This window comes from Sparus aurata, chromosome 16 (genome assembly GCF_900880675.1).
Source record: "Sparus aurata chromosome 16, fSpaAur1.1, whole genome shotgun sequence".
Taxonomy (NCBI): domain Eukaryota; kingdom Metazoa; phylum Chordata; class Actinopteri; order Spariformes; family Sparidae; genus Sparus; species Sparus aurata.
In genome coordinates this window covers 16,971,240-17,093,135 of record NC_044202.1, presented here as the reverse complement: position 1 = coordinate 17,093,135, position 121,896 = coordinate 16,971,240, and the positions used below count along the sequence as shown (strand labels likewise).

At 44.1% G+C, this 121,896-nt stretch overlaps 3 protein-coding genes and 1 pseudogene across 5 annotated transcripts; 1 reads left to right on the top strand and 3 right to left on the bottom strand.

The window, feature by feature from the left end:
- Window positions 1–7,967: 7,967 nt before the first annotated feature.
- On the bottom strand, window positions 7,968–10,540 carry LOC115566443 (cytochrome P450 1B1 pseudogene; annotated as a pseudogene). Its single transcript, XR_003980984.1, has one exon. The product of XR_003980984.1 is annotated as a cytochrome P450 1B1 pseudogene (transcript).
- A 1,066-nt stretch (window positions 10,541–11,606) lies between these two features.
- Window positions 11,607–14,640, bottom strand: LOC115566452 (cytochrome P450 1B1). The gene has a single exon (XM_075488150.1). The coding sequence runs from the start codon at window positions 14,384–14,386 to the stop codon at window positions 12,809–12,811; it is 1,578 nt and encodes a 525-aa protein (XP_075344265.1). The 5' UTR covers window positions 14,387–14,640; the 3' UTR covers window positions 11,607–12,808.
- Window positions 14,641–18,184: 3,544 nt separating this feature from the next.
- bmf1 (BCL2 modifying factor 1) lies at window positions 18,185–77,098 on the top strand. 2 transcript variants are annotated; one of them, XM_030392295.1, is made up of 4 exons: window positions 18,185–18,250; window positions 65,834–66,030; window positions 66,714–66,916; window positions 72,610–77,098. In XM_030392295.1, the coding sequence occupies exons 2-4, from the start codon at window positions 65,859–65,861 to the stop codon at window positions 72,724–72,726; spliced, it is 492 nt and encodes a 163-aa protein (XP_030248155.1). In that variant the 5' UTR covers window positions 18,185–18,250; window positions 65,834–65,858; the 3' UTR covers window positions 72,727–77,098. The 2 variants fall into 2 exon arrangements, with proteins under 2 accessions (XP_030248155.1, XP_030248154.1); XM_030392294.1 differs by lacking the exon at window positions 18,185–18,250 and adding an exon at window positions 63,774–63,979.
- On the bottom strand, window positions 36,583–41,255 carry LOC115566425 (adhesion G-protein coupled receptor G2-like). The gene is made up of 11 exons (XM_030392293.1): window positions 41,199–41,255; window positions 40,924–41,080; window positions 40,681–40,809; window positions 40,170–40,280; window positions 40,038–40,077; window positions 38,947–39,047; window positions 38,749–38,870; window positions 38,241–38,506; window positions 38,068–38,158; window positions 37,692–37,975; window positions 36,583–37,610 (listed from the first exon to the last, which is right to left on the bottom strand). Exons 2-11 carry the CDS (start codon window positions 41,071–41,073, stop codon window positions 37,489–37,491), a joined length of 1,416 nt encoding a protein of 471 aa, XP_030248153.1. The 5' UTR covers window positions 41,074–41,080; window positions 41,199–41,255; the 3' UTR covers window positions 36,583–37,488.
- Window positions 77,099–121,896: the final 44,798 nt, after the last annotated feature.

The window sequence follows — 121,896 nt, the reverse complement described above, 5'->3', positions numbered from 1 at the left end:
CCTGCACTCTGTCTCAGGCTCTGGCATGGGCACTGCCGTCTTGCGTAATCCCATGAGATCATCCCGCAAGGATTTAATGCTGTAATACATATTTGTTGTCATCATCACCTGCGTTGCTTCACACTCCAGTAAACTTAACAGCTTTCTTGTTCAAGTGTGAGCTGGAGGCGATGCAGAAAAGAGTGCCACACATGACTTTGACACTTCAGATTAATTTCTTGGTGCTAAATGAATACGATGCCACCGCATTCAGAACACAGTCAGAACACGATCGGCTTCTGTGTCCTCTTAGTTTTTTCCCTCCGTGGGATCGAGAGGAGGAGAGGAACCGCCGGCCAAGTCCTCTAATGCTGGCAGGCTGAGTAAACGGTGTCTCCGGAACCTTGTGTTAGCCCCAGCATTTCCATAAGCACCCTTCATCCCCGCTCTGTTATTCTTTATGATCCGCACCTCCGCTCCAGCTCAAGCAGTCCTCCAGGACCTCTCTTGTTCTGTCCAGAGTGGCCCCCCCTGCACCCACGCAGATGCATGTTTACGGCACCGAGTCCCTCACGAGGGTCCGCCGGATGTGTTGTCCTGCAAAGACCAGCTGATAGCGAGTTGCGATTAAACTCGCACTAGTCGAGTCATCCTGTGGACATCTGTTTTCTAGGAACTGCTGGATGCTCCTCTAATTGAATATTAGCGGCGTCTGCATGTTATACCCTAACAAACGGGCTGTCCACCCCTGATGAAAGTGTTAAGCTTAATTTCGAGTTTGAGCTATGTGTTGCAGTAACAAGTGTTTATGTAATATTTGGCTCGTCGACACTCACATACCCACACGATCAACGGATTCACGGAGGGAGAACAGCTAAAACACACAGATAGGCAGAAAACCGTCAGAGGGGTGTTGACCTCTCCTGGTGCATGTGAACTGCTTATGCACTGCTGGTACCCTGTGTGCTGTCACGAAGCTAATGAGTGCTGAATAAAGCATAGGGTACACAGTGTCTTACCATGTGTCTTCGTACGTGTGTGTCCACAGGAACTCCTACGGATCTTTCAGCTGCATCATTAAACTGTAGTTGCTGAATGTCTTTTTTTTTCATTTATCAGAGCTTTAAGAGGAAACCCAAACTAAAAATATAATTCCTAAAAATATTGTGTTGAAAAAACCCTTTCCATTGTTTGCGCAATCCACATTTTTGCCTATAGGCACAACCGAAGACCATGTGAAGCTGTCGTTTAGGATAACAGGAACTGAAATATAACATCTCACACTGTCAACAAGCGGACACGTTCCAAGCGCGGACAACTCCAAGGTATTTTCAGTCGAGTGGTGTGCTCCAGCAAACCGTTATTCTCTCAGTGAGTGGGGAAATTCTGACAGGCAATCAGAGCCCACTACAAAAGGAAAATGTAAAAACAACTGAAAATGAATCCCTACGAAACGCAAATAGCTTGTTGCTAAATTGTTTTGGTCTGGCGTAAAGCGTTGCCAAGAAGAGGGCTTGAAGTGGGATGGCGTGAAAGCGAGTGAGGGGAAGGGAAGGAGAGCGGTTCTGCTGCAGCGGAGAGCTGAATTATGGGTAGCTTGTTTGACATGGGAGCATGTCACTTTTTTTGTCAGGGAGACGGTTACAAGATATTTCATACTTGAGCTGTAATTTCGTGTACAGACACTTAAAAACCGAGGCAGATTATTACAGATGGAGGGTCATTAGTCTTTCTTCACTCACCATTGTTCCTCATGAATAATGGTGATTACACAGAGACAGATCTACTTGATTCGGTTATTTCTGTCAAATAGAGTCCCGATTGGTCAACGATGGTAATATGTTTTGCTTGCTCATTCTTACCAATGATTATAAAATATTGCATATTCATTGCGGATTCAGATGATTACCCGAGCTGCACCGTGCCAAGGCCACTGTTACAGACCACAGACTGGCATCCACTCAGGGTGCTCAGGCCAAGGTTAACCATTTAAAGTCTGTGATGGACAAAAGTATACTGACACCTTTCCTTTTTGGGCTGTTCATCGTGGCTCTGGCTAAGCTGTTAAGCTCAAATTCATCTAAATCGTAATAATAGAGCAAATATTTTTTTTTAATCGTGACTTATAACTCTGTGGGAACTGTTTGGTGCAGGTCACTCCCTATTCAACATGACAGTACAAAACAAAGTAAGCGTCTGGGCTGCTTTGAAATTTTTATTTAACTGAATTTGAGAGGACGAGTTAAGATAATTTTGAAATTATTTAAACAATTAAACTTTTCTCGTTGTATTAACTTGATAGAAATGTGTCTTTCCTTAAATTCATTAATTCATGTTACCTCAACACAATCTTTCTACACAATGTGTTAAAAGTGTGAGGGGATACAGACTGAATTTAAGACTAAACTTCATCATGGTTTGCAATGTTTTTATCATTGTGAGAACAAGCATCCAGCTTAAAACATAATCAGACACACAGTTTCCATCATAGACGTTTCCATCTCATATGTTTTCTTCAAACTTTCAAACAACGCATGCTCGGTATTCTGCTAATATGCTGATTGCGTCAATGAGTTGATTGAATTGTAGATTCATACATCTCATCATTAAAAGTCAAAAGACAAGAAGGAGAAGAAGAAGTTAGAAGAACTTGTGTGCATAAATTCTGAATTTGTCTGAAAAGTTGAATAAACTAAAACTTCAGCATATGATGAGAAAATATGTTGTTTTTCACTGAATACCTGTATTTATAACTGTATAATAACTGTTTTTTTTTTTTTACTTTTGGCCACATATACATGGTTTTCCAAAAATAAAACATATAAGATTTGTCAAAATTTTGCTTTTCAATCTGGAAAAGCAAAATTCAAGAAGAAAAAAAAAAGGGATTCATTTTGACATTAATTGATTCAGTTTCAGCAGAAGTTTGACAATTATGTGAAATACGCTTATGCACCTCCTGGAAGAGTGTCAGATGAAAAGATGAATACCGGTCATTAGATATGAAGTTCCAGTCTGCAGCCTGTTAATTTATCTTAGCACTAAGGTTGGAAACTGGGGAAAAACAGACTGACTGTGTCCATAGGCAACAAAATCTGCCTTCCAAACATGGAATATTTGATGAATTATTAACATGTCAGATCTCATTTGTTTTAATCTGTAAAATTCTAATAAAAGTGTGAATCAAGTGTGATCATAATGTACTGTTTAACGGGGGTCATGTGCTGGTCTATTTCCTGGTTGCGAGCTGCTGCCAGGCAACCAGCGGAGACTTGGGTATTTTCCATCCACAAAATGATCCAGCGAGCAGTAGATGTCCATTATCCTGACACAGCCTGACAGTCTTTTAGAAAAGTGCACACACTGTAACTTTAAGAGCCTGATGGCTTTGTCCCTCAGCTGAAACTTGAACCCCGACTGTTTATTTTGTTGTTATGTTTTGGCAGTCTGGTAATATGCCAGTTCGTCTGCTTGATCTAATTTGATGATGAGCTGCGATGCATGTTGAGCAGGGTTCGACTCTGTCTGACATGTACCATTCCTTTTTTTTTTTTGCTTTCCGTCCACAGAGCGCAGTACACAAAGTATATCCACATTTTAGCAAAGGAAAAAAAGGGCCATTATCAAAGGTCAGGGATAACTTTTAACTTTCAAACCAAATCTGTGAATGTTTCATGCCCTTTTTTTATGCTTGTGTGTGAGTTCCTTTTCCCAACGTCATTCTCATTCATATCTCGTTCTTAACCTGTGCTTATTTAAAATAGTTAAAAGCAGCACGCTTCAAGTCTCTCTCCCACTCACGCTTGGGATATCACTCTGCGAAGCGTTTCCAACGTTCTCGTGTTACTTGAACAAATACACAGAGCAATAATCTGATTTATTTCCTCCCTTTTCAAAACAGATCAGATATGTCTGCTTCTCAGAGACACTTGTATGTGCCTCTGAGGTCCCAGCCTGGGTTACACAACAGTGGTGCCAGTGGTTCGTTATCGTCTGAGCCGACGCGGCTATCTCTGACGCTGCACAAGATTGATGGCTTCTTGAAGGTGCTGGACCTATAGGGAGGTACCCGATTCTCCCCCCTGAAGGTTCACCAGAAATCAGATAAATGAGATCACAGGCTATTTGTAGAAGACATACTATAGTAATCTAATTTGCTTTCTAGGTTTGGCAAATGAAGATGGAGTTTTTTTTTGTGTTTGCTTGGGTTGAACCTTGCCAAGTCTTGTTGTCCATAATAAAAAGTAAGGCAATACAGCTGTTTAGAAACTGAAGAATGCGAATGGTGCAAACGCGGTCAGTCAGCCGCCTTAACCACATCACCTCTCTGCATTGCACGCAGGAAAAATTGGAAATCCTGACACGACCTCAGCCTCCACATCAGCATGTTTCAGCGATGGAGGAAGGCAGACTGGAGGGAAAGAGGTGCGACATCACCCTACAGCGCTTCAAAAGTAAAAAACCTTAATAGCAGGAGACAGGATCGCTCAGTTTCCATATCAAACACGCTTGAAGACGGTTAACACGAGTGACTGTTTCAGACCGCGCTGTGAACTCGCGTCCGTGAACGAAAAACACATGCTAGCCATGTTCTCATACTTACCAACATGGATCACTTCATGCTGCACTTCCTGAAAATAATTGTTTGTTATATGGAAAGAAATGTGGCAAATGGTTACTGCACATGCTATTTTATATCAAAGGTCCTCTCCTTGCCACTGCTCCAAAACACAAGCCCAGCGTGGACCAAACAACGAGCGCTAACCGCCCCGCCCTATAATAATGAGTTGGGTCATTGTTTATTGACAGGGGTCACTTCACATATCTTTATGATGGTTGCATGTGGTTGTACTCCAACATATGAAGCGAAGGGGTCACTAATTTTTGGACTGTGTGACAGTAATTTGTTAAAAGGCAGAGCCTATAGCGGGTCACAGAACTTAAAGGTGGCACGACTTGATTATAATGTCAACTGGAACATTATTACGAGTCCTGCTCAATGTTTATGTCCATGACATAATTCCACAGGGGGCTTCAGAAGAGGGGAAACATTTCCCGTGCTAACAAATGGAACATCACAGGAGAAAACTCTGGAATATATTACGCTGAAGCCGAGAGCAAATCACGACCAAGGGAAGTTATTTGCGCTTTGCAACAGCGGCGATGACAGAATGACAGTGCTTCAAAGCATGGAGCATCACTCAAGGGAGGTATTGGGATTATTTAAGTGTCAGTCAATTCCCCTTTTGAGTTTCTATTAAATGGGGAAAACTTTGTTATGAAAATCTTGTGGTATGAATATGCTACTGTAAAAAGAGAGACTGAGTATTTGTTGACCTCTGGGTAACGAAATGTCACATAGTTTCTGACTTGTTGGAAACGTCACCTTCCGTCCGTACAATGTGTTCTTTGGGCAAGAGTTGATTCATAGTTAGGTTGAATGAGCTTCTTATTTCCCCCTTGGGCTATTTGTTCTTGTTATTCAAATAAAAATGTTTACTGGGATGCCTTCCTCCATTTTTTTTGGCAGCGGAATGATTAACGGTCTGCTTTGGTGCTTGACGCGTTAGGCCGGATTGAAGCGCACGCAAAGATCACAGACGTATTATTTGTCCGCAACATTTTGGATTCGGAGTGGAGCTGTGGTCGGTGTGGTGGTGTTGAGGGAAGGCGTTATAGGAAAGACTGGCTGGACGAGGACACGAGGCCATTTCCAGTTAGTGCTCAGACACAATGTTCTCGCTGTGTTTCGGCACATGACGGCGGCAGCGGACAGGGGGAGTGATTTTTCTGGAGAGCTGCGCTTGTCTGCCTCCAAGTAATTCTACCTCGCTGTGTGTCAACTAGCAAACACTGGCTGCAGTTCGCATGTCTAACCTCCAACAGAGGAGAAGGGGGTTTTGGATGGTGGTGGTGGAGGAGAGAGAGCCGTGTGGGAGGTCACTCTGCGGCTCTGCGTACGTGCAGAATGTGAGCTGAGCAACTGTCCGCCTGTACACTTTTCCTGTTTTCCTTTAAGGAGTGAAACCCGGCAGGTCGAGGTGCCGTGGGGTATGCAGAGTGGGTGACTCAGGGTGAAAGGGAGTCTTTCAGCTGGACGCAATTCATGGATGTTTTGGGAAGCGCCGATGGAAACGGGGGGAGGTTAGGCGGCCCACTCCTCCCCCTAGGGTCCTGGCGGTGTCAGAGCAAAGAAAAGGGAGAGAGGGAGAGCGAGCACAGAATGTGTTGGGCCTGCCCCGTATTAATCTCAGTGAAAAACAGGCCTCCCTCACAGCCTAGCCACAGCGCTGCCCCTGCATGTACGCAGGTAGACTCGGCAGGACTTTGAGGAACGCTCCCATCTGGCAAGGAAGAGGAGATAAAAGCAAGAGGGGGGTGAATATGATAAGCTGCCAAGCCACACTTAAACTAATATTTATGTACTAGATGTACAGCAAGGATAAATGTTGCACTGGGTGGTTTTGGATTTTTTTTCTCAAAATGGGGAAATCAGTCAGGAGGAAGAATTCTAGGAATAGATGGTTCTCATATGCTTGTTATTGTAAATCCTACGATACTGAAAGTGATACACAGGTGCTGGGAAATAATGGACGGCTAAATCATCAGGGCAGACAGTAAAACACGGCTGACTCATGTCAGGTTAAATGCCAGTAAGCAGCATTTGACGGCTATAAAAAAGTCGTCTGGTCATCATCGCTTTGGTATGCAAGTTTTCAAAGCTGTGACAGCGCACGTCTGTGGAAGAAGCTGTTACTGAAGTAAAATGATCAACGCGACGATGTCCAAACTCCCCAATGCAAGTAAAAGTACACCATTCATTCTCCATATATGACATTATTAGATTATTAGTCACAGTTTAGCAAGGCGTGACAAGTTTTGACAACTTATGAAAAGTGTGACGGATAACGAGGTGTTTAATTGGGTAGAATCAAAGTTCTGTCCAACATTTTCACCCTTCACTGCTATTGTTTTTGGAGGGAATGAAATGTTGGATAACTTCTCCTCTAAAGTGCTGCTTTTTCAATGTTTTCAACTCACTGACATTTGGAACATGAGAAGGATCCTCAGCAGCACATGAACCAAAAAGACTGAGAGCCTCTTGTTTAATCTTTAGCAACACATTTAGCAAGTTGTCACTGTTAAAAGGGGCTCTATGTAACAATGTAAATCACTACGGCACCTTTTATTGACCATATGTGAGTAGATTGTAACTTGTGGGGAAAAATAGGGACCTTCCTCGTCTCTCTCGGATGCTTTTCGAGCCTGTTAACGATTTGTTTAGGTTGTTTTAATGCTGCTGGACTGCTGAGTTCTTCTGTGAAAGGCTTCGGGTCTGGTTTTTACGCGACAATCCAAAGGATGTGACTCCGTACACGTTCTCGTTCTGCCTCTTCCCGCTCTGCTTGCAGAGAGCAACGGTAGCTAAGGTTAGTTTAGAAACTGAGTCTGCTAACGTAAACAAGCAAACCAGCTTCCAGCACAGCACAGTAGTTCCACAGAGTCCCTTCAAAGTTTTTCCTCCCGCATATGAAATCTGAATCTGATGAGCACAGCAACAGCACAGTACCTACAGCTGTCAGATAAATGTATGAAAGTATAAGGTGCATTTAATTCCAATTATAGATATTTAAAGAAGCAGAAAATCAAAGTTTTTGAAGGGATGAAAAAGTTCTCAGTGTATTGTATATCGACTTGGCTGAAACTCTATGCGTTCCTCCAGAAACAAATGACACAGCAGTCACAAGTACAGCGCGCTCCATGTTAAATATTGACGAGTGAAGCTCGCGGCTGCTTACTGTTGCCTGAACTGATGTCCTGAGTCACTGCCTGCTTGTAGGGGGGGACATGCAGGGGGCTGTAACCCGTATGAATCTTTCACAACAACACTGAGGCCAGACATCAGCATCTATTATTATCTGTTTGACCTCTCTGGCCTCTGACATCCTCAACACTTTGGGCTGCTCCGACTGATACACAGATTCAGATGGCGATTAATGTATTATGTTTATTATGAGTCCAAAGCTGTACAGTACAGGCTGTATCACACTGGGTAACGTACATAATGAAATCATCATTCAGACAGTGCCTAAGAAATCATGTTGCACAGTTATGTATTATGTGATTTAAAGGAATAAGACAGTATAACCATAGATATGAAGCTTTGTTACACATGACAGGAGTCACTATCAGAGCAGTATTTTGTATGATTTAAGAGTACATGTAGATGAATTATACACTGCATTCATATTCAGCTTAAACATGAAGAAGTTTATTACACAGAGAGATAAATGAGTGTCTAAGTGAATAATTGTACAGAGGACTCAGCTGAGACCACACAGCTGGCACACGATTTCTCCCCATCAGCGAACAAAAGAAAAAGGTTGAAGTCATCGCCGCCGGTTTATATTGCAATTTAGGGTGACTCTGCTAAATACCCTCATATAAATAACAATACATACTTAAAGTCTATTATGAATTGTGGTTTTGGGGAAACACATGAAAGCCTTCTCTCCTCTCCCCTCTCTCTTTTTTTCTGTTTCTTGCATGATGTGGTAGAGCCAGTACGGATATATTTAGGCTTTCTCAGTTTTTTAGGAGTTTAGGAGTAAAATATATAACTCACACGAGTGAAATAGTTGTACTATCAGTAGAAGTGAGAGAGCTTGTCATTTACATTTTTGGGGTTATTTAAAGGTAATACATACATACAGTTTTTTTTCTCATTCTCAGAGCTTTTTTTTTTCTTAACTAGCCTGTAAGTAACTCTCCCCTGAGTTTGGCCGTGATCTTGTAATCTAAAGGCTTCAGTGTTAGACCATAGGTGCAGTTTAAAGACAGGTCCTCATTGGCACATTTCTCAAAGCTGCACTGGTGGAGCAGAATTGCAAAGAACAAAAACACCTCCACCTTGGCAATCTGGTCGCCGATGCAGCGTCTCTTCCCTGATGAGAAGATCATCACGTTGTTGGTCATGTCCTTATCGAGGTCCCCGTTTTCATCCAGAAAGCGTGAGGGGTCGAAGATGTGCGGATCCTTCCACTTCAGAGGGTCGTGGTTGACGGACCACTGGTTGATGAAGACCACGGTGTCTTTGGGGATGTGGAGACCTTCGATGGTGACGTCTGAGGTTGTGGAGTGTGGGATGGTGACGGGGACGAAGCTGGTGAAGCGCATGGTCTCGTAGATGAAAGCGTCCAGGTACGCCAGGCTGCTTCTGTCCTCGATAGATGGCAGCCTTTGTCGCCCCACCACCTTGTCAATGAGCTCATGGAGTTTGGTCTGTATCTCGGGGTGTTTAGCCAGCAGAAGAAGAATCCAGTGGAGAGCAGTGGAGACGGTGTCGAGACCTGCACCAATCAGATCTGACACTGTGCTCTCGACGTGGCTTTTGGTCAGTCCGTTGTCACTGGAAGCCTTCTCAATAACGCCGATAATGGCATCGCTCATATCCCTTGTTACTTCTGGATCAAATGTCTCTCGGTGCTCCTCCACCTTGTGCTTGACAAACCCAAAAAACTCTTGGTTAAGGACTTTGAAGCTCTTGAACATGCTGCGGACCGGATTAGGAAAAGACTGCAGCCATGGCATCACATCTACCAAGCTGCCAGCCCCGACTGTCTGTCCAAACATGTCTACCCTCTGCAGCAAAGTTCTGAACTCAACCTCGTCATGTCCGTAACGCTTTCCAAAGCACAGGGCACAAATCACATTGGCTGCAGCTACTGTCAGCTCATGAGCGGGGTTGAAGTGCTGGCCCTGAGCACTGAGTCTAAGGAAAATCTCAACTAGCTCTGTGGCTTCAGCCACAATCTGCTGCTCAAAGGCTTTTTTGGTCTGGCTGTTGGCAGATGAGAATGCTCTGATCGTTGATTGAGCAATTTTCCTGTGCATCTTCCACTGTTTGCTGTAATTGGTGAAAGTCATACTCCTGCCTCCAGAGACCATCTGAAAAGAGATAAAGTCTGGTCTGCCTGCAAACTCTGTGCTGTGCTGTATCAGAGCCTCACGTATCACCCTGTCTCCATTCAGAACCACAATATCGCTGCAGCCCAGTCGTATCTGATACACGTTGCCATACTTTTTTGCCAGCCTGGCAAAGGTGATGTGAGGCATCTGGCCCAGCTGCATGGCGTTGCCCACCACAGGCCAGGCGAAGGGTCCCGGCAGTCTTCTCTTCAGTCGGAGGTTCCTGACCCACAGACAGGCTTCAAGGCAGAAGAGGAAAACAAACGAGGCAACCAGAGCAGGCTGGACCTGTCCGCTCCACTCCCTGATGATGCTGCTGCCCTTCACAGCAAACTCTCCGTCTATTTGAGCCATTGTGTTATCCTGTAGTTTGTCTATCATCCACTACGTCCAATAAAAATGTAGATTTTCATTACAAATGGTAAACCATTTCAAGCGATCCCTATTTCCACAGCCTTACGTACATTAAAACACAACTTCTTTGCTTCCTCATCCTATACTATAATAAGATTGACAAAATAGCCCAAAAATAGTCCAAGCAGCACTCACATGCTGTCTCACCCCTCCTCTACAGGAGCTAGTGTGGACGTCTCGATCAGGTTCAAGCCTTAACACTTCGCTTATATGTATCTCTTTTGTGGGAGGGGTCAGCCACTCAGGTTTTTTATTATCTCTCCCCTCCCATTTTGACCACAGCCTGCAGACCTCAGTCCTAGTCCCACTCAGGCCTCCAGCCAGCAGCGTCCCTGGTAGGATGACGGAGACGGAGAGCAGCTACTTAATGGTCCCTGTTGCCAAAGACTACAGATTTACAGTTTTTATAGCCAAATAATATAACAAATTACCGTGAAACCTTTAAAAGATAAGCGTCTTTACATACTATATGTGTCCTGAAAGGTATATATAACATAAATGTGATGGAAAATGATGCTCTTTGCCGTCGTGATGTGATGGATGGCAGGGAGTGATAGGAGTCGGGCTGTTTGGGAGCGTATAGTGTAAATTATGGACAGCAAGCTGGAGAGAAGTGTTTTTTCCGCCACGGTTAGGTGACTTTGCTGTTTCCTATGGACTTTCCATGGCCATTTTAAACATGACTTGCTTTCTGTTATTTACAGCCAGGCTGTTAATTATAACCATACAGGGGGGAAAAAGGCTCTGGGATATCAGCATGAAAGCTGCGGGTTTCACATCCAAACACTGAACAGCTACAAACAGCACAATTTATTATGCTCTATAAAATATATATACAATGTTATTGTTGGCATAATAGCCCTTTAAACAAAGGTCACAGAGATAATGTAACTGTTTGGGTTGCGGCTGCATCAAAATAGTTTTTAATGCGTTCAGATGAGAGGAGTTCAGCTGCAAATGTGCTTATGTGGGTGCTTGTGCAACAAAAGGAAGAAGTTATAAGAACATCAGCTTAAGTGATATTCAGCCGCAAACTAAGTATTCCAGAGGCTTCTATTTCTGTAATAATGAGATATCTAAATAATGTTGGTGCCTTATGTCACATTTTTGGCAGCGCCAACATTAAAACTGACACTTTAGGGCTGAGAAAGTAGTTCATCGACAAAGATTGTCAGGTTTAAAGGAGCATTGTGATGTTTTAAAAACTCCAAATGCGAAAACGACAAACAAACTGGACACACAGACCACTGACAATTCACTTTATTCATTTCAGATATAGCTTATTTTTCCATCATGTAAAGCCAACACATCGATAACAAAACATCTTCCATGATGAATGCTCAAACATTTGAGACGGACTCCGTTTTTTTTTTCGTTCTTTTTTTTAAATGTTGTACTTGTTGCTGTTACACAGACGGAGCAGAGTGACACGTCCGTTGGGTGCTGTAACATTAATTCCTGAATGCAGAGGCTTAAAGAGAGTGCAGTGACATACACGTAACTTTGAAGAGGTTGCTTTGTAAACATGTTTGTGACGATAATTCAGTGAGTGACAGAAATCTGCTGCACACGTGTCTTTACTTATATTTTTCATATTGTTGTTGTTGTTGTTGTTGTTGTTGAACTGGTGTGACATGTGTGTTTGGCAGTGGCCGTACAGTAAAACCTGGACGTGTAAAAGTTTGTGAAGTCTTCATGGTTCGTGGCAAAGTCTCTTCTTCATCCTCCAGCATTAAGATGCGCGTTCCTTGATGAAAGAGTTCCTACTTCACAAACATACCAGCCTTTCTTTCTTTTTCTTTTTTAAAACACTTTGATCAGCTGTCTTTGTTTAATGTGTTCATACGCTTTGAGTACAGTAGATAGTGAAATACATTAAATTTCATTACGCTTATTGTCATACCTGAAATACGAAAGTATAAAAAAATATTTTGTAACTGCTTTTATGTGGCAAAGGTTAAATAAATTCTTACATATTACAGTCGACAACAATAAGTCATCACGTGACTTTTTTTTTATAACATTCACAAGCACTTCTTCTACAGTTATATTAGTTTAAATTGACATTTAAAGAAAAGGAGCTAACTCCTGCACGCACAACATAGGAGTACATGCTCAATAGTGGATGTGAAACATGCACACAGCTCAGAATCATGCACAAAATCTGATCAAGTATAGAGTATCTTTTGAAGCAGAAATCTAATACATTTTGATCTGATCCCAACAACCTTGAGTTCAACCTGTAGCTAATGTAAAACATATTCTCAGCCCTGCACCAACAATACTTAATATTCAGTCTGTGTTAAGATAACCATTAAATATCATTATTAAATATGACAAACAACCGTAGAATTTAGTGCAGGTGCTGTACGTTGATACTCACTGTTACACGTCATTGGTGGAAAAGTGTTTGCTGGCCTTGAGTCACAGTAATGGGACATGCTGTTCATGCTGGGGACACTAAGCCAAGCAGCTTCCCCCTGAGCCGGGCGCTGACACAGTATCGGAGGGGCTTCAGCGTGAGCCCGTAGGAGCAGTCCAGAGTGAGGGGCTCGGAGGGGTCGCTCTCAAAGCTGCACTGGTGCAGCAAGATGGCTGTGAATAAAAACACCTCCACCTTGGCGATCTGGTCACCGATGCAGCGTCTCTTCCCTGATGAGAAGATCATCACGTTGTTGGTCATGTCCTTATTGAGGGCCCCGTTTTCATCCAGGAAGCGTGAGGGGTCGAAGATGTGCGGATCCTTCCACTTCAGAGGGTCGTGGTTGACGGACCACTGGTTGATGAAGACCACGGTGTCTTTGGGGATGTGGAGACCTTCGATGGTGACGTCTGAGGTTGTGGAGTGTGGGATGGTGACGGGGACGAAGCTGGTGAAGCGCATGGTCTCGTAGATGAAAGCGTCCAGGTACGCCAGGCTGCTTCTGTCCTCAATGGATGGGAGTCTGTCTTGGCCCACTACTTTGTCGATGAGCTCTTGCAGTTTGGCTTGCATCTCTGGGTGTTTAGCCAGCAGCAGCATGATCCACTGCATGACGGTTGATATTGTGTCTTGACCTGCCCCGATTAGATCTGTGACTGTCGCTTCGACAAACTCTTTGCTCAGCCTGCTGTCCTTCCCATGCTCAATGACATTGATGATGGCGTCGCTCATGTCCCGGGTCACCTCTGGGTTGAAGGACTCCCTGTGCTGCACCACTTTATCTTTCACGAAGGCAAAGAACTCCTCGTTGAGGTTTTTGAAGTTTTCATAGACACTGCGGACCGGGTTTGGGAAGGACTGAAGCCAGGGCATGACATCGACCAAGCTACCTGCCCCCACTGTCTCTCCGAACTTTTCCACCTTTTTGAGCAGGGTCCTGAACTCCAGGTCGTCATGTCCGTATCGCCTCCCAAAGCACAGAGCGCACATGATGTTAGCAGCGGCTACTGTAAATTCGTGAGCAGGGTCAAAATACCGTCCATCAGCGCTCTGGCGCAAAAATGACTGCACCAGGTCCATGGCCTCGGCTGTAATGTGTTGCTCAAAGGCTTTTTTGGTCTCACTGTTAGCAGAGGAAAAGGCTCTGAGGCTGGATTGGGCTATTTTCCTATGCGCTTTCCACTGTTTGCCATAATTAGTAAATGTCATACTCCTGCCTCCAGAGACCATCTGGAAAGAGACAAAGTTTGGTCTGCCTGCAAACTCTGTGCTGTGCTGTATCAGAGCCTCACGTATTGCCCGGTCTCCATTCAGAACCACAATATCACTGCAGCCCAGTCGTATCTGATACACGTTGCCGTATTTTTTGGCCAGCCTGGCGAAGGTGATGTGAGGCATCTGGCCCAGCTGCATGGCGTTGCCCACCACAGGCCAGGCGAAGGGTCCCGGCAGTCTTCTCTTCAGTCGGAGGTTCCTGACCCACAGACAGGCTTCCAGGCAGAAGAGGAAAACGAAGGAGGCAACCAGAGCAGGCTGGACCTGTCCGCTCCACTCCCTGATGATGCTGCTGCCCTTCACACCAAAATCAGTGTCCAGTGCCATTGTGACAAATTCTCTGCTCACTTGTTCTTTAAAAAAAAAAAAAAGAAGAGAAAAGAAAAATAAATCTTTGCTTTTTTTGTTTAGTTGCTGTGTTTTGGGGAGGAAAAAAACTCAATAAATCTCTTGTGGATCCATATCACATGCAACAAAATGTTAAAAATCTGTCAATGAAATGCCAGTGTGGTCATAATGATGAAAAGTAAAGTACGTGATACAAGAAGTGAGTTGGGGTGAAGTCTTTTCATCAAGTCTTTAGTGCCTGCCTTTTGCGTACATTTCAGCTTCTTATATGTTTTGCAGTTGGTGGGCAGGGCTCAGGGTAACTTTCATACTCCTCCCATTGTGGTAGCCCTGCAGACCCCACTATATTATCTATCTCCCTGTTGTCGGTCGCTGTCGGAGGCGCGCACTTGTGAGCGTCGAGGGGACACCGTGAGCGTGCAGCGCGGACCGAGCGTCCGCTGCACAGAGAGAGGGAGAGAAAAAAAGAAACTGAGCAGCAACTGGTGACCGATTCAGAGGGGAAACGTGTCGAGCCAATTTGTTTTACTAATTGGAGGACTGGCAGAGTTCGCACATTTCCAAAGTGTATCTCTCTGACATGATTTATTTTCTGGCCGCAGAGGACTCAGCGGGCGCACTTTGGCTAGACAAAGTGCGTGCGTTACGGTTTGTCCAACTTTAGACTGACGTCGCGCTTGAGTTACATTTGCGCAACATTTATTTTAGCGTAATTTTATTTTTTTCAGCCGCGCGAATGTGAAACTTATTTATCTTTTCAGTTAATGATCCTGTGTGTCGATTTGCCGAAAAGTTAGTTTGCATGCTTGGTTTAAAGGCATCATCTGTGCGGAACCTTGGGACTCGGTGAATTTAAAACTGATGAGACGTGTTTTTTTGTTTTTTTTCCCCATCGTTATTTTATTGTGTTTCACCTCGATTTGTAGTCTAGAAGTCGTGCAGATTGAGAGTGGAAAATTATCATTTTGTTAGTTTGTCATAAAATGTAATCAGCGCCAAATGTAAAGTTGAGAGAAAGTTGCGCATCACAAAGCTCGTCTCCAAAAAAAGTCCCAGCCGACCGTCGTTTATACCAGGCTTATTGAAATACTGGACTTTAAAAGATTGACTCACAAAGAAAAATCAGCAGACATAATATCAGAGTAAAACATGTCACATGTCAAACACTGAGATCATAATCAGGTCAATAGTCCTTTCTTTCTTGTTTTCTTTCTTTCTTTCTTTCTTTCTTTCTTTCTTTCTTTCTTTCTCTCTCTCTCTCTCTCTCTCTCATCTCAGCATCCGTGACCGTCTGAAATCTCACCCAGCAAGCGGCACAGTAACTCAGATATTGTGCCGCCATGAAATATTGATTTCCCTGAACACTGGTGCTGAACACATAAACTGCAGTTTTGCATGACAACCCTAACCCTGATTACATCATACCGCAACAAGGTCAGGTACTCCCCCGCTCCATGACAGTGGTTCTCCTTTCAAGTCAAAGCAATCACAGAAATGGGGGAAATTCAGGGAGGAAAGAAAAGAAAAGAGGAGAAAAGGCACACACAAACAAAGCAAAACCTGTGGCTGCATTGAACTTTTTTATTTGCTTTAGATAATAAAACACAAGCTCTGTTTTTTGTGTCATGAGTCAAAGATAGATAGATAGATAGATAGATAGATAGATGTGGCATTCATCTTAAGTAGAGCTCAGTTCAAAGTGGTGTGATCTCCCCAGGCCAAACATTCCCCTTTCCCTGTGCGAAAGACAAAATTTGTTTCTTGTTTTCCCGCCAGCTGTGAAGTTTATTTTTGCAGGGAAGTAATGACCCTAATTGAAGGCACTAAAACATTTCCGAGGTCCAAGTCAGGGGGACAGAAACAGAAACGCTGCCACACAGGCACAGTCAGTCATTATCAGCAGGAAAGGAGGAGGAGGAGGAGGAGGAAGAGGAGGAGGGGTGAGGAATAGGGGAGGACGATGGCAAATGTGGCACATGATATCTAGTTTGCTTTTTTAAAAACATGTTTTATTAGACGTGCACATCATTTTCCATGACATGACTCTATTATGAACCCATTTATAGAAAAAAAATCTGCAATCGTCATTTACAGATTTATTTCATTTTGTTTATGCCGAAACACACTAAGTAAACAAACCTGTCATTTTTCATGACTGGATAAACCTAATAAACAAAACTGAAAACACAATTTCATACTGTTTAACTTTGTTTATATTTGGCGGACCCTGCCACCTTTGTAGTTTGAAACATTTTTCTGGGGAACTTATTGTCCTCTGAGAACAGCTTGTTTATTCAGTTATGGAAAACTCAATATTACCCAGTTTGTTTTATAACCTCATCAGTATTATAAATATTAAAATTCTGACTTTGAAATTTTTCTGCAAAACGACATAGTGTCCCTTCAGCCATCAACTCTCCTTATTCCACCATAAAGTCGATGCTGCTGATGTGACGGTGGATGTTTCGTAACCGTTACTGTACTATTACTGAATGCCCAAAGCAAATATTTTGAAAAGATATAACCTGAAGCTTTTTTTTTTGTGGGGTTACATAATGCAACCATGCACTGAACTGTAATGTATAATAAGGTCTGATTGAATAAACCGTTAAATAGCAGGTCTTACGGGTACCGCAGGCTTAAACTGGGAAAGCAAACGGAAAGGCAACAATAAAAGTAACCTAAGTGTAACTACATTGTGTGTTATGTATCATTCTTTCACAATAATGGTACTTAAGGAGTCTGCTACAGATGTCGAGAGTTTTTCCTGGTTCAGAGCGCTGCCTGAGAGCTGTTTGTCTTGAGAAATGCGGTGTGGCTGAGCACCAAAGCCTCCAGAATGATTCCTCGGTTAACCAGAGACATAGCAATGTCTTCGAATACACTGCCTGCACTGGGGATGACTGTTTCTTCTCTCCTCTATTCCTATAGGGGGAATCCCCCCCCTCCACCTCCACCTCCACCTCCACCAACACCGCCACTACCTCCTCCTCCTCCTCCTCCCTCTCCTCCTCGCCTGAGCCTGCTCCTCGTACACATGTGGCCACTTGCATCCCCATCACGCTAATCAGAGCCAGGTTTGTGGCTGAGGAAGGGGGTGGATGGGTGGCGGGAGGTAAGGGGGTTGGGGGGTTAGTTTGTGTGTATGTGTGTGGGAGAGGGTGGAGGCCCTTGTTGGGGAGGGGGGGTGTCGTGTGTGCGTTTTGCGTGTGGCTGCTGTGTTTGCCTGTGATTACCCCTTGTAACCTGGCTGTGAAAGGTTGGCCCTGACCCTGCGTTGACTCTGGCTGCGGGGGGAGTAGTCAGAGGGGGTTTTGGGGTGGAGGAAGGGATGGGGTCTACACGCCGCTGCATGTCATGTGCAGGCGGGTGGGCGCTCGCTGTGTGGAGACGGGGCCAATGGTAGACCAGGCTGCCCCGGCTCTGGAGCTAATCATTGTTTACTAGTCTCATTTCCACTTCTCAGTGAGCTACTGTCACGCACAGCACCAACAGGGAGGAAGGAAGAGGGAAGGGGGGTAGGTAGGTGTGTGTGTGTGTGTGTGTGTGTGTGTGTGTGTGTGTGTGTGTGTGTGTGTGTGTGTGGTGTATTGGGGGGTCGGTTGCAGCAGAGAGAGGAAAGCCAGGGGTCCAACAGGCAGTTGGGGATCTGGTGGGACTTGGGAAAGGGAAGAGCAGAGAGAATGCAGGAATTTATGTGAAGTGTATTTTTTTTCTCTCTCTCTTAAGAGAACAAAGGTGAGCCAAGACTGAATAAGCTGTGACCAAAAACAACCCAGACAAACCAGTAAACAGACCACCAAAAACATCCTCTGGACCAGCGCCATCTCAGCCAGCCAGGAGGTAACCACCGGACATTGCTAGTTAGAGTTGGTTAAAATGAGAGCGTTGTCGCCTGCCAGACCACAGTACGAGGCAAAAGAGATACTTGGAGTGGGTGTCACGTTCCCAAGTGATTGGTGTTTGAGAGTGGAAAGCCTGAGAAAAGGACAAGGCACATTTCACTTTGGCTGTGAGATACCAAATGGACATGTGGCTAATTTGGTATGGAGTAAGCACTATTTTCAAATATGCACCCCAACACTGCAATTAAGCCTTAGAAATGCTCCTTTCACATGCTGTTCATTGTGTTTGAAAGGGAAAAAGAAACTATATATATAAATATATAACAACAAAATGATATAACTTAAAGCTACACAAATCAACTCTTTGTTTCATCATTGGATGGAATTTCATCAGTGGAATTTGAAAGGTATTGGTTGTGTAGTCAAACCCACCGAGAATTATCACCTGACTCCTACCCTCAGTTCTACAGAGTCTTTCAGCTCATTTCTTTTTGGTTCTCCAGCCCCCAAATTTGCTATTTATTCACTTGTGTCAGCACTGTTTTCAGCTACGGCAGTAGGCTCTCTGATAAAACCACTGAATGCTGTCTAGGTAGCTCAAACCTAAGACAAAGTTAGCAACTAGCTGGTGTAATAGAGAGAGATTCCTGTTAAGAGTTGGCACAGACCAGAAGTTGAGTCAGTATTGGAGTTGCATTTATCAGGTGGCCTCAAATGACTCCAAACAAAAGCTAATGTTGTTCATTATCTTGTGGATGTGTATAAAGGCAATTGTTTGCTAATACATTGTCCGTAGCCGCGATTTAATGTTATAATACGTCAGTGTCGTCTTCACAAACTGTTGCGATGATCCCAAGTGATCACAAACATCAATTATTGCAGGTTTACCCCAGTTTATTTATTAAGAGCACAAACACATGTTTTAATGTGACGGTGATCCCAAAGAGCACTGATAATTTTATCCAGCATGAAAATGGTTAAAAATGAAAATGTTATGCTTAGTCATAAAGTCATACTTTTGGTAAACATATCAATGCTGAGACCGTATTGTGGTGGTCAAAGTCCTTTTTTGATACTGTAAGACAAGGAGGCTAAGGGTAAAAAAAAAAAAATCACAAAGCATTTTTAGACTATGACCACTCTGCATGTATTGTTTTACATATATTGTATATCACCACATACAGCGCAGTGAACCCCAGGCAAACAAACAAGAATGAATAATGAGAATTCTATTCCTTGTTTGTGTACTTGTCAAAACCTCCATGGTTTCACAATGAAAAGAGGCCCTAGCGAGGCCCAGACAACCTGAGGTAAGATGGGCTGAATTACCTTGTCACAGCAGGTCCAGTGTTCTGTTTTGATTTAAATCTGGGGTGAAAAAGAGAAAATACCATACCAAGGAATCTGGTTATCGGTGATATCTCCGTTGTGTTATACCTGCTGTGCCCAAAGATGTGTCGCCGCAGGCAATATCAAGCAGCCCACATAAAAGAGGGGAGCACTACTTTTAGAGAATGCTTTCCTGGAATGATTTAATGTTCTTGGTTAAACTGTGAGAACATGGATTCAGACCTTCTCCAAAAGTATGATTTTTAACCTTAGAAAAATATTTTCTCACACATGCTGCACTTTCATGTGGTCCTGTAGTTGAATATAGAAGGAAAATGGTCAAGGTCAATGTTGTTTGACTCAATCCGCTGACCACCCACATTGCAACATTTTTCACAAACCCATCAAAGAGATAATGTAAAACCATTCTGCAGGATTCAGGACATTTAGAATTGTTAGCATGAAATGTTCTTTCAAGGTGGCACATGGTCATTTCTGATCCTGAGGAATTAGAGTTGTCCTTGCATGCACCTGGACGACAGCCAATGTTTTGGCCCTTCAAGTGTAGCCAGCGGATATCCAGCAACAGATGTCAAGGCGTCCTCTTCTTAGCATCCGCCATTGTTTTCAAATCTCTATTAACAGAATGATCCATTTTTAAAAAGCAGACTATAGATGACGGGATCAGAGACTGAATATCAGCCAATGCATTCAGGCTCTTTTTCTCTCCACACACACGGTTTACCTAAATGCAGCCAAAGCGTGCTCAAACTAGGTTGGTCAAAACTACTCGCTGACAAATTGACAATTTTTTCCAGAAGGTTTCCGTTTGTAGCTGTTCATATAGGTCATTAAAAGAATAAAACAGGAAGTGTTTGGTCTTTGCATCCAGGACCAAAGAAACAACTTTATTATTCAACATATAAGATGTTGAATGATGATGAAGAATGATGAAATCCCATGATAAGGTTGTGTCATAGACTAGACTAGACTATGTACTTTACGGTAAATAAACATCTGGACATACCCCCCTGTAAGATACTGCCCTTATTTAAAACCACGAATACTAATTGTCTAGGACAAATAACAACAGTGCCCTCTTGTGGCCTAGGAGTTAATGCTTATCTTCATGCACGTATCAATCAAATTTTAGTGCCTTAGTTTTTGCAAAACAATCTATGTTTTCCTCAAACTTTCCCTTTTTTCACCTCTTTCTTTCTTAAAGTCTCTGAACAGTTTTAGCAAACCTCCCAGACCTGATTCAGAGCCACCGTTAAGTGTTCACCCTTTGGCTAGGTGAGCTATGTTTTGGGCTCGCGTAATTGTCTGGTCAGTCATTTCTAGGGTTTTCTTGTCAGACATTGGGAACTCTGCAACAGGCGCTGCTTGGAGGTTGGAACAGTTCCATGTCAATGAAATAAGACTCGTGCTCTCACCTATCACTGCTGTGGGTGGGTGTTCCATGTCTTTAGCCCTCAAGTGCTGCCTGCTCGCCCACTTTGATTGCAGGTCCCTTGCAAGGGTGGGAAGAGTCGACCTGATGTTACTGCCCATTAGGAGTTCATGCAACTGTCTTGGCTGTGGTCAGTATCTCTATGCAGGCCAGTCTGCCATGATCAGGGTCTTTACTGGCGCATTCCCTGCTTCCTGTTTGAACTTCAGTATCAACCATATGAGTAGGCTCTGGCAGAGGATAGGCACATCATGAGATTGAGAGCTTAACTTCTCAAACCTTGAGCACTCCCACGCACTCCTTTTCTATCTCAGTGTACCTAATTTCAGCTTCTGGTCTACGGTCCTCACTGTGGAGCTGCAACAGGATGACACATATCCAATAGCTAGAGACAACCGTTGTCCTGTGCACATGCAAGTACACCAAGGTTAGGTGATATTTACTCAGGTAATTTAATATGCTGAGTGCTCCCTTTAACTCTACGTGGTCTCTGGTGGGGTGAGCTCGCCAGTGTCTCAACATTTCTTTGAAGGATTTTAGGTGCACTGGTAATCCCCAAAGGAAGACATTTAAAGAAGCACCATCCAAACAGTGTGATGGAGGCTCTTTGTGTAGTGGTATCTACCAGAGCCCTGAGGCTGCTTCTAGTCATGAAAGGATTGTGGAACCACTCCACTGATGTCTGTAGGATGAACCTCTCTTTCTTGACAGTTTTGTTCATCAGCAGTAAGTAGATACACACCTTTCTAGAGTGGAAGGAAATTGGGGCTCACCACTCTGCTGGTTCTAACATCGTCTTGACGATGTAGGTTTCCACCTGGACCAAGTCCTCGTTCGCTGCACTCAAGAGGAGTATTGGGACTCCTGGGCTGGGTAGTTTCCTGTATTACAATTTTGATCTGCGTAAGTCCTTCTTAGGCTTGAGTTTCTAGAGCAATAGTTTGCTCATGACACATCACTCAGCCCCATGACAATTTCAAAGTTAACATGACCTCCACACCACCTGTACCATCATCTCCAGAGTGGGGTTAAGGATTAGCTGTAGCCTCTATGACAGGTCCTTGTCCAGCATCCCCACCACAGTTCAGTCCGTGGCGTCTTCCTCTTGTTTTGTTTCGGCATTTAAAAGCCCCAACAGCTCCACAATACGCAAATGTCTCTATGTGTGCTGTCCTTGCTGCTTGAAGCGTGCACATACATGAATAAAGCGGTGCACTGGAATGAAGTATACATCGAATTTTGGTAGAATAACATCATATCATCTGTCTTCCCCTTGTCCATAGGTGGAAGAGCTAAGAATGTTCTATGCTTCTTTTCCGAGTGCAGCATCAACATGCTTATGTAAAACAGCGCCGTCCTCTTTGTAAAGTTCGGTAGCCGTCCTGTAGCGTGTTAAAACTTTTTTTCCCTCAGTCAGGCCGCTCCACAGGTTTCGCGCGGCCAAAACTCTCTCAGATGATTAAAACTTTACCATCCCAGTTGAAACTTTTCTTCACCTTGTAATAAACTTTAGTAAGTAAAATTGCTAACTTTTTCGTGTAACTCCAGACATGGGTTCATACAGGGTGGAACTTGAAACAACTTATTTAACGATACCTGCAAACTTTAGACAAGTGACTGGAGTAAATAAACATCCTTGACAAACATAAGCCCTTCTATTATTAATGTAGTAACACATTAGGATAATAGCCTACTTTTCCCAAACTTTTCTCTCTTCACTTTGTGCAGGCTGCGTGATAGATCTTCACTTAATGTGGCACCCAGGACAGGAGCCATGTATTATGTACACTATAGGGATATTTGTTTCTAATCCCGTAGAGTTTTTGCGTGCTAGGGGAGCAGAGCGGGGATGAGCTTGCGTGCCATGCCGCCCTGGCGTGCGCGGAGCTCGGTCACTGAACTCCGGCTTCCCTAGGGAGCTGGGGCGGTGGGGGGGGGGAGGAGGAGGAGGAGGAGGTGTGGGGCTGCGCTGAGAGATTAAAATGAGACGAGGGAGAAAGCACAAGTAGAAATGGCTTCCAGATGACCCCGACTCCGTGAGCTCATCTCAGACAGGCTGAGAAATTGGTAGGACACATTTCCCACCTCCAGCCCCGTGAAAAAAAACTACATAACCTTATTTGTTCAGTACTTTTGAGAACACTGCAACCGTGGCAACATTATAAATTGTGAGGCTGGCCTACATATAAATTTGAAGGAGCAGGAAACGTGAGTGAAGCTAAATCTGGATATTATTCTGAAATGTTCTTCTGACATGCTACTCACATTCTTACTTGGAACTTTCTCCCATCTGTGTTTTTCAACTCAGTCATCCATGCAGTTTTGGAAAATGATGCAGGCTGTTTATCATGACACTCTGTGTTTTTATGTTGTTTTTGTCCGTATTTCTTTATATTCTGGTTTTGGAAAAATCATTTTGTTCGGTGCAAGAGAACTCTGGTGTTTCACCATGAAACCAGGAGACTATTACAGCATCTCCACATGCGTTAAGCGTGAATAAAGAGCTCTTCTATTTTGCATGTTATAAAACTATTATCATTCATGTATTCATGGGACTCAAATTTCGGATTTTAACCTTTTGTGAAATTGATAATAGGATTCAGTGAATGTGGCTCGTTTTTGTCTGTCAACCATAAATCACAACTGTTAAAATGCTCCTGTTATGCCTCATAATCTTTGCAGCGGGGAGAGATGGGGAAAATGGACAGCCCGCCATTATCAGTTTGACACATACTTTGCATTCTGAGTCACCAGAATCCACCTTTTATTAACACGCTCCATAATGCATAGGGTTATGCAAGAAAGACTCACAGTAGAAGTCATTACTCTCTTAGTGACTCATCATCCCATATTTATCACATCTAAAATGCTGACATAAAGCCTCAGTTTTAGTCTGAGACAGGACAGAACTGCGTTTCAGGGAACTTGCATTTTTGCAATTAATCTTTCAAAGAAGTTTGACAGAAAGACCCGCTTGGATTAAATAATGCTATCATAAATAAACACACTCGTTCTGTGAATCATTAACTGTCGGAGTGATACTTACTGGCTGTGCAACACTTGGACGATGATTTTATGAAGAAAGTGTCTTCTGGGTCACTGAAAACAAAATTAAAGTGGAAATCCACCTTGAAAGAGAAATCACTTGCACATGGGACACATTTCTTACACAGCTGGAAACTAGACAGACGCCACTTGTGGAATATCTTTTCTGAAAGTCTTCCAGTGATTGTGACTCGAGTGACACTTGAATTTTATTTCACAAGTTAATTTGACTAACCATGAATTATGTCAATGTACCACAATGGCGTGTGTTTTTTAATTTGTAGACCAAAATGAAACAAAACAAACGGGGCATAAACGTTAACAGTAAAGCACAGCACATAGGAATAAAAGCAGTATGTGTACAGTACTTTATGTGATCAGGAGTTTCCTGACCACGACCTACATATTCAAAAGCTACTTGGTTGATTGTTCCAGATTTTTGAAAGTCTGGGATTACATGGCACTCCAAGTGATTTAGCAGAGACACCTGTCTGTCTTGCTCAGCAGTCTTTCTCAATTCTCTCTGACCGTCATCATTCATCGTCCACTTTTATTTCAGCTCCACAATCTTGTAGCCCGTCTGCACGGACTGCTGTGTCTCAAAACATTGTGTATTGTGCGCCGGTATGTGAACCATTAAAACAAATACCAAATCAGTGAGTCACCTGAGAGTATGGGAGTGATGGCAGGAGAGAAGGGGGAAAGGGAATAAATCTTACATATTGTTTGTCGATTTAGAATAAGGTAATGTATGCTAGAATACTGCTTTGGTTTTATGATAAAGGGTTTATTTAAAGATATAATATGTAACAATATTTTAGTAATTTTTACTTATTTGTCAAGTTGGGAAGTCATTCTTCCGACTGTTCGTGTGTTTCATGTCAGGATGTGGGAGCAAAATGGACGCCATAAAGAAGATGATTTGCGCTTTATCGCTGAGAGCTCAAACTATGCTGTGATTATTGTAAGTCATTTTTATTTAAGTACTATTTGCACACAGGCATGCAAATCTTTTTCTCAGCATACTCATACTTATTGACTTGTTCGTCATAGTTTGTAAATCATTGCACTCCTGGGCCTTGTTGAGCTAGAATGAGTGTTGTCATACAAGATGTTGCCGTGTTTACTTTCAATGCAATACTTGGTATAACTCTGAATATGTTTTTTTTTCTGAGAAATGGTTAACCATGACAACATTTCGTCTCTTGATACCCAAGAAATCACATCATCTGCAGAGCATCTGCTCAGTCTGCTGCGATACAGGATGTTTCTGTTTCTTCTCTGTACTTTTTACCAACTCACACATTTATGAGCTGTTTTGTCTCCGTCTCTCTTTGTGACAGACTGTCCCAGACTGGGATCCCTGCATGCAGGGAGGCTGAGCTGGGCTGATCGGAGCTGAGGGGGCCAGCGGCTCAGCCACAGGCACACTGAACATTACGTGCCGTATAGATACTACCAGCGGGTTGCTCTTCTCATTGTGTAATTGGGCGGATAATGTTCCGTGATTCCCTCTCTTTTGCACCTCCGTATGTTCCGCTTGAGCAGCTCGGCGCATTTTAGTATCCTGAAAACGAAGCGGGGTCAGCAAGCGGTCGGGTTACCCCCCTCCACTGCTCCAATTCTGCAGATGAGCTGATGGTATCGCCACAGCAGCGGGACGGAGACATCAGAGGGCAGAGTTCATCCACTGTCCTGGGCCGTGAGGAGCCCTGCTGAAGGCTCACTGGTGCAATAAAATTAGCTTTCTTTGTGATTTAAATCATCAATATAAAATTATAAGCATATGGGAAAGAAAGGAGAGTGATCTTTGCATTAAAAACAAGAAATTCATACGAACAGAAACACTTTAAATCTACAAAAAGCTATTATTCTATGAGCGAGGAACAAGCAGAATTGAGTGTGTGGCAGTATATTGGGCCTGGGTGCCCAATTTGCTCACGACAGCCCAGCGTATCTGGGTTTGCAAATCATGGAGCAAGACCAGGGAATTAACATAAATTACTTCAAATCATGGCAGTTGTCATTTTTTTTTTTTTGCATTCTGACAGTATAGTTTCAATGTAGTTAGGGCCCTCCTCTTGATGTTGCTCCACCTCCTTTTCCTTGATTGACATTCCAGTTGTCTCAAGCTTAAAACATTTTCTGTATCCAGCCTGCTTCTGCTTATTCACGCTCCCTCATCCGTGATTTGTATAAATTCAGCGAGGGTAACTGTTTTGTCTTTTTTGTAAAACTTTCAATGGTTGTCAACCCATTTATCAGCTATATTAGTTCAGCTTCGGTTCTCAATTACTGACCGAAATCTCTCGCAAGATCTGCGGTCATTCAATACTCTCCTCGCCGCCTCTTGAGGAGCAGAGATTTCTCCGACTAGCTGCCGCAGTGTTTATACTTCTACAGAAAGAGCGATTACAGCTGACGTAAAATAACCGCGTGACCCTTGGGGATGACACAACTCCGGCAGACTCTTGCCCTCCGGGGCTCTTCAGAAGTAAGAGTTGTCATATTTGACTTTAGGTGAGAGATGATAGCTGCTTTCTCTGCGTCAGAGAGCATTTTTGTGCTGCAGAAAAGCCAGAGAGCAGTTCTAAAAATGATTTATCTGATGAGTTGATTTGCCCTGCGGATACTTTGTTCTCCCCATGTTTTGCCTGGATGATGATCTGAAATACAAATGACTATCGTCTGATTTACAAGTTACAAATGAACCCCAGATATTTCTAATTTACTGTCGCCTTTTTGTGGTGGTGATGCATTTTATTAGTGTGCTTGCTTGAGCAATACAGCTCAGAAAAATGATCAAGATGTTATTTTTTGGCCCGTGTTTGTTGGTTGGTTTGTCAACAGGATTACATAAAAACCACAGAAGGGACTTCAATGAAACTTGGATGGAGGATGGGTCTGGGGCCAGAATAGACCCAAATAACTTTTGGTAAGGATCTGGATAAAGAGATCGATCCAGATTTTTTTTTTTTTACTTTCTTTATCATTGTCAATGACCATTTTTTTGTTAATTTCTCAAGGAACAATGTATGGGTCTTGGCTTCAAACAGCATTCTGGGGACCTTATTTTCCTTTTTCAGTTATGGAAAAAGTGTATATTGCATTTTATTTATATTCTATTATTACCTCATTGATATTGTAAATATTACAATTCTGAGAACTACACAGTGCCCCTTTAAGTGAAATGAGGACTGACGTCTGACAAAATAAAGTGGCAAAAATGCAGTTTCTTTTACACATGCCGTATCATTTAATAAAAACCACCACTTTCCAGGCTTTCGTTTTACTCTGGCATGTTCGTGGGTCCCACTTCTACTGGAGTCCATCTCCTCCTCTCATCCTGTCGGACTGCAGCGCACCCTGTGGCCCGGCCCATGTGGAAGCAACCTGGAGCTGCTGACCTGTTCAGCTGTTGGGCTGAAATAGTCATACTGCATGCTAATGCCTTTGCAATTATGCAACACGGGCAGACATGACGACCATTTCACATCGATACATGCTGTTTTTGTGACAAGGTCTGGTAGCATGACTGAAGCGCTTATATCACTGCCACTTCTCTTTCGTGTGTAGTTAGAGAGTCAGAGGCTCTTGGAGTGAAAGAGAAATGCATTTACAGGGATTGTATCTCGGCCATCTCCTCTGTTTAGGTGTGGGAGAGGTTCAAATGCTACACTCAGTGGATTTTGTCTATATAAGGCGTGTTCTTTTCAGTGGTACACTCATTTATGGGGGAATGTAAACACATGGCTGTCGGCGGACTAATAGCCATTAGCAGTCCTATTGTTCAAGGAGAGAATGTCTAAGCTGACAGCCTTGATTGTACACCTTTATTGGTAGGTTCCATGTGGATATTCTCCTATATTTTACTTCTATTCTCTCTTGAGTGTAGTGGAAGCTGGTGGTAGTAAATTATCAGGAGGTAACGTGAAAGGTCCTAACTCTCCGAAGAGTTTGTGTGACGTGTGCTAATTCGCAGAACAGCCCCCGAAAAAGTTCAATCAGCGGGGAACAGTGTTTTTTTTTGTTTTTTTGTTTTTTTAATGGTGTTTTGAACCAGCCCTGCAGGCATAAATGGAGCGAGTGGTGCTCTGTCATTGTTGGGAACAATTCGACAGGCAAGTGCAATGAAGACGGATGTTGGTCCCCGTATTTCACATAGGATGATACGCATTTTCTTCCCCATTTGATATGCTTTGGCAACCTCTTGACATTAAAGGGACCTCAGGGAGGAGCTGCATTCGAGGCAGATGTGAAGGCCGAAGCCCGCAATTTGAGACGGACAAATCAAGAGGTCATTCTCCTGTTTTAAACCTCTTTTAATGCTAAACAACATACATTTTGTTAAGTGTGTAGGCCCACAGATAACTTTATGAATGGTGTAACCTGAGGCGGCCCATCCAAAGGCTTCCCTTGGAGGCAGACCCAGACACAAACAACCTTATAGTTTGACCTCCTTACCCTGTCCCCCTGCATCCTCTGCTGCCCCCTTTTCCTCTGTTGCACCCTCTGCCGAAGGTGATACATCTCCAAACCCCACAGTCTCTGTTGGCAAAAGAGAGGGCTGCCTCTCAACCCAAATAGCTTAAGAGAGAGCAGTCTCCGAGGAGTCCCCCCACCCCCCATGCTCAATGTATTCCATATGCTCACTCAGAGGCCGAGAGGCACCCTATACCTCACATCTGGCACAGACCACCTATGCTAGCTGACATATCCCTCCTCAGACGATCAGACCGGCTGCCTCTCAGTGGAGGGAAGCTGGCCTCGTCAATGATCTCCTCCTCTGATCTTTGTATTTGTTTCCAAACTAAAGACATCCAGGGGTAGTGGGTTTATCTGGCTGTGATCTGAGGAAACAGATTACTTCTTACTAATATTATCTCTTGTGAATGGCATTGTGACTATTATTTATAAAATACACAAAAGTAAGTAGGTATGTTCCTATTAAGTTCTGTGGCAAACAGCTGCATCCAAATTCTTAAGACTATTTAAGGTCCTTTTTTAACGTATTATTTGAACCTTTTCATGATCTGTGACCAAGTTGAAGTTGTTTTTATTTGTGCACAGACCATCTTGATAAATCAAACCTCCAACTTAACAATCTACAGCTGAACTTGCATCATAAATCTAGCTTGTACGGTAATTGGATGTAAAGGCAGAGGCCCTAACATACGGATCGGAGTATATTTTCCATAGTTTGCCATTGTGTTTTCCTATCCCTAAGTTTGCTTTTCTTCAAAGGTTAACTGAGGACATGGTGTGTGTAAGTAAGACAGATCTGATTGCTGAGGCTTTACCATGCAGGCAGCCCGCCACGCCGAGGTGCACTGAGGTCACCAGAGTGGTTTAGTAAGACTCCTCTAAAAGGTGAACAATATATCCTCCCTCTCACTTTTACACTCTCTGAGGAGAGGGAGGGGATTGCTCTTCTCCCCTCTTTCTCCTCCTTTGCTCCCTCGCTTTATTACCTCCGTCAGCCCTAATTTGGGTTGATGGGGTGGCTGTTGCATGACAAGACACATGTCTGGGCCCCTGCGTGAGAAGCCTGGCTCACTCTTGCTGGGCTTGTTTTCTTTGCGTGACCATGTCCCTCCCTCTGTCACTCCTGGCACCTCCCGGCGAGCTCCCCCTCTGACCCTGTTCATGCCCTCGTTAGCTGGCATGTGGCTGGTTTATTTGCTTTGGCCAGCCGCCCGTGTGAAAGGCACATTTTGACCACGCTCGGGGAGGGGTCATCTCGGAGGGGGAGCGATGGCAGAGGTGTTGGTGGAGGTGGTGGTGTGTGCGTGGAGGTGGAGACAATGAGTGGGGGGGGGTGGCACGATGAGCAGCTGAAAGAGCTCTGTGCTTTGCATGTTCATGATAATGTGCAGCTGGTATATCTGAAAGTGTGACATCGCTGCCTGGTCAAAGGGAAATATGCCCCACTGTAACTGCTTTTGAGGAATGGCATGCACAGGCAGGTCACTCAGAGTTTAGCGTCCATTGAGAGTTCCAGAAGAAAAGGGAGCTGGCGTATCGTGGCAGTGTGCGGAGATTTCTGTTGTTCCCGCTGATGTAATCCAACAAATGCTCACGCAAACATTCATGTCCATGCACACTCGCTCTCCTGCCAAAGTTCATCCATTGTATACTGAGTGAGTATACAAATATAGATTGGAGCAACGGGACAGGACTGACACGAATCTGCCAAACGGGGTTCATGCCAGGTTTAAAGGCTTCTCCCACACTCAGCGCTGAGCCTGGGCAGATTCTGCTCACACGCCAATGATACGAGAGGGAGTAAAACTGATCGAAAACCATTTAATTACATTACAAAATCAAAAATTACAGACACTGAAAGTCAAAAGTTACATTAAAAAAACAGCCATTCAGCAACAGGCCATAGGACACTCCACCGAACAAGGACTTCTTAACTGTAAGATTATTTTTAACAAGTGCAAATTTGCAATAGCTGCAACTAGGTTTGCACGGGTATCCACACATTTATGCATTCAGATTGACACAGCCTCACCAATGTGGCAAAGTGTTGCCACACTTGCACACCTGCACGCATGCAATCAAACCGACCGCCATACACGAACATCATAGTTCAATCTTTGCACTGGCTTCTTGTGTGTCAAAGGATTCATTTTGAAGTCTTGTTACTTGTCTATAAGCACTATATGGTCTCAGGCTTAAATACAGCTCTCATTATTCTTTACGAAGAATCCAGACCCGGCAGGAACAGCAAAAAACACGAAAAGAAAGGCAAAGCCACTCGAACCTGTCGCTGTAGTGTCCATGGTTTCACACATCTAGTTCGGTTGTGCCTCATTTTTCTCCTCTGCCTGTTCACCAGTGCCATTAACTTTTATTTAACCAGTCATACCCTTGATTAGAAGCAGCCATATTAGAGAGACTGGTGTCAGAAAATGCGTCTCCTTTCACGCAGGCGCGGAGAGAACAAGTGTGGCCGTCGCAGCGGTGTCTTCAAGTGCAGCTTTGTTGGCCGAAACTCAGGAGATGCGAGGCGCCGCAAAAGCCCGGCCTTCGTTGAAGTTAAGGAAAGGTCATGGTTACAATTATTATTAGAGCAAACATGCAGGCCTTTGATCAGATATAAACTCTTCACATCCATCCCTCCAACCTCTGCGTGGACCATCATTAACTCAACACAGCGGCCTAACACGAGACTGTAAAAGGCGATCGTTGTATCGTTATACCACTTGGTACAAAAGCACACGCACCTTGACGCACAGACCGTCATGAAAAATATGAGCCGTGACAGAGAAGTATAGGGAACTTTCAGCTGATGTCACTTCCCGCTAATCCTTTAAGTCGGAGAAGAGACATAGCGAACAGCAGCAAGACGAGGCCCATAAATCAAGCAGGATGTCGAGACAGCAGGATAACACAGCCCGACATGGTCACAAGTATGTTCCAGATTAACCTCTGCCACCGCTTCAGTCAGTACTTCTGCTGGGATGGAATCACTTGGAGCTGTCTGGCTCTGGAAGCTGGAAGTCATGCTTTGGCTGTAAACACAGACAATGGTCTCTAACGAGGATCTGAGGAGCAGAGTCACACCGCTCTTTGGTCTCTTGAGTCCGTAGATCTTATATTCCCGGCACAGCGTTGTGACATTTTTTCGCATGATGACTTTTAAACATGTTATTACAGAGCGATGAGTGCGTCACAAGGGTAGGACTCATCTTTCAAGCACTTTTAACGGACACGTTCGAGGAAGCATGTGAAGAAGATTTATTTTTTTCCAAATGAACACTCATCAAACCTAAATTGTGCGGTCTGACAGTACCATTTTGTGAAAGAGCTGGACCGCATATCGGGACAACGCACGAATAACTTAGCAGAGCCACATCCTTATGTTCCAAAGCTGCCATAAATGACAAACGAGACATTAAAAATGAGCCACGGAGACAATGAAAAAACAACCTTCCCCCTGCTGCTCCAGGAAACAAACTCTTCTGGTGGTCCCTGACATTAAACTGCCACTTACCCCAGTGCTAACACACGGATACAAACAAGATTTGATTAGGATTGGCACAGGACTGGATGCTTTTTCCGTATTTGTCTCCCCATGTGATCTCCGGGCTGTTTATTTACACAGTGGAATATATTCTCACACTTGGATGTGTAGAGGGAAGCACTATGGAGTGATTAAGTGCTCCCTACAGAGTGAGACGGAGGAAACAGACAGAGTTTATCACGCTTGGGCAAGTAACTTAGCTGAAATCAGATCCCTGTGGGCACACACACTCGAGACACAATGCACATTTGAACCTCTGTGATACAAAAACACACTCATACACACCCTCTTTCTTGGGAATCGACAAAAGAAAGAAAAACGCTTGATATTTGGACCCTTGGGGGCACTAGAAACAAGCTTCACACCTAACATTGACACATTTTCACATTATAAGGGCACGCTCACAAAATCAACAGTGGCAAATGTTCACCTGCCGTTCACTACAACTCCATATGAGCGAAGGGAAAAATGAAAGGAGTCATAATTCTGCACCCGTTATAAATGTAAGTCAAACATTTACTTCTTTTTAGCTCTGTTTTGGTTTCTACGTGCGTCGGAGAGAGATAACTATGATTCTAAATGTTTTGCTGCGTTCATCTGCTAGTCTTTTTTGCTGAAAACATCTTCTCGCTGCTGCTGCTGGGGGAAACTGTTTTGTTGAGAGTGGTGAGTGAACCGAAACAGCAAAGTTGCGAGCCATTGAAATTAAAACAGTGAGATGAGAGATGCTAAACCATGGAGTGAGGGAGCCATTTTTCCCTATCGTTAAACTTGCAATCTGCAACTTTCTTTCCCTTAACTCAACATCCCGATGTAAATACTGATTCAACAGAGCAATGGCTGGAGAGAAGTCAGACCATTCGTGCATACATTGATTCCTTATAAGTCGTCCGGTTAATATGCTATTTGGTCTGCTTTCTCCTGGAAAAATGTTGGTTAAAAAAAAAAAAAAGTCAAAGGAAGGATGTCTGCCATTGCGCAACCAAAACAAGATGAGGTGCCTCTATCCCCAGGTAACAGTGGAATAACTGGAAATACACTGCAAATATAAAGAAGAGGCAAATCAGGCACTGAGGGAGAGTGATAGAAACTGAGGTAAAACAACAGTGAATGCACGGCCATTTAATAAATGTAGAGGGCCGGTGTTGTGTCAGAGTCTGGTGCCCATGTTGGTGCGTTACCCCTCATCACTGGAACTCCAAAACATTCAAAACTGGCATTCTTTCTGCTGGATCAGTCCGTAACAAAACCTGCCTTGTTATTAGCGCAACAGGTTGTTTTACTCTGGCTTTAAGGAGCGATGAGATCAGGGTTTCTAGGTCAAATCGGGGTTGTTTTTGTTCACGTAACTTGTTAAATGGGAATAAAATCGACACAATTTGGTTTATTTCAGTTTCCATGCTTTGGCACCACATCAGGTCGAAGATACGTTACCAGCTTTAACCACGGCCACTGTAGAATACTGTAGATGCCTTTTTTAGAGCCGGACCCGGGCGCTCGTTTCCTACCTGTGAAGCTTTTGTTATTCTGCAGCATTAAACCAGCGGGTGAATCAGTCCCTGTGGTGAACTCTCTTAGCACTGTGGGAAAGCCTGCACCATTTGTGTGAGGCGAATACCACAACTTCACCAAGTGTGAATTTTAAAGGCCGAACGACAGCCAAGTTAATAGCGAGCAAACTAGGGCGCAGAATGAGTGAATCCAGACGACTTAAGCCTCTTAACCGACAGCTTTCAAGCCTCTAAAGTGCGGGACCGAGCTAGTAGTTATGATGTCTGTTTGAATCCTGGTTGAATGAGGGAAATGCGTCAGAGTGAAATGCTGGCAGCAGCGTATTAAAAAGAATGAAGGATGATATCATGACATGTTTACCACATTTCTGTGGAAATGTTCGAGATTAATCACATGTGTTATCAATACGTTTTTTTTATTTTTTTTTATTGATTTATTTATTCAGCCTGCTCTTAAAGCTCTCAGCATCTGTGAAATACAACTTTTCTTACTGCCACTGAAGGTCGCTTTGTTGGCGGTTTGTAAAGTAACAAACATCATAAATTCTCATCTTGTTTCTATTTGTCCGTTCTGACAGTTCAACTAAAATCTACCACAAAGTTCCTGACGCTGTCGCATGCAAGACTGTGCAACACAAACCTCATAGTCGTCAGTGTCGGACGCACGATAGAGTGATTTTGATGAACCTGCTGACATATGACGGACAGATCCGAATGTGTGAGAGTTGTTTCACGTTCCCACTCTTGAGTGAGCGATGAGGAGCCGCTGAGGTAGCGGGGGGACAGAGAGAACCCCCCCCCCGTTACGTGACACGAAGGCCGAACGATCCTTCCTGCTGTTGCACATGACGTGAGAAGGGGAGACAAGCAACTGTAGGGAGGAGAAGCTTGAAATCCAGAGGTCACGCTTTCTATCCCAATGTTTCAGCAGGTCGCGCCCTCTGTCACCTCCCCCTCCTCCTTCCCAGTCTCCCGTTTCGTGACCCCTGCCTTCTCACCGCATCGTCTTCCTACCTGATGAAAGATGTCGAGGACAGAGCTGGAGCCGACTTCCAGGACTGTGTGCGTGCATCTGGAACCATCTGGCCACCCCTCCCGAAAACACAAGGCGGGGTGTTGTTTCGAGACTTTTTCCCCGAGTCAGGGCCAGTAACCTGAAAGCACCTTGGATGTCCCCCCCCCCTTTCTCTCCCTGCTTTCCTGTACGAAGCGGCCTCATTTCGTGCTCCCTGCAAAAGTAACACAGTTCCTCTGACGCACCCGTCATAAATCTACACACTTAACTGCGGGCCCTCAAATCTATCAGCCTGAGTGCTTTGAGTCTGGGGGCCACATCATGACACGCAAGGAGGCGGGGGCACTCAGTCACGCAAGCGCTGCCCCACGCTTGGACCTCAGCCTGATTTTACTGCAGCCAGCAGGGAAACCAGACGCTACAAAGGCCTCGGGTCCACATCAATTTTCACGAGGAAAGTTACTAGGAAATAAATCATTTTGGGGATTTATGAAAAACGAGACGGGGGGTGGGGGGACGGGGGGTTGCGAGGAAGCGTGCTGCCTTGACCCAAAGAAAACGGCGAAACAGGGCTGCGTAAAAGTTAGCAAACCTTGAGATTGCAAGAAGGGTCAAATTTATGGGAACAAGAAAGAAAGAGAAGCTGTTTTTTACATAGTTGCATATCATTAAGTTAAAATGAAAGATACACCTAGCTGCATATTATGTTATGACTAGTCATAATTCCTCCAGACACGCAGGGTTCCAGGAACAAGACCTCGGGCTTTATAGGTCATTTGAGATCAGCAATTTGGCTTTTACAAGGCAGGATTCAGTCCAGACTCCATTTAATAAAACACACGCAAGGCCGATGTTGCCTTTCCTGCACCTGAAATACGCCAATCATAAAAACCAAACCTATTCACACTTCAGGAACAGTGTTATTATTATTTTTCCTGTTCTGCTAAAGCCTAACGATCTCCAATGAAAAGGAGGTTAGAAAAGGCTGCATGGTGTAAATGTTCCACTTTTCCGGGAATTAGTCCCCTTCCTTACTCACTTTATCTTTCATAGGAGCCTGCAGCAGCGAAATCCACTCACTTATTCCTTCACCTTTATCTCAGTATCACAGGGACAGTGTTTTGTGTCATCAGTCGCACAAAATGTGAAGACGCGTGCCAATGTGTTGGTGCGTCTCCAAGCCACCACGCTCCATGTGGTTAAAGACCGAGCGCAATTAAGCTGTTTCTGGGTTCCCCTCCACCAAAAGAAACACATCCAGACATGTTAAATTCTTACCCCGGTGTCCACATTTGCACTCCGCTTAACAGTCAGTTTTATGGGACGACAGGAGAAGTGAACACTCCTCACACGCCAGCATCGCGAAGTCTTCTTCTTTTTTTATTTTCGTGCATTTCATACTGGTCTATCTATTTTCCCTCTTTCCAGAAAGCAGCGAAACCACACTCACCACAGATCATAATCTCCGTGTGGGAAAACGTTTCCTGACTTTTGATTTTGCACATGAATGAATGAAAAGCAGCGTTGTTGATCTTTGGCTCAAATAAGTCCACATGCTTGGCTGTGAAACCCCTAGTTCAAATTGACTTTTTCTTCTCTTTTCTTTTTTCTACAGCGTGTTTCACCATCATTTACCACAGCGCCGTGATTTGCAATCGCAGCCTGCATGCTAATGTCAGTGCTCAGACGAGGCCTTTGCTGCGGATTCCTGTCGTACGGACACACACAGGTACATCACAGAAGCGCGCTGTGCTCCGCATGAAAGGCCGTTTTTTTGTCGGGGCAACACAAATCAGATGTGTATGGCTGTAATTACCCTAGTTTTCAGTTGGCACGCTGCGGTCATTTAGAAGATTAATCAGTCATAGATAAATAAACAGGCTTCGCTCTCTGAATGTCACTCCCTGGCTCTACACACAGAGTGCAGCATAAGTAAAGACTGAGGTAGACAGAGATCCCATAAACTTTATTACACCAAAAAGTAAAAGGATACATTTTTAGCCTTAAATCTCCAGAAATGTATGTTCATCAAGTGTACATAACGATTGAATTTTCATTTTTGGCGAACTCCTTTAACAAACCACTGTGATTACAAATGATTTCATAAAACAGCAGCAGAGTATACACACGGAATCATACATGGTCTAACATGGTTAAAGATTGAAACTGTTGTGAACTCTTGAATGTTGAGTACATTAGATGGGAATCATCACGTACAGAGAAAAAACATATATACAAAATGAATAGGTAGCAACAACAAAGATCAGAAAATCCCCAATGCAGTTTGCCAAGACTTACTAAACTCATTAAATGATATAAATGCTACTTAAACACAATCGCATTTCAGAGAACAGTTGCGACATCATGCCGTGCCCTCGGGCCTCCCATCACTAGGTAGCCATGAGCTCATTTTTTCTTGTTAGCCAGTTTAGGCTCCCCGCACAGTGGATACTGCTCTCTGTAGGCACAAACTAATTATCTGCAGGCACGCAAAGCGCTAGCTGGCTAGCTCGGCCCCCCGACACCGTTAAGCCTATGAGGGACAAGACGTCCCTTCAGCTTTAGAGGATTTTCTTCTTTTTCCCATCTTCAGTCCACGTGACAAACACATCCGTCACAAAAGGGGGTAATATTTTCCTCTTAAACATTTGCATTCCTGTGTATGACTAAAGCTTTAATTCAGGCACTCTGTTGTGATATACTCTGAGTGAATCACAACCCTTGCTGCAAAGTTTTCTCAGCAAGTCAGACGGGGCTTGTGCCTGACCAGACGAAATGAAATGCTGCCCTCTTGTGTCAACATAATCTCACATCACTTTTTTGGAAGAATTGCCAGTACTGTACGGACACTTCATTGATACGGGGATGTCATCACTGTGTTTGACGTAGCCGTGCTGCTGCTGCTGGCCGCGGTGTTTCTGTCCCCTGTGGCCGTCTTGCTGGAATTGTAATAGTAGATGAAGAGGAAGAAACCTGCAAACAACAGGGGAGGTGGGTTACAAACTTTGCGTTACTCTGAGGCAGTGTGAGCGTGGTTCAAACTTTGGAGGGTACCTTGAAAGGAGTTGAGGATGGTGAAGATGTAGTAGGAGGGTATGAGCAGAGGTCCATGGCTGAAGAAGGCAAAAGCCCAGGTGAGGCCGAGCAGGAGGACCAGACCTATGATGGAGAAAGAGTTTTTCTTGATGGAGCTGACGTTCTGGGCCTTCTCTTCCTTGGGTTTTAGGATAACAATCTGACGCATGGTTGTGATGAAAACTATAAAGGTGAAGAGGAACACGATGGCATAATAACCAATGTTCACCCCCTGGTGGACAGCAGCATCAGGGATCCAGCACCTGAGAATCATGTAGAAAAATTATGATCCTCTTCGAAAGTTGAATCTCTTTTCTGTTAATAATGAAATAAAATCAGAGAAAGAGTTGCTCACATTTTGGATGAACTCCCATTATCAGTATGAATGACCACGTAGTCATAGTTTCGAGAGGCGAGGAGACCAATCACCACCACAGCTGGTGTGCCTGAAGAGGACGACATTTACATGTTTTGGTTTTTTTCCTGCTTTGAATTAAAGCATGTCTCGCTTAGTTTCAGTTTTCTTACCCCATCCTGCGACGTAAATCTTGGTCAGGTAGTGTTTGATCTCTGTAGGGAGCTTCCATAGGTTAAAGTACAAGTGTATGGCCTCCATGAAAAACCAGGTGAAAGTGGCCAACATGGTGTAGTGCATAGTCGCTGCCATCGCCACGCATGCGCCAAAGTTCCCCAGGTTGGCAATGCTCTCGTTGGTCAGGAAGGACAAGTTCAGGGTGAACATGGCGACGAAGAGGTTGATCAGGATCTTTGTTGCATCGCTTGCTTTGCCTTTTCTGTGGAGTGAGTTTTGGGGTCAACCAAGGCTTTTACAGGGACAGTTCACCCCAAAATCTAAAATATATATTTTTCCTCTTAACAAAGGCAGTCATCTATGGCTGATATCTGCCAAACTCAGCAACTCACACCAAAAGAGATGGATCAATAGCAAGACAGGTAAAGGGAAAAATATGCATTTTTGATTTTTGGCTGAAAGTATAGTCAGTTAGAATTAAAAATCTTCCCTGTTATTCCTTACCTGATAAGACAATGCATGAAGAGAGCCACTGCCAAGAAAACCATTGACATGCCGCAGCCAATTGACGTGATGTAGGTCAGAGCTTTGAAATCTGAAGAGCTTATGTTCTGAGGCACAGGTGACTGGTTGTGAAAAGAGACGTGTTAGGTTATGTGTGAAACGATCAAACTGAAATGACTTGTAAGGCCATTGTCTCACCATCAGTATTGCAAAAAATGTCAGATGAGAGCACTGGCATGTGATGCTGCCATTTTTATCATTTGTCTCACAGCCATCCGTGGTCCAGTTTGCTTGTTTTCCTACAACGACAGAAGACTTTACTGTACTTCCTTTTTTTCTTTTTTGTTCTTTCTCTTTTTCACATTAATAGCTGAGGGAGGCGTGACAGCGGCTGAGTCACTGGAGTAAAGCGTTTGCATCCGACAAATTGAGTCATATGACATTCAAATTACGTCCTTAAGTGCTGACTGTCATGGCAGGATGTCGAGAGGATGGTGTCAGTCTTACTAGGTGGAGGGCTGCCAAGCCAGGGACCACTGTTCAAGACTGTGTTCCAGTAATTGTAAGCATGAAACCATTGAATGTTTTTAAAGCAACATTATGCAGAAATCCGTTTTTTGTGCGACCACTGCTGAAACAAAACAAATCCCAGGTTTCTGTCACAATATTATCAGATGTAATGTCAGGTGAGCTAACTAGCTAACCACAGCTACAGTTAGCAGCAGTTAGTGGTTATTTTAGCACCACTGTAAATATTGAAAGTTGGCATCACTTTAAAAGAATGACAAAGTGAAGTAGACTAATCATTTTCCAGTTGTTTAAACTGCTTGTACAACTTAAATTCAGTAGTCAACTTTACTTGGTAATTCTAAGGTAATAGATACAAGCAAATGGGCAGATACACCATTCACCTCAATAAAAGTCGGTGTTTGATCACAATTGTTTTGAAGCTGTTATTATGAGGTAAAATAGCTACATAATGTTGCTTTAATGAGACTGTAGGACATTTTCCATGCTTATGGCAACAAAACCGGATATTTGTCTTGGCGCCTTGGTTCTGTCGCCTATACAGGTTTTTTCCCAACTCTAAGCAATTGGTTTTTGTGCCTAAACATAAACAGATCATAAGCAAAGCATTTTCATGAGAAAGAAGGTTCAACATGCAGACATTTAAAGTTTCAACATGTGTGACAGAAACATAGGTTGCCATCATTTATTCTGACGAATGGGCTGCATGTGACAAAACAAGTACTGATATCGCACATCGGAAAGTTTTACTCTTACAGTACCTTTGCCATCCCACGACATACAAGAGGCGATTGATCCATTCTGTATTAGAATAAGAAAAGGAAAAATCAGTATACTCATTCTTTCCTTGACCGATTCATATTCATATATCTTCCAGATTTCTTTTATTTCACCTTGTCCATGACATTGTATTGAATGTCTATGGTTTTTGAGAGATTGGATATGGCTGCCCCCATTTCAATCCCAATCATCTCATTGTTGAGAAAAGTGCCGCTGGAGTCCTCCTGTTGAGAGGGGAGCACCGTTTATAGTTAATGACAGGAAACTGATGTTAAGGATGTAACTATATATTAATTATAATTATATTAAAGGTGCAGTGTGTAAGACTTTTTAGTTTTAAACTTTAAGAACTGAACAAAATGTGAAGAGATAACTGTTGTGCTGTCATGTCAAAGATGCGTATGTGTTGTGTTGCGGAGATTTCTACTGAAGTTAGCACGCTAACCAGCTAGCAGTATAAACACCCACAATTTTACCAATAAGCCTGCTGCTAACCAGGCAAACTGCAGCTACTTAGCAGTTACCACTAAGTATGAGTATGAATTTGACAGGGGCCAGCTCTTCCATATTGCACCTTTAGTTGTCAAAATGACATAATGTCAGGTGCACTTTACTTGACTTTACCCGACGCACTCCTGGAAAAACTACGACCGCAGCAAATGAGCCATTCCTCTTTACTGCCATTCCGCTGGCCTCTTTGGGGATGTGCACCAGCCTAGAGTAGTCTGTCTCCGAATATTTTTTCTCAAGAATCTACAAAAAACCCACCAAAGGATAAAGATTCAGAAGATTTTCAGACAACTCAGATGAATTCACCTTTCTCTCTTGTTATTGTGTTTTACTTTTGCGTTGCTGCACAATGCATACCTTGACATCGTCTCTTGTTGTAACACCGACGCTGATGCTGCTTTGTTCTTTCGTGGCGAGTTTAGTAATGACTCCTTTAATATCTCCACTAGAAATGCCGGCTGAGGTGGAATCACCCAACTTTTCCACCAGGGCAGAGATAATATTCATGATATTTCTGTCATGGAAACAAATCATTTATATTTTTTATAGCAAGCTAAGGTCACAATGCCACACCAAAATGACGCAGCCGAGTCCAACAGTGTGTGTGTGCGCTGTGTAAGTTGGACACTTACGCTGCATATTCGAGGCTGCCATTTTTGTCAGGGGGGGGGATATTAAAAGAAACAGGAGAAGAGGAAGAAGAAGGAGTAGAAGAAGTAGGAGGAGGAGAAGAAGAAGAAGAAGAAGAAGAAGAAGATGAAGTAGGAGAAGAAGAAGTAGGAGGAGGAGGAGAAGAAGAAGAAGAAGAAGAAGAAGAGGAGGAAGTAGGAGAAGAAGTAGGAGGAGGAGGAGAAGAAGAAGAAGAAGTAGGAGGAGGAGAAGAAGAAGAAGAAGAAGAAGAAGAAGAAGAAGAAGAAGAAGAGGAGGAAGTAGGAGAAGAAGTAGGAGGAGGAGAAGAAGAAGAAGAAGAAGTAGGAGGAGAAGAAGAAGTGGTTCCTGTTGGATTGCATATCCACCCGCAGTGTCTGTCTTTCGTCGGGCAAATGGTGAGGTTGACATTTTTTTCTGCAGAACAAAACACAAACACACAAACTCAAGAGAAACAATTGCCTTTTACAGAATGACTACTGAGGTGTGTTTAACATACTACAGTGTAATAACCAAAATGACAATACCTTTGCAAACAGCTCCTGAACAGGTTCCACAGAAGTTGTCTTGGCTCAATCTAATATTCTTAACACCTTTAACACATTGAAACACAATATTAGGTGTTGTATGTGTGGTAATGTGTAGAGTAGCAAGAGCTGTGGTAAATGTGTGATTTTACCCATGTCCAAGCACTGGTGAAGGTTCAAAAGGAAACCTGCAACAGAATAAATGGTGTATGAGATGACTGGATAAAAGAGGATGAATTAATGAATATTTTATTTTCGTCTCTGGACATTTTTCTCGACCCGTCCCTCATTGAATTATTCACACATATTAACTAACACCAAAAATAATAATCTAGTAGCACGGTAGATCAGCATCTGAACAGAAACACCATCCAACTGTAAAGACCTCCCCCAAATGAGAACGTTCAAGGAGATAAAAAAAAAAGAACAGAAACAAAAAAAAAAAGCAAAAACTCACAGCCCAGTTCCCAGGGTGTAATGTTAGCGGTCAACTTTCTGCCAACCACAGATATGTGGCATTGAACCAGAGGCAGAGGAACCAGACTGACATTTGTACGAAACGTGTTGTATTACATTCACAGTTATAACATGACTTTGTCATTAGGAGGGGGAGGGCACCCCTGGATATTTTCAGGAGACCCTCGGGACATCTCAACAAATATCAACCTGTATTGTGGAGACCAAAACCGAATATACTTCATTGATGGTTGGGCCGTCTCCAGCAGATATGATATCAACCATGATATTTCTCCTAACCCTAGACAAGCGGTTTTTGTGCAGAAACCTAACCAGGGCATAAGCAAATCATTTGGACCAAAGAAAAGTAGAGGAAAAATGTAACCTAAACAAATGTAAAGTTTCCAAATAAAGACATGTAAAGCTTGGTCTTAACTGTGATTTAACAAATGTACTTTGCTAACCTTTATCTGAGCAATCAGATAGAGAGATCAGATAAGCACAAGACACATTCCACAAATGCAAACAAAACAGAGCGTTTCTGCATCAGTATCCATTAGTGCCAAACACTGTCCATTTGTTCCAGTTAAAAGCATGATCGTGTTACCTTTCTCCTCCCATCCCATGCTTCAGAGAGATATTAAAAAAAATGCAAATACATTATCAAAGTGGTATTCAGTTAAAGCTCCTCAATACCTGTCAAATCTAAATCAGGAAATAATTTCTCTTATATCATGATATAAAGGACTGTATGAAATTAAATAATTTTCATTCTCCACCCGATTTAACTCACAATACACACAGATTCTGTCGCCTTCAGTCACACCTCTTTTTTAAATCATTCCTAACATATTTTTCTCATTTATTATCTTACTTAAATAAAAGATAACTTCAGATTGGGCTTTTTTCTTTTCTTTTTACAGATTGTGAGCATTTAGCCAGGACTGAGCTCCTCCACCTCCACATTTGCTATTTGGAGGTACTGTTATTGTCCTGTCCACCGTTTTCTAATAAAAATTTTGACCAACAGGGGGCAATCTCACTGCACTGGTGTCCAGCAGCCTGTCTGTTGACAGCATGCAATGACATGTTTTGTTGGATTTTTTGGTGCGTGAGTATCTCTCAAATAAATAAGACTTAAAGAAATATTCCTGACTATATCTAAACTATATGATTCATTTATCAGCATTACCTGAAGTTTTGTTGTAGAACTTTGAAGGCATACACTTGTTATAGTTTTGTTCCGGTTCTGTCATCACAACAATATCTTGCTTTGATAGAGTCTCGTTATCCAGAGTCAGGCTGTACTTCTTGTTAAGAAGATCCCCTACTTGGAAGCCGCAGTTGAAATCGCTTCTGTGACAACAGCCTTAAAAACACAAACCACAATACATTTAGATTCATCAAAGGACCAAGACAACAAATTAAATTGTATTTTATTTTTTTTTTCTATCAATCAGGTAATTCTACCTGCTTGTTCATTGGTCCTGTTGACATCGAAACAGAGTTTGAGTCCACCTGTGCTGCGATTGCGATAGACAACCTCTGAAATATGATGCAAAACCACAGTTCAATCTGGATTTTTCTTTTTAATTTCAGTCACAGATAACTATCCCTGGACAGTGTAGTCAAGCTTACCTGATGGAAATTTAAATTGAGCCTCTACATCCTTGGCACTGACAAGCAGTACATTTTTTTGGCTGCAGATCTCTAAAATGACAAAAATATAATATAAATGTGAATCTATAGACCAGGCAATAATGGTTTTAGGTTAGTTCCTGCTAAACCTACTCACCTGAGCTCTCAGATATGCTGGGTTTGAGGAGTATTCCAAAGAACAGGATTAATGCAGTCATCCAGCGACTCATTCCATTTAGTGGTAACATCATCCTAAGAGTGAGGACAACATGTAACCATTATAGAAATACTTGATCTGACTATTACCTCTTTAGGTTATGATCAGATCAATGATGTATCATTAAGCTAACTATACGCCTTCTTTTAAGGGCAGCAGTTTCCTTTACCTGAGTGAGATGACATTCAGCGATGTGTTTTCAGTGGCTCACCTCAACCTGACAGGCAAAACATGTTACGGATAAGAATTCCACTGAAGTCCAATGACCCCTCCTGTCTGATTTACCTTGCAAATCACTTCTCATGTTTGCATTCTCAGCATGGAGCTGGCGAACTGTCGCGCTCCTTTAGGAAGAGGAGTAAAGCTCACCCGTGCTTCAACTCTGTTAGATGTTTTACATTTAAGACAAATCTTGAGATGGGCTTACGATTTTAAGAAAAAGCTCCGGAATTCCCAAATTTTCCAGTTAGTGGGGCTGGGAATGATGCCACATTTTACAGTAAAAGAAAATCTTTTTATAAGCATTTGTACATTGGTTCACTGGCTCACCTCAAGCCATGCTGGTGGTGTGGCTCTATATCCAGAGTGAATGATCTCAACAACTATTAGCACAAAGGTTAATAGTCGCCAAAGCATGAGTTCTACTTGCTTTGGTGTTCCCTACACTTTCCTCTTGTGCCACCACAATTCACGTTTATGGTTTGGAGTGAAATGTCTGAAATTTGCTTCACACAGTCAAGCACCCCTCAGGTGAAATTCAAAAAAACTTTCAGCATTTTCAATTTGTTTTTCAACTCAGTTTTATGACAAAACACCAGCAAAACTAGGTTGTCAGACGTCTCGGGTGTGCTAGAAAAGTTTTGTTTATGCTAATTAGCAAATGTTAGTACGCTAACATGCTAGACCAGTGGCTCCCAGAGTGGCAGGGCGAGGTGAGGCCAGGAGTTATAACTGGTGGGAGCTGCGGGAAGGCGAAATAAATTAGCAAAGCACGGAGAGGTTTTTTGGAAGGACTCCCAGGTAAACTTAAGCAGACAAACACACTAAACATGACAACAACCAAAACGAAGACAAGACCCACCAGTACGATGGTGGGTAATGAAGAGAGTCCACAGTGTGTGGGGTGTCTGAAATTATTAGTTTTGACAGAATGATGCTAAACAAGTTCAGATTCTGTTCTAAGGTATTAATTATTAAAAAGAATAAAACATTTCAAAATACACACGTGTGTGTGCAGGTGTGGGGGCTTGAAAATCCATTATCCACCAAAGATGGGGCCCTGCAGACGTTTGGGAACTAACGCACACAACGAGTGAAACAACCACCCCGGCTCTGCCCTTAAGGAATAAAATCTATACCACCAAAGTGGCAAATCAAGTTTCCAGAGCCACCCAGTATGCCCGCTGACTTACTTGTGAAGTTTATTTTAAAAAAATAAATAAAAAAAACACCTAGACCAACCAGTAAAACAATGATGATGGCTTGGGTCTGAGTTTTTGTGAATCAACATACTGTATATTAAGTCTGACCTGGTGTCAGTGAAGTGCTGGAAGAATCAAATAGAATTATATGAATGAGGCCAGCATAAGGTGTGAAAAAAGGTTTTACAGATACACTGTCAATGTGTGCTGTGTTGTGCAGTCTGAATGAGATTCAAGCCTTTGATCTCCATTCCTGTTTTTGAACGCTACATTACAGCCAACATAATGGTGCAATAGGAAATAATGCAAAACCCACCTATCATTCACACAGGTTCACACAGTTTCGGCATGTTAGATGCAAATAGAATAAACAAATTACTTTCAACCCTGCCATGCAAAGAGAGTGTGGACAGTATGCTTGTACACTTTTTTGCATTTTGTGCGGAAATGAATTCATAGAAACTGTTTCCCGTTTGTGTTCTGAAGTAAGGAGGCAGGCTCAGAGGACTGACGGAGGGGAGGGTGCACTCGAGATGAATTCGATGTTTGAAAATGTGTTGATGCTGCCCCCTGGTGAAAAGAAGAAAGTTATCACTCCTGTGTCTCAGCATCATTCAACACAACTTTAAAAGGGGCACTATGTAGTTATAGAGTTGACACTATTGATAAGGTAATGATTCAAACTCTTATCAGTAACTGTACGAACAAACGGTTCTCAGAGGAAAATAAGGTCCCCAGAACACTGTTTGAAGCGACAAAGGTGGCAGGGTCCGCCACATATAAACAGTAAAACGGTATGAATTTCTGTTGTCCCTTTGTGGTCAGATTGCTTCTTCAGAGAAAGATCTGCCTCCTCTGATAAAAAAAAGTCGTCCCCGCCCCCCAAACTACATCGTGCAGATTTAAATATAACAAGCCTTTTATTGATCACCTCTTTCTGAAAACATTTTGGCCTTAACACCTTTTTTATATCGTCTGGAATGTTGCCAACGGGCTAATGCAACCCTGAAAACATGAGAGGCCCGAACAGACAGCGCTGCAGATAAACAACGCTGCGGCGGACTGCAAATTGACGGATGGCAGAGCCTTTAGAGGAAAAACTCGAGCTCCTCTGTGGTTGTTAACAGGTTGAAAATGTCATTATAGCCAGCCTGCTGGCCTGCTAAGGCAATTACCGCCCCCACCAGCAGCACTAAACACATTTAAGACCTGATCGCAGTCTGGATAGGCCTGGTCGGATTCATTGATGGAGTTTTTATTGACAGCTTGGAGTTAACTCAGCGTATTGAACCGTGCGGTCGGTCTGGTGATGTCATTGTTATCCTCATTAATGCCTGTGTGGCCATTAGCTTATTGTTAGCGCTACATAATGCCGCCAGGTGAGCAGGCAAACTTCTCCCTCCATTAAACTGTCACTTGCTTCATTTATCATGTGCAAATTGAACAGCTATTATGTTAGTGATGCTTGTAGTCGATGTATTAAGTGATTTGTAAATCGCTCTATGTTCCGCCAGCGCTCATCAATAAATAAATTGCCGTTGCCTGGTGTGAGGCCAGAGATAATTAAAGCCGTTTCTCCTGTTTCTGCAGGCTTTTTTCACCATGTTGTTGTTGTTTTCAGGAGCGGGTTTCTTGGTGGTTTGTTGCACGATAGGGCCGAGGGCTCGGTGCCGTATGGCAAATGAATATTTGATGGCCCTTAATGGAGCCTTCACCCTCACAGCTCCGTTGTTTCCCACCATGCACAGCGGAGGACTGTGGTGGAGCTATGTGGTCGGCATCCATTTTGGCGCTTCCCTGGTGAATTTGGTCGCCTGTCTGGTCTTGCCACACAACAGCTGCCCGTTATTTCGTCATGACAGTTGGGGGCCTAGCTATAAAGCTTAACAGGCAGACAGCTGCTGGTGACGCTGAAGCTCAGTGGTATAACACAATACACCAGATCCACGCCCCTGCCCTCGGTCCTGTGCCCTGTGCGTGAACTTGTCCTCATCAAGGTCAGCAGATCACCTGCCGTCCATGACGGAGCGACGGCCTCATGTTACACATCAGCCCATATACATCTGGATGCATGTGTCAATGTTTATGTCCAGTGGGTATAAAACATTGTCCGCATCAATCCTGTTGAGGAGATTAGGATCTATACTCAGGGGCGATATGACGCAGCCTGTCGTTCCAATTAGGAAAGTGACAGTGAGGCAGAGCAGCTATGCATTTCACTCGGTGACCTCATCTTCCATACAGCACAATCCATAACTCTCTGACAGAGACTAATGTTTCACTATCGGCCTGGTTGTGTAACCGGATCCTGCAATCAAAGTGTTTGGGAGTCTTGATGAAGATCAGATGAAGGGTGTGAGGAAAAGGAGGAGCGGGCTCGGCCTCGTGCTGGAATGTGGGATATCGGAAGGTTGTGTGTTGTGTGTGTGTGTGTGTGTGTGTGTGTGTGTGTTCGAGGCACCTGTTTGTGCTGTCTTTGCATGTCCGAGCCTGTGTACACGCATTCGCACACACAATCACAGCTGCCCCTCGCATTACACAGCTATTTCTGACCTGCTCAGTCAGCCGAAGGCACTGGGGGGACAGATGGGTCACTTTCTCTTTTGGTTAATAACACAAACACACGCTCACAGTGTGCGGCAACAGTACATCAAAGCTAATCTTCTTGTGGTATCTTTGAATGTACAGTACAGTGACTCTTTGTTCACCTCAATGACGGTGTCTGTCACCCCGCACAACCATGACTGATGTGGTGGAGGGTTGAGCTCACTGATTGCCTTACAGCCACGGTGTAAAACCAGATCGGCATGCGGCTAAAACATTTCAGATATAAATCAGTCTAATGCAGCTGGGCTCGTTCTTGGGTTACCCAACTACAACCGCAGCCCCCGCCTCGGGTCTCCTCCGTACAATAGTTTCGTGTCAGATACAGTGTGAAGACAAAATGTGGAGAAAACATAGTTTATGAACTGTGGAGATTCTGAATAGCTATAGAAAAAAAGAAAACAAGAGGTTGGGTTTCTCACATTAATCTTTCATCACTTCTCCCTTACAAGGTCACAGGTGGCACCCTACACTGGCCACTGCTGTGCTTCCCCAGACCTCCACCACACAACCAACCCGAGCAAACAAACAAACAAAAACAGACGGACGCTGAAGTGGAACGTCTTTGTGGTTGACAGACACGCATTCGTCACCTTCCTAGAATTACAGCAGGCCTGCTCAAGGTTACCATGGTCGGAGCCGGGATGAACTTTTGTGATCTTTGCTACTTTCGGATGCCATCCCCGTGATGACAATGAGAACAAAACTGAACGCAAGATCACATTCTTTATTATTCCATTACTGTTTCACTGTAGCTCACAGGTAGACTGCGTTGACTACTCTACAAAAGGTAAATGGATTGATCCCCAGCCCCTGCAGTCTTTTGTCCCAGTGTCATTGGGCAAGATATGGAACCCTACATTTCTCCAGGTGGCTGTTCCCTCAGCAGTGATGGAATGTAATAAAGTACATCTACTCCAGTACAATTTTGAATTACCTCTACCTATTTTAAAAAGTAGCTTCACATAGTTTACAGGTGTTGAGGAGTACTACTACATATTTGGAAGAGAAAAAAGTATTTTGTGGCTCCAGAGGAAGCTGCATGTAACCTGATAAATAGCCTCCAATGTCACTTTGTGGCGAAGTTGTATTGTGGGCAGGTATTGAAATGTAGTCCACCGTTTCAGCATTGTGCTCCTATAACACTGTTGGACGCATTGTTTTCCGTTTTCTTTTCTTTCTTCTATGTCAAAACTCGGTGCCTACATTACCCACAATGCAACATAACCCATAACTGACATCACTGGAGGCATTTATCAGATTTCATGCAGCTTCCTCTGGAGTCAAGGAAGGCTTTATGCTACTCTTTTTCACAAATACAGTAGTACTGCTCATGACCCGTGAACACACTTAAATAAACCGGGTTCATATCAAATTTAAATATTCCCATTTTCTGATACGCTGTACTTCCACCTCACTGTGTTTTGGAGGCAAATATTGTACTTCTTTTCTCCTTATATTTTTTTAAGTAATTTGTTTTTCTGGCAGTCAGAATTTCATCAAAATAAAAAAAAAGAAAACTCTGACTCAGCTAAAAAGAAATATTCTGAATTTCGGACCCTATAATTGGCCAGGCCGATAATCAGTCGATCCATAGTACACAGTAGCACATACATATGTCTAAATTACTTATGCTTTTGACACTCAAGTACTATTCCTATGGGCGATTTCACCAAAATAATATTTTTACACAATACGTTTACTTTTAAGTATGACTTTTGGGTATTACACTGTTCCCCAGTGTGTGGGTGTGAGCAGATGGATCCTTGCTGGGCCACCTCTGCCACCAGTATATGAATGTGTGTGTGAATATGTGAATGCTAACTTCTGTTGTAAAATGATTTGAGTGGTTGGTAAGACTAGCAAAGTGCTATAAAAAAACGCAACCACTGCAGTACCAGGAAACGCACACAGTATGGGTGACACTATCTGACCATCATCTGCCTAATCTTCAACACATTCGTACCCCCGTCTCCCCCCGTCACCCACCCACCAGATTTTCAAGCATACCATGACATCACCAGTCTACAGCTTGTCTCTGAGACGTCTCGCCATGACATCAGCATCTGCACCCAGGCAGGAGGTGTCTCTCTCCTTCCCACAACTACGCTCTTCTTACCGGCCAGCGACCCCAGTACAGTAACCATATCCTGGACTGCAGGGGGGGGGGGGTAAAAGGTGGGGCAGGAGATGTGGCGACACTGGAGCAAGGTGAAGAGTGACAAGTAGTGAGGTCTGAAGTGGAGGGAGTGTGGGTAATGGTCAGCTAATCTCCTTTCAGGTGTAGGGTGTGGAGGTCACACAGAGGTGTGAAGGGCCTGGGAGAGTGCCAGATTACAAACCTTGGACATGTGTCACAATAGAGGTGCGAACGAGGAGATGAGTCTCATAGGAGTGTGAAGAAGTGGGGAATAGAAGGAAGAATGATGATGATGGGTCGTTGGGAGGTCTGCTCAGAGTGGTGAGGAGGCGAGAAAGACTAACATCTTGATTGAAAGACGGTTTATTTATGTATTTGAAAGGGTCAAGAGGTTGAGTTTTTGTTCCTTAAAGTTTCACCTTTTTGTGAAAATGTCTACCTGAGATTTATGTGACAATAAGATGTCAAAAGAAAGCAAAACGGGTGAATACTAACTCACTCTATTGTCCAAAATTTCACTGCAGTTATTAATTTGTTGAGGCACCCGTGACCACATCTCTTCATCCTGTCTATAAATACCCCCCTAGGTAAGTCAGAGGGGCAAATAAAGAGAGGAATGATCTCACTGTGGGCAACGCCTGCGGATCCACTTTCCTTATGAATTGATGATTTCATCACCCTGTGGTAGAGTTACATATTTGAGGTGCGGTGCGTCCTGACAAAGCCTTTATTATGAGCACTTTCAAATGGGCCACACTGTTCTGTTAATAGCAGTGGTATTGACTCACTGCAGCCTTCATGCAGTATTTAAGATGTGCACTTTAAAATGACATGCTGTAGCTTAGCGGCGACATAAACTCAACAACAATGGCTGAGGCGAAAAAGTAGTCGAGCGACTCTGTGCATTTAGCAGCTTCTGGGTCAGTTGAGCGGTTAGAAACAACCGCTGCACAGCATTATGTGCCTCTCAACCATAACATGGAGGTGTTGAATGTGGGCAAAGAGGAGGAAACGACTCAAAAATGGTCAGATTTAGGAACATGTGCTAGCTCAACAATTTCAAAAGTTCATATGCACACGTGTGAAGTCTCAAACTGATGTAGCACTTTATTTAAATACAATTTCTGTCAGTCCATAAACACCTCATTTATAGTCGCCAACATTCATAAAAAATAAGTGACATAATAATGTGACATTCCTGAGAAGAGCTTTGAAAATAAAATTCTACATACAGTACATCATCATGGATGCATGATGTGTAACCTGGATAAGGCGCCTCAGCTCAGCCCTGCTTCCATTTTTGCCCAGTAGTCAGTCGTGGTATTGCAAATCCCCTGCAGCCCAAAAATACATCTGTAACACTGTTGACATGACACCTCGGACCACAAACAAGGTCATTTATGACTCCTTCTGTTAGGATTCTTTGATCCAATAAGGTTTTACATTTTCAAACTTCCGTCATGCGGAGGAAAACATTTTCAAAATCAAGTAATGTCAATAGGCTGAGGAGGGCCAGCGAGAGGAACACCGCATCCTTTTCTAAATAATAAATCCATCAACTCAACATTATCATCTACAGTTGCGTACATTGTGTTGCTCAATCATGTCAAAATGCCCTGATGTTCCCATTATTTAGATTTAATGGAGGCGATGATGGAAAGGAATCCCTGACCCCCTCCTGGGATCACTGTAAAGAGGCTGGCCCCCTGCTGCTGCCCTGGTGTGTGGGACATAAATAGGCACCCAGCTTGACCTTAAAGAGGTCCCATTGTTTACGGCGACATGATCATTCCTGGGCTGTCCTCAGCTGCAGGTGGTCAGGAGCTCCCCGCTGAGTGCCGGAGAATCCCAGAGTCAGCACATTAGCCTGTCAAAAGGAACAGATAAGACAACCGGGAGGGGGGGCTGGAGGGAGAGACCCCTGCACCCCCCACTGAGTTACAGGCCCCTCAATCACCACTGCTTGACGGCTGTAAACATTGTTTTATTAACTACGAATATAAACTGAAATTCTGCATCCATCCCAAATGAAATACATATTTTTTTTTCTACTTTGCTTGTTCTTCCTTGTGTTTTGCCGGCTTTAAATCGGAGCTATATTTACAGTAGAGCCGCATTACTGTATAGTTAACCCCGGGAAGTTCAAATTAATATTCAAAGGGGCAGGTCAGGGAGTTCAGCGAGCAATCTGCACCAGAGTAATGAGGCGAACAAAGCCGTGGTGTATTTCGAGACTGATTTCCAGTTGGATGGAAATAAACAAACACGACCCTCCATCGAGCTCGCACAGGCCGAGCCAGCAGAGGGGGGCACGAGCACTGAGGTGGGAGCGGAGAGAAAACTTCACAGCGCATTTGTCTGGTCTGAGAAATCAATAAAACTGCTTTCATGTGAACTTCACAGGAAAGAACAACCTCGAAACACTCACAGAGGTTCATTAGCGATTAGCTTTTTTTCTCTCTCTCTCTCTAATACAGCAGGCAGAGGAGCGCAAGTAGTTGTTGCCTTTGGGCAAAGTGAAAAGGGCAAAAAAGAGAAGAGGAGGAAGATGTTTTTTATTGCAAAGCCTGTTGGCGCTGCACAGTACATCTCTTCACCATATGGGACTGGCAGCATAAAATATGCATGTTAATCCATATGTTGAGTCTTTTTTGCCATGAATATTTAACACTCCAGTCACATTGAGGGATATAAGAAGAGGCTCTGTGCTGTCTAAAACAGTAGGAGGGGTCTAAAGTGCAGTGCCAGACTTTTTCCTCGATTATCACAGGCGCTGCGATCAATAAATCAGAGCCGAATCAAAAGACACGAATTTCAAAAGTCAGCTCGTATGTAACTTTGCTAGCCACCTGACTCAGAAGAACAAAGCCACTGTAAGGGGGGAGGGGGTATTGATCGAGAGCCGTGGAGAGGCGTGGTGAGTTCAGGTGCAGGTGAGTATGGATCAGTACATGCGTAGTTTGGAGGGACAGATGTTGGGGTTGTGTGGAGGTGAAGGTTACGGGTTCACACCCACAGCAGCTGTGAAGAGAAGTTGTCGGAGGGTTACCGGGATTTTTTATTGATGCGGGAATTCAACAGAGGCTTTTGTTTTACATGAGAAGCTGCTCTTTAAAAAAAAAAAAAAAAAGTAAAGAATTTTGAAATACCTTGAGGATGTTATTTGTGAAAGATGGATTTTGTTTGATTTTCATTATCTAAAATTCCCTCCCACTTGAAAGGGGACCCTTCCCCTCCATTAATAATTGACATCTTATTACTTATCCCCCCCTCACTGCAGTAGGCTTTGATGTTAGGCGCGCTCTTTTTTATCAGCGCGGTGCTACGTATTGATCGCCCAGGCAGATAGGAGCACTATCAAAGAGATTCCTCGCGGGGCAGTCAACACCCGGTCACCTCATACTCCTGGAATGTGGTCAAGCTCACTCTCGCTGTCACATCTCTTCGCATCCCTGTACTCCTCATCTGGCTCATCCTGTCTGAACGCAGCTTATCTGGGTTAAATATTCACAAAGAATAACAAAGCTGCCAAAATGACATCATCTGGAGTGGAAGGAGAGGACGCGTTCAGTAGGAGGGCATATGGCTGAAAGAGGGGGGTGTTCACCAAATGAACCTGTTAGGTCTCATGTTCTGGCTGAACATTACAGCAGATGATGATCTCATTCATAAAGCTCATTATGGTTCACTGGAGATGCTTATCGTCAGCTGAGAAACAAACAACTGCAGACAGAATGTAAACACTGGCAAAGACACGGCCGTGGCGCGCTGGACAAATACGGCATGGCTGAAAACAAAGTGGATTTAATATTGGATGGGATCGGCTTGTTATCGTACCCGAACAACCTACCAAAACAATAACCAGGACACAAAAAAAAAAGCCCATCAGTCACACGTGAGCGGCGGGAAAAGTGCGCAAGAGTGTTGTGAGGACGATAAGCGCCATGCCGCCACACATGAGATGGATTACGATTTCAGGAGATTTGTGTAATCCATCCATATTGGCAAACATAGAACCTTCTTTGTTCACACTTTCCAATCCTGGCACATCGCATACATTTAAGTCCCATATGCAGTCGCTGCTTTACAGTCCGGGCATCGATTGTCATTCGACACTCGGAGACCAATCATCAGAAGCACTTACAACAAAACACAGAGCTCGCTCATAATGAGCATATCCTATTTAACCGAACAGAAAATACATTTTCACTGGCAAACACTTAGAGACCATTAGCAGTAGTAGTGGAAGAGCCAGGCGTCTCTCCATCATCAATATCCCATAAGTGGGCCGCTGTGCGAAAAATCTCCCAGGCTGCGGCTGCTGCTGCTGTTGTTGTTGACGACTTGTCCAGACTGACTGACAGCACTTTTGTTTTCCGCGGATTAGGCAATCTGACTTCATCACAGTCCACGAGGGGGTTCACGTAACGCTGCCTTGGAGGTCACTGCACCCACGTGACCCCGACGACGGGGCCGCCTGAACTCCAGACCGAGACTAGACAGTGGACGTGGTGACCCCACCCTGCTCAAACACACACAGGTGCACGCGCACACACATATACCTCACACACACTCTCCGACCGGGGTGTAAATTTTTAATGGAATATACATTAAGGAGCATTCATGGGCTGATACATGATGTTTGCCCACAGCTAATATTTCAGCAGGCAGTGTATCAGATCAGGATTGAATGATTGATTTTCTATCAGGCTGCTCCTCTTGAATGAATAATTCAGGGTCATCGCTTGTGACACCTCCAGCATATTCCGTTACATGCTTTTCATCACCAGGTACAGTTTGATTTTTGAAAATGCTATAACAAATGGTCAGAAATTAATAAAAACAAGGCTCGGATCAGGCGCAAGAGGATTCTTTCTCTGTGCACACCAAATTTTTTGTCATATCCTTGTGCTTGTTTGTTTGTGGGTCTGTTTGTACACACACAGGCTTCTTTGAGAACGCTTTGGGGAGTTTGAGGGCTACGGGCGCGTATCTATTGATGACTTTCTCTGTTGGCCTCCTGTCTGTGATGAGAAATGGGAGACGGCTGTGTCTGAGGTCACACACTGATTACTTGTCTCCACATGGGGTCAAATGACGCTTAAATGCTTTGTTTACACTTCTACAGCTACGACTCGGCTCCGAACCAAGTATAGTGAAGCCTAAAGATGAAAAGCTGTGGAGTCTCGAACGTGGCCTCATGGTCAATGTGTCATACTAGGGAAGAGGATTAGTGTCACTGTAAAAAATAATAATAAGAAGAAGTGACTTTATTTTCCACTATTCTGATTTTTTTGTTAAATCAGAGAAAGATGTTGGAATTCTGACATAAAGTTTGATTCCCGAGGGGAAAAAAAAGACAGAATTATGAGAAACAATTTAGAATACTGGAGACAATTGTCGCAATTCTGAGAAAAAAAAGGCAGAATTCTGAGGAAGAAAAGGTTCAGAATTCTAAGAAACTATCTGTGTGAATTGTGTTACAATTCTGAGAACAACTTATAATTCTGGGAAACAATTCAGAATTCTGAGGGAAGAAAAAAAAATCAAAATTCTGAGTATATAGTCTCTATTAATATCCTGAGATTAAAGTTGGAACTCTGAGATAAAGCAGAATTGTGAAACATCTGCAGTGGCGACCATAACTGACATGCAAAAGACACACCTGTGAAGATCTTGTTACCAAAATACTCGCAAAATTACCTATGACACCTGAGATAACACAAATTACCAAATCAAAACAGAAAATTGAAGTTGTTGCCTCATAGTTTATATGTATACAGTCTATGGTTTCAATTGGTGACCCAACTGTGGCCCGTCTGTGTGGGTTGTTGATAATGAGCTATCTTAATTTTCACTCCCAGTTTCATAAGAGAGACACCAGACATGAGGGGACTGGATTTATGTGTTGATTCACAGCTTGAAGAAAGACGATAGCGCACTGTTTTTTGTTTAATAGCTCCTGCATCTTTCAGGAGCGTCTCCCGTTTCAGCTGGCTGGAGTCCTAGAACTGGACGAACAAGTGGCGGATAATTATCCACACCAGTGTTAAGTACAAATTGCACAGTCCGGCTACCTGAAAGGACTTGCCGAAGCACATCACTCACAGTAACTTGGCCGCGAACTCGCACTGACAACCTTTTTTTTACTTGTGCAAATAAAGCGCTCCTGGGAGACAGGGGAGCACAGAAACAAACACGCAGCCCGAACCAAAAGAAACACTTGACGCTGATTGCTTATCGTGAAACTGTCTCCGCTGCATGAAATGAGTGAAGAGCATGACTCAGTGTATTTGGTTACACTATGAAGGGCAGGTGGCCCCGAGCAGACCAAAGTCATATTTGATGTCCAACATCAGACTGCCTACACCTGAAGAGTGTGACATCACGATGACTCTAAGCTGATAACCCGGCAACAGGCCAGCAGTTGTTGTGAGGATAAAGGATTAGCCGCCGTTTGCTTTTGCTGCTCTTTGAACCAGAAAGCGCAGGGCAGAAAAGGATCTCACATGAAAGCACCAACTTGCTGAGAAAGCACAGAATTGGGGGGCACTACCTCTCATCAAAGAGCCTGATGCACTTCAAGAGCAGAAAGCTCAAGCAGGGGAGGAGGGGGGGGCTTATGTATTGCTGGTGTTTGTATTTGCAGGTGACGGTGTGTCTCTGTGTGTGTGTGTGTGTGTGTGTGTGTGTGTGTGTGTATGCGTGTGTGCATGCATGTGAGATTTTTTTTTTTCTGTCTGCATGTTGACCGTGTCTGTCTGGCATATCAGGTAAGGTCTCTGTCTCCTTCCTACATTGTTGGTGGATAATGAGGTGTGATTAAATATGAATGCTAAGTGTTTGGTGGCTGGAGCCCAAAAGCTGAAACCGGATCCAGTCGGGGCCCACAGGCAGCATAATTAGCAGCTGATGATAGATGCCATTAATGGCACTTTTCCACACACTGTGTTTTCGCAGGCCTTCTGAACCGGACCTCCGCTCAGCAGCGCGCTGCCTCTCAGCCATCCACAGTTAATTAAGTCGCAGATAAATAAATCCTGATGTATCTGTGGTTGGTACTGCACTGTTTTGAAAGCAAGAGCTCCGATTGTTATCAGCCTTTATTTAAATTGTTTAATGATCAACAGCGATTAAATATTAAGCCATTTGTCACATTTATTTGATCTCTTTTTATTATCGCCTCTGGGGATTTCATGTTGAAAGCATGATGAAAATCCTGTGGAAAACAATATCAGCATTTCAAAGCGTTGAAGGGCCAGTGTGACGCCTTTAATGGTGGAGAAAAGCCCTTTGTGCACGCTCGCAGGGCTGTGTTGGGTTTTGAGGGCCCTCTGGATTGTCATAACCCCGATGTGAGATTGATTCATTCATGGCCGGCAGCCTCCGAGTCTTCATCCTCTAGCCTCTCCGCCGCACGACCCCGGACACCGCTGTGCTGCGTCACTTCAGAGGAGAGAGACGGAGACATGTCCACAGCTGTTAGCACATGCCTGCTTTGAGGTGCTGTGGCTTTAATGTGCGGAGCAGATTAAACAGGGGCCCTTTGTGGAGGCTGGATAACTGGTCAGCTCTCCCACACAGTTAGCCAATCTTATCTGTGTTGGTGCTGCCGCCACACTTACACCCCCATATTCTCCAAAGAGCGAGCAGAACAGCTTGACACACCGGTCAGTCTCATTAAGCGAAGCCCAGAGTTTCCCAGACGAAAGCCTGCCTATGAGTAGCCGACGGGCAAAACACTGGAGAAACTCGAAGAGACAGGCTTCTGCCTCCCAATTGATTCTTCTCGCTTGACATGAAAGCATCACCTGCAGTCTGCGAGTTGCTGGACTTCTGTGTGTCTCTGCTATAAGCTGCGGTGCACCGCGCAGGGCTGTGCTGCGCTGCCTGCAGTGAAGATCAAATGGTGGCTGGTTCAGCAAAGGGTCAGCGTATGTGGAGCAGTGGAACATGCCAAAATAGTTTTCCTCTTTTCCCACAGAGAACCTTCATGTGCCGGGATTAATGGGGGAGTGAAATGAACATGTCTACACAGTAGATCCTCATTGACATGGTGACAGTGGTACTGTGGTTCGTCATCGTAGGGATCAGCTGACATGGTTGCAGGGGTTTGACATCCAATCACACAAGGAGAAATGATTTATTAACAGGATATGTTAGTCACAACCTCATTTAAAACAAAAAACAAAGAAGAAGCCTATTGCTGGCATTCCAGAAAAAGAAAGTTCCATTACATCCACAGTTATTACAAAATACAAACGCATCATGTTACAAGAAGTGTTATAACAATACAAGTTATCATGATAAAATGTGAAAAGTTTTGTTATGACAATAATTGATCACATTATAACAATAAACGTTTCTATGAAAAACAAACTTATCAGGTTACAACATGAACATTCTTGTTATAGCAATACATTATCATGTTATAATGAAATGATTCACACTATAACAAAAAAAATGGTATATTGTAATGATAAAAAAGGTTTTTGTTATAATGTGATAACTTTTTATGATGATGAAAAATATATAACAGTAACAACATTACAACAATAAACTTGCATTAGAAAATGAATCTGATCGATTTGTCTTTTTCTGGTGTGGCCATATGAAAAAATCAAGATCAAGACCAACAATGTGTTCGTCCCTCTCTCAATACTTTACAGCTTCTCTACTTTGTGGCACACAGTCCAAAGCCCATTTACTAAAGACATAAATCTTTGGAAACAGGTCACAAAAATACATCTTCATTTTCAGAAAAGGCTAGAATATCTGGGTATTGTAGTTTTCAGCACATTTGTTGAGGACTCTTTTCAGCCACGTGTTTGTTGCGTGTTTGTTTGGACTGACGGAAAATAAACCGCAATAATCGCATGTATGGTAATGCAACAACATGTCACCCAGCCTTGAGAGCATCTTAAATAGTTGAGGACAACAATGGAGGTCTATGGCATGGATGAATAAGCTATATCAAGCTTTGTTTACACAGACAACTCATTGTTGGCTTTGGTCTTGTCATGGGATTTGTTGACAAGAAGAAAAACACAGCCAGAGTGATGCTGTCTTCAGTCATCATCTAGACTACTGGAACGACAAAGAAGTGGGATGATCTTTACTGTAAAGCCGCTCTGATGTGATGACCTCATTCACTGTAGGATCCCTATAGGGATATTTAACACCAGACGCATTCGGCCACATTCATATGTGTCTATATTTCTACTTAGAATGACTTTTGTTTAGTGTGGGATGGTCCCCACGCTAAACAAAGATCTTTGTGAGTGAGTCAGTAAGTCAGTTTGGGAGTGCGAGGTTTGGCTGGTAGTCTAGAGCCAGACGGGATGTATGATTACCAGACAGTGTTGAAAATGGGGGCAGTTTGTGTGTGTGTGTTCTCAGTTACGGCGGTCAGATCAGATGTCGTCGCTTCATAGCCGGCGTCACCTTCACATTATTCTAAAAGAGGCTGGGTTCAAGCACAAAATTAACCCTCTACACCTGCTACATTATTCAGTCTGTCTTCACCTGAGAGGGCCAGTTAGGGGCTGTAGACTGAGGGAAAATGCACTTTCACCATTTGTGTTCTGACTGTTGGTAAAAATCAGTTACAATAAAACTTCTAAAACAACTGGTAGATAAACCTACATTTTTACATTTATGTAAAGGGACTATTTTCCCTCATCTGGGTGGTAATATGGAATATACTTTTTTTTGTATCGTTTGTAAGGCTGCCATGATTAGTTGATTAGTTATCAACTATTACATGAATCAACAAATATTTGGAAAGTCAATTATTGGTTTCAACATTTTTTTTTAAGGAAAAAGGTCCTAATTCTGTGATACCTGCTCTGTAAAGGTAAGTACACTAATTCCCCACGTCATTCACTGGATAAGTTGCATTTTGGGTACTGTAGGCATGAAGCCTTTCTCTATTCCACGCATTTCAGTTCCTTTTCAAAACATGGTGCCAACAACGCAACTTAGCCACTAAGTGACATCACTGGAGGATATTTGTGGGATTTCATGCAGCTTCCTCCGTAGCCACAAAAGGCTTTATACTACTACTGTGTAAAATGGGTGGAGTTACCCTTTAAATGTGAATATTTCCTGGTTTCCTTACTCCTCTGCAACAGTAAACTGAATATCTTAGGGTTGTGCACGACAAGACACTTGAAGACGTCATTTGGATCTCAAAAGGTACATAGATCAACATTTTTCATAATCTTATTGGCCAAACAACAAATCAATCAATCTTAAAAAAGTATCTGGCGAGTGAATCGTCAATGTAATAATCATTAGTTGGCCTAAATGTTCAAAAGTGGAGCAAAAATCAGATATTGCATACATTTCTCCAGATGACTTGACTTAGAAAAAAACAACAGATGACTTTGATGATGGTAACAAACCTGTGGCAAGAGGTTTACACAGATGTCTCAGCATATGCGTCCGTGCACACCCAACCTTACAGCTTCAGAAGCTGTCTCACTCTTTGTTCCTGATCTGCCTTGCTGGTCCCGATCATCGTCCAGATTTAATTTAAGAGTAAATTTGTCAAAAATATGTCCTGAATTACAGGGATGTCTTTGATAGAAATACAAGATTTCTCAGTGTCTCGAGGGATTCTTTAGCTGGAGTTGACATGAGGAGTTCCGGGAAGCGCTGGAAATCAAGCATCCCTCTGTTATCAGGTCACTGCTCCAGCATGATCTCTGCCATTGGGTCAGTGTGCCACACATGTCTCATCTAACTGGCTTGCAGTCAGGATGCGGTTGCCATGGAACACATCCAGTTGGAGCGAATTAAATCCCTGCTTTTCCAGTTTCCAGGCAGGATTCACATGCTGAGAATGTTTTGGTGGCAGACAGGCAGTGTGTGTCTGTGGTGTGTGTGTTTGTACGTGCATATAGAGAATGAGTTATCAAAAGGGAGAATTGGCTTTTGAGGTTACAGAGGAAGTAGGGCATGTGATTGCGCAGCCATGTGTGTTCGTGCGTGCCCTGCGCGCGCCGCTTCTGAGAGTGTGTGTGGGGGCGCGCGTGCACTGCTCTCCAGAAACAGCTTTCTGATGTAACACAAACTGATGCCTGCCTTCGCTTACTCTCTCAGGGCTCTCAGGCGTCTTTGGGAACTTATTTATGAGCACTTGCTCTGCACAAGGCAAAAACAAATCAATGATAATACTATTTTGCGTTGAAGAGAGAGGATGAGACATTACACACTGAATTCTGCTAATGTATTCTCATTTTGGGCGAGAGAATTCGTGGGTGTGCACTTCAAAGACTTAGAGACATGCCTCTCGACAACACAAAGCCATAATCCACATACTGATAGACATGGCTCAATTAGTTAAGTCAACAATGTGTTGGATTCATAATTTATGTTCCTAGCTAGTGGTAAGAGCTGCAGTGGATTTATCCATATTCATTATTTATGTTATAGAGGCCTGTATATGTGTCCCAGTGAGAGATGCCTTATGGCCTCAGTGATTTCTGCTGCTCCTCTCAAACGCTAATATATCACAGACTAATGCATGTTAATGAATAACTTGTTTTCTGAAGATATATGTCCTGGCAACAATACTTTATGCATAGGCTTTTCATTAATATTTCATTTTTGGGCTTTCGAAGAATAATCCAAACACTTGGTTACAAATTACCAAGAGAGGGCACTGGAACATTTTAACTCTATGACAATGACTCTCTTTAGTTATTACAGGTGTTTTATTGCAATCTCTTAAGTAGGGTTGTCCCTTTTGTTTGTCTGAAACACATAAGAAAAATGGCTAACTAACACTGACACGTCTTTGCGCCTTTTGTTGTTTACAGTGCTCACTCATGCAAGGAGTGATCAAGTTTCCAATATCACAGCGAGCGAGGAAACCAATCCCCTCTTCCATGTCGCATCCCTACCTCTTTTTTGGAGAGGCCACAGGTGCGCCAAACCTCGAGGTCCATCCAATTCAGGCAGGACAGAGGAGGCAGCGACCCATGACTTCTCACACAGCTCAGTGGTGATCACAGCGAAAGGGCGGGGAGGGAGAAAAAGGAGTTGGGGGGCAGGGTGATGCTCTGTGAGAGAATGCAGAGGGGTCGGCTACAGCTCCAGCTGTCCGTGGGTTTATTGATCTGTGATAGCCCTGAGGGGGAGGGGGCAGATCACCAGCACTGCCTTGCCCTTTAAAACAACAGGGCCAATAGTATCAGCTCAGCAAGGACTGTCAAGCTATGAGCTGACTGTAAATCATTCGAAAAACTCAACAGAGAAGTGATTATGTTGGGAGTTTACTGAGGTAACTATGGATCTGTCTAGGTCTGGAATTTTCTATGCACCTGTGTTAGACAACATGGTGTTTATTTGTGATGACAGCAGTATGTTTCCAACATTCAGTAGGATTTCCAGGGAAAACTAGAATTAAACTAAGTTGAATAGTGTAATTTATGATTTAGGGAAGATGAACGAGCATGCTATCATGCTGACCTGAATTTAAGTCAATAAAATGTAGCCTGGTTCCTCATTCCCCAACATTTACTGAAAAAACACTAACACACTTTAGAAGGCGGGCACTAAAAACAGTTAAATAACCCCTGCTATAGAGTTACAATCACTTGTCTGTTTTTTTCTCTGCAAAATGGTCAGCTCAAAGGCCCAAACAACTAACGGTTTCAAACGCCTGCTTGTTTCTTGTGACACCATCAACCTGTTGTTTTCATGTTTTCTCGGCTACAGGTGCCTATATAGACTGATCATAATCTAGACCACTTCCAGTAGGATCTAGGTCAGTTCTACTTTTAAAGAACAAAAAAGTCAAAACTGCCTCTCGGTGAACAGTTTGTTTATCTAACCAGAACATATTTGGGTGTTAATAACTTTTAAAGTCAGGCATTTTCATGTGAGGATTACAGTGAAATGTGAACTTTGGCAATGTCATCATAACACTGAAACACTAATTGCCTATTTAGGCAACACTTCATAACAACCATAATGAATAAATTGTACATTTTAGACAAGCTGTTTAGTGTGCAATTGTTTATAGCAAAGTGGCAACCGATGTTTATAGGCTAATAAATGGTTAATGAATACTGTCTAGTTTATCTATAAACATCATTTGGATTGCATTATGAAGTTGAAAATGACATGTATACTTTCACAGTTGTCTAATGAAAAGTGTAGAGAGACTTTCATTGTCATTATCATTTCCTAAAAGGATGTTCATACTCTTAAATTGCACATACATGTGGAGGCTGATACCAGATCACATGAGCGTGTTGTAGCTCTCTGTGTTCCTATTTTCTCTTTCCTTTCATCGGGCATGTACACTGAAGCCTCCTGGTGACAGCGCCTCACAGATGAACACAGCAGCGGCGCGAAAGCGGTCTCGTGCTACGGGGGGAATTTCCCGTCCACGTGTCTGAATACGCGATGAGGAAGGCGGGATGAAAACAAACGCGACGATTGGTAGGAGCGGCCGCGGCCGCACACGGTTGGCGGAGAGCTGCCTTCTTCTCGAAGGGGGGAGGGGGAGGAGCGTTTATTTACTAACTTTCAGCACCACGCCCGGACAGGAGGAGTCAGTTTGTAGCTGACGTCGGCGAAATGAAATCGGCTTGATGCAGTTTTCCTCGCAGAATGGAAGTAGCCGTGGAGGTGATACGGACTAAACTCGCCTGACTTTTCCCCCCCAGGATATTGAACTCCTGTTCCTTTTTTTTTTGTTCTTTTTTTTTAGTGCAAGGCGACAGTTACAACGAAGCCCTACTCTGTGGTAAGTCCGTTAAAGAACACATTTAATGCGGTTGTTCGGTGTACACTTCACGGACCTTAACGTTAAAAGCGGCGCCCGTGCCCTTAGGAAGGTGCAACAAAACAACGTGCCGCTGCTGTCTTGGGAACAACAGCTGTAACGCAAATATTTGGACATTTAAAGGGAGAATTACTGAGCCGAAACTTAACAGCAGTCCAAATAAAATGGCATGAAGTTCAACTCAGCCTGTCATTCATACAGCAGAGATTTGAAATATACCGGCTTTCCCGGTCTCAGTCGGTGAATGGACTTCAGACCGCTTCACGGTTGTTTTTGCGGCAAGCGTCTGTCGTTATTCAAGCGCAACAACATACATTTTCTCCATGAATTAAAACAATTACAGCTCATAAACGTGTCATTACATTTTTAAGACGTATGGACATGTCGTTTTTTGTCCGTTTTACGTTCTTTTTATGTCTCTATCCTTTTTGACACAATTTAAGTCTTTGACATACATCTTCAACCGGCTGAATAATAGCTACGTTTCGGTCACAAATTGTCGCGAGACACTTTGAGCTTGAGGAGTCCCTGCGCCATCATGGATCTTGATGTGCATGATATGCTATAATGTGGACAATGGTGTGATATTAGGCTTTTGATGCCATTGGATTGAAACGGTGTCAGATCTGCCTCCACCACCACCACCATCATTTCACCCCCCTTTCCTTTTGTTCGGGTTATTTCGCTTGCAGCAGGGGGAGCCACCGTCTGACACAAACACACAGCTCACTACCAGGACAGTGGAGCAGCAACCCTGGGTGTCTGGAAGTTGAGCCTTTTCTTTTTTCTTTTTTTTCTCTTTTTTTTTTTTGCCTTCCATGTTCTTACTCTTTGTTTGTCAAAACAAAGCATTAAGCGGTTTTACGCACAGGGTTTATTGTGAACGCACACAGTATATTGTGAGGTCTGGGCATGCTAGAGACAGGCCGGTCTGCTTATGTTGGGTGAAGAAATGAAAACTGCTTCTCAGGGTGCTGGCAAGCTGACAAACCAGGGTAGGGAGAGTGGCTTAGGATTTTCCTCAAAGACTGTCATTACTCTTTTGCTGTGGACCCTAATTTGGAAGTGTGGTGGTAGTCTAACCCTGAATTACAACTCGATGGTGACTTGGGGGTGAGCCGGTGAGGCAACTTGAATTTCACCCATATTTTGATAACTCTTTGACCCACCGTATGATTCAGGGCTGAGTGGAGAGCATCACTGACGCCGTGCTCCTTGAGATTCTTGCCACATTTAATTGATTCGTTATCACACATTTTTATTAGTCCTGTCCTCAAGCCTACATATTTATTCATAAGTGCACTGATACCTGCATTTGTTTGTATTATTATAAGCTAGTAATCATGGGGCAGTTATTTGGGAAGACAGGGCTTCTTAGCACAGCCAAGAGAGGTTCTGTCTTTCATTTAACCAAGTCAGCCAAACTCCCATTTATGTAAATGCGACTCTACACAGTCTCCTAACCACAGTGAACTTTGTGGTTTCATCACTGAGATGAACTGAGCCATTTGTCTATATAAGCACCGAGCTCTTTGCCACAAATGAAGGCAGGGCTTTTGCTCATTTTCTCTTCCCAACTTGTCCAGTGCGGTTTTATTGATTTGAGGGCACTCTTTATACACCAGGCAGGTTGTCTATAAAGATAATGAACACTCTGGGAGAATGAATGTGTCTGAGATCATCTCATCAGCCCTAATGAATACTTGTCCAAGGTTTTCAATCATTAATGAAGTCAAATCTTGGCATGCTTTTGATTCATATGGAAGACAAATGTCCTTCATTGAGATTTTTCTCTGTCTCTTTTTTTTTTTTAAGGCTGCTCATCCGTTAGTCCCCCCGCATGGACGATGAGGAGGATGATGTGTTCGAGCCAGACCCCCACTGCTGGCGCACCACATTCCGGGAGATAAAGTGTGAAGACCGGGGCACACAGACACCTGGCCCTGCCCTGGCACTGTACAACGGCATGCTGCCTTGTGGAGTCGCAGAGGAGCCCAGACCACTCTTCTACGGTGAGGCTGATGACGTACCATATTTCAAAAGAGAAACAGGAACGCTGTCTTGTGCGTGACAATCAGTGTTATAAAACTGAAGCGTGAAACTATGATGCGAGACTCACTATGAGAAATGGGTAACAATGTTGCCACACTGATCTCATCCTTGGCGCCTGGTAGTCGTGATCACAGTGGCTTTTATGGTCTGTATGGAGTGTACCCAGCTGCTTTGCTATTCAATGGCGCCAGACGGGCATTGTGACTGAAAGGACGTGACAGAAGTGCTCACCTGCGTAAGCAATAACTGTACAGAGATTATCAGTGGCAGCAAAGTTACATTGGCGCCATACACAAGTAATCATTCCAGAGTAGCTCCATGACAACTGACTGGCGTCTAATCTGTGTCATGTCAGTTTATTGTGGGTGAGTGACTCCTGGAACTCCTATTTCACTCACATTGATTAAAAAGAAACACAACAATTGGGAAGTTGTGATTAAAGCCAAACATTCTGATTGGTTGAAACCATGTTCAACAGTGCTCGTCTGCTCTTTGTACCTGTTGCTTAATCAGCATAGATATCATCACAGTAAAAAAAAAAAAAAAAAACACCCTGTCAGGTGTCATTCCTGTACTTATATTTTTAAGACTCAACACTTGTGGCATTGACAAAATAACAAGTCTCGGCCTTGACACTCAACAGGCAACGCAGGTTTTCGATTGCACTTCCCGGCACACTTTGAGCTTGTCGGAGATCAGGAAGCGAGGCGACAAGACAGCGGAGGGGAGCAAAGCGGGATGGAGCAGCTTCCCCGGCCGCAACCTGTGGCACGCAGTGTGGAGGCCTGCATCGGCCAGAAACTCCAGCTGATAGGAGACCAGTTTCACCGCGAACACCTACAACTGGTGAGGAGGAAATGTGCATCATCGCAGACACTTTGGCCTCTAGTTTGATGGTAGAAAACATGTGCAAGTAGGCCACTAATACCCCAAGCAGTGTCAGAATCTCCCCTCAGTGCCCTTCATGAGGTGATGCATTGGGCTTATCCTGATGTAGAAGTTATTGACATAGTCCTCTAATAGCAGATTTGTTCAATAGATGTTCCCTTTGACAGATCTCTTTCCCATTATTTGGATAGCCTCTTGAGAGAACACTCAAGGTGAGCTGACAAACTAAAATGCAGTAAAGACAGGAGGATACAGTGTTATACAAACCCAGTCCTTTAATATTATGTTCATAAGCATAATGAGAAACACACCATAAGTACTTCTTGGTACTTTCTTTATAACATAGCAGTTGTAAAGACATAGTGAAGAATTTCCCACCTCATTATTTCTTACGCAGGAGGAAATTTAATTTGTTAAATAGCCATTTTTGAACCTAATGTGCCTCCTTGCTTTACCCGGAGGTGTATTCTCAGGGTAGTACGATTTGTCTAACCTCAAGTTTTCAAATGAAACTTAATATTAATGTTACAATATGTTCTGGTAATGGCTTATTGCATCAGTAGCTCATAACAGGCTTTCAATAAAACATAACCCTACCGCTGTCAAAGTAGACGTTGCTGTGCTTGTGTGTGTTTCTATTTGTCTGTCTTTGTGTGTGTGTGTGTGTGTGTGTGTGTGTCAGGTTAGGCTGACATTTTTTTAAAACCAAAGCAGAGAAAAGTTTTGTCCACACATTAATAACACCACCCACACAGTTGTTTTTACACACATATATACCTACTTAATAGATCCCATGTTGGTATGACAAAGATTTATGTTGTGCAAAAAGTTTGCCCTCTTTCATTGTGTTTGCCACATATTTGTTTTGGAGAGGGTTTGCACATACACAACTTACAGCAGAGCCCAGCGTCCCCCCTCCCTTAAGCCAAAGACATTGCTGAACCAGGACAGCCCTTCCCCCACCTTGCCAATGCTAGGCCCTCCCCCTGCCTCCTCTTCCTGTTTATTTCTCTCTCTCTTTCTTTTCTCCTGTTTCCTCAGTGTGCTGTAGAGGCAAGTGGTGTGGAGGATGCTTGGCCTCAAACAATACACTGTGGTCAGGATGACACTGTCCACTGAGTCTGGGCGCTACATAATGTTGCTTGTGTTTTACAACCGTGAAACACGGTTGTGTCATTGGCTGGAAAATCAAAAACATACAGTCTCTTGTCGCACAGTTTAACACACATGTTTATTCACACATGTGCATTTTAACCCACATAGTGATACGTCCATGAGAAAGCAGAAGTGGAGAGAGAAGGTAAACATGTTGTAACCTGAAGCTCAGCGCGTGAGCCCCAAGGGGGACAGCTGTGGTTGTAGGGAGTCTCCAGTCAGCCCCTTCCCTTGGCCACAGGAGACAACCAAATAAGCGGTCTACGCAGCCATAGAAAGAGGGGGGTGGGATCCATAATGATGGTACAACATTGTATATGAGTGGAGGAGGTTGGAAATGAACCTCAAATGATCAAGTAACAACCATACTAAGTTGTCTTAAATAGAACCCTCCCTGCCCTGAGCGTTATATAATTCTTTTTTTTTTTTGTTTACTTCATACTCTGAAGTGTGAGACAGTTTCTGATTTTCTCATGCACTTATCAAGTTATTTATACCCCTGCAGCTCAGCATGACTCATGTATTGTGACACTGGGAAACGCGTTGCAGACAACCAGACAGTCAGACAGGAGGGTTGCAGCGATATGTGTGTGTGTGTGTGTGTGTGTGCGGTTGGGATCTATTGACGCACAACTGAGGCAGGCCTGGGTCAGGGGATGAGGAAGTCGCCTGTGCTCTTTTTTGCTGGTTGAGTAAACAGCAGAGAGGACAGTCAGAGTGAGAGCGGCCCCGTGAAGTCATATCCTGATGTGACAGGAGACCGATAGACTGATGTTGCGATAGTGAATGAGCGGTGAAGAGTTAAGTCTTTTGCATGCTGAAGAGGCAGGGAATTTTTAATGCTTACTTGCATAGAGACCAGCATGCAGAGGTGGAGACGGTACCCACATCTTGTTCTTAAGTAGCAATACCTTTGTGTAGACATACTGTTCAAGATCAGAAGTGTTAACATAAAAAAAAAAACTTAAAGTAGCAAATGTAAGAGTACCCATTGTGCAGAATGGCATGTTTCAGAATAATGTCTTTGATTTCTTTTTAGTAGAAAACATTGAAAAATCATATCAAAAAAAATTTGGAAAACAATACTAATGTTACGACGTCTGTGTATTGTGTTGTAGATTTCTCCTGAAGTTAGCATGCTTACCAGCTAGCCACAACACCGTTCGGGTTCTCCCACTCTGGACTGCTCGCTGTACAGTTAACTGAACTAACTAGCCAATGTCAGCTACAGTTCATGGTTACTCTAGCGATATGCTTCCCCCTATTTGTTTTGAGTTCGACAGATGGTTAATTCTTGCGTATTGCACTTTCAGTGTCGATGGTTGAACTACTTTGTATAGTGTTATCTGCTGGGTCTCTTTTGAATATGTATTATCAAATGAAATCTGCAAAACTTGTAAATTTGTAAAATGATCATCCTGAATTTTAGTGGAGTATAATTATTAAGTAGCAAGTACCTCAAATCATAGGTAAGTACAGTACTTAGTTACCTTCCCCCACTGCCAGCATATGACCACTGTTGACACTTGTCATTCAAGTGGAGTGTGTAAGTGGCTGGAGGGATGTTTTTACAACCCAAACACCGACATGCGGTTTTTTGAATGCTTGGTTGAAGCCTCTGTAATTGCTATTTCTAGCTGTGCTTGTGCAATTAATTGTATCGTGTGTGTGTGTGTGTGTGTGTGTGTGTGTGTGTACTTATGCATGAATACACCCATACTTGTTTTTCTGCTTGTTGCTGCCTGTCACTATCACATGCTCCGACAGTCAGTACAAAAACTCTCACTCCGTAATAGCTGTGCAGTTTGTCAGGTCCCTTTCCTGTCAGTGGGTGATTGCAACCATTCAGTGCAGACACTTGTCTCTTAGCCATCCAAGTGCTTTTGACTGCCCTCTTCTTGATGGATTTGGGGAGCGATGTGGCTGCAAGTGCTCTCCATGGGAGCCTTGGCCCCTCGTGAGAGGAGGGATTAGGTAGCGAAGGCGCGCTGGTGGATGCTGACAGATAAATTGCTCCCCAGTCAGAGAGGGCTGGAGGGGACGGCGAGGTCCCCAGAGAATGGCTGACATTAGCCGGCCCGCCATTCGAGACACGCAATAATGACGGTCACAATGGCAGGGAGATGGTTCCAGCTTGCACAGGGCAAGGAGCGGAGTTAGGTTTCATCCCCATGTTTTTTTAAGAGAGACGACTCCTGGTGCTTTCGATAGGAGGTGTTGAAAGCAGGGTTGAATATCGCCTCTGTGAGTGTGTGTCTGCACGCACACACTGTTTGTGGCTTTATCTCTTGGCTGTTGCAGCGAGGGCACGGCACTCTCTCCTTTCAGCACTTGTGGAGGGGGGAGGAGTGGAGTTGCACTGGAAATAAAAAACACATGAAGCTGGCTTTGGATATTTACTTTTCATTCATTGTTCTGCGATGACTGTTGTTCACGTTGATGTCCATTTGTGCTGCTCTGTGTTATCTAACGCCGAGGCCCTGTGTTTGTGTTTTTTCCTGGGCTTCTTGTCTCCTCCCTGACGTGACTAATCCAGAGGTTGTTGCTGTCGGGGCTGTCCTGTTTGCTCGAGAGATAAGGCAGAGCTTCAGAGCAGCTGGCTGGACAGACAGGCCGCATGGGACGCTGATAAAGCACATCAGGCTGGTGTCAGAGTGACGACACCCAGCATCTGGCTAGACTCTGCCGCTCTATCGCTGGCTAAATTTAGAGCCCGAGCCTCTTTTTGACAGTTGGTGGCGTGACTCATGACTCAGTTGGGGAAGGCCTGCGCACACTTCTTTTTTCTCATTCACGCTTTCTCTTTCTCTCTGTTTGTCTCTCTCTCTCTCAGCTCAGGAGGGGCTAAAGGTCACCATCACAGGAACGTTCTGTTTCTGTGTGTAAAGATTAATTGCGTCTCACGTAGCTTCTTGTTAATACACAAGCTGTGTGTTGTGTTAAATCCCTCAGTTGACTCATTTTACTTTGCAGCTTTTACTATCTAATGTCAAAACGCGAACCACCGTTGCGTGTTACACATATTGACACACAATATACATACTCTTTAATTGTCTTTCATCCCAGAGATGTTACTGACTCCAGTCTCTCATATCATCTAGTTTTAAGTTAAAAAGACTTGGAGCATGCCTGTGTTTACTTAGTTGAGCCATGTATGGTGCCAGCTCACCACTCCGCGCTACACATAAATATTGCTTGTTTATATGAAGCAGATGTTCTGATATTATTATGTTATTATCAAAATATCCCCGGGTAAGATTTAGCTGTGTCATACAACACAGAACTTATCAACTTATCAAGAGTCCTGGCGTTTGATTTGATTTGATTTTTTTTTTCCACCTCTCGATTTTTCTTCTGAACAAAAAGTGAATTGTTAGTAAGATATATGCACACTGGTTTGAACCTGGCAAAGCTTATGCAACACCCTGCAATGTTCACCGCAACCTGATAAGAGTGCAGAAACCCAGAGGCTTATCACAATGGCAGTTCTTGGCTGCTAACCGGGTCAATGTTTGGACACCAACTTAACAGTCATGTAAATATGGCATATCTTATCTCTGCTTTTGGATGTTTTACCTTTCGTAAACAGTCGCGGAACATTTCTGAGAAAAAGGTGCCACACTTTGGTGCATTGTCAAGGAAAAACTCATTGCAAGTTTCCCTCAGTTCACGAACTCATGGGCGGAAAATAGCCACGGTGTTATCAGGAGCGGTTGAGTCTGCCTTTCGTCCGCATAGGAGCCGCTGCACTACTGTACCTCTCGCTCACGCAGATACGTGTTTTCCAGAGGCACCCTGCCTCTCATCTAGAGCTCCCTAATCCCATTTGCTGCAATTATCTTATCTTTGGTTCTCAATGGCAGAGATAGCGTTATCCCCCCATAATTGCACACAATCCAATTGGCTCGCAAACCTGAGAGAGCCTCCTCCTGAGCCGGTAGCTGCTGGTCCCTGCCAGAAAGATTTAGAGAAAGTGTTTAGAGAAAGTGTGACCGTATGATGAATGTGTTTATGACTTGGAATGTGTGTTGGGAAGGACAGATTGTGTAGGTATCCGGCGGCACACAAAGAGAGGCCTCACTGATAGGTATTGTTGGGGACAGAAGCAGACTGTTGTGAAAATATCGGCGTCGTTCCGGTGTCTGGTTTTGCCTTACCCTCTTCTCAGCTGACCCTTTTGACCATGCTTCCTGTCAATTAGCTTTAGGGCCGGGTGATATGGCCTTCAGAAAAGTGTTGTAATATTTCTAAGCTATATGGGGATAAACAATAAATCTCAATATTCTGAAATCTCCTCCTTAACACAATTTTATTTAAATAAACATTAGTAATGTGGATATAATGACTAAGTGAGCAAAGGCAAGGTTTAGAACAAGTAAGGGAGTCTGGTAAATTCAGAAAATATGTGAAATTACGTAACTGTAATGCACTGTAATGTTTCTATACTTTCAGAAGAGTGCACTAACCTGTGTCTGTTTTTTCTTTTTTTGTTTCAGTATCATCGAAACCAAAGGAACCAGGGGCCGCTGTGGTGGCGCCTTGGCGCAGCTCTGATCAACCTTCTGTTTGACAGGAGGTTCATCGCTGGAGGAGGTGGAGCGGGACGGAGGTGAGGGGGTCTTTGCCTCACATCCCGTTTTTCTTCATCTCTCTGAGGAACTGGACTCCTAATGGCACTGTCAAATCTAACACGGGTCTGTTTTGGGGGGGAAGAAGAAAGGAGACTAAAAGTCACCGCGGGACGGGGACAACCAACTTTTATACAAGGTCATGTGTGTTTTTTTCTTTCCAAGAAGATGCCATGATGCTCCGAGATTCCTCTACAGGACAATGTTCATATTTTGGTATACGTGTGGTGTAGCAGTTTTGTACAGTACATTGTTCTCTTTCAATTTTTTGCACTTCCAAACATGTATCCATCTTTAATGACCTCCCCAGACCCTGGGAATGCCTTATTCAATGTATTCTGCCAGAATGAGTATTGAGAAATTTTGACAGGCAAGACGAGATGGTTAGGAAAATGAAAGGAAATGTGGTGTGAGGTTTTCTTTTCTGAAGTTTCCCAGGCGACCGGACGAGTTGAATTACTAATTTCCAAAGAGGCAACTTCTCAGAACAAAGCATTTTGCACCTCACCTCAATGGAACATCTCTTCTTATTTTCTTTATTTTTTCTTTTTTCTATTTTTTTGTTTTCTAAGTCCTCTGTTTTCTTTGGTATGCTATTAAGTTTGAACACAATCCCTCTGTATCATTCAAAACATTGGGAACAAAGCAAAGTGCACCAGCGGTTTAAATAAGCCTTTCTTCAGTCACGTGCTACATGTCGAACAATCAGAACATTTTGATGGGAACTATCAGGGCTGAGTGCACACCAGTACAGAACATCAGTGATTGGTCAAACAAGCTACGTGACTGTCTGCAAATGTGTGCAGCAGTGCAGGTTGATGTGGTGTTACTGAAACTGAAACCTTATTAAAAAGGAAACAGTTAACTATAATAAAAAGGTATAATGTTAATTGGCAAAACCATAGAGTATCTGCAGCAAACAATCTAATGGCTGGAAACACACAAACAACATTGGAGTAAGTCAACTGAATCAATATTTTAATACACTGCATTTGAACACCTTGGCTGGATGTTGTCTGAGATGTAGTGCACTGAAGAAGGGCTGGGAAAGAAACTCCACAAGATGCATGAGAAGATATTAAGATTAATGAGGTGTTGTGCTAACTTTTGCATGGAGGTCGAGCACCTGTGCACTAAAGTCTAACATTACAGTAAAGCATCCTTAACCTCGAAAAAAAAAACACAAAAAAAACTATTTGGCCAAGTCTGCTGTTTTAAATTTCAGCAAGAACATCCAGTTTAAAATTGTTCCCAAATTCGTCCCCAAATTCCAGTCCTCCCTGTGTTTTAGATGTGTTTGTGTCATGTGATTGTTTTCAGACCTCCATGCCCTTGAAGTGGAACTGTGGATCCACTGTTTTTGCACTAGACGTACACCCTTCGAGAGTTCAGATTGTTACCAGGCTAACCTCTGTCTTGTATGAAGGTTTTCAGTTATGACTTGTTTTCTTGCCACAACATTTCACTCTTACGTCCGAGACAAATAATCAATGTTGAGACCTGACTGAACTGAACAGCCTGAAATCTGGATCGGAAATGAAATGGAATTTTTCGGCAAAATTTCACATACCAGTGTTTCGGGCCACAATAGCGCCCGCGTGCCTCCATTGCAAGGTTCATGTTCCTGGTTTGTTTTTCCGCAGCCCCTGTGTGTTCTGAACACCAAACAACACTGCATAATCAATCTGTGAAACAGATCTTCTCAGGCTACTTTTATGGGGTTTTACATCATTTTATATTCTATTGGGTGGTCTCGTGTTGTTTTTGGTGCTCAGTTCCAAATCTGGGACAATTTTAGTACACCACCACTGACTCAAACGGCAAACAGACAAAAGTGGAAATGACTGTAATTATTGTTGAAATATGAATATGTTTAAAGACACTGTTGAAGATGCTGTTTGTTATATTCTCCATTGCTGAATTCAGGCCAACCTTTGGACCCAAGGAGCAGTACATATCAGGGGTCTGTAATTACTCGCTCCTTACAATGTGTCAAGTTTATCACTGCATAATTAGGGTTTCCTCTCATTTTCTTAAGGATGTCTCAGGGACAGACTGTGTGGGCTACTGGTAACCTTGAGAATCTGTTACATGGTTAGAAGGCGAGCAGTGTTTTTACGACGAAACCTCTCGAGGTGTTTTTCAAGTCTCTTTCTTTTCATTTCAGTTTAAAACAAAAGAAAAAAAAAACAAAACAACCCTCTTGGCCAATTTCTTAGTACACATAAAGGTACAGTTTGACTGAGGAGCCTGAGGCGGACCTGCTGACTGTGGTGGTGACGGGGGGCTGCTGAGCATGTAGTAGTAGGCGCGTGAGGTGCACTGAATGTGGTTGTGGTCATAGTTTCCTGCGGATCCTGAACGCTGAGCCAGTCCCCGTAGTGCCCCGTCTCACCATTGGCTCTTGGCTCCCTCTTCGTGTTGCTCCTTTATAACATGGGTATTGTTCATCGGTTCATTTTTTTCGCCTTTGTAATTTATTCTTTACCTTCTTATTTATTTTTGTACATTTGCCCATTTCTACTGTATACACCTGTGTGTGCAATTTTCTTTCTTTTTTTTCCCTCCTCTTTTTTATTTTTGGTCTTTGTTGTTTGACTTCTGTTGGTTTTTCTTCATGTGATACTCAACCCAAATTCTCCTTTTTTAGTGTCACTCATCTCCCGTAGGCTCTGAAAAGTTTGGACCGTTATGAAGGAAAACACCTGTGGTCAGTTTGAATTGATGTGGGTTACAATGGATTTCTATGGTGGCATGTTTGCATAGCACAATTACAAGTTCCACATGGTCATTGTTCCACCAGAATTCAATACTTATGTCAGATCTTCACAGCTTCAAGGAGAACTGTTGCGTAGAGAGAGTAGTGTGTCCACCCATACATCCATGTAACTGTTTGGAGCGTGTTGAGCATACAGGTAGATGGCAGAAGAGTGGAGTCAAGCCTACACGTGTTTGATACTCAGAAAATAGATCTTGGGTGGAGTAAAAAACACTTTAAAAGGTTGTGATTTTCCAGGGATGGGCCTAACCATTTCAGACCTTTTTCATTATCTTTCACCCGCCACTGTGGGTAGTTTCACAATATGTGGCTGAGAAAAAAACAGTAGCTATGATGAAGTGTAACCTTTCAACAGGATGTGACCTTTCCTATTTCTAATTAATGAGTCATTACCCATTCAACCCGTTACTAAAGATACACGCGCCATCAGAAACGCTTCACGCAGTAAAGAAAAAAAAAGGTTGCCTTCTTATTCTTCTCAAGTCACAGGGCGTCAGTTCATGTGTTCAGTTCCTAAATCTTTATCATTGTGTTGTAATCAATATGCACTGGAAAGTACTTTGTTTCTTCTGTAGATCCCATGGGTCCCTTATATGTCGTGTGTTAATGTATAGTATATACTCTGGATTGTTCTCTCGGGCTAATCTTGCCACGTGTCAGACATCTTTCTGCGCATCTACTTAGTGCGCTCAGATCGATGGCCTGTTTGATTTATTGGAAAGGGAAACAAGCCACCATGGTGCCCTGTATAATTTTGTTAGAATGAGGTTCCCAGGCTGCACTCATCACATTATATGTGAGTGTGGAGAATCCCTAGAGTGGGACATGTATTTTATGGAAACCATCAGTGTCTTGAATTTTGTAGTCCACTTTATATAAATTTGAAGTTTTTTCGAGGAAGGTTTCAATTTTGAATGATTTTTTTTTTTTAACGATAACATTTCTTCTTCATGGTCTTTCTTAACTTTTTAAAATGTATTTTTCTTAAGAAAAAGGGGTCTGCTTTTATAAGGACAGTTCGTGCTTGTAAAATAATTTTTAACGCGAGTAGGATCCTGTTGAAGTCCATGAGATCAAGGGCATTTTTTTTTTTTACCATAAAAATGAACTTGCAACATTCCTTGCACATGTCATCACGGTGTATAAACAAAAACCAAGCAAACCAAAATGATTAACGGTTGTGGTTGATTTGGCCCATGAGCTTATGGCTAAGGAATATTTGCCCTTTCTTTACAGAACAGATAAAGTGTACATGTATTTGTAAAACCCTGGAATATGCCTTTAACTGCTCAGTTTCAACAAAGTCTTGATTATCACACACTCTCTGTTATACCAAGAAATGAGACCCAGCGAAAATGTAGCATTTTTGTAAACATTGACTGTGTGTTTTCGAGACTCTACTGTGCACTCATTTTTGTGTTTATATATATTTTTTGGTTGTTGATATAATATGGAAGTAAAGACAATTTGTTATGTAGTGCAATATGCTGTACATATGGAGCTTTGCTCTACAAATCTTTTTTCTGGATTTCTTGTTGTTTATTGGTACTTTTTTTCAATAAAATTTTATTGAAGGTGTCAAGTTGAGTCAAGTTTGTGTTTGGACGACGACATTACATCTCGGTGGGCTTCACAGGAACAACACACCACCATGCTACCCAAAGTTCCAGCTCTCCATAAACTCACTTCTGTGACGTAAAATGTAAGAATTAAGCACATGTTCAATTTGTACTCAAAACAAATGGGGGGCAGCATATCACAGTACCTGCTTACATTAGCGAGTGAGCTCCGTTAGCTGTGCAGTTAGTGGTCGGGACTGGGAGCTCAGAGCGCCAGGGGATTGTTGGTGTTTACACTGCGAGGACGGGAGCTTTGGACAATGACGGGCCGGGACTAGCTGGCTAGCACGCTAAACAGTCTTTGCAACACAATAATGGACATCACCTTTTATTATTCCCTTCACATTCTGTTGATAACTGTAGTTTTAAATGTTTCTAACCCAAATTCTTATGCTTTGCAACTTTAATTGGTTATAAAACAGTCCCAATTTTAATACCAATGCCTCTTTATGACCTACATAAACAAACCAGACCATCAGTGAGAAGATTGTCTATCTCTTCATTGTTATCATAGTTATTTAAGTTATTTTTAACGCATGTCACCGGGTCAGATTCCACCTTATCCAGGTTGGATAACTAATTTGAGTGCTGAGACCCAATTTCTCATCACTAGCCCGAGGAAAGAAGCTGTCATATAACAGCCATACAATGCATCCTGTAAACAACTGTGTTTAAACAGAGATTAACAGCATTTAAAATGTATTGCATCTGTCTGCAACCTGCTTTCAAAACAAACATGCATTCTCACACTACCAAGTTTCCAACTGGATGTCAGCCGGGGCTGCCAGAATCAAAAGAAAAATTAAAGTCCTTTTTAGCATCTTTAATGTGTGAGAAAAGACAGGCAAACAGATTTAAGAGTTCAGAGAAAAGAACAGGTGTAGCAGATGAGGACAAAAAAGTTACAGAAACAAAATAAACACACACAAGTCTCGACGTAAGTTCAGACTTTCGCACCTGAAACTGAGCAAAAAAATCTTGCTGGAGAACGAACACCCCTCTGTTCCAAGTCATTGAGCTCGAGCTTTTTATTTTAAGAAGTTCTATTGTGAAGGTAAGCCACTGATGGATTAGCCAAGTGTCTGAGGCTAGCCAGGCATTTAAAGTTGGCCAGGCGTTTGGCAGAGACTGTGCCCATCACATCCCTCCTACTGGTAGGTCATTAATTTAGCGTGGGGGCTCCCCACCCTTCTCTAATAACTGTTGTCTGCACTCCACACACGCAAGCAAGTGTTGCATGACATCTGAATGAGCCGCTGTATGGAGCATATGAGAAGAGTTACCTCACAGTGCATTACTGTCACTTTCTAAAAGGTTAAGGCCGATGCTGCCGAGCCTGCGGATTAGTTACACTGCAGTGCTGGATGCCCTGGAGACACGGCCGTGATTGATCACTCCTGACACATATAAACATGAAAGTTAAGTGTGTACTGCTGGAGCGGAGTAGTGTTTAATTCTCAGTGTTCCAAAAGTTTGCATCCAACCGTACGGAGGACGTTTCTCGATATCTATTGAGCGCACATAATTCTGTTCGTTTCCCGCAGTGTTTTTATGATCACACCCAGGATTTTGCTGCTCCTTTATTCAACAGGCCAGACAACTTGCAGCCGCCTCCCTCGGGGCGGGCGCGTGGCTCTCCTATTGTCAGGCACGCCAAGTACGGTTTCACGCTCCGCAGCACCTGACTCACCTGTTTGGCCACTTTCAGTAAAAAGAAAACTCCCTTGTCTGTAGGTCCCTCGGCGCATACGCACGAACACAATGACGTGTCAAAGGATGTGGTTGAAACAGAACAACAGCTTCTACCCCCGTCACGGTTGGTGTTGTGCGACCACACTCTCCTCGCTGAGCACTCTCGTCCTAACGTGTGTGAAAGGTGTTTTAAGTGTAGTAATTTCAAGCATTAGTAGAAGCTAATTGATTAAGTATTTATACAACTGTCAAAGCACACAAAGATCATGTGACTTCAGATCTCAGTGTTATCTCTGCAGAGCCCATCGCTTGCCTTTTCTGCAATGTTATCCTAAATCCTGAGGCAGCAGTGTGCTGAGGATGTCCCCCGCCTCCATTGCTGTTTACCTCGGCTCCATGGCTCCTATGGTCTTCTCCTCTAGGCTCAGCACTTTAATGGGGAGAGCATTGGCTTTCCCTGGCCCAAACAATGGCTCCTCTGTTCCTCTGGCCGGGCCGCCAGCTGAAAGAGACACCCATTAGAGAAGCGTCTATCTCTGGGGTCAGGCCCAGGGGTCACGCACAAGTACGGCTCTTGTTTATGTCTGCAAAGCCAATCAAAACACTGCAGCCTACGCCGTTAACTCCTACTTGCCTGGCTCTCCGGCAGACTGAAGAGGAGTTTCTGCTCGAGCCAAAGTCACAGGGCGCAACGAATTCAACCACAGCTTCGACTCGTTCCTCCTACTCCTCACTAAAGTGGCGCGTCGTGCCACTAAGTGTATAGAGCAGCAGCGTGAGAGAGAATAGCAGCAAATTAGCGCGGACTGGCACCTCAGCACCTGCTCCCCATCGCCGGCCGCAGACTCTCCCCCCAGCCCCGAGACCTCCTCAAGTGGCTCCTCTCTCCAGCACACACATGCAATTACTAAATTATCACCTGTGTGCTCGCCCTTATGATTGAGCTTTAATGTGGTGTGGGCATGGTTTGAGGAAAGGAATGGTAGTAAATTTTAATGAGTCTGAAATTACCTAAATTAGTTAATGTGCTCGCACCAAAAATAGACAGGACTGTTCAGAAAAAGCTGCAACAGGAAGTCAAGTTAGGGACTTCCGTAAACCAAAAGAGAAACAAGGAGCTTGACCAAATGTTGCAAAGCTAACAGCTTTCCCATCAACCTCAACCCCTGTATAGTAATTTGTTTTGAGTGCCAATCAGTAAGTGTTAGCATGCTAAACTACGACAGTGAACAAGGCAAACCATAAAGGTGCAATGTGTAAAAACTTTAGGAAAAGTTAACCAAGGTTATCAACAAAATAAGAATAAGTTGTGATGGTAAGACATTTGCATATTGTGTTGCAGAAATATCTATTGAAGCTAGCATGCTAGTCAGCTAGCCCCTGCATGTCTTTGTCCAAAGCTCCTGTGCTAGCGGTGTGAACACCAACACTTCACCGGTGCCGATGTTGGTTCAAATGCGACTACACCGACTCTTGTTGCCCCTGGATTTGCTTGCCTAGCTTGGCATCCAAACACCAGTGGGTGAAAATTGTGAAAATCTTTTGTTTAATGTCAAATGGTCAAAGTGTCGGCGCAACTCTTGAACCAGATTACCTGGCCGGGAGCCAGTTCCTTGGCTGGCTCCGAACCAGCCCCTGAAACTCCTTGGCCAAAAAAACTGGTAACAGAGCCACCAGCACGGCTCTAGACGGCACTTCCTGTTGGTATGATGGTGGCTATGTTCCTCGCCCATGTGATCGAGCCGCCAGGCCAATGACTAAAGTAAACAACGAAGATAGTATCTGCCATGTCTGCACCAGCAGCGCCATGGCCCCTCCCACCGCCCCTACTTCCTCCACTGCCCCGACTCCAAACACACACCTTGCCGTCCTCTTTCAACTCTGATAGCACCAAAAACACTGCAGGCAGACAAGTGTACTTTGAATTAACTGGAAAATGAATGAACTGGAAAAACTTTGCCAATACCAAACGGCACTTCTGCTCGCCTGTGCATTTGTGAAATGTTAAAAATCTGTAAATTTGAGAGTAGAAATACAACAACATTTAATACCAAACTTAGCTCCCACTAGCCCCAGCCACCGAAGCGGTCGAACACTTTCCATTCTTCTTCACCCCCCCCACTCTGCACACATCTGGTGCTCAGGCGGCCAGTTGTCATGGGAATAAGCGGCTAAGCCAACAGTGTTGCATGTCGCTGTGCAAGGGGGAAGAAGGGCTGATCGGGGTTCAGCTGGGCATGCCGTGGGCGCAGCAACTCAGCAACCCCCCCCCCCCCCCCCCCCCCCCCGCCCCTCTTTTTTCTGCTGTGACTGAACACAGCTGACCTCCTCCTGGCAAAGACCCCGACCCTAACCCCCCCCCCCCCCCCCCCCCCCTCCCCGCCTCACCACCACCACCACCACCCCCACCCTCCTCCAGCCTGCTCCGCTCCGCCCCCCCCCCCCGGCCACCCTATATCACAGCTGGGAGAAGAGTGCGCAGAAAAGTTGATCTGGTAACACTTGGTGGCTGATAATGAAATAAACAGGCCCTGGGTTTCCGCAAGTGCAGCCGGGGCCGTTCTCTCATTTTTTAGTTTCTCTAACTTTTCCTCTAATCCGCCGCGCTCGACCGGCTCTTTTCTCTACTTTCTCTCTCTTTAGAGGAGAGGTTGGGCAATCACTACACAGCACTGTGAGTTCCCTTTGTTTACCAAGAGCAACCCAGCAGAGCGCAGAGCTTTGTTGAGCAGCAGTCACTCCCGGCCTCACAGCTGTGACACACACACACGCACACACACACGCACAGAACTAAAATCTCTGACTCACAAACACTAGCAGTATCCTGTGGTCAAGGGGAGGGATTTAAATCCTCCGAGCACAGCACATGAACCTGCTGAACTTATCCTCTCCGTCTCCTGCTGGCTATTGTCCCCCCACCCCCCTGCGTTTTTTATTTCCAACTTTATCGCAAAAATCTTCATACTTATCCACCGCCATTTGGACCCAATTAAAAGATACACCCCGTAAACCTGCACGCGGCGGGGCAGCCGTCTCTCACCACGTGTGAAAATCCATGCACTTGGCATGTAGCTGAGGAAAGAGCTCGGTCTAATTATGATTGGGGGGGGTGTCACTCAATAGACAGTACATAAACAAGCCAGGTCATTGTTGGGAACTAATTGGCAGGAAAAAGGTTCCTGTAGCTAGATAAAAATAAGCAGTCACTGTGGTTTTCCTGAGGACACACGAGGAGCCCTCTGCGCTGGCACGGCCTGTGGTGTGCAGTAATGAGAGAAGAGCTCGCCTGATGCCCAGTTTCCAGGCGCACCGTCTTCACAACAAGGCAGCACGCATAAAAGCCTCCGAGCCACAGAACCAGGCCAGTTCAGTGGGTGCAGGTTTTTCTTTTCTTTTTTTTTTTTTTCACCCAGCAGGTTGGCAGCGCGCCAGAGACGACAGGCAGGCGGCCTGTCTTGTTAGCACACCTCACCTTGATAACAGGAGTGGATGAGGCCAAGGAAGAAAAACAACCAAGCGCACCAGGGGTGGGGCTCTGGGACAATTGTGTGTGTGTGTGTGTGTGTGTGTGTGTGTGTGGGTGTGTGTAGGTTGAGGTGCGTGTGTGCGCCGGCTCACGCAATGGACCTCCTCCAAACAGTAACAACTGCAAAAACATTGGGTAGAGTGTTAAACTCAGAGCAGTTTTTCCGAGCTCATGTTTCACAACAGAGCACCAGGCACTCCCCCCCTTCCTCCCTCCCTTTCTCCTTTTCTCTCTGACTTTTCTATTTTTTTTTTCTTATTTTTTTTCCTCCTCTGGCCTCCCATCCCCCAACTCCCCTGCTTCTCCTTCACTTCTTTTTTTTTCTTTTTTCTTTCTCACTTATTGGCCCTGTTTTTCTGCCCTCCCTGGCTATCTGTGTGTCTATCACATGCACGAACACACAAAACTTCTCGACCCCCAACTCCCCCCCCCTCCTCCACCACCACCTCCACCACCACCACTATTCTTACATGCATGCTCTCCTCCCCCTCCTCCCTCTCGTCCACCCTGCCTCCCCCCTCTTGCTGGCTGTTGTTGCTGACTGACAGTGCTGATTTACTCCAGGTCTGGCCGGCTGCCAGCTCATCTCAAACAATTGCATGAGCTACAGGGGCCGGCTGGTGGAGCCAAGTTTGGATGGCAATAAACAAAGTCGTAGATTAGCTCCTCTCCTCTCCTCTCCTCTATCTTTGTGATCACTACTAAACTCTTTAGACTTTATCGTTACCAAATGTTTGGGAGACCTCTTGCCGGGATTACATATGGCTGCACATGATTCATCCAAATAGCCAATGGTTGTAGACTTTCTTCTCCTATTACATTACAGTTTCTTCCATTTTCCTCCGTCTCCGAGCGCCCCTCTGAGAGGACGGTCCAGACGTTGATCACACACACAGCCGTCTCAGCTGCTGGCCACCTCCAGCAAAACTGTACCCGCACAACGATTGGCTAATGCAAACGCCCAGAGGACTATGGGTAAACTATTGAACCCATACTTTTCAAAGAGGGAGCCACCTGGGACAGACGATGAGAGAGAGCGAAGCACACTCCAGTCGCCTCGTTCCTGGCTGCTCATCATTAACCTGCGGTCACCTCCATCCCACCATGGGGGGACATGAAAACCCTGCTTAAGACAAACAAAACAACAGATACACACATTCCCGCTAATAACGTTGGGGAAATGGGAGAGTGGATATTATGTGCAGGGATTATTAAAAATCCTCAAATGTAGCTGTAATTATATTCCTGTTCTTTTTTTTTTTTTTTTTTCAAAAACAGCTAACTTTTTCATATTTGGTCTTTTGGCACAATGGCTCCATTAAAAAGCGCTGGTTCTGACAGGCGGTCCCAGCAGAACTGCATCAGGGGAGCGCAGCCGAGCAAAAAAACAAGACAAGCCATTCCAACGAACAGATTTGCTCATAAATAATTCCCTTCCAAGACAGCTGAATGAATTTCAAATGCAGACAGAGATGAGGGTGGGCTGGAAAACAAAGTAGCGGCGTAATGTGGAGTCGTGTGCAACATTTGTCAGTTAAACAGATTTAAACTCCAGCGGTGACAATAAAAAAACAAAAAAAAAACAGACCCCCACTTCTATTCCAATGCTGTTTGTTGTACAATAGTTTACCTACAAATGCTATTATGGCCTCAAGGGCTGACCTTAATTCCCTGGTATTTCGCTCTGTGCACCATGCAGAGCCGTGAACCACCGCGTGCTAACGATATACGAAGTGGGTGAGTTGACCCTGTGAAGTTTATGTCCACTCATATTACAGATTGCTGCGCTTTCCAGCAGCGAACCTGTAGCTCACGGTAAAAGATTTTTCGGTTTTAAAGGATAAGTTCCCCACAAAAATGAGAATTCAGCCATTATCTGCTCACCTTCTCTGCCGATGGGAAGTCAGGTGTGGGAGTCTGCAAAATATTTCCGGAGCTTCACAGCAAAACAGGGTGACATCATTCTCCTTAACAAATAAAGTAGATGGGGACTTTTTTAAAACATAAAAAAACAACTGAAAGAAAACAGAAAATTACTCCATACTGCTTGTCCAAGATCTGGAAAGATGTTTATTAACACCTTTTTAAAAGCCAAAATCTTCAGTGTTGCTGCTAACCCGTTTCATTTCAGTTGTTGTTTTACATTTTAAAACAAGTCCCCATCCGCTTTAGCTGTCAAGGAGAATGCTGCAATGCTGTTTTGCTGTGAACCTCCGGATAAATGTTTTGTGCACTACGAAACCTCATCCAGCTTCCCATCAGCATGGTGGGTGAGTAGATAATGACAGAATTTGAACTTGTGTTTTAATTTACTCCCTCGAACCTGACAGCCACTGCGCTATCATCCCCTGAGACTGATGTGAAACTCCTCAGACAAGCATTGTGAAAGTATCAGCGCACCAGCGGTGTGCTTTTGTGGCGTGCAGAATGTGCAACACCATGCAGACAGAACAAGCTGCTCTGCAGAATTGTGAGGGGCGTGAGGGGTTTCATGTGACTTTGTGCTGTGTTGTGGTGTGGTGAGGTGTGGTGAGGATGGGCCCTGCCTACCGAACGGCTGTGACGCCGGAGAGAGACGGCGGTGAACCTTGTGGTCGCCGCAGACGGAGTGCGGCAGCTGAGACTCACCACACCGGGCAGAGGCAGGCAGGGGCCCTCAACTGTAGCCTGACCACTCTGAAAGCCACCGGCATACTATGTTATTACATCTTATTGAGCATTATAACATGGCTGATCATTTGGGTTTGACATGCATGGGCCTGCCAGCTTGTCACAATTGCAGTGTAGAGCTGTCAGCGAACCGTGAGTCTCCTCCTATCTCGCTGGAAACTGTTTATGTAAACCCAGGTTGTTTTGCAGACGAGAGCGCCTCCTGATACTGTTTTCAACGTTTCCTGGGGAAAACAGCAAGCAAGCATGATCTGCCTCAAAGCAGATAACACAGATGTAAATAACTCCTCGTCCCCAGCTTCAGCGATAACAAGAGGCCTAACACCATTGTTTTGGCACACCCTGACCTATGACAGTTGTCCGCATTTGACAAGATCAAAGTCTGGCCGATTAAACGGACAGAAGTTGGCTCTCACTCCAAAAACAGTGAGAGTCCTCTATCGTCTCCCCTGTCGTTATCTTACCCCCAGCATGTCCCCTAATGGGTTTACACCGAAAATCAAGCAGATTAACAGCATTAGGCTTAATAAATCCAGTCATGGGCGCGATAAAGACGGGGCTGGGGAATCTAAGCTGTAGCCAATCCCTCCCTTCTGGGCTGCAACATCGCACGCTGCTCTAATCTGGATACCGGCGGAGGGATTTCACGCTGGGAAAAAGTGACATCAGCCCTTACGCTCCGCTGGTTAAGGTGAAAAACACATGCAATTATGGTGAATATTTATGTCAAGCATCAGAGATTTTGTGATGACATGCAACGATGGTGCAAGGCAAAGTCAGAGGTCTACAAAGCCAGGAAAATCTCTAGAGCGCTCGAGCAAAGGTCTGGCTGTACCCAGTATCAAAATGTTATATGGGGAAAAACTGCTCTGGCTTGTTTGTATTTCTCTAAAGGAGACATATGATGCTCATTTTCAGATTCATCATTTTATTTTGGGTTTTCTACCAGAATAGGTTTACATGCCTTAATGCTCAAAGAACACATCAGTTTTCTGATATTTTCCAGTGCTGCAGCACTGCACTCCCCCCTCTGTCTGAAATGACGTGTTTTAGCTTCTGTCTCTTTAAGGCCCCTCCTCCAAAATACCCTCTCCTCCGATTGGTCAGTCCACACATGCTCGACCCACCACTGCTAACAACGGTGCAGCTGTGCTAAACCAGTTCCTATGTGCTACAACTAGCTGCTGGACATAAATTATGCAAATGTGTGATTCTGTTACATAGTGTGATGTCACAAAAGTTCAGAAGCAGTGTTTTCTGTGGGAGAGAAGAGAGAATCGCTGGTGTAGATTTAGAATTTTTTTACTTGTTTTTTACAGTGTGTTCAAGTGCAGCTTTTTGGCCAAAAAGCCAAAGCACGTGAGGTGACGCAATAGTCAGCCTAGGTCGCCGTTATTTGATGTCTGTTTGTCGTGTCTGAGCCCCGGTACCCACAGTCTACATCCAATGAGTCAGAAGTCAGAAGCAATGACTCAGTATGACGGAATCAATGCTAAACTGTGACTTTAAAGAACTGATTTCTAAGTGTGTAAGTAAGTATGTAGCTGTGCCCGACTGTGACAATGTGGAGCCACAGTCAATCTCATTTCGGCTGGTTGCCTAATTCAATCCAGCGACACACTGTCGCACTGTATCATTTAGCGGGCCGCTCTCAGACGTCTCATTCAAACACGTTGCTCCCTTCCAAAACAGATTTGTTGTAAAGGCCGTTCCACCTCAGTAAATAGAGGGCACCCAGGGATGAATGCCGACTGCTCTCACGGGCCCCCAGACAATACTGACTCCTACAATGCCTTTAGCTGGCACACAGATTTCAGTAATTAGACTGTGACTGTTGCTGGCAGGGGGCCAGGGTCAGAGCTGGAGGATGGGAGGGGGGAAAAAGGCACTGTTCCCTTACACACAAACACACACGTAAACACACACATGCACTGCATGCCCATAGCTTGCCCCTCCTGCTGTCATGCCATGTTTGCCCTGTAAGCTACAATCCTTCAACCCCCCCTCCATCTCCATCTATTCTCTTGTGTCGTGTTTTTTTATGGGTCTGAGTCAGGGTCCTGGGGTTTGTTGGGTTTCTTTTACCACTGGGTAGTTTGGGCTTTTTAGGGGGGGAGGGGTAATTACAATGGTGGGGAAAACAAACAGGGGATGGAGCGAAATGGGACTTGGCCCGTGGTCACATGGGGGCTATTTATTCATTATTGGGCCAATGGGAACCTTTGTTTTCTTTGCTTTAGGATGTTTAGATGGGGAGGTGCAGACAACAATTATATTGTGGAACGGTAAATCTGCTGATTCATTAGTGGGCAGTGAAAATAGTGGAGTCTTCTTGTCTCCCAAAGTATTACCATACAGTTCTGGGCTTGTTATCTCAATTTCTAAAAACAGATCAGTGTGCAGCAGAGGTGGAGTTAAACAGGCGTCTGTAGAGTTTGGCTTAATTTCTCCTCTCCCCTCCTTCCTTTACTCTCTCTCTCTCTCTTTCTCTCCGAGTACCTCCATGAACTCAGGCTGAACCGCCCCATACTGCCGAGGTTTTATGATCTACGTATCATGGTCAGTCACCCCAAACCAGCACTGGTTGGCAGAGTGGCGTCGAGTGGTTAGCAGCACAAGACAAACTATCCAGATACGATCTTGAACTCTTGAACTTATCGCAGATATACAGCGAGAGAGCGGGCAATCAGTCTCACTCCGTCTCTTTAAATCTGTCTCCCTGTCTCTCTTTCTCTCTATCACTCTTTTTGCCTTCCAGGCTCGCGGCAATTAAACTTGGCAATGAATTTGATCATGCAGCCAGACGAAAAAAGAGAGCTCCAGGAACCTGCATGTCTGTGTTGTAACAGTGATGTTTCGTTGCAAACAATCGTCCCTCATGACGGTTGTTTTTATGAGCTCGAGCGCCGCGAGTCTGGACATCGTCTTTACCCACTCCAGCCTAGCGCAGCTCCAACTTTTCCCCAGGGGGGTGGGGGCGGGGGGAAGGGAAGTTGGCAATCCCCTGCTCTCACGCACCCTCCAGATTAGAACATTAGAAATCGCAAATAGGGAAGAGGACAGAAATATCCTCAGTGCCTATACAGGCCCCTCCTCCACCCTCTGTGACCCCGGGGTCATCTGCCGTGTAGTGACCTCCGCTGAAACGCCACTGTGAGGGATCAGCCGGTCCTGTCAGTGGAGTTGTTTACATATGGAGGTGATGAGCGACGAGTATGAACAAGGAAAATGCAGCCATTAATCAAAAAGGAAATTAAGTTATTAAGGAACACTGCAAGCATTGTGCACTTTCTTCATAAGTACGACCTGATAGAATAAAAAGACGCTTTTTTTCTCAGGAGCTCCATCTGACATGTGAGACTCTGCTGATTCCCAACAGTTTGTTGTATCTTGCTCAGTCTCTCATGTAAACAAATAACCACGTAGTAATTGCTGAGAGTGTATTTAATGTGCTAAGCTTATCAAATGTCATCACATTATCTCTTCCTCCGATCTCTCTTCCCTATTTCTCTCACAGCACATCGTTTAACTCGCTTGTTTGCCTTGGCAGCACCAGCCAAGGCGGCGTTTGCGGCGCAGGCCCTCATGCGGCCGTGTTTACCAGTGGCTGTATTAAGTCAGTGTCATGCTGCAGCATTTGAATAATGAAAGCTGCAGCAGCTGGGCCTCTGAGAGCAAGAGACAAGAGACCTTGTCTCCCTCTTTCCCTGACTCTCTCTTTCTGTTTTTGTCCTCTCAACAACTTCTCTCACGTGGTTCTCACACCCCGAAACCTCATGCTTTCAATCACGCCCATGAGGTTTGAGCTCGTTACAATGGCCTGCACCAATTCCCTGGAGTCTGCAGCGCCAAGTCATGCTCATGTTGCTGCGTTGGACAAGGAGGTTTGTGTCTGAATTAATGCGATAATCAGCCCAGAGAAGACGCATTACCATTATTTTTATGTTGTACAGTATGCGCCCTGTAACCTCGCCAATGTTTACAATCAGGGCTGTGTATGTATGGGCAGTAAAACTCATAATTTGCTTTAGTGCACCTAAACATTTGATGTATGATTCGTGAACACCCTGATTTCTTTACATGTGACACACGGATGGCTTTATCCACCGTGGTAAGCCTGTTTATTGGGAGTGCATGACTGTTTGGCAAAGTGTTGACGCCGCAAGGGCTGAACTTCTACGAATTATCAATAAAGGGTTAATGACTTGACCTTTGGCAACTCGGTGGGTAAATCACGCTTGGAAATCCCCCTCAAAGGGTGGCACTTCATCTGCACAGCTTAGAATCGTCCCCCTCCCCTCATTAACTTTCAGAGTCCACCTCCAGCTAACATCCATCCGACACCCCCCCCCCACCCCCCCCGGCCACCCTCTTTATCAGTCGTGGGGCTACAAACACCTTTATACTGGTTGGTCCCTTAATGCCCAAAGGACTGTGAGGGTGTGTCAACCAGAGTTCAGTCGCATGCTTAAGCTGCTATGATCACAGCATAACACAGCTACTGTGTGTTATGTTATGTTCACCACCTGGAGGAGTGTACTCATCTCTCAGCCATAGCAAACAGTGGCAGCATCACGATGCTCAAATGTTTGTTGCTGGCAAACTGCAGACAGAGCTTTCTCGTTGTCATCCATCCATAGGTTGTGTCTGTTTTGATCACTGACACTTGTCGAGGAAATGTTCTCATGCTACAAATTGCAGGCGGCATATTGCGAAGTAGGTGTAACGTGAACCAGGGCTCAGGAGGGCCAAGCAAGACTTTCTGGAGCAACTCGTCCAGCAGTTTTTACAAAGAGATAACACAATACCACCGAACAAAGCTTGTTTTTGTACACTGAGCAGAACAACAGTGTTGTAATTCTGCCCAACTGTGTGATTTTGGAGAACATGCCAGCTTTCTGCAGGCAAAGGAGGCACGTCGTGTAACGCAACAGAGTCTCACCTACTGTACTGTGTTAGGCAGCACTTTTAAAACAATGGCAAAGCTTGTCAGTATCAATCAGTTACTATCAGTGTTACGTGGCGGTTCATCTCGTCATCACTCGGAGGGTGAGGAGCTTCCAGACCAATAATCTGAAGACATTTTCGGTAGCTGATCCTATGTCGCTTTTAAAAAACCCAGGTTTTATATTAAGGGCCTGGTACAATATGTAAATATGTAGAAACACATTGCAGCTGATATAGTCACAAACAGTGCAGTGGTACAGAGGGATGAAGAGGGGTGTTGTCCGATAAGTTTTCTTTCGACTGCCTTTTTGTGTATTGTTTTTGTTTTTTGTTGCTGATGTCTTTAAGTTATTTGCATTATCTCATGAATATACATAAATACTTTAATGACAAAAAAAACTCCAGTTTGTGGGTAACACAGAGTCAAAAGTTCTCACCCCTTGTCCCATCCCGCTTCCTTGCCGGCTCACTCTTTACCGAGGCTATGATTGCGCTGACAGCACGGTCCAGAAGAGTATTTTGTGATCCCTATTCAGAGAGCGTGTCCCCCATTCATTGCAAATACTGCAGCTTTGCCTGATAACGTTGCAAAATCTTTACGAGGGAGTGGAAAACTACGGGTATTGATTTCAAAAATCAATTTTGGAGGACTGAGCAAACAAAACAAGGAGTCCTGCTCCAGGGGGGTTTGTTTTCACTCCGTGGCGAACGCCGACAAACTCGAGCCAGAGGTGGATCAGTGTTGTACGGTGCTGTCGGTTGGGAATCGAGTGCCACTGGATCTCTAAAGCACATTGTTTGTTTATGCTGGAGCCATGCCTGATACTCATCTGATTACACAAATAAAGGATCAGCAGCTTAGATTCACTTCTGATAGTGGCTCCGTACGAGAGTTGACGGGCGTTTTTTTTAACCGAGTGCAGTGACCTTTGGACTACAATCGTTTCTTCATTGCCATCGGAGCAGTAGAATTACTGTAAACACATTATGTCTCTTGCTCTTGTCTGCCTCTCATTGTTATCCTCTGGTGCGTCCGAGCCTGATCTGCAGAGTTAAACTAAACAAGCTGAAGTCTTCCTGGCCAGCTATTACTATTACTGGTAGAGGAAGCCAGCAGAGGCTCCGGTCTGAGGTAATCTCACCACCGGGGTAATTGCACTCTGTAAAACACTAACTGGATGTTTATGTCCAGGCCCAGAGGGAAGTCATTAATGCCATCTTAATTAAGGGTAATAAAGCTCTTTTCTTGCCTTTTGGGGTGGAGCGACCTTGAGTTGATCTCCGATATGCCATACGGGTCAATCCAGAGACTCTATAGCTACACACGGTATTGTGTTCCACCCTCACCTCTGTGTCTCCATCCTCCGTACGGAGGAAATAAGATGATGGATTTTGTCCGCTCTGTGAGTGTAAGCATATGTGTTTTGCCATACACGCAGACTGTGTGTTATGCTGGTTAATCTTTTCTGTGCCAAGCCATAAAGTCCTCTCACCCACCCACCCACACACACACACACACACACACACAGACACAAACTCTCACACACACACACTCTTCTCTTGATATTTCACCGTGGCAACATCTATAAACAACAAAGTGGAGAACAATGAATAATTCATCAACAGGTCCTCTGTTTTTCACCCTGCGCAGTTTTTATGATAGATAATTCTGGGCACAACGATAGTGGGAAATGATTAAGCTAGACAAGCATTTTCAAATGAGATGCTTCAACCGCTGCGGCAGGAAAAACAGCCCGCCAGTGTTAGGCCAACACAGTCATACAGTGACTGTAGCTCCGGTGGCTTAGAAAGAATAACAGTGGGTCAGAGTGGGAGAGAGGGAGCACACACTGATATGAGTAATGGCAAACAGCTGTGCGGGCCGGGCCGCTAAAAATACACGCACATGTGTGTGACAGGTGTGCATGTGTGTGCATGTGTCTGTTGTAAAACTGCAGCGCGGTGCGTGCTCGATTTTGTAGATGGAGAGATAGGTTACATGAAATGGATGAGAAAATGTCCTGAGTTTACCGCAGAGTTAGCACAAAAAAGATTGTGTGAAAGAGTGGGAGGCACTCTTTTACACTGCTGGATGAAGTCTACAGATCCTTTATTCACGTATAGAGAATCAGTACGATAATGTTCAAGTAGACCATGTTAACATCTTGCATTTAAAATCTTGGTTGGAAGTATTATTAAAAACCTCAGTAAAAGCACACGTATGGATGTTATATCATGTCATATCAATGTTAACATCATATGATGTTACATCATTACATTGGTGTGTTTTAGAGCATCAAAGCATGTAAACCTATTCTGGTCACACAGTTAGGAAGTGCTTTACAATAAAAACTGCAGAATAAACACAAAAAGCGGAAAAAGCACGCTAACAGCCACGGAAACTAAACACAAAGAGAGCAACACATAATGTCATAAAGCAGATTAAAAAAAAAGTTTAAGTGGAGTTTTCAAAAGGGATTTAGGGCTGTTAGCAAGACGCTAAACCGATAGCCAGTAAACATGGACATAAACAATGCAGGTCTCAAACCTGTTAGAAAAATCAGCTTTGCAAATGTTTTACGAGGAGGGAAATGCAATCAGCGTGTTTGTTACACCTCATGGACACACATCGAAGTACAGTGGGGAACGTGAATGTAAACAGAAAGTTTGTTTACAAGAAAACTCCACGGGGCCCTCCATTAATCTATGAAATAACCTGAGCTGTCACATTAAAAGACAGTGGTGTAAAAAGTGCATAGTTTCCTCATGGACCGAGGTGGAGTAGAAGAGTAAAGAAGCAGAAAATGGAATTACTCAAAAATAGCTGCACAGTACCTTTCTTAAAAGTACTAAGATGCTTTCTACTGTTGCTGTTTTCATCCACACAACGACTGCTGCCGCTACAAGCAAATAAACAGACAATCTATTTTAAATGAAGTAAACTCTTAGTGTTTGCAATGCAGTTTCCTCTCATTCCCTCTCTTTACGTCCAACTCTCGGCGGGAACCCTGTGGAAAGGTTCCACAGTTCCAGTAACAGGATCTGGAGAGGTAGGGTCTGGACCCCAGGCAGCAAAAACAATCATCTGGCTTCTACTGGGAGTTAGGAGCAGGCCCTCCGCCAATAATAACAACTCTCTCATCAACCGAGGGAGCGAGAGCAGCGGAGAGCAGCGAGGGGGAGTAAAAGTGTTTATCTCTTGTTGTGTTGTGTAGGTGGATATGAGCGTTTCTCGGCGATGCTTCACTTGTGGGATCGAACGTCGGAGGGACTCGTGCGACCACAAAAGTCAGCCCCATGACCTTTTGTTCTGTCACATGCACAAACACTCGCACACAAACTGTCAAACAGCAAAAAGAAGCAACAGGAGGTACCTCTCACTGCCACTGCCACCATCCTCCATCACACACACACACACACACACACACACACACACAACCAAATCCATGTAAAAACAACACGCGTTATCAAGGATGCGGCTTCTACTCCTCGGGACGGTGACGCTGCTAAAATCTCTGAAGTAGTGGGATGATAAGGTCGATGCAGCACGCGGGCTACACGAGTACACGTTTGGATCTGCCGAACGGCTGCAGCGCATGTTTACCTAGACAAAATCATGCTTCCACTCGTGTCCCTCTGATACGTAAAAATTGTTTTGGAAATCCTAAAGTGGAAAAGCAACGGAAAGATAACAATACACGCGCAGAAAAACAAACACAGATGCACGCAAGCAAACAAATTTGGTGATATCCTGTTTTCTTTTGAATCTCTTCCTCTAAATATAGTTTGGTGTGTGTGCGTGTGCGCGGGGCCCCCGTGTGTGTGTGTGTGTGTGTGATTTCAGTCTAACTAAAGGGATTAGGGAGGCCTGTCTTAAATATTCTGTCTGGTTTCCCCTGAGGCCTTCTGGTGAGGACAGATCCCTGCTGGAGACCGACGCTGTCTGCATGAATCACAGCGTGGGCGTACGTATGTGTGTGTGTGTGTGTGTGTGTGTGTGTGTGATCTTGCATGTTTATATGTATCGGACTTTGTTTGTGCCTGCCTGTTCACGTTGCCGTCCATCTTATCCCCGTTTCCCTAGATTTCTCCCTCTCTATTATCTTTATTTTTCTGCCTGACAACCATCCTCCTCCCGAAACACTGGCCATAGGCTCCTGGCTGGAAAGACCTGAGCCAATGTCATTTGCGCCAGTCAAAGCTGCTGTAAAACACCCCATTAACACACACCTGTGACCGCATAACAGCCACCCGCGCCGGTGCTTATGTCATTCAGCGAAACGGTGTTTTTAGCTACTGTACAAACAATCAAAGCACTTCGGCGCAACTGACGTCCCTGGTGGCATGTGGTGATTTTTGTCCCAAGTTGTTACCAAAAAAAAAAAAAAAAAGAACAACTCTGCACTTTTTTTTAAAGAGGACTTAATTACCCGGAAATCAGTGAAGTCAACGGTCTGTGCTGTTTAATGTCTTTGAGCTGCTGATGAGAGTGGAAGTGGAGAGCAGTCTCTCAGCAGCATGTTGACATCCTGTTGAGTCAACCATTCTCCGGATGAAAAGCTGCTTTTCTCTCTCTTTTTGTGCAGACATTCTGAATGGTCGCTTCGAAGAGGAGGCATGTAACCAAGTATTTGAGCCATCTGTACTTTGGAGGTTTGGACTGCTGGTTGGACAAACGAGCATAGTGATGATGTCACTTTGGTCTAGGTTAATAGTGGTGGCATTTCTCACAGAACTTTTGATTAATGAGAAAATAACCAGCAGATTAATCTATAGTGAGGATGAAAAGTACCTGGAGTCCTGGAGAAAGTAGTTCAATCCTGCTCACACATTAAAGAGGATTGTCTGTATTTCTTTAACCTGGGCCTTATATTGACTTTTTTGGGTACGTAAATGATTTATACTTACCAAAGGTTTTGGAATGTCTTCCTTAATTATGTCTGTCACTAATAATTGCAACCTCAGCCTAAGAGTGACGAAATCAAGCGCTTTTAGTGGATGTAACTTTGACAGTCGGTGTTGCCCCAGAGGATTTCATTACAGCCCTGTCTCGGCTCCCAGCTGAGGCTCCTGGCTGCAGGACCAGCTCTAAAACTTTTCATGAGCGAGTGTTTCTGGTTACAAAATGGATGGTACTATTTAACAAAAAGGTCTATGTTGTCAGAAAACCTTGACTGGTTAGTTGCAAAAACAAGAACTTTTAGTGGACATAACGTTGCGGTCGGAGTTGCATCCACTGCAGCCGTGCTGCAGGTACCAGCTAAGACAATCGACTGGACTGATCCTAAACTTGTATGTATGAAGTATGAATCATTTAAACACCAGAACATGTAGATAATGGGCCCATGTTTAAAATTGCCAGAACATTGTTCTGCATTGAGTACTTTCACTTATAATATTGTATGTACATTTTCCTGATTGTGCTCACATACTTTAATTTCTACCAACTATGTGCTGCACCACTGTCACTTTCCTGAACATAAAGAAGAAAACTGTACTGTACTGTATACGCAATTAAGTCACACTTTCCCCTGTTGAAACCCCCTTGGAGATTTACAGCAGTCTGAAACGAGGGGCGGATTTTTAAATAAACATCTTATGATAAAGCAGCCTCAAGGCTGCTATGTTAAAGCAATAAACCTCTCTCCCCAGTGAATCGCAGTGACATAGGAAAAGCTAACAGAGGATTTCACTCCACTTTGTGTCATCCAGTGGCTCTCAGTTGTCCTCAAATCATTGTAAAATACTGCCTCTAATGGCTTTCTTCTCCAGGGTGGTTGAGTAAGGAAATCCTGAGAGTCCTCCCGTTGAGAGAAGAGAGAATTATTCTCTTTGAGAAGAGCTGTGAGGTTGGTGTGCATGTCCGGGTTTAAAAGTTCAGCTGTCTGACAGACAGAGGTTGAACTGGGTGGTGCTGTGAACACCTCTGTGGCCAAGTAACCCAGTGTGTGTACGTGCCAACCATGTGCATGCCCTCTGCAGATGCAATGCAACCCATTTAACTTGCATCCTCCTGCAGCAGACACTAAGACTCCAATGTCCTGTCCTTTCTGCCTTTCATTGCAGTGCAGACTTTACAGCACTGATCGACTGACCTGAAGTTGACCTACCAGCTGCAGTGTCGATGGTGAACATGACCTCGATACACACTTTGCTCTGCAGATCTCGACCTGGGGTACACTGTTGCTCTGCTCTTTTATCAGTGCGGTCTATCATGATTGAGACTCAGTCACACTGTGTTTAACTCCCGAACTTAACCACAGAGACACACCGCCATGTACAGCTGATGTATAGTGAGGGTGTATTCAGTTGAGCTTTTTTGCACAGCTGGAAAAAAACAGAGGTTATAAAGGCCTTTGTGGATCCTGCTCGGATTTGGACCCTTCCTGTACAACACCTGCCGTCTGTTTTTGGTTACTTTATGAGCACCAGGTCACAGTGTTCCAGCTCGAGTCCACAACTGCTGAGTGGATTTGTCACCACAGCAGGGACACATCCTGCTGACTGAGGACTCGGAGGAGAAGTGTAGTAGTTTAATTTCACTGCTTCTGTCAGAGAAGTCCAGTCTGCCATAGAGGTGTAATGGTGCAATATGTAAGAATTTGCATTGCATGCATTTAACAGCAGCTACAGTTAGCTGCAGTTAGTGGCTACGTTTGGAGTTGTTTGGAGTGTGAATTTGCATATAGCACCTGGTGGTTTAATGGGTGTGTTTAAGCCATATAATCAACCCACAGTTGTTTAGAGAAGTAGGCACCTATTTGGTTCAAGTGTTGGGATGAGGTGACCAAATGTGTTCATTTTCACTTCTGTTTCTTGCCACGTGCCCGACTCTAGCTCTGTAGATTGAATTAAAAAGCTAGATGTCTGTATGCACTGTAAACTGTGCATCTGTTGCCAGTTGTTTTCTTCACTCTCCTCCTCTCTGTCTCCTCCACTCCTCCGGAGCCTGCAGGGTCTGCCCAGCCTGTTTTGATTTCGCGGCGGGTGAGTGGCAGCCTCGACCCCACCTGACCCCCAGCGCAGCTTCTGCTGATGTCAGCGTCTTGGTGCAGATTGGAGCGTGTAGTTTTTAAACAAAGCCCCAGTCTCGGTGCCCCGAGGGGGGCTCATCCACTCCGTTTCTTAAAGGGGCCGCACTCTAATTCATCCGGTGGCTTTTCTTTGAAGCACTCAGATCTCTGTTTTCTCACCCCATGTGCTTTTGCTTTTCATTTTCTTTGTCACATGCTTGGTCCTGCACACTTCATGGTTGTAAGATTGGTCAGGTGTGTAATACTTGTTACACAGGCAAGAATGTTCTTGCAAAAGACAACAAGTGAAGACAATGGCAGCGGAAGGCTGGATGCCAAGCCTGGTCAGGATATCCTGCCATGCCCCCTCTCTGGTCTGAATGAGCTCTCTGTGGAGGAGGAACAGACAGCATTATGAAACCTACTCATATCTTGTCCTCCTATCACCACTGTCTGCCTGTACACTCACCATATTAATCAGATTTATTGGCCTTTTGAAAACGTGTTTTTTCCTAATCTTTCTTTTTTTTCTTATCTTGGTCAGGACATTATCATACAGGAGATTTTTTTGACGTGAGTAGCCAGGTTTCTATTCAAGTGTACTGCAAATGTTAAAGGTGCAATATGTAAAATCATCAGTATGTGAAGGAATGCCAGTTTTGACGTCGTGATCTCTGTCTTGTTTTACAAAAACATGTTTAGCATGCTAACTGGCTAGCCCCGGCCCCTCCCAGTCCAAAGCTCCTGTGCTAGCAGAGTAAACACCAGCAGTCACCCTGTGCTCTGATGTCCTAGTCCAGACTCCTAACTGCGCAGCTAACTGAGCTAACTAGCTAACGGCAGCTACAGTTGGCAGCAAGCAGCAGTTGCTCTGGTGATATGCAGCCCCCTATTTGTTTTGAATGCAACAAGTGGTCAATTCTTACAAAATGCACTTTTAACCAAATTTTGAGCAAATATGCAAAAGATAATGCTAATGAATGTTTGTTCCATCCACTATCGACAAGCTATTTTCAGAGTTGGGTCATTGAGATAAGCAGTAGGTATAAACCATTATACCATGGCAGAAGAAGAGTCCACAAAAAGATGACATAAGTGAAAGAGAAGTAGGACTTTCAAACAGTGACATTTGTGTTTGTCTCATGTATTGATGTGAGGAAGGTTATATTAAATCTGTACAGAGCGATGTCTGTTTTCAGTGGAGAAGGAGCAGGAACAGACAATCAGTCGTTTGAGTTAAATGTTCGCTTCATCCCAACTTACCCAGAAAAGGTTTCCATCTCCCATTAAGCACATTAACTCTTCTTCTAAAAAATCCGCCTCAAGCAAGTGTAAAAACCAAATTGAATTTAGCTGTTTTATTTATTTATTTTAGTTAAAATCTACTAATGGAAACAACTAGTAAGGCTTTTATGGTTAAAAAAGGTAAAACACGGTGCCCCTTCTCTATTTTGATCCATGATGTAAAACAGACAGCAGCCTCCACAGCAGACTCTGTTGCAACAGTTTGATATGTCTCAAGAGTGACTGCAGCACAAACATGCAAGTTTGTGACTGCTTTTTCGCGTGCGTGAACATTTGTGGTTTCTACATGCTGCACACTTTGCGCCTGTGGTCAGCTTGCAGTTGGGAAACATAAAACAGATACACACACTGTCACGCTGATTCATAGCAGATATTAGTGCATCACATTTTGCAATGAGGAGACGGTCTGCGCCGGGACACAGCAGAGCGAGTGGCTGCACAAAGGGGAGATCAGCCTGGTTAGGTCAATGTAAACATCCCATACAAAATGCCCTTTACATTCACGCTGGACACACACACTCACACGGACACACACTGAAGTCATGGCGCTGGCATGTCGCCTGCACCTGACCCAGCTTTATTGCCCCTGTGTGCCCTCTTTGGCTGAGTGTGCTGTGTGTGGAGGTTTTGTGTGAACAGCTGGGCTGAAGACTCCAGGCTTCAGAGCTCGGACATCTAATATCTCCTGGCTGGCCGTGAGGTCTCCAGTCATGGGGAAACACCATCCATAAAGGAGTTCTTATCTGCACTGGGGCCCCTTTACATTGTGCCGCTAATAAAACACCACAGAGACTCTTTGACTGTATTCCAAAATCCCAGCCATATTTTAGATAACAGCTCTGGATCAAAAGAGTGAATCATCGAGGGGTCTTGCCATCTTAATCTTTCTGTCATTTGTTTGGTTCAGCAGCCGTACTCATATGATAAATCCGCTGTGTTACAGACAACTGTCCTTCTCAGTTACTCTTGCAACAAAACAGGGACTTCTTTTTGGCGTTAGCACTGATAGCTTCAGAGTGATTTCGGGGGCTTTTAGATGCAAATTGAAGCACGCTGGTCAAATTGATCTTCGCTCACTTTATGCCCTTTCAAATTCAACTAGTCACAGTGTCTGATTTAAGGAGTCACCATTTAAGTGTAATGTTACAGTTACACAGATCTCAGTAAATCAGATAAGAAGTCATTATCCAACACTGGTGCCACTGTTTGCGAAGCCACACAGCACTGCTGACCGTCTCATCATGAGATTTCCATTAGTTTTTCATTAGAACAGGCTTAGTGCACGTGTATCGCAGAGGGGAAGACGGTTAGGCAGCTTCACTGGCAAAGATTGAGAGGGACACTTTTTACATAATACTTAACACTTACCACAACTTTGATACAACAAACTATATCTATTCAATGTATTTGGATTCTGTAATTACCTCTCTACAGCACTGATCAATGTTACTGTTACTGTTACTAAATACCACATGGTATTAATTTGTGTAATGTGTCATTTCTATACTTGCGGTTACAACCAATAACCACAGGTGTCGCCAAAGCAACCCGGATTAAATCTTAAATTCTATACTTTAATACAGCTTTAATTTTTTTTGTCTTTGCTAATGACAATGCGGATATTTATTACGTGACTCTGCAGTTGCATTTTTAGCTTTGCCGACTTTGACACTCTGAGGCGCAACTTGCAGCTGTGTTCAGATGAAAAGTTCCACAAACCGGCTCCGCACTTGCACCAAACAGAAAACGGACACAGTTGGCAACTAGACGGTAAACGCAGCCACATATTTCCCACAGGAGTTGGCGGAGACAAAGAGAGACAGGGCTAAAAAGAGAGTAAATATTGGACTTAGATATGCCAGGTGGCCAGGAACAAAGCTCCAAATGAATGCCAGAATTTGCTCCGTATCTGTTCTGTGTTTGAATTGGCAACTTAAAGCACACCCATTTGCCATATCAACATAAAAGGTGGTAATATTTCAGCGCCGTGTTCCCCAAAAAGATCTGTTATTGCGGAATTAAAGAGAAGGATATCGGAGCTGGGTGCAGCATCTGTAGTGTCGAGTTCCTCTACTGGACAGTCTTGGGTAGACGTGCCTTCAATATAAGTAGTTATGGAGTTGGCGACACTTGACCTTGTGGTCTCCGTCTTGTTTTCCTAGCCTCCAGGCCACCACTGCCTCATATACAAAACATAACTCTTCTTCTGTCTAGTCTGCCTTTCTTCCTCCTGGCATCTCTCCAGTGCCTAAAGACATCGGAGTAGTCACAGGAGATGAATCTCAGCGGAGGCTGGCCGATTGTTTGAGATCCTAATGAGCTGCTTATGAAAGCGGCACTTCCTGTCTCTCCTTCCCACAATTTTTTTTTTTTTTTACAACCGCACACAGTCCAAAACCAATTCCACCGGACAAAATTAAAGAAATATTAATAGATTCCTATAAAGTTAAGAATCCGGTCCCCTCTGAGAACTTTTTTTTTTCTGCAAGATTGTTTTTCCTTGAACCACTGCCATGCCTTACCCTGTGCTGCTCTGCCAAGAAGCTTTAGGGGAACAGACGGGTGAGGTATTCAAGGGATATGAGGGCAGTTTGGTGGGGAAGGGTGCAGCATAGAGATATCTGATCCAAAATTGTAAACATGGCCATGAAAATAATATGTATTCATTGTGTCAGTGTAGGACAAAAGGGAATCAAAGAAGACATATCCTGCATATGAGACTTTTTTTCCGGTTCATACCACAATTTTGGGTTACCACTACTATAGGTTTACAGGCTTGCTGCTTAAAATGCTCAAAAAACACATCAGTTTTTTCAAACTGCCGGTTTTGCTGTGTGCAATCACCCTATCCCTCCTCCAGAAAACCCAGTGTCCTCTGATTGGTCAGCTCACACATGCCTGAGCCAGCACCATTCAAAGCAAGAGAGCAGCTGTGCTTAATCAACTCTTGCGTGCCAAACTAGCTGCTAGGCATAAATTATGCAAATGTGTGACACGGTGACATAGTGGGATTACTGAAGAGGTGTTTCAGGAGCAGTGTTTTTTGTGGGAGATAAAAAATCTATATAAAACAATGAAGGAAAGGGAAAAAAACATTTAAAAGCAAGACAGGTCTCCTTTAAGTGTTTCAGTGCACCGAAGCTACAGATGGTTGTTCTTATGAACAGTTAAGTGTAGTCTGAAAAAAGTTGAAGTTGAACATGACTTTAGAGGATGAATTTATTGTTTTTAGGCGGGGCTCAGAAAACCACTTTCTCATATGTATTTTTTTTTTCCCCTCCTCATTCTGCAGCTGTGGTCTTTTATTGAGCTGGTCTTAAAACAGCCTGTGATAATTAACATAATAAGCATCTAATATTGAGGGTCATTACAAGGGGGGGTATTTAATGGCAGAGGTGGTAACCACAATGTGACTCAGCACACAGAACACACACACACACACACACACACACACACACACACACACACACACACACACACACAAACATACGCGCGCAGCAGTAATTAAATCTCTCAGCCGCGTACAGTGAGCAGTCGTAATGCTAGATTCATGTCCTGACATGTACTCTGACCTCAGCAGAGGGGGAAGCAGCCTGAGGCATGAATCCACACTTTAATAAGTCGTTTCTCTGACACGCTGCTCTGGCTACAATCCACTGCTCCTGGCACTAATTTGAGTCTGAATTTAGAAAGAAATCAAGTAAAAAACCCTCCATTTCTTCAAAGGCATCCACCTTTAATAAAGTCATAAACGCGCACCACTCTTACAGAGTGATGTATGATTGACATACGCTGCGTTTGAAGGAAGTTCGTCTTCTGCACTCGTGCTGCCCTCTCCTCCAGCTCCAGCACAATGTGCAACATAAAAGCCCGCCACTTCAGAGGGCTTGTTGAGCTTTCAACTTCAACATGCGCCTCCCGAGACCTCCACTCACTGTCAGAGAGCTCAGAACAAAGCAACACCATCCACACGGCAGCCGCTGGAAACATTGGGCTGCAGTGTGTGTGTGTGTGTGTGTGGGTGTGTATGTGTGTGTGTGTGAGTGCATTAATGCAGGGAGATATTGTTTAATAAGGTCGCTGTTTATCCTCATTTTGTTTCTAACTTGACTGACATTGATTTGGGTTGGTGTGTTAGTGCTCAAACGGTATTACACACAGCGTGTCAGTCAGGCGGGCAGTATCAGACATGAGGCTTATCCATTTGGCATGGACTCCTTGCTCGTGGTATTGTGAGGGTGCATAATATTACAACTTAGAGTAAACAAACCTGCAGAGATGTGCAACCCTCATGATGCGCCGCTATTAGACTAAACATGTCACTGCATGAGGGCGTTTGAATATGGATGATCTGAGTTTCTGGAGAGGGAAAAAATATGCGTCTTGTGAAAGAATAATGTTTTGTTTCTCTCAGTGTTGTACTCCAGAGAACGCTGTTATGTCATTTGGCAGCCGTGTTGGCCTGTAATAACGCAAACTCCTGATGTGAAAGGTGGCTAGTAAGAATATGATGCGTACGTGATAATGACACATTTCGCTCAAATGTCAACCTTGGACATAGCTGCAGATGCAGAAACTTTACCTGCTAACGTTACATCCGAGCGACTGGGCTGTGACTGAGTTGTTCGTGTTGTCCGGAGTGTATTTGTTAGTTTGTGTTGGTAGTAGTTTAAGTTCTTGATTTACCGCAACATTTACTTTTCCTCTGTAACCATCATTGGTAGCCTCTGCAATTAGACTACAGATGTAGTCTATAGTATATCTGGTACAATATGTGTTTTCTGCATTGTCCCTTTTTATCAGCAAACAATACATTGAAACTACGGACAGCTGGGGGGGGCAAAAAATGACTATGGCAAAGCTTGAAAGCAATACTGACTCATATGACTGTAAGCGCACCTAACTAAACTGAAGTCCACCCTCATTCAGTCCAATTTGTCCTTTCTTTTATGTTGTCCTTGGCTCGGATGCAAACAAGTCTTCAAAGGGAGCAGTTGACCTGCGTTCTGCCTCCCTCCAGCCAGCACACACACTCAGTACCCCTAGCCAACACTCTTTGGTTTTTTAAATCTCCTTGAAGATGGACACATCAAAGACATCGGCTGGCAGGACTGACCCGGTCTGACCACCATGACTGGAACCTGTTTCTTTTAAAACAAGCAGCCCCGCTCAGAGCTATGACTCTGCAGGTCACCTGCCTCACCACAACCTGGAGGGGGGTGAGGAGAGTGAGAAGTGGGGTGGGGTGGGGTGAGGGGCCTGGTTTTCCCCCTCTTACACACCTGCAGTCATGCAATTTCCTTCACTCTCCTCGGGTTCCTCGACTCCTGTCTCTTTTAGACATGTAGCTCTTGCTCTCACCTCTTCTCCCCCCTCCTCTCCTTCATCCTTCTCTCCTCGCCTCATCTGGGCGGCATTAGCGGGACCGCTGACATGCATGGCTCTGATAGGCGAGGAGCAGTGTGTGGAGACATGCTAAGTGTGCCAGTGGAAAATTCTGCCCGCAACCTAAAACAGGCCAGCCCCAAAAGTGAGGCCACAACAATACTGCCACCTGGCTCAGCTGGGCGTTTTGGGCCGGGGGGGCTACCGTGGAGGAGCGGTCCCGGGGGAGCTGTAAGAAAAGTTTGTGAGGAGGAGAGGAGAAGAGAGAGATACAAGACTCTCCTGACGGAGCAGGCTGACGGGAGGTGGGTCCTGACCTGTCACTCTGGCTGATGCATTAATCTGTTGACAAGCCCAGCTGCTCCCACGGCTCAAGCCTTCCCAGAGAGCCTCCGCTCACAGCAAATTGGCCGTCCGCTCCAGTCAGAGCTGCCTGACTCAGATCTATGGGCTTAGCTGTTACCTGAGGCACGTCGGGCCAAGAGGCCGCCTCCCTCCCAGCCTGCTCTCCTAAATTATAGCCCTGCTTGGTTCACAGCGCCCGAGGCCGTGTGTGTGTAGAAATGCAGTGGCTAGCTTGTCGTTGCCGTGCACATAAACACAAATACAGGCACCAACACACACAGGAAAACACAGAAAAGAGAGACAGGGGCCCTATTTGGTCCACTTATCTTTGAACAGAGTGTTCCAGTCCAGCAGCTCCAGCGGCCTTGGACGGTCTGCCCTCCAGACAGAGCTGCATGCTGTAATTATCCTGTAATAAGGCTGCTAGCGGTAAATGCTCAGTGCTATATTCCTTGAGGTCCTCAAGGAAGTAGCCTTAGGCGTTCCCACAACCTGCACACACTCCTACAGTACAACTACAACAATGTGCCAGTGTGTAAGGTGCATTTACCTATAGAGTGTGACTATATAGGCTTTGTCCACATACAGGAAATCTGGACTTTATGCTGTTCTCCACATTTCAGCACATTAAATGAGTCTTTAAACATTACAGAAACCAACTGATCTTATCTTTGTAAATAGATATTTGCACTTTTCAGCAAACATTAGTTAATTTAATTGTGTTCTTCAGTGAGTAAATATAGGAAGTTCATCTTCGGGCCGGCACTTGTTGCATTTTGACACAGCTTTTATTTCCAGCTGGTAAGAGGCCTTTCATTTGGCTGTCACACTTATCATATCCTAGCATCAAGTCTCGTCACCATCAATCAGCTATAGGGAACCATTTTCTGTGTTTGCATTGTCATAATGTCACTTTAGGCCGCACTAATGTTATTCAAACAACAGAAAAAGCCATTTGACTCAGTCAGTCTTTCAAATCACAAGTGAAGGTTACCAGATTCATCGACAATGAGATCTGCAATAATGCTGTATAGATATAGAAATAATTTGATCCAAATTCATCATGGAGATCACCACACCTCAGTTGGTCCAGTAGGCTCTCCGGTCCAAAATGTGTCATTGTGCTCTGATTACTGGCATGTAATAAAAACTGTGATGTTGAATTTGCATGAGAAATGTCTTTAGACTGAAATGTTTCCATTATGTATTTTCTCCCTTGCAGCCTCCACCACAAGTGTGACGTTAAGTGATTCAAAAGAAACATGTCGGGATGTTCTGCAGTTTGCTTTCTTAAAGGTTGACTCCACCAGTTTTTACGCAATGACGTCAGTTTACAGGTCTTGGTGTACGCTACTGCATATGTGAAGAAAGTAGTTTAAAAAGCCTTTTGTGGCTCCAGAGGAAGCTGCACGTAATCTGATGAATTAACATCCAGTGATGTCACTCGGCAGCTGAATTGCATTTTGGGTAATGTAGATAGCAGGTTTTGAAAAGGAGGAAGCATGTGTGTGATTAAAAAGAAAATCTGATTATTTATTGTTCAACTGTCCATAATGAGTCCAAAGTTGTTATAGAAGACCAGCGGACTGCTTTTGCGAGCCTGGCGCCTACATTACCCACAGTGCAATTTAGCCACTGAGTGACATCGTTGGCTTTAATCTATCGGATTACATGTAGCTTCCCCTGGAGCCACAAAGGGCTTCAACTACTTTTTTCACCTATGCAGCAGTACTCCCCAAGACCTATAAACACACTTTTATATGTCAAATTACTGGAGTTATCCTTTAAGTCCAAACCCTGTAGTTCAAATTGACTGTTGCATTTTTTTATACTTTGATTAGTGACAGTTACAGCTGTCACAATACCCATAGCAAACCATGACAAGCAATCTGACAACAGGGCCATAGTTACTCAGTTTGATTCATCTTTAGGTCATACAAAGTATACCTGGGTCAAAATGGCAATAGTTAAGCGAAACTCTCGCCAAAAAGCGACCTGAGGTCAGGTCGCACTCAGGGATCAACACTTTTTGCCTGCCATGACGGCGACACGCAGGAGATGCAGCAGCTAACATAAGTAGTTCAAAAACCTTCTTTTTCATAAACTTTGTGTACACAAACAATGTTCTCAATGCTCTTATTAATGAGTAGAGACCCTGGTGATGCTACGAGCAAAGTTTCATGTTGTGTCGAGCCTTCTAGTGTTCTAAAAATAGCGATTTTGATGCTAGCGTGTCATGCCCCCAGCTCTCGCGTTCAAAATTAACGTGCCCAAAACCGAAACTACGGTAAATCTTAAAAGTGCCTCTTTCGTCGTAATTATGCTTTTACACAAAGGTTTGACTCATATTCAATCCCAAATAAAGCCTTGGTTGCTTTTTGGCGAGAGTTTCGCTTTAACTAACAAATGATGCTTCTCTCCTTTGAAAAGATTAGAAAGTGCTCGATCTACCAGTAAATAAGACATCTGTTGCAAATACAATGGTAGCTATTCAGTGGGCTTCCTTAAAGGTACATATGATTAAACCTTAAATCCACAATCACAGCTCAGATTTAGGTAAATATAATACTGTTCGTAGAAATCTTAATCAGACAAATGTAATATTCAGTTAGGGATGTGAGTTATTTGCTAAACATAATAGTAACTGGTAACATCGCTCAGACAGCATGCACTGATTGCTGGTTTTTCCAAGCGACATGTTTAGCTATCTCGAATGATGAAGTGACCGACCTTGTACTTGTACAAAAAACTTTACGTGTATATGATTAAAAAAAAAGGCACTTTTAAATGAAAAGGGAAGTGAGGCATCAGCGAAAGATGTCTTGACTCGAAAGGAGAAACCAAAACTGAAAACTTTTTCTTTTAAATCATTTCCACTTCCCCAAAACTCAATTCACTTTTCAGAACTTTTCGTTTCTGTCCAAATGTGAGTGTACATCAAGTGCTATATCCTGTAATTTAACTCTACCGTAGATGTCAGCGAGAGATTGGTCCAGAAAGAGACAGAGATGAAGAGAGATGTCACAGACGGAGACAGAAAGAGTGTGTGTACAGTCAGCGTTCTCGACGTCTGGTGTCTTTGATGTCGACCGAGTAGTGCCCACATGTCCAGCCCCTCTCTGCCAGGAAATTACAACTCCGTCCCCCCGGAGCCCCGCTGACTGCTGGGAGAAACGCTCTCTGTTTGATGTTCTAAAGAGGGATCTCCAATGCAATTTAGCCTTTCATCTCTTCCCTTTTTCTTTTGTCTGTGATTCATCCAGGCTCTGGCAAAGTTGCCGACATTTTCACAAGTCAGAAGTAATATTGTCCTGAGATGTAAAACAAAGAGAGGAAGGCGACAATAAACAGAAGGATATAGAGTTGTCTGTAAGTCAGTGACGGTCATTTGTGTCATTATTTCAGATTTTCTGAGCACATTAAAGTTGCAGTAAGAAATGTTGTGGTGTTAACAGTGTATCAAATGACTATGTGAAATGGGTCAAACCCAGCAATGAGTCCACATTAAATCATCATCGAACTTCTGTGTGTCCACTCAGCGCTTAAAGAGAATTTTAGCATCTCTCAGGTAATTCTTTCAGTTTATTCTCACACGTTGAGGTTAAAGCCAATGAGGAAGTACTAAAAACCTGCATTTCATAAGCAGAGGTGACTCCACTGGTTTCAAAAAGAATCCTGATTGAATGTAAGCTTATGAGAAAATTACCCTATTTCTCACATGATTTACCACATTAGTAAAAAGTTTCCTAATTACTTCATGGTGTCAATCTATAGTTTCAAGACTTTTTGAATGCAGCACGATGTCCATGATGTCAATTATGGTCCAATTTAGCGTAAAATAGATAGGATATGACTACTTGTGATTGGCAAGTTGTTACCACATCAGTCAGTGCGTTTACATGCACAGCTTAGTCAGATTACAGCCATAGTTCGACTATGCTACTCAACCAGACAACTGCAATTATCCAAGTATACATGCCGGTGAGAAATCAGATTATTGTCATACCCCGGTACGCTAGGTGGCACTGTACCCATTTCAACTAGTGGTAACAGAGTTACCTCCAGCTGACCTCTTTACGTCACTAACTGCATCGGCATTCAAGAAAGATGGCGTACGAAGAGCGAGACGAAGCTACATCTTTGTACACTTCGTATATGGTGTACATGATAATTACGCAAACTAGGTGCACAATGGCTCTCTTCTTGCGGTGATTTCGGAGGAAAGACGCCCCCGTCCGTCTACTTCCAGCTCACGGCCCCGGGGAAAAATCTCGCACCTGCGCAGAACGCAAGATCCGATCCGATCTGATGAAATGTATACATGCAGGAGTAATGCGACTATCAATCGAATAATCTGGGTGCTTTAATTTGACTATGAGAAATCCGATCCGGTCCGATTTTAATCAGACTAAGGTGTATACATGTATCTTAAAGATCCGATCATAGTCAGACTAACCCAGTAATTCGGTTTTCTTGAGTGTCATGTAAACGCACTGACTGTATCTTCCCCAGCTCGACCCCTTTGTCTGAATTGGGTCACTTCTGGCACCATAAAACCAAGATGGCGACTGCAGGCATCAAAATAGTTGTTCACAAACAAGTTGGTGATATCACAGGGTTTACACTTGGTCTCATTTTTCAAATTTGGATAGATCCCAGTCACAGCAGCCCTTTCAACAAAAAAATATCTGTGTTAGTCCTAAGTACATGACCTACCGAGGACCAGACAGCTGGTAGAGCATTTAGTGAGACCAGAGCAACAAGGCAAGTGAATATTGGATATTGCAGCCAGATACACAGCTCCAAATGAATGCTAATGTTGTTTTCTAATCTGTTTGCCTTGTCAACTTTAAAATGGGAAAATATGCCAATGCTGTGCTAAAAGTTTGTTGTGCTACCCTCCAGAAGCCATAAAATACTTTTTATATATATATATAATTCAAAGGGTAACTCCACCAATTCAAAAGGCCTTAAACTAATTTGGTTTAATTCTAACCGTGTATCCTATGGCTGCAACTGTTTTTTCAGTGCTGACCTTGAGGTAGTTCAAAATGCAACACTCCATTTCCCTTCCACCCCTCTGACAAGTGCAGCTCCTTTTTCCTCCAAGCCTCTGTTTGGACCATAACTCAGCAGACCTGCCAGTGTACAAACTCAGGATCCAACATCTGTCTTCTTGCTATTGTGGAAAGGGCTTGGCACTGCTTCGCTTTGGATCAGGTTCAGTTTCAGATTTTATGCCCAACCAAAAAAAGAAACTGGCTTCTCAGGATTCATAAGCTATCGCTGATGGTTTCATGCAGTCGCAAAACAGCTGTTTTGCGTTGCCCTCCGTTTGCTCTGAGTTTTATTAATCAGCTCTCGGTTCACCCTGGTGATCTATGATACATTAACAGTCTCGCGTTGGACCGAACATGCACACTGCAGACCCAGCTGGGGGTGTTTGTCTTACGCACCGAGTCGGATTAATGTTCAACATGCTGTCGTTTGGCTAAAGGGTAGATTGCTTTTCGAAACTCAACTATGTATTAACACCACATCCCTCTGCCCACTAATGTTCACTACATTCATGAGGTCAAGTGTGAGTGCCAGGTGATAAAACCAACTGTGAAAGCCTCCTTTCTAGTTTGGTTTATTTTCTTCAACTGCGACTTTTATCTTTTATCCAGCGGGGCAAAGATAAATAAATGTGACCACAGCGGATCATTTGATTGTTAGTAAAAAACAGACCTTTCATGACACAAACACGTCACCACCGCTGTTGACAACGTTTCATTCGGAGAGCCAAGTTTTTTCCTTTACCACTGGACCTCAGCCTGGACTTCTCAAGAGTTAAGTGAATAACAGCCTGGCTCTGGTTGACCTTGGTGAGCATTAGACCCGTCCCCTTTGACTCCGGTTAAATTGCCTCTTTGTAACTTCACAACCCATGAAGCAGAGTATATCAGATTAATAGCAATGAGGCTAAATTGCTTTCTTAGAGGTGACTTCAAATGCACTCAAAAGTACAAATCATGTGCAACCATGCTTGTGTGCACACTGTCACAACAAACAATGTAATTAGCAGGTCGGCGCGAGTGCTGATGAACGATGATCGCACTGACAGTATTTGACAGCTCGCAGGTAAATCATCATTACCTCAGCCGAATAACACCAGTCCATCTATAAGTGAGTTGTATTTCACCTAATTGTATACGATGGAGTCTGCAGTCAGGGGATTTGTTTTGAGTTAGCCTCAACCTGAAACATATGGAGCGCTATGATTTCTTGGCAGGCTTATGTGGCAAGTGCCTGACCTCTTCCTGTGGTTCTTTTGTTCTGCGAGGGGCCGGGTGGTATCAGGGGATTGCTTATCACTCTGACACAGGATGCCAGCGGGGGTCACGGGGCAAGAGGGGAAGTGACAGTGTGGCACTTGCTTGTTTTCATAGGGAATGAGGCGATATTGTGACACGCGGGCCGTGCACCTCAACGAAAAAAACAGGAACAGCAATGACGTCCCCAAAAGATTGTCAACTGCAGTAGGTGGTATTATGTTCTGCGGCGTGTTCGTTAAACTTCTTGACAGTGCTGAGTTTAGCTGTTATTTGCCAAATGTTGCATGTTGCATTCTGTGTTTGTCTTCACTTTTGTTCTCATGATATAGCCAAGCGCATAAGAAAAATGAAAAAAAAAAAAAAAAAAAACGATGCGTGCAGCAGCAGTAGGGCAGACATGGTGACATATGCTGGTTTGGGGTGTGTGTGTGTGTGTCTGGTGGAGGGATGTGGTTCTAAGGTCGGGCTGAGACGACGGGGAGTGATAATCTCACCCTGTCACAGGTGCATTTCCCTGGAGTATCTGTGGTTTTACACACCAGTCACACAGCTGTGTGTGTTTGCATTGACGCTGAAACAAAGACACCACAGCTGCCGTAGTTTCAGAACGGAGAGCGCTATGATAGTGACCAAACTGATTGTTGAAGAGTGTGAGGGGAAGTGCAGGAGGGAATTTTGCGCCGAGGCACTGAGATAAACCGTAACGTGGCCCTAAATGTTGTGAAGGCCTGTCACCTGTCTGCGTGCTGGAGAGCGATGCTGAAAACAGCTGATTTACAAAACCTGGAAATGTTGTTTATGCTCAGCTCACGAGAACTTGTGCGCTTCTAGGTCAATGTTGAAAGAGGCATCTGTTTGTCATTTCAATACTTAAGTAGATACAGAAGTGTTATCAGCTAAATGTAGTTAAAATTGGGCAATATTAGATTATTCATACTGATGCATCATTGTGGATGAAGCATTTCACTGTCGTGGCTGGTTAAAGTGGAGCTGGCTTTAACTCCTCCGTGCAGTTCAGTAGTTGAGCCTGGTGGTTCATGAGGGTTGCGCTCACTCGAAGGCTCAATCTGAGAGATTTTGAAATGATTAATGAAGCAGAAAAGAAGAAAGAAAACAAGCTACGCCTCACACATTTGTACGATTTTGTGGAAATTTGATAATTGCATCCTTGTAGGCCTCAAAACTATTGTTTAAATCAAGCCATCTGAGAAAATTAGAGCACAAGAATCTCTTTGTTGGAACTGCTAACGTCTCATAGATATCTGAAACTAGACTGCTTTTTTGTAATGCACAAGGACAAAATCTTATGTGCACTGTGTTGCATCTTTAACAACAGCTGGTCCTCGAACAAATGTACTCAGTTACTTTCCACCAATGGTCCAGGTGACTGTTTCAGTACCAACTTTACAGCTTCAGTAGATATGTAATGATGTTGACACTATGTGGTCAGTCAATGGCATACTCAGTGCACACCAGTGGCCACAAAATGAAAGATCCTCCCATAACATATCACAAAAGATTTGTTATCTTTTGCGCAGTTAGAGACCTTATTTGAGCAAGTGAAAAGAAAAGTGAAAAGTCATGAATGTAGAGCTAGATATTTAGCTGTCCAACAACAAAAGTCACATCATGTGTACAAAAAAGGAAAATCCATTAACTCATAAATCATGCTGAGCATGTTTGTCTTGTGACTGGTCTCCACAGAAAGGAGAACAGAGGTTAGAGCTGGTCAAACGTCTCCGCCCCCGTGACCTTTTGACCCCTGATCCCTGGGTTCCCCATCAGAGCTCAGACTTCGAGGTCAGGGGTCTGACCTCACCCGCTTTAGCTCAGCGGGCTAATGGCTTGCCACTGTCACCGCCTGCCACAGTCTGACAGCTCTATGAGTCCTCATCACACTGGGCAAACTGGAGAGCTGGGTTAAGGGGCAGCTGAAGGGGGTTCGTCTGTGGGCTTCAGATCTTTATATGCATTAGTGTGACACAACACTGATTTCTGTTATGCTTGAAACACACATGGACAGAGAAGCTATAGTTATAGACACGGACACAGAGGGATTGTGTGTTTATAGGCAGTGGAAGCATGTGGAAGCATGTAAGCCACAGAATATTAAAACAAGGGCAACTCTGGTGGTCACACGAATGGCAGTGCAAAAGGAGAATTGTGTGTGTCTGTGTTAAGAGGTCCTGTGATACCGAACAATGGTTCCTCTTCATCTGGTCATGTGGTGTGTGTGTGTGTGTGTGTGTGTGTGTGTGTGTGTGTGTGTGTGTGTGTGTGTGTGCGCGCACGTGTGATTTTGTATGCAACCGTTTGAAAGTGTGTTAGTGTGTTCCTAGTAGTGCGGCTTGGTCACATGAAAATAGTGCTAATGAGGGACTACTGTTCACAGCTGGCACCAGTGGTCAGACCTCTGCTGCACACACACACACACACACACACACACTGCAAGGAGATTAGTCTGGCAGGGAATAATGACAGCAAGCAAGATTTCCACCAGGCCTCATGGAGAAGGTTCATCCTGTCATCGTGTGACAGAGGTCAGAGCCTCTCAGTGAGGTTTAGTGGTTCAGCACACATCACAGATGAACTACCAACCGCACAGCTATTAGCTGTACATGCCAGAGCTCGTTTTTCACTGCACATTATATTTGTTAATGTGTTCTGCTTTCCTGAGCTCCATATGCAGAATCCTTTAAAAAAAACACACCTACTTCAAGCCATTGTCACCTTGTCCGGCATCAAATAAGAAAATGCTCTGGCAGGTTGGTGGAGACCAAACAAGAGCTTAAAGGTGAGTAAATTTTAGATTTCATCATCAGGTGGCCAGACACAAGACTCATGGCTAATGCAGAGATAACACTACCACTCGCAAGCCAATCTGCTGGTATGTTTACTCTCGGAGGAGCGCTATTAGCTGTGTGAGCTAGGTTATCAATGTGGAACTGCAGGGTTTCTTCTTTTGTGAGTTTTAATTTTAAAAATATGTCAATATTGACACACTACTATAGGAACTGATCATTACAATTGTGTTATTTTGCAGTTGTCCCTCTGTGCCCTCTTCCTCTTCAATATTAGTCAGTAATATGTAGGGGGTTGTGTATTTGCTAGCTTGTTTTGATGGTTACCTGCCCTCTCGTGGCCAAAAACATATCACGCTAGAATTAAAGCAAAACTTTTGCAGAATTGCAACCTAGGCTTTTTTGTGAATGTATATGAGTCAAACCTTCGTGTCAAAGCATAATTACAACTAAAGAGGCACTTTTGAGATTTACCGTAGTTTTGTTTTCAGGCAAGCTCATTTTCAATGGAGTGCTGGGGCACGCTAGCATCAAAATCGCTATGTTCAAAACACTAAGAAGGTTCGACACATGAAACTTTGCTCGTAGTATCACCAGGGTCTCTACACATGAACACGAGCATTGAGAACATTGTTTGTGTACACAGAGTTTACTAAAAAGGACGTTTTTCTAACAACTCACCTGAGCTTGTTCAGCTCCCAGTCGTCATGGCAGCCGAGAAATATCGATCTCAGAATGCAACGTAACTTTGAGTTAAGGTGGACCGCTACTGTCTTCCGGCAACAACTATCCACACGATATCTCACATGACTTTTCCAGCATTTTATTTTAGTATTGTTTCTTTTCTTTTTTTTTTTTCTGGCATAGACACCTCTATTAAGCAGTAGACAGACAGGAAATATGGGAGAGAGAGGGGGATGTGACATGCAGCAAAGGACCTCCGGCCAGAATTGAACCGGGGTCGGCTGCGTATGTGGCATGCGCTCTAACCACTCGGCCACCTGTGCGCCCTTAGTATTGTTTCTTATATGAGGCCCCTTTTTCAACTTCAAGGTCAATATTGTTTTTCGCTAATGACAAAACAATGAATTATCCGTGCATTTATATGGAACTAAGCTTTAGGAGTGGTCCACCTTAACTGTCCTCCATGTTACGTCGCATTCGGAGATCGACACTTCTCACTGACAGGACAGCGGTGGAAACATCTGCTTAAGCGATTTGTCCAAAAACTCTCTTTTTAGTGTTCTCAATGCTCGTGTTCATGTGAAGACACCCTACGAGCAAAGTTTCATGTTGTGTCGAGTCTTCTTAGTGTTTTAAAAATAGCCATTTTGATGCTAGTGTAAGAGTGCCCCAGCACTCCATTGAAAATGAGCTTGCCCGAATACGAAAATAAGGTAAATCTTAAAAGTGCCTCTTTCATCGTAATTATGCTTTTACACAAAGGTTTGACTCATATACATTCACAAAAAAAGCCTAGGTTGCATACTGGCGAGAGTTTTTGCTTTAACACTGAATGATAAGAAAATACGAATAACTGTATGATCGCAGTTACTGGTATGTTTCAGTTTTCATTGTTAAATTTTATAATTTCCAAAAGTCCTTAACAACTGTTGTGGAATATTAAGAAGAGGGTGCAGCAAGATGATATAATCAAAACGATGTGAAGGAGTTTTCCCATTGGGATTAAGTAAGATTAATCTCTACATATCCGTATTTTGTCACTGTTACTACCTAATATGGCATTAATAACTTATTAATTGCTTTTATGAGTTATATTTCTTCTTCTGTTCACACATAATTTCTTTTTCCTGTCTGTTGTCTGGAGCCATTTTGATTGTTTGTCTTTTTGAGAGCAGGAGCCTCAAATAAGGGAACACTCAAAAAAGGATTTCAGTTGTTGGTTAGCGCACACATGCACACATGAGTATTCACTCATATTCACATGTGTTCACCAGAACCCATACATATGAACAGTCGAGGGCCTTTTGTGCCAGTCAGTAATCACTGTCCCATTAGAAGGCTTTTGCCCATAGGGGGTTGTTTTAAAAACCTTAATCCCCTGTCCCAGCGGGGTGCCTTTGCTTGGCCACTGCCCAGCGTCCAGGTGATACATTATAGGAGGGCAGTGGATGCTGTTCGCCGTGTATGTGTGTGTGTGTGCTCCTGGCTCACAGGGTTTCTCATTGGAAACCAGCCAGCTGACAGCATTTGGCAGTGCCTGTTGAGTCTTTGTGTGAAAACTTTCTTAGGCCAGGGAACCAAACACACTGTGTAATTGTTGTTCGTGTCAGACACTACCTACTACAATGTGCACTTACTGCAGCCAGATGAAGATGGATGGATGGTTCTCCGCGTTCGAGTCACTTTGGAAAACAAAAGCTTTTCTGGGTTTGTTTTTTCTTTCCTCGTTCGCTCTTCTGGTGCCTAATTAGAGAGTTAGATTAAAGCAGCACAGCATGACTCAAGAGCAGCCATCTCATCCCCGGCTCCTTTTGATGGAGGGGATCCGCTGCTTTAATTACTGGTCTTCATTCATTCATGTTTCACTCAAATTGCTCCATGGTCACATGACGGGGATTATCCGCTACTCGTGGTCATGGTTGGTTGTTTGAAGATCACACAGCCTCTGAAGCGCTGATCACACAAACACGCTAACTAACAAAACACTTTCCCTCACCGGCTTCGCCTCATCGACACATTAGGCCGCCTGACGCAACATTAAATCTTTAAGAAATCAAGGCTATCAAAGATTTTTTTTTTTTTTTTTTTTTATCTTTTCTTTGTGCCACTTATCAAAGTGCATATTAATGAATCCCAGGCTGGTAAGTCTGGTGTAGAGAGAACAGAAATAAATGAAAATATCCAACAAAATAATTCAGTTACTATCTCCTCTGAACTTTGGATCGCTTCTCTGGATCCAACTTTATCTGCTGTAACTCTGCTCTTCTGCATGCAACATCAGATCCTTCAGGGAAACACATGCAGTCAGTCCATACAGCACACTGGTCAATACCGAGGAAGCCTAAGAGAATGATTGCTCCTTGGCAGTGTTTCTGCTAATGAAAACCATACACGATTCCTCTGGCCGAGGGGAAGATGTGCAGTGGAAACAGTAGATGAGCCTCGAGGCCGTGAGTGATACATTACTGCCTAACCTTGAGGGACTGCTCGGCTGACAGTGGGATCAGAACAGTGCAATCAATGCCACATGCCACGAGGCGTGAACGCATGCAGAGTGGGAATCCATCACGTCTCTGTGACGAGACCATCTTCGAGTTATGTTTCTGTTAAGACATGTCCTGATGGGGGGGGGGGGTTTACTGCTTGTGAATGTACACATGTGCGGCGAAAAACAGGAAAATGCAAAACAAGTGAAGGAACCGCTATTAAAGCCATGTGTTTGGGGCAGTGCCATGCAGCCCTGGGTGCCAGGAAGGGGAGATGGTGATTTTGCAAGCCTGCGCGTTGGCACGGGGTTTCAATCAAGGGGAGAAGTGACAAAGATTTAAGGCTCGGGGAGCAGGGGTGCATGAGGGGGGTTGGAGGATGGGCTGGCTAGGCTTTGGTCATGGGGATGTGGAAATAAAGTTTTTACATCCCCAGCTGTTTTATAGCGCCATTTACTGGGGAGCAGGTGTGAGGCTATTCAAATCTCCTCTTGCTAGTAAAATCACATCAGAGTGAGTTGCACATCCAGTCTGTGCAACGACAAACAGGGAGCTAAAGTTGCAAGTGAAGGTGAAGAGAGGCATGGAGGAGTGATCTCTGAAGGACGGAGGCGACTCCTGCAAGAGCTGACTGCTCCCCCTAACCCCCCCCCCCCCCCCCCCCCGCCCCGATTCTCTGCCGTTCAGCTGTAAGCTCGACTCTTTGTCTGACTCCTTCAATTAAATGTGCGCCCTCAACTTCACGTGTGCAACTCCTCGCACATGGATCAGCGAGGGCCGGGGGGGGGGGGGGGAGTAAAGGCGGTCCCTCTCACGCAAAGAGCCGTGATTGTGTCAGTGCATCGGGCGCCCTGCCAAAGGGAGGGGGAGGTGAAAAAGTTTAGGCGGGGGAGGGGCCCACAGGTGCCAAGCCTTAAGCCTGGGGGAGGAGTGGAAGGGAGAAAAATCAGGGAGAGGCAAGTGGATGCATTAAGAGGGAGGAGAGGGAGGGAGGGAGGCAGCAGCTCCCCTCTCTCCTGTGAGGATGGGCAAATGAGGGCCAGCGCACATTTTTACGACTCCATAACAGCAAATGGCCTCAAACAGGACAAGGAGGCCAGCGGCACGCCAAGGCCCCTGACAGAAAAGGTTCTGTGAGGGAATAGCGTGACATCCGAATGTGTCAACAAAAGGAACTGAGGCATTTCTCTAAAGATTCCCGAGCCACGACATACGCTCGCCCGCTGCATGATAAATGCTTTCCGTCAGCTTTTCCAAAAGTGTGTGTGTGTGTGTGTGTGTGTGTGTGTGTGTGTGAGAGAGAGAGAGAAAGAGAAGAAGCCGGAGTCACTGCTCAACATTTTTGAAATACGACGTGTGAAGAGTCTTTTTTTTAATTTCAGCTATTGACTTTCCCGAACTGGTTTTCGCTCCCTTCTCAAACGCACACACACACACACACACACACACACACACACACACACACGCATGCACTCACATTAAATTAGCTCCTTTCAAAAAGAAAAGAGAGAGAAGAGAGGGAAAAAAACATGCTGCTAGATTGTATTTGCTCAGCAGAATTTAATATGAGCGAGCTGGAGGTGCTTTTCTTCTGAGGCCAATCCCCTGGAGACACATCCATCTCTGGGAGATGGTTGGGAGGACAAAGGAGGACTGCCCCCAAGGCTCAGCCCAGGCGTGCTTAAAACACACACACACACACACACGCACACACAGCACAATCACGCACGCAGATATCAACAGTTGCGAGTGCACACATAGACGTGCACACAGATGCGCTTATTCACACAAGAGCAGCGCTCAGACAGAGACCGCCTTGTCTGACGACGACTACAGACTTGGTCAAACAGAGGGAAGGAGGAGGGAATCGGGGAGAAAAAGAGTTGAAAGGGACACAGAGAGGTAGAGACACGTACCATAAAGTAAATAGATGGACTGAAGGAGAGGGCATTTAATGAGAGGCGACATGCTGGATGAAGGGAACTGAAGGCAAAGGGGAGGTGGCACTGGTGAGGGGAACACAGAATGGAAGAAACAGAGGAAAAAGAGAGTAGGAGGAGGCCGTAGTAGGCAGTAATGCCCCGTGACAGCCCTGTCAGACTGAGGAAACAGCATGTTTATGTGTAGGGTTGTGGTAGGCTTGCCAGGCAGCTTGTGCTGAATGTTTAAACCCCGGCTCTTAACACCTACTTACTGTCAATCACTTCAGGTGTTTGTCAGGTACACATCCTCTGAAATGTAACAGAAAACTTTGGACCGTACGCTCCTAAACAAACTCCTTCAAACGCAGCCCACAAACCTGCCTCAGCCTATCAAAACCAACTGCAACCTATTATACAAATGTGATATGTAGTTTGGGGAATTGGGTAATTGTGTTTTGGTTAGTTGGTATAAAAAGTCGCATAATCACTCGAGTGCGAACCCCTCTGAGGATTCATGCCCTGGAACAGCCTCTAGCCTCGCTTAGTTCATTTCCTGTTCCTGGCGGAGGCAATGAGGGATAATAAGCTCTGCGCTACGCTTACTGCTCTTGATGATGTGGTCACACAACCTCACTAATACGGCAATCAGAGGAGAGAGGGCCGGACAGAGAGCTGTCTCACTAAAAATCCCCCCCCCCGTCCATCCGTCTCCTGTGATGGACGTGGTGTCTTCCTCTGGAGAAAAGTGTGTTGAAAACATGTCACCGAGACCACTAAATGCGATGCAGCTGAGGAAGGGGATCGCCCATCTTCTCATCTGAAGTGACGGCTGCACTGAACCGCTCCTCTTGGTGTGGTGTAGTGTGGCACAGACAAGACAGTCAGATATAAAAGCAGCAGTCCCCTGAGGAACATTGGCAAAGACGGGCTGTTTCTCGACGCAAACTTGGAAAAGATCGTGTTTCTGGCCAAGGGCTGTCAGACAACTGCGATGGGTTACGGAGAAGGATGTGTGTGCGCACTGTCCCGTGAAGTCACACTCTCTCATTTTCTTAGCCCTTCAAAACAATTACAACAAGCTATAACATGCGAAACACAGCTCCACCACTGCAACAAAGCGTGATTACACAGAAACCAATAAAACGGGGGATGTGAGTGATTCATATTAAAATCCTGCAGCTTGAACCAAACTTGAATTTGAGTGCTACCGCAGCCCCACTCCCTCCCTGCCTCCCCCCTGCACACACACACACACACACACACACACAGAGCACTCCCCAAATCATAAACAGATCCTCAGTTATTTCCACAAACTTCGCTGCTGCTTGGGTCACATTTACCCCGGCCTGGTTGCAGATACCCATGACCAACCTTATTACACACTTACCCAATTACCTAGTGAGCCCTTGGCAGGTGGGGGGAAAAAGGGGCACGCACCACACACACACACACACACACACACACGCATGCATGCATACAGGGTGAGCTGGAGGCTGCAGGGGTCGTCAAGTGCGAACAGAGTGCGAGTTGATATTGACAAAGTGCATCGAGTTGCGTCCGGGCCTGGCCTCTTTCCAGCTGGCTCCGGACCACGATACAGGTGCCACACTGGATCACCACCCTTCTCCTCCACCCTACTACACCCCCTTGCCTCCCCCCCTCCCCTCCTCCCACATATAGCTGTCCAGCTAGTGTGAGCCTCCACAACAGGTGCAGTAGGTTAGGCTGCAGGCCCTGACATGCAAGGAAACAGACTGTTATTGTGGGCCTTCCTTCCATCATCTCCTCTTTTTTTTTTTTCCTCTCCACCTCTTCTCTTCCCGACAGCCCTGGGGAGCAATCGAGAGGTCCAACCTGAACGTCGTGTAACCCGAGTGAAGCTCGTCTGTATTGTGCAAGGATGTTGAAAAGAGGAGGGGGGGTGGATGAGGGGGAGTGGAGGATATGTTGCACATGCAGAGGATTGGACAGCTTGGCAGTGGATTTGTGTGGAGATGTGTGTGTGTGTTTGTCTGTGTGTGTGTGTGTGTGTTTATCTGGTGTATTTTGGAGGCAGTAATAAGACCGTGAAATGATAGATTCCCTTCCCTATGGCTGGCAGTGGTGCAGGATTAGACACACTGCTTTTTTCGGTTTTCTTGGAAGTTGGATGGCAATTCATCCATCTGTCAGCGTCCACCAACAGTACGACAATGACAGTCCCGAAAAAATGCAAAGCGTGCACGTTACATAAATACGATTGAGTTATAAAGCTCCCTCGCAAAAAAAACACACGCAAAAAAAAAAACGGTCCTGCAAAACAAAAACCTGACAATTCGCAGCGACTGCTCTCTGTCTCTACTGTATATTTGCACAGGAAAAACTTTGCAGCCTACTGCATTTCATTATGAGAAATCCAGATGTGCTTTTTGGCTGCCAGTGAATGTCTTCAGCTGTGTATGACACTGTTGTTGGCCTCCCTGCGCTGAGTGCAGACAGAGAAACGACGCCTCAGGGCAAGACTTTCTGCTCTCTCTCTCTCTCTCTCTCTCTCTCTCTCTCTCTCTCTCTCTCTCTCTCTCTCTCTCTCTCTTTGCCATCCCTCTCTTTTTGCTGATCTCTCTCTCCTTTGTCTCCTTCCTTCGCCCTCCTCCTCTCTTCACTCATGTTTTTTTTTTGCACCTTCTTGCCTCTCATCTCTTGCACTCTTCTATTGTCCGGTCTCCCTTTTCACCCTGCTTTATCCTGCTCGCTCTCCCTGCCTTCCTTATCGCATCATCTGCCTTCAGAGAGACGAGGTTGGTCTGACCAGTGACAGGTAGTCAGAGGGCATGTGGGAGAAGGCTCCAGAAAGTCTGCCCCTATACCTACTTCCACACCGGCTCTCCTTCCCCTTTTTTTCTTTTTTCCCGCTCACGCACGCACAGTCATTCGCAGCCTGCATGCTGGACCTGTCGTGTCAAATGCCACATTAGTCAAAAGGAGTCGTGGAGGCTCATAGAGAGCAAGTTGTTGCTGATATCCATCGAGGCCCACGCTACACGAAGTCAGTCACTGCTTTTTGCAGACTCTTAAAACACCTCAAGGCCCAAAGCATTGACATTTACAGTTTCTTGTTATCCTGATTTGGGATCAGCGCTTCTTGTTTTTCTTCTTGGTTCTGAGGCGAATAATGTGGAAGCAAAGGTCAAGGTGCACCAAACAGCCAAAAGCATCACAGCACCTTTTTTTCCCCCCTGTTCCTTGAATCCAGCTGCACTGATGAAGGTTGGAGTTGATAGATAATAGCTGGAAGGATGACGGAAGGAAAGTTTCTGCTGCGATTTGTATCGATTTTCCAGCTAATGAGGCAACATCACAGTTGATTTCATTCACACCTCCCAGCCTTCGCACCGGCGGAAAACCTGTGTTGCCCTGAGGGATCACCGCAGGGGAGACTCTGTCGGATGATTCTGTATTCTGTCTGTATTCTGTCAGCTGATCAATAATCACCTCACTGTGCCACGAATTTAAATTCCTATTTTCTCCTTTGCAAGTAAGTGACCTTAAAGCAACCCTGATTATTGGATAGTTGTGCCATTCTGCCCTCTATTGATACAATCACGCAATTGCAAGATGAATTTAGTCCAAAGTGATTATTTTCTCTTTAGAGCCTATTTAAACATGTTGAACCATGTCAGTAACG

Excerpts from the sequence above, each read along its gene's own strand:
- LOC115566452 (XM_075488150.1), bottom strand. The coding sequence starts at position 14,386 with ATGGCACTGGACACTGATTTTGGTGTGAAGGGCAGCAGCATCATCAGG.
- LOC115566425 (XM_030392293.1), bottom strand. The coding sequence starts at position 41,073 with ATGAATATTATCTCTGCCCTGGTGGAAAAGTTGGGTGATTCCACCTCA. Across the intron at positions 40,281-40,680 it reads TTTTTCCAGGAGTGCGTCGG|GAGGACTCCAGCGGCACTTT; the intron begins GTAAAGTCAAGT and ends CCCTCTCAACAG. Across the intron at positions 37,976-38,067 it reads AATGGGAGTTCATCCAAAAT|GTGCTGGATCCCTGATGCTG; the intron begins GTGAGCAACTCT and ends CATGATTCTCAG.
- bmf1 (XM_030392295.1), top strand. The coding sequence starts at position 65,859 with ATGGACGATGAGGAGGATGATGTGTTCGAGCCAGACCCCCACTGCTGG. Across the intron at positions 66,031-66,713 it reads GCCCAGACCACTCTTCTACG|GCAACGCAGGTTTTCGATTG; the intron begins GTGAGGCTGATG and ends GACACTCAACAG. Across the intron at positions 66,917-72,609 it reads ACCGCGAACACCTACAACTG|TATCATCGAAACCAAAGGAA; the intron begins GTGAGGAGGAAA and ends TTTTTGTTTCAG.